General features: G+C 37.4%; 2 protein-coding genes across 7 annotated transcripts; one reads left to right on the top strand and one right to left on the bottom strand.

Moving 5' to 3' along the window:
* Positions 1-29,949: 29,949 nt before the first annotated feature.
* On the bottom strand, positions 29,950-123,408 carry APLF (aprataxin and PNKP like factor). 3 transcript variants are annotated; one of them, XM_059891126.1, is made up of 10 exons: positions 123,288-123,408; positions 107,858-107,929; positions 96,926-97,098; positions 90,211-90,355; positions 89,756-89,882; positions 81,293-81,477; positions 65,030-65,385; positions 58,631-58,756; positions 42,628-42,674; positions 29,950-31,340 (listed from the first exon to the last, which is right to left on the bottom strand). In XM_059891126.1, exons 1-10 carry the CDS (start codon positions 123,318-123,320, stop codon positions 31,138-31,140), a joined length of 1,467 nt encoding a protein of 488 aa, XP_059747109.1. In that variant the 5' UTR covers positions 123,321-123,408; the 3' UTR covers positions 29,950-31,137. The 3 variants fall into 3 exon arrangements, with proteins under 3 accessions (XP_059747109.1, XP_005212902.1, NP_001071342.1); XM_005212845.5 differs by lacking the exon at positions 123,288-123,408 and adding an exon at positions 122,891-123,231; NM_001077874.1 differs by lacking the exons at positions 107,858-107,929; positions 123,288-123,408 and adding an exon at positions 122,891-123,148.
* A 17-nt stretch (positions 123,409-123,425) lies between these two features.
* On the top strand, positions 123,426-129,683 carry FBXO48 (F-box protein 48). Of its 4 annotated transcripts, none has more exons than XM_005212890.5 (4): positions 123,426-123,528; positions 124,209-124,351; positions 125,427-125,768; positions 126,341-129,683. In XM_005212890.5, the coding sequence occupies exons 3-4, from the start codon at positions 125,463-125,465 to the stop codon at positions 126,500-126,502; spliced, it is 468 nt and encodes a 155-aa protein (XP_005212947.1). In that variant the 5' UTR covers positions 123,426-123,528; positions 124,209-124,351; positions 125,427-125,462; the 3' UTR covers positions 126,503-129,683. The 4 variants fall into 4 exon arrangements, with proteins under 4 accessions (XP_005212947.1, XP_005212946.1, XP_024855030.1 ...); XM_005212889.4 differs by having other exon boundaries at positions 123,426-123,676; XM_024999262.2 differs by lacking the exon at positions 123,426-123,528 and adding an exon at positions 123,723-123,874.
* Positions 129,684-144,179: the final 14,496 nt, after the last annotated feature.

Genomic DNA, 144,179 nt, shown 5'->3' with positions numbered 1-144,179 from the left:
ATGATCTTTTTATAGATTTTCAGTGCTTTACAAACAAAACTTCATAAAATTCTAAGGCTTCTCCTTGAAAAGATGCGAGGGTGCCTTCACAAATATTTTTCTGGACAAATAATGCGTGTGTTATCAAAGATTTTTTTAAGTGGACCTTGGAAATAGATGGGGAAACAGTGGAAACAGTGTCAGACTTTATTTTGGGGGCTCCAAAATCACTGCAGATGGTGATCACAGCCATGAAATTAAAAGATGCTTACTCCTTGGAAGGAAAGTTATGACCAACCTAGATAGCATATTCAAGAGCAGAGACATTACTTTGCCAACAAAGGTCCGTCTAGTCAAAGCTAACCCTAACCCACTCCAGTGTTCTTGCCTGGAGAATCCCAGGGAAGGGGGACCCGGGTGGGTTGCCGTCTATGGAGTTGCACAGAGTCAGACACGACTGAAGTGACTTAGCGGCAGCAGCAGCAGTCAAGACTACGGTTTTTCCAGTAGTCATGTATGGATGTGAGAGTTGGACTGTGAAGAAAGCTGAGTGCTGAGGAATTGATGCTTTTGAACTGTGGTGTTGGAGAAGACTCTTGAGAGTCCCTTGGACTGCAAGGAGATCCAACCAGTCTATTCTAAAGGAGATCAGTCCTGGATGTTCTTTGGAAGGAATGATGCTAAAGCTGAAACTCTAGTACTTTGGCCACCTCATGCAAAGAGTTGGCTCATTGGAAAAGACTCTGATGCTGGGAGCAATTGGGGGCAGGAGGAGAAGGGACGACAGAGGATGAGATGGCTGGATGGCATCACCGACTCAATGGACATGAATTTGAGTGAACTCTGGGAGTCAGTGATGGACAGCGAGGCCTGGAGTGCTGCAATTCATGGGGTCATGAAGAGTCGGACACGACTGAGCGACTGAACGGAACTGAACTGAACTAGAGTTTCTAAATTATGACATAAGTACCACTTTAATCTTCCTTTTTGAGTGTCTTGGGTCTTATCTCCCCCAATTTGATGTCATGAGACCCCTTTCCTCCTTGCTTAAAATAATGCAATTTTTTTTTGGCTGCCCTGGGTCTTCATTGCTGCATGCAGGCTCTCTCTAGCTGCAGGAAGTGGGGGCTTCTCTCTAGTTGCGGAGTGAAGGCTTCTCCATGCGTGGCTTCTCTTGTTGTGAAGCACAGGCTCTAGGGTGCACAAGCTTGAGCAGCTTAGGTCATGCTAATATTGTAAAAAAGACCCATTGATTTTTATGTGAAAAAGACTAAAATACGGTGTTTCCCTCATTTCTTTCTCTATACAATTATTTATACAAAGAACAAAAGCTTTGTAAAGTTCTAAGTCTATGATCTTTTTCATCTATAATGGGAGTGAGTCCCATACCTCATGGCAAAACCTTAGAAGCAATCCCGTTAAAATCAGGAACAAGGTAAGGAATCTGGCTACAAGTTCCCATCATTCAATACTTAATGCAACAAGAAAAATAAGTGAAGTGCCAACATTGGAAAGGAATAAACAAAGCTGCCATAGTTTGCAGATGGTATCATGGTCAAATTAGAAAATCTCTCAGAATGTGCTAAAAAAATTCTAAAACTAATAAGGCTCTCCATTAAATTGGTCTGATAAAAGGCCAGCACAGAAAATGTGGGTTGTTTTCTTATTCACAGCAATAGCCATAACCAATTAGAAAATGCAAGGGAAATATATGTTCCCTTCACAAAGGCAATAATAATTATGAAGTATTTAGAAATAAAGGTGATAACAAATATATATGCAAGACATTATTTTAAAAGCTATAATACTAAAGCATAAAGAAGAACCAAACAGATGGAGGGACTGGTGTGTTTATGGGTGAGACTGAATTTTGTAAATATGTTGCTGCTGCTGTTCAGTCACTCAGTTATATCTGACTCTTAGGGACCTCATGGACTGTAGCCTGCCAGGTTCCATGGGGTTCTTCACGCAAGAATATTGGAGTGAATTGCCATTTCCTTCTTGAGGGGTCTGTAAATATGCATCACCCCATTAAATTATAAATTTTGTGCATTTCCATTAAAAATCAGAATAGAATTCCTTACTAAATTTGACAAACTGATTCTAAAGTTCATCTGCAAGAATAGCCATGGCAACTTTCAAAAAGAACAAGGAGGGCTGTGGAAGGAAGTTTCTAAAGTGACCTCCAGTGACCCCTGCTTCCTAGTATTCATGCCACATGTAACCCCTTCTGCTTAAGCAGGCCAGTCCTAATGCCTCACTTCTAATAAATATAACATAGCGAAAGTGATGACATTACTTCTGAGATCAGGTTTTAAAAGACTGTGACTCTGTATTGGGCACACTCTCTTGCTCCCTCAGTTGATCTAGAGCCAGGAAGCTGTGATGATATGAGCTGCCCTTTGGGGCAACTGTTCATGGAGCAAGAAACTGATGTCTCTGGCCAATGGCCAGTGAAGACATAAGGCCTGACGCTGCATGTGAGTGAGCTTGGAAGCGGACTCTCCCAGCTGAGCCTTGAGATAAACACAACCACATCGGCCACTTTGGTGGCAGTCTTGTGAGAGCTCCTAACCCAGAGGCTCCCAGCTCAGACATGCCTAGATTTCTGACCCATACAAACAGAGAAATAATAAGTGTTCGTTGTTTTGGATAATTTTTATACAATAATCAATAATTAACACGCCCATAAATATTCAATTTCCTTAACCACAACTGCCTCAATCTTATTAAACATCCATTAAAACTTAAGACAGAGAACAGATGAGTCACGGGGCTCTGCCATCTCAAGGCTCCTCGGAACTCCTACTCTTATTCCCATGTTGAGGAGTTTTGTGTGGAGCAGCAGGTGCATTCATGGAAAAAATGGCCTGAAGGCTGGCTTACCCTCCCAGGGCAATCTTTAACTCCCTATGTTCACAACCACTCAGCTACAGTCCTCAGCAACCTGATTTTGTGGCCAAATAATAGCTGATCCATCTCTTAAGAGGGCTCATATTAGTCAACCATGAAAGACTGAAGAATAAAATTATTTCCATTTACAAATTTAAAAGGAAAACGAGTGCACATGGAATCATGAGTATACCAGTCTCCATGAATCACCCCTTCTCTCTGGGTAAGTTTCTTGGGCAGCAGTGGAAGATGAATAAAGTCGGGAAGTTGGTTAAAGGAATCAAATTAAACATTAATCATTTTAATTATCGATTGCTACATACAAATCACCCAAACCAAGCAACTTAAAACAACCACTTTGAAACTCTGAAGTGCTTCAGAACCTAAAGTGCTTACGATGGAACCTGGCAGCTCTCAACAAACAGGGGCTATAACAGTCATCCATTATCTCTGTTCGCACCAGGGTTTAGGTACGAGCCAGGCAGCACCGAGTCTTGGATGGAACATGGGCCTTGAAATCAGATAAATCAAGGTCCACATTCCTGCACTGTCATTTATCATCTGTACTTTCTACTTGGACTGCAGGAAAGGGAGCAGCACTTTGCATCTGTCAGAAGTACTTGAGAAAGTTAGTAGATGGATAGAAGAAGTATTTGAGACCATCTCTTGAATTTGTGCATGCTCACTCGTGTCTGACTCTGCAACCTGCTAGGCTCCTTTGTCTATGGAATTCCCTAGGCAAGAAAACTGGAGTGGGTTGCCATTTCCTTCTCCAGGGGATCTTCCCGACCCGGAGATTGAACCCGCATCTCTGGCATCTCCTGCATTGGCAGGTGAATTCTTTACCACTAGCACTGCCTGGGAAGCCCTAGATACCATCCAGATACAACAAATAGTAAATGAACCTTAGAGATGCAATGCACAGTCTTGTGTGACATATTGCACCATGATTACCAAACTTGCTAAGAGACCATAACTCAACTATTCCAACTCCTAAAAAGAAAGGAAAACTATGCAACATGATAAAGTTGCTGCTGCTGCTGCTGCTAAGTTGCTTCAGTCGTGTCCGACTCTGTGCGACCCCATGGACTGCAGTTTACCAGGCTTCTCCGTCCATGGGATTCTCCAGGCAAGAACACTGGAGTGGATTGCCATTTCCTTTTCCAATGCATGAAAGTGGAAAGTGAAAGTGAGGTTGCTCAGTCGTGTCTGACTCTTAGCAACCCCATGGACTGCAGCCTACCAGGCTCCTCCATCCATGGGATTTTCCGGGCAACAGTACTGGAGTGGGGTGCCATTGCCTTCTCCCGATAAAGTTGCTAATTTTCACTAAAATGGCAATCAAATCACAATATATAACTGTATCCAATTAACATGTGATCCAAGTCAAATATGTTTCAATAATAAAAAATAAATTAAAAATAAAACTAGATAATATGCTGCTACAAGAAAAAGAAAGCAAGGAAAGAAATCATCTAAAGAAATCCAAGGATGATAAACACAAATACACCCTTCACAAGACTGAATGGTGAAAGAATTTTAGAACCAGGAGTGCCAAACTCAAACATCTGCCCGGAAGGAAGTCTAAATAGATGATGCGTCCAGGGGCAGATAAAACCAGGTTTGAGAGTCATATAAGTCCTTCAGGTCTTCACCATTTCTGTTCCTGCCAGCTCCTTGGTAAACCAGCCAGCTGTGCCATGGTCCATGTGCTATGGCCTGTGAGATGCCCCAAGCTTCCTGCCACCAGCTGTCAGGGTCCCTGGCAACCAGAAAAAGTGATAGACAGGACTGTGGGAACAGAGGCTGACTTGTCCTGCCTTGGAGTTTATAGAGAGTGGTCTGAATGCTTGTGTTATACTAGTTTCATTATTTTGGGGACAGTGTAAATCCAGATCTGTGTATTTATTTTCGGGTTTGTGTGTTGTAATAATTCTATTACTTAAAATGGATCTTTTGGCTAATCAGTGAACAGACACAGAATAACACCATAGATAGCCATGAATGTGCAAGAGATTTACGATGTTCACAGGTCCTAGAAGAGGTAAAGGCAGCACTATTGCAGGGGGCCACACAGGAGGAGTGCCAGGGGAGTGGGCCCACCCAAGCAGGTGGGGAGCCGAGAGAGTGAGGCCCTGCGGACAAGTGCCTGTACTGGGGGTTAAGGTGAAGTACATGAGTAAAAGCTGTGAGTGAATTGCACTGGGGTTATCGGAAGCCACTAGGTCACAGTCAGGGAGGGCAAGAAGGGGAAGATGTGGCAGGGACCAGTCTTATCTCCCGGTCACCTGGGCAGGGTGCTCACAGTCTATTTATGGGAATCTTCAGGCATCAGAAAAACATGAAGTTTTAAAATTTTACAATATGGTTTGGTGCCTTTAAAAAATTATTTTGCAATAAAACCTTTTGGTAGCAATGAAATTACATAAAGGAAAATACTAATTATTTTTTAAGGGAAATTGATAATAAATGTTTACTATGGGGGCCATAGTGATATCACTGACCACATGAAAACAGGAAGATACATATCTCTTGGAAAAGCATCTGTATCTGCTACAAGAGCTAGAGATTAAGATTGTGTCTAATTTGCCATCACCAACTGCAGAAGCTGCATTTACCCATCATTCTGTGAAGTATAACTTTTCATTTAGATCAAATGATCAGTCTTCTAAGTTCTTACTTTCTAAACTAACTCTGCTTTAACTCAAGTTTTTTTGATGTGTAGAAACAAAGTTATGGCTGTTAGTACATAGGCAGGTCCCATTTATCAAAGAAAAAAATTTATGTATTTTACATTGATATCATCAAATGATTCTAACTGAAAATCAGCTGGATTGATTCCAATAATGGTTTGACTACTTTTTTAAAATACTCACAGAATCATAATAAAGCTTTTGGAACTTCATTCTGGCAAAGACAAACATTTGCCATTATACTTAATGCTACTATAGAATCACGTAATAAGTTCAACATTTATGATAAACTTGTTTGAGGGGGATGTGTGTGTTTGTGTGTGTGTGTTAGTAATCTGAATTTCAGTGGAGCACAGTGTTGTAATAAGAGCTATGTTCTTATTAAATGAAAAAACTTATGGGGATAATTCTATCTCTAGAATTAGTTTTTTGCACACATAATTCATAATTATACTCAAGCTTTCAATATTCTACAAAACCATGTAGGAGCTGCAGTTGACAACATTTATAAATATATGTGGATATGTACCATACACAATGGAGTATTACTCAGCCATTAAAAAGAATACATTTGAATCAGTTCTAATGAGGTGGATGAAACTGGAGCCTATTATACAGAGTGAAGTAAGCCAGAAGGAAAAACATAAATACAGTATACTAACGCATATATATGGAATTTAGAAAGAGGGTAACAATAACCCGGTGTACGAGACAGCAAAAGAGACACTGATGTATAGAACAGTCTTATGGACTCTGTGGGAGAGGGAGAGGGTGGGAAGATTTGGGAGAATGGCAATGAAACATGTAAAATATCATGTAGGAAACGAGTTGCCAGTCCAGGTTCGATGCACGATGCTGGATGCTTGGGGCTGGTGCACTAGGACGGCCCAGAGGGATGGTATGGGGAGGGAGGAGGGAGGAGGGTTCGGGATGGGGAACACATGTATACCTGTGGCGGATTCATTTTGATATTTGGCAAAACTAATACAATTATGTAAAGTTTAAAAATAAAATAAAAAAAATAAACAAAAAATAAATAAATAAATATATGTGGAATAGTACAGAAAATTAAGTTACTGTTAAATACTGGGGAAAAAAAAAAAAAAAAAAGCCCTTTTGGGATTTCCCTGGTGGGCCAGTGGCTAAAACTCCATGCTCCCAATACAAGGGGCCCAGGGTCGATCCCCGGTCAGGGAACTAGATCTTATATAACACAACTAAAGATTCTACGTGCCATGAAAATCAAAGGCCCTGTGTGCCACAACTAAGACACAATACAGCCAAATTAACTAATTAATTTAAAGAAAAACCTTTAGCTTGGCAGAATCTATTGTCTCTATTTTCTATTGTTAAACAGATCTTATAAAACTGGGGCCCTTAAGGAATAATTTTGTAAATTAAAGTGTCTTACAATTGTATTAAATTTAAAAAAATTTTAAATTTGGATGCATTTTAAGCATAAAATAATTTAAAATCTGCAAGTCAAGTGTCACTAACTATAATACCAACATAAGTCAAGTTTTAAAGCTTTTAGCAAATTACAATCATTGAAAACAAAGCTTATAAACAGAAACATTGACATTTATTCCTATGTATGCTACAGGACCTTTAAAAATTAAATGAAAATTTTAACTGATATTTTCTAATTGTGCTTTGAAATGTTTCTGCTTATAAGAATTTTCTTTTTAAAAACATTTTTAATGGGGCCTAGTCCCACAGCCAAAATCACTGCAGATGGTGACTGCAGCCATGAAATTAAAAGACGCTTACTCCTTGGAAGAAAAGCTATGACCAACCTATAAAGCATATTAAAAAGCAGAGACATTACTTTGCCAACAAAAGTCTGTCTAGTCAAAGCTATGGTTTTTCTAGTAGTCATGTATAGATGGGAGATTTGAACTATAAAGAAAGTTGAGCACCAAAGAATTGATGCTTTTGAACTGTGGTGTTGGAGAAGACTCTTGAGAGTCCCTTGGACTGCAAGGAGATCCAACCAGTCCATCCTAAAGGAAATCAGTCCTAAATATTCATTGGAAGGACTGATGTTGAAGCTGAAACTCCAATACTTTGGCTACCTGATGTGAAGAATTGACTCATTGGAAAAGACCCTAATGCTGGGAAAGATTGAAGGCGGGAGGAGAAGGGGACAACAGAGGATGAGATGGCTGGATGGCATCACTGACTCAATGGACATGAGTTTGAGTAAGCTCCAGGAGTTGGTGATGGACAGGGAAGCCTGGCGTGCTGCAGTCCATGGGGTCACAAAGAGTCAGACACGACTGAGCAACTGAACTGAACTGGGTCCCAGAGGCTAGAGCAGGTAGTGGCGACTGCGAGTTGGGCTGGGAAGGCTGGTGGATGCTACCATTTGGGAATTTGGGGTTGGTGGGATTGGGGAGGTGGTTGAGAGGGTAGATGAGGTTGTAGTAGTGAGGCAACTGCAGGTAGGTTGATGTAGGGGGCTCCCCAGGCTCCTCTTCTCACCCCTGCCCTCTTTCTTTTCAATTGTGTTAAAAAATACATGTAATGTAATATTTACCATCTTAGTCATTTTAAAGTGAATAGCTCACAGTAATATTAAGTATATTCACATTGTTTTACAAGAAAATCTCAGATCTTTTTTATCTAGCAAAACTGAAATTCTATACCCATGAACAACAATTGCCCACTTTCTGAATCCTACCCCAAACCCCTGGCAAACTGTCTCTATGAATTTGACTCCTCTAATACCTCAAATAAGTGGAATCATAACCCTATTTGTCTTTTTATGACTGGCTTACTTCGCTGAGCACAGTATCTTCAAGGTTCCATCTATGTTGCAGCATGTGTCAGAATTTCCTTCTGTTTTAAAGTTGAAAAATACTCATTGTGTGTGTACAGCACATTTTGTTTATTCATTAATCTGTCAGTGCACATTTGAGTTTCTTCTGCCTTTTGGCTATTGTAAATGACACTGCTATGATCGTGGGTATACAAATATATCTGAGTCACTGCTTTCAACTCCTTTGCATGTATACCCAGAAATAAAATTGCTGGATCTCGTGGCAGTCTTATTTTTAATTTTTTAAGGAACCTCTGTACTGTTTTCAACAATGGCTTCATCATCTTTTATCCAACCAACAGTGCACACGTTTGTGTGCAAATTTCTCCATATCACCATCAACATTTGTAATTTTCTGGGTTTTGTTGTGGTAATAGTTTGTTTTTGGAAAGTAACCATCCCAGTGGGTGTGAGGTGATATTTCACTGCAGGTTTTATTTGCATTTCCCTAATGAAAAGTGATGTTGACCATCTTTTTATAAGTCTGTTTGGATTTATCCAAAATAATTATTCTCCTAATGTTATTTTTTAATATTAAAGAAAACCTATAAGGGAATTTTAAATTTTGATCCACTCCATGCTCTTATGTATTCAAGTTTTTAAAAAGATTTTTAGTTTTGAAAAATAGTTTTGGATAAAACTCTTTTGCAGGTCTGCCAATACAATGAAACCAATTTTTTGGTTAAGTAAGTATTTTAAAAATAATTTAATTCTGATAATTTTAGCATCTCCATTCACTTTCAGAAGTGTCCCAGTGGGGTAGTATATTATACGGTCACTTTGGCTTTACATAACATGTCTGGACATCCTGTACCCCCACCACAGGCCTCTAAGGTTTATGGGCTTGTCCTTACTCCTCCTTAGACTCAATTCAGATGAGTTCTCAGAAATGGAATCACCCTTTCATTTACAAAGGAGGTTTCTTCCTTGGAGTCAGCTGAGTTCTTGGAGGTGGAATATTCCAGTGTTCGGAGAGGACTGGAGAAATTTCAGGTTAAGGACTAACCAAAGAAAGAGTCCCAGGATGTTCTGAAATAGCTAAACCAATGCTGATAAAGGAGAGAGGGGAGTTTTCACTCAAGACATTGATTCTCTTTGAAGGATTTGAGAAATATGCACAGTTTTGTTTTGTTTTTTTTTAAAGGAAGAGAGACCACATACAGCAAGAGCAATCAAGGTCATAAAGAAGACTTTGGATATGTAAGAAAATAGCAGCAGTTACACAGATAGAGCACCTACCACAACATGTGCCAAGCACTTGCTGGACACATTACATACATGGTTTGACCTCATCCTTTCAATACATCTATGAGATGGCTATTATTCTCCATTTCACCCTTGAAATCCTGAAATTTACTCTTTAAACCAGAGGGCTCTTTACTGCTGCACCATCAGGTCTTCCCCAGTAGAGGGGTATGGAGAGCAACAGGGAAACAAAGGAAAACAAGGTGAAGACAGGCAAGAAAACCAAGACTACAGCTTGACAAAATTATTTGATCATATGAACCAGCATGAACAAAGACCTTAGTAAAACATGAAAAATCTAGTGTTCAAAATAAATAGGTTTTGAAGGCTCTTGAGAGCAGTGGTCAGCTAGAGCCTTTATGCATCCAATCAAAAACAAGCATGCCCTCTCTTAGGTAATGAATGTGCAGATAGCCAAAGCTCAGAATTAATTACAGAGAGGCTACAATACCAGTCATCCTCTGGAAGTCTGCTGTGAAGTGGAATGTAGAAATAGCACAGGTAATCAGATCCACGGTTTGCTGGGGATGATGCAAACACATTATTTCCCCCAAATTAAAGCACTCTGTTCATGTCCAGAGCTTGAAGACTCATTTCTCAGTAAAGGTCAAGAAAAGCAAACACTCCTTGAATTTAATTATTAAGCCAGCTGTCAGTCACTGGCAGCGAGAGAGACAGGAAGACATTTCGAGGCAGGAAATTGGCTGAAATTAGCAAGACAGGGTCCCTGCATCTTTAATCAGAAACTCCTCTTTCAGAAATATTTTATTTATCACTGAAAGAATGATGCCAAGTTGGCACCTATTTTATTCCCTTATAGCGCTCATTCTTTTAAGTAGCAAATCTAGCAAATAAGACCTTAGTTCACTAAGAGGATGGATTTCAGTAGGGCTGATAATAGTATTAATCTGCCAATGACTGTCCACATCCTAAAGTAGTGCCCTGAAGCAAGATCAAAGCTTGAGATAAAAACCTGACACTATGGCTTTGTTTTGTTTATAAGATTAGGTGTGAGAGAGTTGGTTCAGGCATCAGGTGAACAAATTCTATCCCTAAACCAATCCACTACTACCTAGAGGGTGCTTCAGAAGGTAGAAAGGACCCTAGGCTGGAAGGGAGAACTTGAACTATGTAGAGCGAATGACAAAAAGGCCTAAATCATCTGCCATCCCCTCCTAGAACTACCCTTGCTACTAATTTTTCATTTGTAACTTCGGAGGATTCACTTAACATCTCTAATCTTTAATTACCAATTGTAAAATGGGAATAGGATACTCCGAAAGAGAGATAGTAGAGATGGTCCGAGGTGGTGGTGGTGATTATGAGGGCCTTTTATGTTATTCTTTCTGCTTCTCTGTTTTCTGATTTTTTGGAAATAAAATCTTAAGCATATTATAAATTTAAATATTATTTGATCTTTACACATTGATATTACTAATATTTCCTTAGGGGTAAGTGACTGCCTCCCTACTGATGAATGTTCTATATTTTCTGATGGCTCTTCACACACAGGGTGATAACAGAGGAAACAAGCTCATCACTGTCTCAAATTATAGTCAACATTCTTCCACAGTCTACATTGCTTCTCAATAAATTCTCAAGCTTTTTCCAGCAATAAAATTAAATGATAATGATACCTTAACTACTTTCAACCAGTACATATTCTCGAGTCATTACGGTGAAACAGAAATGCTTTTTGGGGTTAATGTCTGGCCGGGAGTTAATGAGCCCTACAGAAAAGTTCAGGAATATTAGCTAACCTCTCATCAATTCAAGAAACTGCTTTACAGAAAGGGAATGATTAGTCACATTTTCAATAGCTTTTAATTTTTTTCCAGCATAATGATGGCCAGAGAAGAAATTATGTTTTTAAGTTAGATCGAATTACAGACAAGACTTAGCAACTGAATAATTAGATAAAAATAATATGAAGGTTTTTCTCTTTTCCTTATGGAGGAAAACAAAAATTCAAATACACACTGAACATCAAAGCAGGTTTTAAGCTTAGTATCTCTTCTGCACATATCAACACATGTATAATAATACATGATTTATTAACATGAATAAATATCTCTTATACACATAATACATGTAAAATAATACATGTTTTATTAATATGCATAAAAGCCTATTGTTTTCATTTGAAGTGTTTAAATTTTTAATATTATGAGTGTTATTAATGGTTATAATAGAAATATTCATAAGGTTTCTTGTGTTGTGAATCTATCTTTCTCTCAGATATGGATTTGGATTCCGTTGTTGTTCAGTCACTAAGTCATATTCAACTCTTTGCGACCCTATGGACGGCAGCACTCCAGGCTTCAGCTTCTCTTTTCTTCACCATCTTCCGGAGTTTGCTCAGACTCATGTCCATTGAGTCTGTGATGCCACTCAACCATCTCATCCTCTGTTGTTCCTTTTTCCTCTTGCCCATAAACATTCCCAGCAATGTTTCCCTGATCAGCTCTTCAAATCAGGTGGCCAAAGTATTGGAGCTTCAGCCTGAGTCCTTCCAATGAATTCTGTTGGCTATAGTGCAAGTCACTTTCTGTTCTCGATTATTCATCTCAAAGTCACAAGATCTAAATTCAATTCACTGGGAAAAACACTTAGTGAAAATCAGCTATGTATACAGCAAGGGGCTAAGAAATGCATAAGAAAAAGAGAACATAGTTCTCACCCTCAAGGAAACTGGACCCGCATGACCATCCTTCCCTGCTGGGACTGGGCCTTCAGTTAGAAATAATGGAACTCTGATGAGTTCTGAATGGCCCTGGTAATATGCTTCCTCTTCCTCTCCTTCAGGACACCACAAAAGACTCAGCTGCCCATAGACAAAGCCTAATTGGAGGCTGCAATTAGAGCTAATTATTTTCCATCAGATCCATCTCATCATGCCCCACAGCCCTGTTTGCTACAGTCAGGTCTAAGATCACTTCTCAACTACTATCTTATATCAACCTCACCTCAGTTCAGTTCAGTTCAGTCGCTCAGTCGTGTCCAACTCTGCAACCCCATGAATTGCAGCATGCCAGGCCTCCCTGTCCATCACCAACTCCCGGAGTTCACCCAAACTCATGTCCATCGAGTCAGTGATGCCATCCAGCCATCTCATCCTCTGTCATCCCCTTCTCCTCCTGCCCCCAATCCCTCCCAGCATCAGAGTCTTTTCCAATGAGTCAACTCTTTGCATGAGGTGGCCAAAGTACTGGAGTTTCAGCTTTAGCATCATTCCTTCCAAAGAAATCCCAGGGCTGATCTCCTTCAGAATGGACTGGTTGGATCTCCTTGCAGTCCAAGGGACTCTCAAGAGTCTTCTCCAACATCACAGTTCAAAAGCATCAATTCTTCGGTTCTCAGCTTTCTTCACAGTCCAACTCTCACATCCATACATGACCACTGGAAAAACCATAGCCTTGACTAGATGGACCTTTGTTGGCAAAGTAATGTCTCTGCTTTTGAATATGCTATCTAGGTTGGTCATAACTTTCCCGCCAAGGTGTAAGCATCTTTTAATTTCATGGCTGCAATCGCCATTTGCAGTGATTTTGGAGCCCAAAAAGATAAAAAGTCTGACACTGTTTCCACTGTTTCCCTATCTATTAAACCTATGTGTTCAACATATATGCAAATCTCAGTTTCTCACTCCTTCCCAACTCCAAAACGTACTCTCTGTAATTCACAGTCTGTCACCTCCCAGATGCCCTAACTGTTCACACCTTCTCTGAACATCCCCATGATCTGGCCCTCCATGATCTGGCTCTGCCCTCTGCTAAAGGGAGAAGTCTCTTACCCTTCCTGGCCTCCCACTCCCCTCAGCCTTGCTCATTCTACCTTAAGCACTCTGGTTTTCTTGATGGTTCTGGAACAACCAAAGCTCCTTCTTGCCTGTGGCCTTTGTACTTGTTACCTCTGTTGGGAACACTCTTCCCCTAGTGACCACGACCTTGCTTCACTCATTTCTTGACTCAAGTATCATTCCTCAAGGACACCTTCTTCTACCAATAATCTAAACGGTTTCACTTATATGTATATACTCAGAGACGATGCAAATATGGCAAAAATGTTAATTAATGTTGAATTTACATGGTGAGTACCCAGATGGTCATTATACTATTATTTTAACTTTTCTGTGTGTTTTTTTTTTTTTTAACTTTCTTTAAAATCTTAGAATAAAGGCAAAAAAACATGGGGGTAGTTTCTTAAATTACAAAAGAAAGTGATACATAGCTATCCTAGTTAATCTGAAGACAAAAGAATCCTGTTAAAAATATTATTTCAAGCTGACCTCATTCTTTAAATTTTCTGATTTTCTGTTTTACAGTGCATATAATATATTATCATTTTATTATCTTTCCATGAGCCTTAGTTCCAGGAAACACTGCAGCCAGAGCCATAGGGAGCTCAGCTATAGGAAATTTCTTGATCATATTACATAGACTTCAAATTTCCAAGGGGTCAAATAAGTCGTTGAAGACAGAGAAACACAGTCTAGAGAGCTCTCTGCAATTTTGCTTGGTACAGCCATAATTTTAACTTCTGAGGCTTAAGTGAGACACCCCTCACCAAACACTCCCAATCTTGATTGAAGCCCCCTAGCAAATTCTTGCTGATTGATTGCTTACTTTCTGCTCTACAAACCCACAAGCAGGTTATTCTACCTGCCTCGGTAGCAGTTCAAAATTTGACCTGAAAATATGAGTAATTTTAAGCATAGAAGTGGTCTCCAAATGTTTTTGATTGCACATTGCATCAACAAGAAGTTTTGAGCATGTATATTTTTTAAATCAAGTATCCACATAAATACTTGACATAAAGTATTTATATGTACCACTATATTAATATATTAATTTTATATGCACTACAAAATACAAAAAAATGAAACATTTTAAAGGATGAGATCAACTTGAAATACTCCATATTTTTAACAGAATTCTTCTGTCTTCAGATTGACTAGGATAGAGCTATGCATCAATTTCTTTTGTAATTTAAAAAATCACCTCCATGTTTTATTTTCATTTATTCTGTTCTAAGATTTTTTAATTTACTTTAATTGGAGGCTAATTGCTTTATCATATTGTAGTGTATGGCAAAAACCACTACAATATTCTGTTCTAAGATTTTTAAAGAAAGTTTTTCAAAACACAGAAAAGTTAAAATGATAGTACAATGAACATCAGGATATATATCACCTAAACTCAATATTAATTGACACTTTTGCCATGTTTGCATTATCCAAATGTTGTTCAGTCGCTAAGTCGTCTCCGACTCTGCAAGCCCATGAACTGCAGCACACCTGGCTTCCCTGTCCTTCACTATCTACTGGATCTTGCTCAAACTCATGTCCACTGAGTCAGTGATGCCACCCATCATCTCATCCTCTGTTGCCCCTTCTCCACTTGCCCTCAATCTTTCCCAGCATCGGGGTCTTTTCAAATGAGCCAACTCTTGGCATCAGGTAGCCAAAGTATGGGAAGTTCAGTTTCAGCATCAGTCCTTTCAATGAATATTCAGGGTTGATTTCCTTTAGGATTGACTGGTTCAATCTCCTTGCTGTTCAAGGGACTCTCAAGAATCTTCTCCAGCACCACAGTTCAAAAGGATAAATTCTTCAGCATTCTGCCTTCTTTATGGTCCAACTCTCACATCCATACATGACTACCATGGCTTAAACTATACGGACTTTTGTCGGAAAATGATGTCTCTGCTTTTTAATATGCTGTCTAGGTTTGTCATAGCTTTTCTTCCAAAGAGCAAGTGTCTTTTAATTTCATGGCTACAGTCACCATCCGCAATTAATTTGGAGGCCAAGAAAATGAAATCTGTCATTGTTTCCACATTTTATCCTTCTATTTGCCATGAAGTGATGGGGCCAGATGCCACAATCCTAGTTTTTTGAATGTTGAGTTTTAAGCCAGCTTTTTCACTCTCCTCTTTCACCTTCATTAAGAGGTTCTTTAGTTCCTCTTCACTTTCTGCCACTAAATGGTATCTTCCGCATATCTGAGGTTGATGATATGTCTTCTGGCAATCTTGAGTCTAGCCTGTGTTTCATTGAGTCCCGCATTTAGCATGATGTCCTCTGTATATAAGTTAAGTAAGCAAGGTGACAATATAGAGCCTTGACATACTCCTTTCCCAATTTTGAACCAGTCCATTGTTCCATGTCCGGTTCTAACTGCTGTTTCTTGACTTGCATACAAATTTCTCAGGAGGCAGGTAAGGTGGTCTGGTATTTCCATCTCTTTAAGAATTTTCCACAGTTTGTTGTTATCCACACAGTCAAAGGCTTTAGTGTAGTCAATGAAGCAGAAGTAGTTTTGGGGGGATTCTCTTGCTTTTTCTATGATCCAGATGTTGGCAATTTGATCTCTGGTTCCTCTTTTTTATATCCAGCTTGTACATCTGGAAAATCTTGGTTCACATGTTGTTGAAGCCTAGCTTGAACGATTATGAGCATAACCTTGCTAGCATGTGAAATGAGCACAACTGTGTGGTAGTTTGAGCATTCTTTGGCATTGCCCTTCTTTGGGATTGGAATGAAAACTGACCTTGTCCAGTCCTGTAGTCACTACTGAGTTTTCCAAATTTGCTGGCATATTGAGTACAGCACTTTCACAGCATCATCTTTTAGGATTTGAAATAGCTCAACTGGAATTCCATCACTTCCACTAGCTTTTTCATAGTAATGCTTCCTGAAGTCCACTTGACTTCACATTCCAGGATGTCTGGCTCTAGGTGCGTGACCACACCATCATGGCTATCCGGTTCATTAAGACCATTTTTGTACAGTTCTTCTGTGTATTTTCACCACTTATTCTCTTCTGCTTCTGTTAGGTCCTTGCCGTTTCTGTCCTTTATTGTGCCCATCTTTGCATGAAATGTGCTTTTGGGATCACTAATTTTCTTGAAGAGATCTTTAGTCTTTCCCATTCTATTATCTTCCTCTGTTTCTTTGCCTTGTTTACTTCACTTCACTGTATAAATGGCAAAAAGTATAAATGGAACTGTTTGAAAATAAGCTAAATATTGATATATTATGCCACTTCAGCTATAAATACCTCAGCTTATATCTCCTACAATTAAGAACATTCTTCTTCAGCATCAAAATGTTATTATCACAGCCAAAGGAATTAAGAATTTTCTAATATTCAGGTCATATACCTGGGTCTCCTACATTTCAGGTGGATTCTTTTACAGCCATGCCACCAAGGAAGCCCTCAAATTTCTCCAATAGTCCTTAAAATATCTTTTATAGCTGTTTTTTTCCCCCAGAGAAAGATACAATCCAGATTTGTGCACTGCTTGTGGTGCTCATGACTCTTTATTCTCTTTAAGTCTAGAGTGGTCCCCCGCCAATTGTTTTACAACATTGTCTTTTTTTAAGAGATCAGGTATAATGTCCTACATTTTGTGTTTATCTGACTACTTTATTGTGGTGTCATTTACCATGGTTCTCTATCCACTACATCTTCTGTATCCTGGGAGTTAGTTTCAAAGGCTTTATTAGATTCAGTAAAATATTGTGGTAAAGCACATCACTTCAGGAAGCACATAAGGTCATGCTGCTGGTGACACCTTACCTCCCATTGTAAAGCTATATTCATTCTCTCATTAGTAAGTTCTCTACAGGGTGATACTTTGCAGGATGTGTTGATTGTCCTTGACTGAATCTGTGATTACTTGGCAAGTCAGAAAATGGTGATTTCCTAGTTCTCTCATTTCTTCTCCACGTATCAGCTGGCATTCTACAGTGAAACAAGATTTCCCTCCTCTACTGAGGATGAAATGCAGTTCCTCCTCAAAGGCAGGATAAATGTTGTTTCAAATTTCCAGAGCACAAAGTTAATGAAAATGACTTTCCCTTGTTTTAATTTGCAAAAATATTTATTATTAATATTAGTAACAGTAGTATTTCTATGTAATCATAAATTCATATTTATGTAATGTTTTATTATGAAATAGAGCCACTGTTTTTTTTTTCTTTCACTTCCAACTTTGGTAGTTTAAAGCTATTCTTAAATCTCTAATCAGGTGAATAAATGCTGGTGTACTGGGGCCTTCCTTTAAGAAGATCCTGTACATATTTGAGCTAAGGAAGCATTGAAATAGCACCTGTATAACAGAATACATTTTGAGACTCATTACTTGACAAAATGCCAAGAAGTTCACCTGAAAGCATTATGTCAGATGTTTTAAAAGACAGACAATATTTTTTTTTCAACATTTCTATCACAGCCTACCTCTTTAATCACTGACTTTTGAAGAAAACAGAAGAAAGATTGTAACAATGATTGAAATTCCCTTAATTAAATGAAAACTGTAGTTGACTACATAGCTTAATCATAATGTATAGGGTAATAATTAAAAGGGTTTTTTTTTTTCTTCTTGCTGGATGCAGCACACATCAATTCCAGCTAGCTAAAAAAGACCCTGTGGCAGTTCAGTCAAAGGTCTGGAGACCCGCTCTTAAGACAGCCACAGTACCAATGCCCCAGCTCTGACTCTCCTCTCTGTCTTCATCCAGGACAAATTTCCTAGAAGGAGCACCTGATGGGCCTGGTGGGGTCTGAGTTCCCCCTACATCAGTGGCTGAGGTTAGAGAGGTAAGATCATAGAGTTGGGGTGTGGTCCCCTGAATCACTCCTGGGCACATTCTCAGAGCCTACAGACCATCACCAGTGGGCAGCCTCCACTAAGAAAACTTCCGATGTTCTTTAAAATGAACCAAGAATGTGTTGAGTAAAAATGTGGGAATTTCATTAACTTTGTCATCCTGATAGAGCTGATAGTTTTGTTTTGTTAAAACATCTTAGGTAACTTGGATTTTTTTAGTATTTAGGGGAATACAGATAGGGTGCCAGTTTGGAAAAAAAGTTTGGGGGGAACAAACATGTGTCATTGATTAGGGAAAATTTATCCAGTCTGCTCATTTCAAACACTATTTCACAGACCAATCAACCTGCTAAGTCATAAAAGAGCCATCTCTTTACCAGGTGGCATGGTTAATATTTAGGCATAGATGATTTGCTCCAGGGGCTTCCCAGGTGGCTCAGTGGTAAAAGAGTCTGCCTGCCAATGCAGGAGACACTGGAGATGCCGGTTCGATCCCTAGATGGGGCGGGGGGGCGGGGAGGGGGGGGTTGGAATCCCCTGGAGGAGGAAATGGCAACCCACTTGGGTATTTTTGCCTGGAGAATCCCATGAACAGAAAAGCCTGGTGGGCTACAGTCCATGGGGTCACAAAGAGTTGGGTTAGACTGAGTGAATGAGCACGCACACAAGCTAGCATTAATACAATTAGGGAATATTCTGGACTTCTCACTTAAGCACTGGAAAGGGATGGAAATTATTTGGGGTCTTAATTAGCTCACATTCTTCAATGTGCATTTCTTCGTCCAATGTTCAGGACCAAGAGGTTAACCCTCCTGGCTTTTCACCTTGCTCTGTGATAATACATAGGATATCAACGATTATGGGTGCATGCTTGCTGACCTAATGATGCTGACACAGTGGAAGAGCTCAAGCACCAAGACATCTAAGAGAATCCAGTCATTCAGTATTTATGATGGATGCTAAACACCATGGAATGCCAAGAGATTGCCAGGAGGAGGGGAAAAGATTCCTTCTAGGATGAGGATATAGCACTGAGCTGATTCATCCTGTCACACCTTACGATGCTCCTTCTTCGGTAGCTTCTTCCAAACTCCTCATCCAGGAGTTATATTGGTTAAGTGCTTGGAATTTGGAGGGAACTGGGAAAATTTAGCTTCATTTTTTTGGTAAAATCTCTCATATTTCTTCATTGTTTGACACCCACGGCATAGAGTATACCTTGAATCTGTAAAAGCTCTTACATTTCTACTAGTTAAATTGCTTTTATTTGAATTTATATTTTGGTAAAACCTCAGGGGCCATGGGCATAGGAGGGATTTGTCCTGGTCACTAAAATAGCTTTCATTGACAGAAATGTTCTTGACAGCAGCAGAAATAAAGCATATGTCTGAGGGCTTTATCTTGGGACTGCACCGCTGTCTCTTTCACTTTCACCCATGGGGATCCTCAGTAATGATCTTTTTTTTTTTTTTTGACACAAGTGGTACTTGAATATATTCTTGTTATAATATAATAGTATATTCAGGCAATACATCATTAAGTAGACCGAATTTGACAATCTACCCTTAATCGCCTTCCGTTCCCACATCCATTCCCAATCTCACAGGTAAGTACTATTAACAGTTACCTGTATCCTGTTTTTTTTTTTCTATTCAAATGTACATAAATATACACAGTACTTCTTTGCATAAATGTGGTCATACTGGCCTCATTATTCAATTATTTATTTTTTTTGAAATAGCATTTCTTGGCAAGCTCTTCATATTTGTACAAAAGTCAAACACATTCTTCTTCATGGCTGTATAACACTCCATAATATGGTGGCTTCATAATTTATTCAACTATTTCCCTATTGATAGTTGGAAATCAAGGGTTTTTTCCTTTTCTTTTTTTTCTTTCTTATTAGTGACAAAACTGCAATGGACTTTGTGGAACATTCATCTTTACACCTGTTTACATCTTCAAATTTGTTACACAAATGTTTTTGCAGGACCATTTCCTAAAATAGGAATATATTCAAAGGGCATGCATTTTAAATATTTATACTTATAACTACAGCTAAATTGTCTTCCAGAAAGACTTGACCAATGAACCATCCTCCTTATCACTGAAAGCTGTCAACATTTTTAGATTTTAAAACTTGGCAGTCAAGAACTCGTTCTTGATCATATAAAATGATCTTAAAGGATACATCCATCCCAATGCTCATTACAACACTGTTTACAATAGCCAAGCCATGGAAGCAACCTAAATGTCCATTGACAGAGGAATGAATAAAGAAGATGTGGTACATATATACAATGAATGTTACTCAGCCATTACAAAGAATGAAATAATGCCATTTGCAGCAATTTGGATGGACCTAGAAACTGTCATACTGAGTGAAGTAAGTCAGACATAGGAAGAAAAATGTTATATGACGCCACTTACATGTGGAATCTAAAAAGAAATGATACAAATGAACTTACTTACAAAAGAGAAATAGTCTCACAGAGAATGAACTTTAAGTTGCTGGGGGGAAGGATGAGGGGACAGGATAGGGAGTTTGGGATGGATATGTACACACTGCTATATTTAAAATGGATAACCAACAAGGACCTACTGTATAGTACAGCGAACTCTGCTCAACGTTATGTGGCAGCCTGTATGGGAGGGGAGTTTGGGGGAAACGTGTGTATATGTATGGCTGAGTATGTGTGTGTATATATACATATAAGTATATATATAAACACATGTGTTTATATACATACAAACATGTGTTTATATACATACAAACGTGTGTGTTTATATACATATAAACATGTATATGTAGAACCCTTCACTATTCACCTGAAACATGTGTGTATATGTATGGCTGAGTATGTGTATGTATATATACATATAAATATATATATAAACATATTTACATGTTTATATACACACACACATGTATATGTTTATATACACGTGTGTGCACACACACATGCATATGTGCATATACATAACACAGGCATATGTGTGTATACATATACACATGCATTGTGTGTGTACATATACATATGCATATGTATGTCTACCTATACCCATGTATATGTTTGTATACATATACACATGCATGTGTATATACATATAAACATGTATATGTAGAGCCCTTCACTATTCACCTGCAACTATTACATAATCAGCTATACTCCAATACAAAATAAAAAGTTAAAAGAAAACCTCATTAATTTGCACCCATGTACACTGAGGCTGAATACATTTTCACATACACATTCTAACTTGTTCCTGCATATGGAAAGGGAAGCTGTTAATTTTTGCTGGCCTTGTATCTAGTCAATTTAAAAAATATCCTTGTTAATTTTAATAATTTTTCAATTCATGTGTTTCCTAAGTAGCCAAATATGTTGCAAATAGTAACAAGCTTTTTTTTTCTAGCCAATACTGAAAACTATTCTTTCTCTTCATTTCTATTACCAGGGGTGGAATACTCAGAACATGAAATTGTAGAGGTGATCATGGAGACCCTTGTCTCATTTCAAACTTCTTCTCTGGGAACACTTCTAATGCTTCCCTATGAACTGGGATATTTGCTGTAAATTTTTAATATTGGGTTAGCAAAAAAGTTTGTCTGGGTTTTTCTGTAACATCTTACAGAAAAAAGTCAGAATGAAATTTTTGGCCAACCCAATAAATACTTTCATCAGTTAAAACAGTTTAATTCTACTCCTAGCTTTCCAACTGTTTTCTTTTTGTTTTCTGAAGAACAGTGTTGAATTACCAAGTACTTTTTTTGGATTTTTATGAGATCATAAGTTGTTCCTTTCTTAATGTGATCAGTGATGTTAATGTGATGAATTACATTCATAGATTAACTGACACTGAACTACCCTTATATTCTCAGCATAAATCCTGCTACGTCATGATATCTTAATGCACTGTTGAAGACAAGTTGAGTAATAATTTAGGATATTTATGTCTGTGTTCAAATTGAAATAAATCTGTAAGTTTTTCAGTGATGTCTTTGGCTGATTTGAAGAACTGGAGAGTTATCCATGTCTTTCCACACTTTGTAATAGTTCTTATAACAGGAGAACTATTTGCTAAACAAAGATTTAATAGCCCTATTTGTAATCCCCAGCATTTAGTACCATACTAGGAGCAGAATTTTGAATACTTTCTATTTCCTCTAGAGCTATTGATCTACTCAGATTTTAAATCTATTTTAAAGTAAATTTTGATTATATTTTTCCAGAAAGTTATACATTTATCTAGATTTACAAATTTATTAACAAGAAGTTGTACATATTATACTATAAAAACTTTACATCATTCCTATGTATAGTTCTAACCCTTTTGGTTTCTAATATTTGTCTTTTTTCACAACAGGTCTATTTTATCAATCATTTCAAAGAATTATTTTTGTGTATTATTGATCAAGTCTACTGCTTTTTTGAATCTTTTATTCCAAGTTTTACTTTATTAATTCTGTCCTACTTTCTTTGGGTTTCTTTTGATGCTTTTGTCTTATTTCTTAAGAAAACTCAGTTCATTTTTAGTCTTTTATTAGTAGTCTTTTTCCTAATATGTATGTGCGTGCGTGCTAAGTCACTTCAGTTGTGTCTGACTCTTTGCAACCCTATGGACCATAGCCTGCCAAGCTCCTCAGTCCATGGGATTTTCCAGCAAAGAGTAGTGGAGTGGGTTGCCATGCCCTCCTCCAGGTATCTTCCCAACCCAGGGATTGAACTCTCATTTCTTATGTCTCCAGCATTGTCAGGCAGGTTCTTTACCACTAGCACCAATTAAGGCTATATATAACTATATATTAAGGCTATATATAACAGAAGAATTATACAAAAAATGTCATCATGACCTAGATAACCACAATGGTATGATCACTCACCTAGAGTCAGACGTCCTGGAATGTGAAGTCAAGCGGTCCTTAGGAAGCATCACTATGAACAAAGCTAGTGGAGGTGATGGAATTCCAGTGGAGCTATTTCAAATCCTAAAAGATGATGCTGAGAAAGTGCTGCACTCAATATGCCAGCAAATTTGGAAAACTCAGTAGTGGCCACAGGACTGGAAAAGGTCAGTTTTCATTCCAATCCCAAAGAAAGGCAATGCCAAAGAATGCTCAAACTACCACACAATTGCATTCATCGCACATGCTAGTAAAGTAATGCTCAAAATTCTCCAAGCCAGGCTTCTTCCCTTTTTCACAGTTTATGTGAACTGTGAACTTGCAGACGTTCAAGCTGGATTTAGAAAAGGCAGAGGAACCAGAGATCAAATTGCCAACATCTGTTGATCATCAAAAAAGCAAGAGAGTTCCAGAAAAACATCTACTTCTGCTTTATTGACTACGCCAAAGCCTTTGACTTTGTGGATCACAACAAACTGTGGAAAATTCTTCAAGAGATGGGACCACCTGACCTGCCTCCTGAGAAATCTGTATGCAGGTCATGAAACAACAGTTAAAATGGACATGGAACAACAGACTAGTTCCAAATCAGAAAGGAGTACGTCAAGGCTGTATATTGTCACTCTGCTTATTTAACTTATATGCTTATTTAACTTATAAACATCATGTGAAATGCTGGGCTGGATGAAGCACAAGCTAGAATCAAGATTGCCAGGAGAAATATCAATAACCTCAGATATGCAGATGACACCACCCTTATGGCAAAAAGTGAAGAAGAAGTAAAGAGCTTCTTGATGAAAGTGAAAGAGCAGAGTGAAAAAGTTGGCTTAAAGGTCAACATTCAGAAAACTAAGATCATGGCATCCTGTCCCATCACTTCATGGCAAATAGATGGGGAAACAATGGAAACAGTGACAGACTTTATTTTGGGGGGCTCCAAAATCACTGCAGATGGTAACTGCAGCCATGAAATTAAAAGACACTTGTTCCTTGGAAGAAAAGTTATGACCAACCTAGACAGCATATTAAAAAACAGAGACATTACTTTGCCAACAAAGGTCTGTCTAGTCAAAGCTTTGGTTTTTCCAGTAGTCATGTATGGATGTGAGAGTTGGACTATAAAGAAAGCTGAGTGCCAAAGAATTGATGCTTTTGAACTGTGGTGTTGGAGAAGACTCTTGAGAGTCCCTTGGACTGCAAGGAGATCCAACCAGTCCATCCTAAAGGAAATCAGTCCTGAATATTCATTGGAAGGACTGATGCAAAAGCTGAAACTCCAATACTGTGGTCACCTGATGTGAAGAACTGATTCATTTGAAAAGATCCTGATGCTGAGAAAGATTGAGGGCAGGAGGAGAAGGGGATGACAGAGGATGAGATGATTAGATGGCATCACCAACTCAATGGACAGGAGTTTGAGTAAGCTCCGGGAGTTGGTGATGGACAGGGAAGCCTGGCGTGCTGCAGTCCATGGGGTCACAAAGAGTTGGACACGACTGAGCGACTGAACTGAAGTGCATAACTGTAGGATCCAAAGATTGAAGCAGGGAGTCCAAGTTGCCAGCAGTGGAAGTTCAGATATAGAGTCAAATTCTGGATATATTCTGAAAGTAGATCCATCAAGATTTTGCTGAGTGTAGGATAAAGTGGGAGGTCAAGAATAATGTCAAGTTGTTTAGCCTGATCAGGAGAGGAAGATTTGCGGGGGAACAAAAAAGGCAAATAGAATTCAGTCCCAAACATGTAAAGTTCGAGATGTCTATCATTCAAGTGGAGATGTTGAATAGACAATTGCATATGTAAATCTGGAATTTAGAGAAGAGGTCAAGGCTTGAGTTAAAATTTTAGAATTATTGTTAAAACAACAACAAAAAACAGATTACATGAAGCAAATGAATGTAAATAGTAAAATAAAGACCAAGGACTCTGCTTTAGGGTACTCTGAGCATTAAGAGCTCATGAAAAAACTAAACACCCAGCAATGGACACTGGGAGTAAGGTAGAAAAAGCCACAAGATATTCTAATTTCCTAGAAGAAAAATGAAGTGTCTGAAGGAGGTAGGAGTGACTTGTTTCAAACAAGCAGAAAGTTCAAGAAGAATGAGGGTTGAGAATTGGTGACAGGATTTAGAGGAGTGATCACAGATGCTCTTGACCACAGCAGTTGCAATGGAGAGGTGATAAGGAGAGCCTGACTTGAAAGAGTTTCAAAGGAGGAAAAGCATTGGTGACAGCAGGTATAGACAACACACGGGGAATTTTGCTGTGACAGGGAGAAGAGAAACGGAGTAGTGAAGCTGCAGGGAAAAGTGAAATTGGTGGGAAGATTTGTTTTTAGGATGGAAGAAATATTTATATGGTGATGGGAATGGTTCAATATATAGGAAAAAAAGGATGAAATGGGAGCAAAAGGGAAGAATAACCAGTGTGAAATCCACGAGAATGTAAGAGGTGCCTGAAAATGGGGGATTGGCTTTAAATAGGAACACAGACAATTCATCTGTAATATCTGGAAAGACAACAGAGAATATGGGAATAGCTGGGGGATAGGTAGACACAGGTGAGAGTCTGGGCAAGTTCTCATCTAATAGCCTCAATTATCTCCAAGAAGTAGGAAGTCGAATCTAACCTCAGGACTTGCATTTGTATCCATTCTGCAGCAACTACAATGTTTGCTGCTTTCTCTTTCAACAGTCCTCTACTTTTAGCTTCTGCAGCACAGCAAGTTCCTGACATCCCTCTTTTTCCTCTAATTCCTCTGAAGTCTTCATCTTTCTACTACTTGAATGTTGACACTCAAGATCATGTCTTCAACTCTTTTCCCTATTTATCACTCACCCCTTTAGTGACTATAGACATTACTAGTGTTCACTCTATCTGGTTCTTGTCTTTTTTGGGCACCAAAACTGTATTTTTGAGGCCCCTTTCAGTGGGCAAGGCCATCTGACTTCCTCTGGACAATGGGCTGTGAGCATGAGGGACACTTCTAGCCAGAAGCATTTAATTAACAGGGTCCAACCCTTCACTTTCTCTCTTCCCCCTATGGTCATGATTGGTAGGTTTCATGTTCCAGTGGTGCAACTACAAGATGACAGAGCTTCTGAAATCCTGGAATGATGAGCTGCCACATGAAAGACAGTGGCCTGAAGATTCACCCAACACAAAATCTTGGCTTAAGAAAACTTTCCTTGTGTTAAGGCGCTGTGATTTGGGGGTTAGCCCATCACAACTAGCCTAACTGAATGGTGGTTGTCGTTCAGTTGCTAAGTCATGTCCAACTCATTGCAACCTCATGAACTCTAGCATACCAGGCTCCTCTGTCCTCCACTATCTCCTGGAGTTTGCTCAAATTCCTGTCCACTGAGCCAGTGATGCTATCTAACCATCTCATCCTCTGCCACCCCTTCCACTTTTGCCTTCAATCTTTCCAACATTAGGGTCTTATCCAATGAGTCAGCTCTTCACATCAGGTGGCCTAAGTACTAGAGCTTCAGCTTTAACATCAACATCAGTCCTTTCAATGAATATTCAGGGTTGATTTCCCTTAGGATTGACTGGTTTGATCTCCTCGCTGTCTAAGGGACTCTCAAGAGTCTTCCCCAGCACCACAATTCAAAAGCATCAGTTCTTTGGCACTAAGCCTTCTTTATGGTCCAACTCTAATATCCGTACATGACTACTGGAAAAAACATACCTTTGACTAGACAGACCTTTTTTGCTAAAGTAATGTCTCTCTGCTTTTTAATATACTGTCTAGGTTTGTCACAGCTTTCCTTCCAAGGAGCAAGCGTCTTTTAATTTCATAGCTATAGTCACCGTCTGCAGTGACTTTGAAGCCCAAGAAAATAAAATCTGACACTGACTGGTATAGTGACTTAATTAAATGGTTCTCAAAATGTTGAGACTTAAGATTTAACTCATAAAAATTATTGAGGATCCCAAAGAGCTTTTATTTATGAGGGTCATATCTATAGATACTCACCTTTTTTGAAATTGAGAAATTTACTAATGATTTTTAAAATAATACATTATATATAAACACAATTAATATATTTTATGATAATCTTTTAGTAAAATGAGTGGCACTGCTTCACATTTTTGTAAATTCTTTAATGCGTGGCTTAATAGAAGGCAGCTAGATTCTCATGTCCGCTCTTGTATGTTGTTTTGCTTGAAGTATATAGAGAAAATTAGGGCTTAAAAAGATATGTAATTAGAAAAGAAAGTAGTTTCATATGCTTTTCAGATAATTGTGAATATTATTTTCAATGTGCCACCAAAAATAAATAAGAGCTTCTGAAATGTGTTAGGCACAATGTATTATCTGAAGTCACACACTAAGTTTCGTTGGCCTATCTTATGCTTTGAGTGGATCTTTTACCCATGCCTGATTTTATAATATGCATTGGTCATTCAGAAAACATTGGCTTGCTCAGTTTTCAAGATCTTCCAAATGTTGACACATTTCATTGTATTTTATCACCAACAATATCTCATAACAGTTTTTAAAATTTTGGAGAGCTAACAAGCTCAGTGACATATAGAAGTTTTCTAAAACTCTAATTTTTGTTTGAAAGCTCATTTTTACAATTATAATATATACTGTTTGTTGTTTTCCTTGGGAAAAAAAATAGGCTAAGTTCATTTTTGAGGAAATGCCAGCCACACACTCCATTCTGAATAACTGTAGTATGTCTGCCAGTCATTTTTGAAGATAAAGGTTGTGTTCCATGAAAAAATCTACAAGTTCAGCTTGCAACTCAATCAGACAAAGGCTCTTCCTCAAGAATGAGGCTGTATTTCAATACGCAGCAAGACAGGCCATTTAAATTATACTCCAGCATTCCTTTCTCGGACTATTGCATTTCTACCCATTTTGTTATTTGCATATTTGCCTCACTGCCTTTGCAAGCTCTCTGATTGTAGAAGCTATGTCCTTTTCTTCCTTGTATTCTCCATAGTATTCTGTAGTCACTGTTGAATGAATAAATATTCCTATCTTCCCCAGTAGACTGTAAGGACACTGAAAACAGAAACTCCATGTTATTCTTCTTTGAATCACCAGCACCTAAGACGGGGTCTTGGGCACAACAGAGTACAACTGGGGTTGCTTATGATAATCAAATTTATTGTGTACATTATATCAGGATGGCCAGTAACGATCTTGGCAATAATTATTATCATTTTTCTTTCAATACCTACTGTGGAGGAGCAGCTTTGTAGGTTTGCAGACCGGCAGGAAGAACGCACACACACAGAGAGCCTCTCTTACAGATTCCTCCTCAAGAAAGAGAAAGTAATGGGCACAAAAAGGTGAACTCAAAGAGCAGGGCTAGATGTAGGCGCTGGTGTGTGGTTTCTGCCTCCATGGGATGTGTTGGTGACACTGAACTTTGCACAGATAAATCAGAGGAAAGTCACTATCCATTTAACTTTACATCACCATTCTGGAAAAAGTATGCTCATAATCTATTTCTTTTCACTATAATGAATGTTTCCAATCATTAAGATCTTCTAATTCTGGAAATAGTATCAACAATGCCATCCTCAAACCTGGGTGAAAAGCAGAATCAATACCCATGTGTCACTGAAAATCTTCATGACTCCAGCTTCCCAAGGTCCCAGAAAACCCACCTCACTTCAAGAAGTCGACAAAAAACATTTGCTTTTCGAATTAAGCACATTAGTGAGAAAAATGTATGTGACCATTCTTAGCTTGAAGGAGGAGGTTAGGATATAGTTTAAATTCTATGAATACCATGATAGGGATAGTCGTTTCTCAATCCACTGTTTAGGACAGCAACTAAATCAAGTTTTGTTAGCAATGCTTTTGAGCCCACCAATTTCATCACTTTTGCCTCTATTTTGAAAATCATACACTTAAATATAGTCCAAGTAGGAAATTTTCATTACAATGAAGTTAAATATTTATACATTCGTTATACTCAAAAGTGTCTTCAGGATGTTTATGCAAAGCACATCAAACTATTCTTAAAAATTAACATGAGCTATCACATAACTTCTAAGAAGAATATATTCTGATACTGAACGCCTTTCTTTCTTTCTAAAAGGCCAATGTCACCTTTTATATTCTTTATCATAGCCTTCTTGACACATATATAATTCATATGCCATAAAATTCCCCCATAGAAAGTATACAATTCAATGGATTTTAGTATATTTACAGAGTTTTACATCATCACCACTAATTTTAGAACATTTTTATCAATTCAGAAAGATACTCTTCTTCTCTCTAGACCCCGGCAACTACCAATGCACTTTCTGTCTCTACGGCTTTGCCTGTTCTGGATATTTTATATAATTGAGCTTATACCATTTGTGGCCTTTGCGTCTGACTTCTTTCACTTACCATAATGTTTCCAAGGTTTATCCATGCTGTACCACGTTTCAATCCTTCACTTCTTTTTTTGGCCAAAAAATACTTGGTTGTAAAGATAGACCACATTTTGCTTATCGACATTATCAGCTGATAAGACATTTAGATGTTTCCACTTTTTGACTGTTACAAATGATGTTTCTACCGACACTGTGTACAAGTTTTCATGTGGACACATGTTTTTAATTCCTTTGGGATATATCTATGAATGGATTAAGAAACACTTTAAGGATTAAGTTTGTGCAAAGTGAAAGTAAAAGTAAGTTCAAAGAATTTTTTTCACAGGTTTGTCAAGCCCGGAAGACTAAAGGGACATTAGAAGAGAAAATTAGCTTCTAAATAACAACAGAGAGAAAAATTAGAATAAAAGATAATAGAAAAATATTTATCTTTTCCTTGCTGTAATATAAGTAAATTTTAATATTATGCAATTATTTGAAAACAAACTTAAAAACACTAAGAAAACAATTACAAATCTGTCCTGCTCTTTTAAGATATACATTTTTAGGTCCTCGTAGAATATAAAATATTAGTGCTTAATGAGGAACTTTTAGTTTATGATTTACAATTTCAAAGCTATATTTACTGCTGTTTGTACAAACCCATATTAAAGATTGTAAACTATATTTCAAAGATTCTAAGTCATGTAAAATGAAGAGTATTACATAGCCTAAAGGAATTTAAGAACAGAGATGCAGAAATATTATACTACATAAAACTGGAGAAGGGGTTTCTTCTTGAAATAAAAGGCCAGAATCTTGAATGCTGGCAGACAACTTGCTACTGTCATCTGAGGATAAAAGAACTAATATAATTTGAGAAAATTATGGTTAAAAATAATCCCTATATTCTTAAGAATAGCATAATGAGAGTTAAAAGCATCAGGCAGGACTTGTTTGAAAAAGAAATGGTCAAATTCTTTCAGGTTTTCTACTTTTAAACTCAAACATATAGTAAATTAGACTTGGGACATAAAATAGCATTCCCTGCATGGTGGACATTTCTGTAGTCTAGTTGAATCTATTTTCAGTATCCATTTTGTACTAATTTCCCCAAGTTTCAAAGAACGAAAGTAGTCAATGAAATTGCAAAGCTCACATCTAGGACATTAGAAAAAATAATAGCCATTATATGATAGCTGGTATTTTTTAAAGTCTGGTTCTGCTTTAAGAATTACTTCAATAGGAATGAAAAGAAGCATGCTTTCCCACCAGTTACGTAATCTGCCTGGTTATATTTGCATAGTATTTTATCTAAAGACAGAATCTTTGGAAAAAAGAAAAAAAGACCTTTTTTTTTTGCAACCTATGATGTTTACTTTTTATTATAAAGTACATGAAAAATATCAATTATTTCTTTTTAACTCTGTCTGCTTATTATTTCCAGATGTTTGAAATAACATAGAAAAAGCAAAGCAACAAATTTCATCCACTACACTGAAGGGTGACATTTCAATGTTTCATTTGTGAAGAGTCAATAGTAAAGTCATAACCATAAAAAGCAGAAAAACAATTATCCCTTAAGTGCTTCCTGAATTATTTTTCCATAAAGAAACAGTAAATATGAGCCATATATTACTGCAGAGGAGTCACTTTTTTCTTTTCATAAATTTTTTTGCTTCTTTCAAAAGCCCTTCCATATCTTCCTTCTCTAGGTCTTCCTTTTCTGGTTCCCAGTCGGAATCTTCGTCTGTTGGCTCGTATTCTTCTTCCTCATCATCTATAAAGCTGTCATTCAGGTTGTATTCATTGGGTTGCCCAACATTGTCATCTTCATCTGAAATGCTTCTCACTGAAAAACAGTTTAGTATGTAGCATGTCAACTGTCACTCAACCTGGGTTTAGAAACCTCTAACTGTAAAATATCCCTGTCAAGAAGATTTTACTTAATACATAGCTAACAATTACAAAATTCTAGAAAGGGGGCTAAAGTTTTTTTGTTTTTTTTTTTTAACATTTGCTTAAATCAAACTGCCCCTACTATGAGGCTTCCAAGATTAAAATGTCCTTAGATTCATCATAATGGTTCCTTAATAATATCATAATCAAGCTACACCACCTTCCATAATGGTAGAATATATTTCTGTCCCAGTTATTCACTGTCCATCCTTGCAATGTGATTCTATTTACCCATTCCCACTGACGTCAGACTTGGCCAAAGAAAAGTGAGTGGAAGTAGTGGCTTCCATGGAGAAGCCTTAAGGGCCTCTGTGATTCTGCTACTGCCATTTCCCCTCTGCTAGGAGAACAGTGTGCCCCAGATAGAGGTTGATCCTTCAGCCTGGATTCAGGATGAGACACATGTGAGACAGGGCAACAGCCAGCATGTAGCTACATGCATATTAACATGAAGGAGAAATGTACCTATTTATTGTTATAAGGCACTGAAATTTGAGGACTGTTTGTTATCACCACAAAGCTAGCACAATCTGACTGACACACCAGTGTGTGTGTGCTCAGTCGCTCCAGTCATGTCCGACTCTTGTGACCCCATGGGCTATAGCCCACCAGGCTCCTCTGTCCATGGGATTCTCCAGGCAAGAAAACTGGAGTGGGTTGCCATTTCCTTCTCCAGGTGACACACCAGAGTTGAGACCAAATGAGGAGATATAAGCTCACAGACTTTGAAAAATTTAGCTTTACAGATCTTATAGCTCACACTTTGGTAAGACTAGAATTACTATGGTAACAACCATCAGAATTTACAGGTTTCTAAATAATATCATAATAGTAGAATTACAATTCTAAAATTCTTCTGTCTCAAAACTAATTTCTTCCCTCATCCCAGTTTTCTTTTCATAGAGAGCAACAGAGTTGGTTTAAAATAAGGCAGTGAGAGACTCTAGGATGATGTGGAATATTTAAAGGTTAAAAATGTTTGTACTTTTGAATATGCTTCAGCGGGGGTTTCCTCAATGGCTCATCACGTAAAGAATCTGCCTGCAATGCAAAAGACAAAGGAGATGCAGGTTTGATCCCTGGGTCGGGAAGATCCCCTGGAGGAGGAAATGGCAACCCACTACAGTATTCTTGTCTGAAAAATCCAATAGACAAAGGGGCCTTTTGGGCAACAGTCCAAACGGCTGCAAAAAGTTGGGCGCGATTGAGCACACACATATGCTTCAGCTAGCTTCTTCCTAAAACATTCATATGGAACAGATATAAAAAAGAAAGTTAAGAAATTTGGTAGGAAAATTTTTCATGGCAGAATGATGACAAAGAAAGTAACTGATTTGTCTTTTTAACTTTCATAGCCCAGACAGTTATTTCTTTCTTAATATCACTACTCATTCCAAGGGGATTTGAGACAGCTTATAATCATGTGCTTACTGTGATTAGTCGCTCAGTCGTGTTTGACTCTCTGCGCCCCCATGGACTGTAACCCCCCAGGCTCCTCTGTCCATGGGATTCTCCAGGCAAGAATACTGGAGTAGGTTGCCAATTCCTGCTCCAGGGGGTCTTCCTAACCCAGGAATCAAACCTATATCCCTTGGTCTCCTGCACAGATTCTTTATCACTAGTGCCACCTGGGAAGCCTGTACTAATATGAGATAACACAAATAAAAGTAGAAATTAAGAACAAAGAAAGCAGAATGTAAGTATATCAACCTCAATTTTTAACGTAATCAATATAGGCAGAGCATCAAATTTCTCCCTAAGTTTCTTGGTAACAAAAAGCCAAAAAGGCTACATAAAAACTTATACAATTCTCATTAGCATAAGCAGCACACCAGTTCCTTGAGGGAAGTCTGAGATTATATTTATTTGTGTACACGTTTTATCTGCCTCTTGAGGGCATGTTTTATGTCTAACTAACCTCAATTCCTCATGTAACTTTTATGATAGAAAACAATTAAAAACCATTTAGAGGATAGTTTGCAGACGGGAAAGGGAGTGAGGAAGAAAGAACAGCAATGTTTCTGATCTTGACCATTTTGCTCTTGGAAGTATCTCATATATATAAATAATGCCATCTCAATTAAGAGTCTCGTTTTAGATTCGGAAATTAGCTTAGCAGACTTACAAGGAAAATATATACAAAGCTGAAACTACTTCAGGTTCTCCTACTTTATTGGCGGCTCCTTCTCCATCTTCTTTGCTGGATCTTCCTCATCTTCTCAACCTCTAAATTTTGGAGTGCCCAAATTTCAGGCTGGGACCTCTTCTCTAAGATACTCTTTATGCTGTGTTCAGTCACCCAGTGGTGTCTGACTGCCCACCAGGCTCCTCTGTCCATTGGATTCTCCAGGCAAGAAAAATGGAGCAAGTTTGCCATTTCCTTCTCCAAATATAGTCCTCAGATGATTCCATCTAGTTGTATATCCTAAATCCCCAAATTTATATTTTAAGCTCTGACCACAGCATAAATTCCAGACTCATTTATCTCATTGCCTGTGTACCATCTCTACTTAGTGACTAACAGAAATGTGAAATGCAACACTTCCAGAACATAGCTCTTGAGGTGCTTCACCCAAATGTGGTCATTCTCTTTTCAATCTCGAACATACGTATGACTTCCAACCTTCCGATTGTTTGTTTTTTTTTAATAATTTTATTTACTTTATTTTGGCTATGCTGGGTCTTTGTTCTACGCAGACTTTCTCGAGATGCAGTGAATGGGGGATACTCTCTAGTTGCGGTACAAGAGCTTCTTGTTGCAGTGGCTTTTTCTCATTGCAGAGCACAAGCTCTAGGGTATGTGGGTTTCAGTAGCTGTAGCACATGGGCTAAGAGGCAGCAGATCCCAGGCTCTGGAGCACAGGCTCAGTAGTTGTGGTGCATAGGTTTAGTCGTTCCAAGGCATGTGGGATCTTCCTGGATCAGGGATTGAACCCGTATCTCCTGCATTGGCAGGCAGATTCTTTACCACTGAGCTACCAGGGAAGCCCCTTCCAATTGTTTCGGCAAGAAACCTTGGAGTTATCCTTGAATATCCTCCATAATATTTAATGTCAAAAGATCCTGTTGGCTCTACCATCAAAATATATCCACCACTTCTCACATCCACTCTAACACCCTGGATCCAATACCACCATCTTCTTCCTGGTCTATTCCAATATCCTCCTACCTGGATTCCCTACTTCTACTCTTATCTGTTCACAAAGAAGCCAAAAAATCTCCCAATAGCTTTTTATCTCACTCAGAATAAGATCTGAAGTCCTCAATTGTATCTCTTGGCCTCCAGGACCCTACAAAACTGATTCACTAGCTTTTCTAGTCTCACCTGCCATTCTTCACTTACACTTTGTTCCAATCCTACCCTCTCTTCACTGCTCCTTGAATAAACCAACGGGATCATCTCCAGGGCTTCTGAAGCATCCTTCCCACTGCCTAACATAGCCATCCGTCAGAGAATCACCTGGCTAGCCTTCTGCTCTAATATCAAATTATCAGAGTCCTTCTTTTACTGTCCTATTTGAAATGGGACCTGCCTCCCACCCCCATACACATCCTTGCCCTTCTGTCCTCTTAAGTCGTTCAGTCATGTCTGATTCTTTGTGACGCCATAGACAGTAGACTACCAGGCTCCTCTGTTCATAGGATTTTCCAGACAAGAGTACTGGAGTGGGTTGCCATTCCTTCTCCAGGGGATCTTCCAGACCCAGGGATCGAACCTGGGTCTCCAGGATTGCAGGCAGATGCTTTACCATCTGAGCCACCAGGGAAGCCACAGCTTCCTTCCTTCTGTCCTCTTACACAGCTTTATTTTTCTTCTTAGCAGTTATCACTACATGACATCACATAATTGTTAACATGTGCACTGTCCACCTTTGTGAAATTCTACAAGAGCAAGGTTCTGTCTCTACTGTATTCTCAACTTCTTCAACAATGCCTAACACATAAAAGACACTTATAGACTCATATTTGCTAAATACATGAATGAATAAATGAACCATCTGCAAATCAACTGCTGAACACCTTCAGCAATTGATTTGAATAAATCAATAAAGAAATGCTTTATTATAACCTACACTTTTAATCACTAGCCTGCCTGTCAACACAATGAATTATACTACAGACTTTTATTTAAATCCTGATAACTGAATCAGCTTTAAGCTTCAATGAGCCCTGGGAATCTTTAGCAACTTACTGGATAGGTTCATTTGCTGAAGCAATAATGACATATTAATCAGAAGAATCCCACTCATTTCATCAAAAATTTGTTTTTATCTGTAAAATCATAACATCACACTCACATTCTTTTAGCAGGAGGTGTAGAATCTGAAATAACAATATGTAACAGAACTCAGTGTAGCTGGTAGTCAAGTTCTCTCCCCTCTGCTTCATATGAACTGGCACTCTGTGTTTTAAGTGAAAGCACCTGAAGAACTCCTTGACATGAGCAAGCAAGGCAAAGTCATGACAAGGGCAAGTCGGTGCCAGAACTCAGCTCTATGCCCCTTCCTAGTGGTCCCAGGCCCACATTTCACGACAGGATTTTGAATGCTGACATTTTTTGTGGAACCAATTAAATGGACCCTCTTGTAGCAAATTCTGTAGTAGCGACTTCAAATATTCTACAATAGAAATGCCATCTAGATGGGAGGGCTTTTTTTTTTTTTTTTTAAGTGCTTAAGGTATAAGTGGGCCATAGAGATGATGAAACTTTACTAGAAAATGCTGAATCGGCACACTTGATCTGAATTATTTCATGATTTCCTGAATCAGGGAATATATGACTAGCACATAATTTAGGAATAAAATGTCTGTCTTTACCATAACAATTAAGTTTTATGCAAAGGGGCATTCACAGAAAAGAGGAATAGACACCCATGCATATATTCCCTGAGCAAGCCGAAGCATGGTATCTGAGTATCTGGATTTAAAGTGATAAAGCCAGTAAAGTTCATATAAACCTTGCTATAACACTGTTTGCTACACAAAAAGTTCAAAGAAACCCTCTCAGACAAGGAAGCATGTTGTTTAGAGAACTCAGTCATGAGGAGTCACATTATAGATGATCCCAAACCAAGACCCCAACACTGTACACAGAACACCACGGTTAGTACAAAGCTTACTGAAGTACAACAGTGAGAGCCTGAGATGGAATAATAGCTGTTTAATATTTTTAAGCAACAGCAAAAACCAATTTTTGTGGCTTTATTTTTTGTAGTTGTGACTTCCAATAGGTTTCCACAGAATTAAACAGTATAATGCCATCTTTGGAAAAATAAGAGCCTACATTTAGCATTTTCTTATATTACAAATACTTTATTTGAAAGCTAATTGTTGAGCATGTCTAAGAAATTAGAAATAAGCATGTTTCTTCCAAGTCAAGGTGAGCTCGTAAACAGTAATTTTTTTCTCTATCTTCACTTAGGTCACTTTTAAGTTTCTAGCTGGCTAGTGACTGTTTATCTGTGATGTTCCATTCCCCTCATCAAATAAGAAGTCTTAAAAAATAACATGGTTTAAGAAAAAGATATATACTAGGAGGCTAGAAGTTTAAAGATCTGTGTCATATATCCCTTGTCAATGAACAAGGCATTTGGTGGAGTTTATCTTTTTATCTGTGAATCAAATGACGTTGATTAAATGACTTCAAAGATCCTTTCCAACCCCAAAGTTCTAATTTTAAGAACAAAGCAGGAATCTTCATTTTCTCTACAGGAATATGAAACGTACAGACAGGCTGACAGCTTGACTATTTGAAAGCAGCACAAGAGAAATAAGCTGTCACTTATTTTTAAAAAGTGATGGATAATACTGTTCTACCATAATACTGAAAAATAACAAACTAGAAAAAGTAACAAACTCTTTAACATATTTGAAAGAACATGCTATTAACTGTTTGGTATTATTAGGATGTGGTAACTTCTGACTTTTCTTTTTTTGCAGAAGTATTTATAATATTTGTATTATATGAAATTTGTATCTTAACATTTCTTGTACAACTTAAAATTTCACCATCAAGTTCCTAGCCAAAGAACCAAGTCTGCAGAGCTACTAAAGAGTACACTGTGTTATATGCGTGCTGGAAGATGTTTATGTGGAGAAAAAAACCTTTCCAATCTGCTGATTTTCTCCAAATAGTTTTCTGGTAACAGGAAATAAGAAGACAGATGTTTCATAGCAGACTTACAGTTTAACATCAATAATTCTCCGGGCTTTATTTTCCTTTCTTGCCCAGTAAATCTTAGAGTTAGGATATTAATTTTCATTTAAGTGAAAAAATATTTTAGCCCAATATCTCTAAAGATGAAAGTTTACTACATACTACAAGAATAAAGATGTTTAAATGCCTCATTTTACTACAGAAGACTGATCTTTGTAATGAACCAAACTATTAGCTGGGTATTCATATTTTAACTTTGGAAAAGCAGTTTGTGCAGGTCTATCCACTTTATTATATTAATACATTAAGTTTATTTCTTTTTAAAAACACCACTGCATTTGCCTTTTTCATGTTCTAAAATCTCTCAGCTTTTCCCACAGTAAGCAGCAGTTTACAAAATCCCATTTAGCATCACTAACCTTACTTAATAGCTTACTTTCTAGATCTTTTAGTTTCTACTTCTGAAAAGAAAAAAGCCTATATAAGCATATGTATACAGATGATTGGAGAACTAGAGAAATACTGAAATAGTTATCAGATTGGTAGAACATTCTAAATTTCAGCCATGAACAGTACTGATCTCCTCGAATCATGACTGTCACATAATAATAAAAGCCAGAGAGAATGACTCCAATAATCAAGTGATATAACAATGATGATAATTTCTTTCAAATGTCAGCAAATAAGGTAGCTAAGAAAGTTTAAAATAAAAATTTCCTAGCATTGATTACTCTTTTATTCAATATGCTGTGCTAAAACTGTATGTAGCACTCTGAAAAAGTGTGGAAAATTAGTAAAACTTTAAACTAATTAGAGAGCTTAATAGTCAAACCTACAAAAATCGAAATATATGGCATAAATTGTTACATGTGTGGGAAAATTTTAGACCGAAGTGTTTTAGAAGTGCTACAAATCAGAAACTAAATGATAAAACTTTCATATAGTTATTTTATATTATAAAATTCTAGAGTAGTTGGTATATAGTATATGGGTCTCTATTATAACTTTTCGGAGAAGGCGATGGCACCCCACTCCAGTACTCTTGCCCGGAAAATCCCATGGATGGAGGAGCCTGGTAGGCTGCAGTCCATGGGGTCGCTGAGTCGGACACGACTGAGCGACTTCACTTTCACTTTTCACTTTCATGCATTGGAGAAGGAAATGGCAACCCACTCCAGTGTTCTTGCCTGGAGAATCCCGGGGATGGGGGAGCTTGGTGGGCTGCCGTCTATGGGGTCACGCAGAGTTGGACACAAATGAAGCAACTCAGCAGCAGCAGCATTATAGCTTTTATTGTTTTATTATGGATTAATGACACCCCACCTCAAATTTAACATGTATAACTTAAAAAAAAAAACCAAACCCACAAACTACCTAGTTTTTCCTTCTGATCTCTAAGCTCCTGATAATTTGTACTTTAATTTTCATTCATTCTTATTTCCTTTGATTCATCCCATCCCCCACACCATGGCCAATCACTTGGAAATTCCTCACCACTCTTCTTTCAGAATCTCATTTGTATCAAATCCTGTTTTTCCATTCTCATGGCAACCTAGTTCTGGTCCTTCATTCACCATAAGGTTTCCTCTACTCTAATTTGGACAGCTCATCATTAGTTATTTGTCACCGCAACCACATCTTTGGTTTAGCTTTCAAGAGCTTCTACAATCTGACCTCAAAGCATTCCTCTAGTATCATCCACAGTCAACAGATGGATCATAGATAAAGCAAGACACTTCCAGAAAAACATCTACTTCTGTTTCATTGACTATGCAAAAGCCTTTGACTGTGTGGATCACAATAAACTGTGGAAACGTCTTAAAGAGATGGGAATACCAGACCACCTTACCTGTCTCCTGAGAAACCTGTTTGCAGGTCACGAAGCAACAATTAGAACTGGACATGGAACAACAGGCTGGTTCAAAATTGGGAAAGGAGTATAACAAGGCTGTATACTGTCATCCTGCTTACTTAACTTATACGCAGAGTACATCATAAGAAATGCAGGGCTGGATGAAGAACAAGCAGGAATCAAGATGGTCAGGAGAAATATCAACACTCTCAGATATGAGACGATGTCACCCTAATGGCAGAAAGTGAAGAGGAACTAAAAAGCCTTTTGATGAAGGTAAAAGAGTGAAAAAGCTGACTTAAAACTCAGCATTCAGAATACTAAGATCATGGCATCCAGTACCATCACTTCATGGTAAACAGATGGGACAAAAGCTGAAACAGTGACAGATTTTCTTTTCTTGGGCTCCCAAATCACTGCAGACGGTGACTGTCTGCAGCCACGGAATTAAGAGACACTTGCTCCTTGGAAGAAAAGCTATGACAAACCTAGATGGCATATTCAAAAACAGAGACATCACTTTGCTGACAAAAGTCCTCCTACTCAAAGCTATGGTTTTTCTAGTTAGTCATATACAGATGTGAGAGTTGGACCATAAAGACGGCTGAGCATTGAAGAATGGGTGCTTTAGAACTGTGGTGCTGGGGAAGACTCTTGAGAGTCCCTTGGACTGCAAGGAGATCCAACCAGTCAATCCTAAAGGAAATCAACCCTGAATATTCACTGGAAGGACTGATGCTGAAGCTGAAGCTCCAATACTTCGGCCACATCATGTGAAGAGCCAGTTCATTAGAAAAGACCCTGATGCTGGGAAAGACTGAAGGCAAAAGGAGAAAAGGGCGGCAGAGGATGAGATATTTAAGAGAGCATCACCAACTCAATGGACATGAATTTGAGCAAACTCTGGGAGACAGTAAAGGACAGGGAAGCCTGATGTGCTGCAGTCCATGGGGTCACAAAGAGTCGGACATGACTTAGTGACTGAACAACAAGAGTATCATTCATTCACAGTAACTGCAGAGACTCTCCCTGTCAGTTAAACTGACCCACCTTCGAACTCCAAACACAACTTATTATTTTCTGCCTCAATGTCCTTGACCAACCTATTACTCAATTTGTCTGGGATGTCCTATACCCACCTACCCAAAGCTAAGAAACAAAGATAATTGAAATCCTACCACCTTAAAGACCAACTTTACTTAAAATTCCCTTACTAAGTTACCCTGATAAATCCAAACAAAAAGTACTCCATCTCTTTTCTCCAAGATTGTAGAGCATCTCACCACAAGCACTAGTGGTGAGATGCTAGTTTTCATGTATCTCTGTAGTTCTGTTCACTTGGAAGTCATATAATAAATGAATAAATGCGTGCATAAGTAAATGAATCATTACATAAATGAGCTTAAGATCTGGGTAATGTTAAACTTTAAGGATTTGGGAAATAATAAAAACACATATGTTAGAATTTTATGTCAGATATCACTAAGAAATATAGTGAGACTTATAAAATTTTAAATACCTCAGAGAGTTTAATTTATAGGTTCTATAATAAGAAGAGATATCCTGACTATACTGCCACATGACAACTCTTGAAAGTACATTAAATATATAAGGCTAAACTGTTATATTAAAATATCCTATTTTTTTAAAAAGTATTTTCAATGAAATAAAAATTTTTCTTAAAAACAGTTAAATGTTCTAAAAATATGTTCTTCATTCAGAAGCTGCTTCAATGATAATTCAAAGAGATTTTTCGAAGAAAATTCAGATACTTTTCAACATGCCATATGATGTATATTGACAGTTTTCAGGTAAAAGGTTCCTAGTTCTACAAAGATAAATCTGTCAAATGCTCTTTCATGGGAAAATGCTAAAATTTGTCAATAAAATAGAGTTTTAATCAAATGTTATTATATTATTGTTCAAAATAATATTTTTGAACTTTTGAAAGTTAACTTAACAACCATAAATGCCATAGCTTCAGATACAGCCTCAGTAAGGAAAGTATAACATATAACCTCCATACCATATTAACTGAGATAAAGTAATCATATTTGTGTCTGGAGTATTAAAACACTAAAGTGTGTTTTAATAAGAAAACAGTAAATAGAATTCCCTTGTGGTGAAATTAATTATTTTAATCACTTGGTTTTATCACTTGGTTACAAGTTGGCTGTGTTTATACATATACAAACGCATGTGGGCATAACCTGGATATACAGTTAATTCCCTCACTCTGTGGGCAGAAATACTGATGCATCCAGAAATTTAGGATGCTGAATTGGCCACTGAGTTATATAAATGATATAAAGAAGCCAGAGTTTATTAAAGGGAAAAAATATTAGAGTTCAGAAGCAAAGGAAACAGAAGGCAGAACAGGTTGATGTAAGCAGGACTGATGGTCATTCGATAGTTGTTTCTTTGGTGTTTGTCCCCTACTTCTCTTCCCCTAAAACAATAGTTTCTATTGAGGATCTCTGTGGTTTTGAAGAAAGAGACTCTACTTTGGTTCCAAGGGTAGAACAAACTAATTAGTGGTCACAGTGATTCATTCAAGAATAACAATGTGATTTAAACCAGTTTTTTTTTAAAAAGTTAGTTTCATGACTTTTCCTAATAGCAAGAATCAAAGCCGTTCTCTCTCTCCTTAGGTGTAAACATGGATGCTTATCATCCCAGCTGAATAAGGATGCATATAGTTCCTTGCTGGGGAGAGCAGCCAGTCTTAGGATAAAAATCACTCCTCTAAGGACAGTATGATGGAAGGAAAGTGGGTTATTGGTGACATTATTGACATTATTAATGAGCTGAAGCAACAAATCTTGTCTAATCTAGCCCTATTTCTGGACTTTTCAGTAAAAGAAGTCAATATGCTCTCTTTATCATTCAGGCCAGTTTGAGATTTTGTTTTAAGATACCTGCAAACAAAAGAATTGTTTAACAGATACAAAGAAAAATATATATACACTGTTAGACAATGATTGCAGAAAAAATCTATATAAAAATTTATCATTTTTAAATTTAAGAAAATCATTAAAATCAATAATTCAACAAATTCACAGAAGCAGAGATTTTAAAATACTATTAAAATAAGTGGCAACTGTCTCTAGGTTTAACAAGAGAATCCATCTTAAGGTTTCATTTTGAGTTTCCTGAAGTAAAATCACTTACCTGGAAATGTACTATGTCTATATTCTATCTTGTGCTGGGGATTCTTCCTAAAAAGAAAGAAAGAAACGAAAGAAAGCAAATATAAGGTCAGGTTTGACAATCACTAAAAATGAATAAGACTATTTAAATTAAACTAGAGCACTCACTAAACTACAAATTAGCAATAAGCCTCTTATTGAAAAACATTTGCTTTGTTACTGCCGTTAACTACAGTCACCATGCTGTACAAAGCATCTGCTTTTTAATCACATTTACTGAGTGCCTATTCCATGCCAGGTATAGTGCTGGATGCGAAGTGTGGTGAACCAAAGTTCTTCCCTCTTGACTTCCATTCTACAGAAAGGCAATATGAAACAAATATAATACAATATACTGTATTCTTAAAATGTCACTATCATATATCACATAAAGATATGATGTAAATTAGTATATAAATATATAACTCAAAGTATCAAATTGTGTGTGTGTGTGTGTAATATCTGAAAGGATACTTTTAAGGCTCCTCTAGAATTCAAAACCAAAAGCATACAAGTCATGTCTCTCCAAAGGATACCAATCAACTGTTATGAGAAAATAAGAAAGTCAATATGCATTGAGAAACATATAACAACATATCCCAAAGTCAAACAGAAGCCACTGTTGGAATATCTACTTTTGATTATATATATTGACAATCTCTTCTATCATTTTATTAAACAAATGTTTGGGTACACTGTATACATATAAGACATTCTCCAGATAATGCAAAATTGCCCAGGCAGCAAAACTTCAAAGCATTAACTGGTTCATCATGCTCCACTGGTGGTTACCTTTCTCTCAGGGGACTAACAAAGGAGAGTTGGAAGGGCTGACAACAGACATATGCTGAGATGGACATATGAAGCTGTAGTGAGGATATCGTAAGTTTAAGGGCTTAGGAGGTGGTAAGTAATTAATGCTGGCCATTTGTTCTTTCATCAGTGGTTCAAGAAATAGTCGCAGGGCACTTACTACACGTGAGGCTCTGTGTCAGGTGTCAGTGACATTTCTTATTGCTAATATCTCTTATTTTGGGGTAACTTTTCCTACAATTTGAGCATAAACACAGTACAACAGTGCAACCACACAATTAATTAGGGTCATAACTTAACAGTTTTGAAAAGTGGAGAAAGATTCACCAAAAGATTGTGTGTTTGGGGCAATTAACCCAAATCTGACCGTTTAATGAAAAAGAAACCTCAAGGTTGAAAGAAATAAACTGGACAACTTAAATGTGATGAAGGGAGCGGCAAAAGAACAAAGCTGCCATGATGCTTTGTGGGAAGATCTTTCCTTACTGAACACTCTGGCACAGGTCATTAACTTGTTTAATTCAATCTTTATTAAAGTACAATTAATGTTGGATATCAGGAGAGGTAGAAAAGAAAAATGAAAGAGATTAATACCAGAGGTAGTTTTCATCAATAATCTGGAAAAAATTGCTGATCCTCTGAGATTATTTTTGGTAATATTCTTAAAATCTTTTTGTTATTATTACTGTGGTAAAATAATGGTAACTTTTTTTTTTTAATGTCAAACTAACTACTGAAAAGTAGTTGATTGGTACACAGAAATTCCATATATCCTCACTGAAATTCTTCAAGTGTTAACATTCTACACAGATGCCTCATTATTATCTATCTATAGTCATTTGCGATTTAAAGGCTTTTTCTCCTTCCTTTAATACGTTTGCTTTCAGAAAGCAAGCTGAAAGCAGTCCTATCTTTCCCTGCTTTACCCTGAACAGAACAGGATTACTGAGAAGTTCAATGTGATCTTAATTGTTTGCTACTGGAGTCTCCTTCAAAAGCTGCTTTAGAAACTCTCAAGCATCTAAAAACAAGCACAGAAATGAAATCAAGTGAGTTAATAGAGATAAGTACAGTTTGTGTACCAAATACCAGTTAAAAGACTGCTGACATCAGTTCTCAGGCTAGAAAGACTAAAAAGGAAAAGTATCCTTTTTAAAAGGCCAAATGAAGCCTGGTGGGGACAGGGGTAATGGTTCAACCTTGAAGTTACAGAAGGTAACTTGGGACACATCCACAGCTGCACTCACATACCGATCTACATAATCTAACCTCACATTCGACTTAGGAAAAGGCAAGCCCTTTCAGAATAAATGAACAGGGGGAAAGATTTACACTGGTATATTCCAAAAAAGAAGAACAGAAATAAGTGTTATGAAATTTTGTGCTCAGAAAAGGAAATGATTTTCAGCTCCACGTGCAGATTTTCATCTGCCTTAGAGGGGAAAAGGGTGTTTCTCTGAGGTTTCCTTAACAATTTCTATCCTTTTGTAGGAGAACTTGATACTATTTTCATTAAAAGGCAGGTGTAAGACTGCAGTGTAGACCAGAAGAAACTAGATGTGCTGGTGCTTTTCCACATTTAACTTAGAAGTTAAACTTCCAATTTAAAATAAAAGAATTAATATCAATATTCTGCTAGTTATTTCATTGAAAATGGAGAAAAAATATCCTCTGGGACAGGTTCAAAAGTTTCCTGTTCTAGGGTATTTTCAAATATACTTTACTCTTTCTTGATGATATAACTCACAGGATAGATTTTAATAAAAAAATAAGCCAAAGCAGAAACAAAAATGTATCATCACAGGCAAAAGCATATTCAAAATAAAAACAAATTTTAGATGTTTACATAGCAATTTAAATGTAAAAAAAAATTAAGTATTCTGAATGTTAAATTCCTTAAATTATCCTCTTCATGAAGGTCCCTCATAATCTCGGTCTGTACCTTTATTTGCAGCCCAATCCTTCATTTCTTCTTTGGGACAACAGCTTCTAATTTTTTGCCATTGATAGGCACTTGCTCACAGCTGTTTTGCCAAGAATATTCTTCTAAATCTATACTACTTACCTAAGCACCTTCATCAGGAAAACAACTCTGATAATTCCTGGGTATTATCTCCAGAATACATTGTTCATATCTACTATTTAGTACTCACCACATAATTTCTTATACAGTCATTTAAATTTTCAACACAAATGTGAGTGTGTGTGTGTGTGTGTGTGTGTGCATGTGTATGTATTATCTCATCATCTGTCAAATGAGCTGCTGGAGGTCATGGCTTTTTCTTACATTATAAATATCTTTTACAGCTCCTACAAGAGTACCTTATACGAGGTGGCAGTCAACTATACTTTTCATAAATTACCTATTACAATATAATCAACTCTTTCCATTCAAAGAGTTTTTTTAACTGAGCTTTTACATGAGTATCCAAAATGATGAAATATTTTCTATTTAAGAGGGAAAAAAAGACACCTATTTTTGCTACCTTTACTATTATTTCAAAATGATTATTGAATTTGCAAGAATCATTTGCAATACAAACCAAAGTTTAAAATTCTCATTGGCTGGTACAAAAAACAGTTCCAATCATTTCTAGACTGATGAGTTTTCTTATGTTTTTTTTCTTTTTCTAGTAAATTGTAATCTATGGATCCTGATGTTTTTAGAAGAATATCCTTTGAAAGGCAGTTTTTCTGTTGGATACAAGCCTATTCTCATTTTGTTGAAGAGAATGTTCATGTGCTAAAATTGCTCTGTGCTCACACCTACGAAGTTAATAATCAAAGTACTCACGGAACCTTTTTACACAAACCTAGGACTAAAATGTGTTAGAATTTCCTGCCATTAACAATTCATATTACCTCCCCAGGAAACAATGAAAATCTGACAATCACATTAAGCCGACTCCACTGCAAACAGGTTCCTGAGATATTGATTGCTCAGCATCACAGGACACTTAGCTCTAGTCAATCACTCCAGTCAACAGGAACACAGAGTCCTTCACATACGGTTTAGAAACAAATGCCACAGTGACTTGGACCTGTTCTCATCTGGCCTGTTAAAGTTTAAATCATCAGCATTATGCTGTAGAAGGGGCTCAAGGTTTCGAGATCAGAAGAACCGAGTCTGAATTCAAACTACATTGTTTACTGGTTTTGTGATTTGGGGCAAGTCCTGTGAACAAGTCTCCATTTCCTGATCTGTAAAGCATGGAAAATACTGCCTACCTCACAGAGAGTTGTTTGAAGTATTAAATGAAGTGATGTGCATAAACATTTGTGGACCATTAAGCATTTTACAGGGGTCAGCTATTTTTACAGAAACAAATCAATTTTACTTTAAGATAGGCAACAATGTCTGAAAACTCTATGTAAAAGTTGGCCAGTAAAGTAACTACCAGCTAATATTAAAGAGCTGAATTTTTTCTTCAATAATACACACAATTACTACCCTTGAATATTTCCCCCACCGCACTTCACATATTTATAGAATATTTTATAACATTTGCCCATGCATATCCTATTTTAAAATTTCAGTTATTAATAATACAGCAGAAAGTCTTTTTCATATTACCCTGGGTTAAAGTTAAGTGGCAATACTGTACAGCTCTTTGGGAACATATGAATATCTGAAATAACTTTCAAGGACAATGTAGCAAAATTCCACTCAGGACTATTTCCTAATAGTGATTGGAAATACTTAGAGTTCATTCATAAAAAATTTACATCAACCTTTTTCACAAATAGCATTTTTGTAACTCAGCAGGCCTCAAAATCCTGTTGACATTTTTTTTTAATCTTTGGGTTTTTAAACACAGACATATACACTCATAACTACATCAGGTTTTTATGAGCTGCTATATTTTAAAATACACATTTTACAAAGCATTTGTGGTCTTATGAATGATGTGAATAACAAATATAGATCTGAAGGAAAAACATTCAGAAAGAGAAAATAGAAAACGTCTTCAAATTTGCTAAGGTCCTTACATGGGAACAAGCTAGAGTATGTGGACAAATACAAAAAGCTTGTATAGCTCAACAGGAATGAGGGAGAAGGAAAAGAGTAGGAAATGAAGTCAGAGAAGAACTTGAGCCATGGTAAAGAGTTTTGTGTGAGGCTACTGGACAATTTTGAATAAGAAATCAACATGATATGACATTTTTAGAGAACTGCTCTGATTGCTGTGTGGAAAATGAACTACTTAAAGGCAAGAAAAGAAACAAGGATGTCAGTTAAGAAGCTACTATTGTATGTACACCAGATCAGAGATGACTGCGGCTATGACTAAGATGACTGAGGCAGAGGAATTAAGAAGTGGTCAGGTTCTTAACATATTTTAAAGGCTGAAATGGTAAGAACTATTGATGAGTGATGTGAAGAGAAGAGAAGAATCAAGGTTGCGGTTTGGTTTGGGGCCTTGGTATGAGAATGGTGAAATCATTTACAAAGGTGGAAAACACTTGGGAAAGAGTTGTTTCATGACAAAAATCAACAGTTCTGTGTTGGATATGATAAGTCTGAGCTATTTTACAACCAAGTGGAGGCACTTAAACAAGTGAGTCTGGAGCCACTACACTAAATTAGCTAACCTACGGAGTAAGAGCAGAATAGCAAAGGGAAAGGTTCAGAGAACGGCACCCTGGGGTCCGGCAATAACTACAGGTAGGAAAAAGGAGACAGAAAGAAGACTGAGGAAGAGCAGCCAGGAATGTTAACTGACCTGACTTTATGAACTGGACTATATTTCTCTCTGTTCTAGATTTCCCTACTATTGAATGGAGGCCCCCAGAGCACAAATGTTTCAACCTTCTTGTTTTCATGAGGAACTAAGGCCCAGGAAAATCAAATGGCATGCAAAGTTTTGCTTCACAATTGGCATAACCATAACTAGAACCTAAGTCTGCTAATGTAAAAACCCATTATCTCTCCATCACAGAGATACCTAAAGATTAATTAGGCAGCGATAAGAACAGAATAATCATTTTTATTTTTACTTCCAAAAATTTGATAACTTAATACTAAACTTACCACTTAAAATTTTCAAATGAACCTAAAGTACTGTTTCACATCAACTTTTATAAAATGGACTTTTATAGAAGTCTTTTATGAAAGACTTTTTTATAAAGCATGTCTGATGCTCAATATTCACTCAATGAGTAAACGATGATACTATGCTTTTGTTTTCATTGCAAAATAATTTATCTTACACTAGTGAAATTCAACATTTATTTTAAAACCTAAAGCAAAAACATGAATCCTATGTTTTCAAATATTTAAGTCTCAAATTTAGGAGAAAAAGGAAAATTAAAAATATGATCTTACTGAAAGAGTAAGCCAACATAAAATAAGAGAAACTAGTCAATCTGCTATTTTAAAATCACTACAATTTTACTATCTCTGAAAATGTGTGTATATATATATATGTGCGTGTGTGTGTGTGTGTGTGTGTGCAATTAACTAAATATAACAAAGAAAAACATTTATTAACATATAATCAAATAAAGAAGAAAGAAAAACAAAACCACAGAAGACACTCCAGCACATTTTGTCAAGGCTACATGACACATTACATATCAAGTAGCAATGTTGTTACTACTATTTCTGTTTTGATGCTTTTACTGCTACTTCATTTATACTAAATGAAGTTTAAAAAAAAAAATTGCAGCCATGTCTCCAGGTAAAACTGTGTAACCAGTGATTAACATTTACTCTAAGATACTTTCTTCTAAGACTGTATTCTTAGAGGAAGAGAACATGTGAACATGGCAGGTTACTTCCTCTATATGCAGGTCCTATAAAAATGGGTGATGTTATCAGCTTTGATTATACTTAACTCGACAGCCTGACATGACTGATTCTGGGAATCTCAACTATATGGCAATTAGAGTTTCCCTACGAAAACCCATTTATTTTGCCTCAAATAATATAGTATGAATTTATACTAAATACACATGTTCCTATTTTTATTAAGCAGCTTCTAAAAATCAGTATTTTGTAGTTTAAGGTGTACATTTGCATACATGATTAGGATAACACTGCAAAACCAAACAAAAGAAAATACTGCAATAACTTGGAAAACTTTGAAAATAAAAGAGAAAATAGCAAAAGATTTTGTATGATAGTTGGGTTTCCCTGGTGGCTCAGCTGGGAAAGAATCTGCCTACAGTGCAGGAGACCTGGGTTTGATCCCTGGGTTGGGAATATCCCCTGGAGAAGGGAACAGCTACCCACTCCAGGATTCTGGCCTGGAGAGTTCTATGGACTGTATAGTCCATGGGTCGCAAAGAGTCAGACATGACTGAGCGACCTTCACTTTCACTTATATGATAGTTAAAAATCTGGATCAGCAAATAACAAAAGATAGTAATTTTAACATCAAATATATCCTTTTTAAAATGAATTATGCTTGTGGCAAAAACATTGTGTTCTTTCACAGCATACAGATCATGTCACAGATTCATTATAATGAGAACACTTCTATGGTGACTGATACACTTCCTTACGTCATCCCTCTTAGAAGGTATTACAATTTTTTTAAAAAAGTGGAGCTTTGGCTTGTGGAAAATATGAAGGTACCAACACTTTCATTCGTATAATACATGCCTTCCTAAGGTTTTGTAAATCTAAGGCAATATATGTAAGTTTGACTTTACATGTTGATACTAAGCTGGTTGAAGATGGATTCTGCTCATTTTAGTGTATATGCATTTTAAGTTTAGTGCTTAATTTAACAAATAAAAACAGGAGTAATACATTGCATAAAATCCTATTATGCACCAGAGGAAGTGAGTCAGTGGCAAGCACAGCAATCACTGGGTTATCCTGGACAATAAGTGTCTAATTTAGACAAGTACCTTAAGCTAATCAAATGCATTAAACTGAACGAGTCTTCTGACAAATTGCAGCAGATAGCACAAAAGGGAAAAAATCAGTTAAATGGGCAAGATATTGAAAATGATACCATGAACTAGTTCCTTCAAATTATCAATTTTCAAGCTGATTTAATTCTGTTATATTTTTAAAAGTACAATGTCAAAGAAAATGTTAATAACGCCTATAGTTTTAGGAAAAAATAAAATTTAACAATTAAGGATGGTTTTTTTCAACATCAACTTCCTATATTATATGGGAATTTTTATTTTTTACTACATAATATATTTATTAACATGTGATCCATATCTGTCTTACTCATTGAATGAAATATCTGAAAATTAAGTACATCCATCTACATACAGTTTTATGTTTTTATATTTGCTCTATAGTGATAAAAACTTTGACCACAGATGACAATACTTGCAAATACAAAACAATACCACATAAATGTAAGTAGCTGATGCAGTATAACATTAAGATTATTTAGTGTAGAATACAACATTTGAGATCACCTAGATTTACCAACAAGAAACTGACTTGGACTCATTCAAGGGATTAGAAGGTAAGACTGAGAAGCAAACAAATTAAAAACCAACCTAATATTTCACTTGAGGGAATACTTGTTTTTTACCTGAGAATAATTCTTATCCTGTTTTGTGAAGGCAAATTTTTAAAGATAAAAAGCAAAGATATTTTAGCTCATGAATTTCACCTCTTTCAAATGTATCAACCATCACAGAGTACAGGCATATTACAACTTTACTTTTAGAACACATATATTGATATATATTTACTTTTCTAAATATAATAATTTCTGGCTGATTTTGTGCTTTATGATCAGTGAGGCTTCAATATTTTTCTTCTGTGGCGACAGGAAAAATCTGACATGCATTTACATAAAAACTCTTTTAAGCAAGCTAAATTAGAACATCTTTCTCATTCTGAGTCAACAGGCTTATAGTCTCACACTGCTGAAATAAACATCTAGACCCAAGATGGAGCTGCTTCTGCCTAGGGTGCCATGCCAGCAAACTGCAAGTTAAGGTAACTTTCAGGTCCCTGTGAATGCTCTGCCTGATCAGAGACACAGTGGGTCCAATCAGCCAATCCCCACAGGCCAAACCAACTCTGGGCTCTATATCTATTTCCTTGTTCCTTTTCACCCCAAACAAGGTTGACTGTGTAGCCCCAGACAGTCAGATATTTTCTCTTTTTCTCTACCTTGTTCTTTATTCTTCATCCTTTAACAGCTTCCTGTCTTCTGCCCTATTCGCACTTCTCCAAATGGAGACTGCTTCATGAAGTGTTAAATAAAGTTAATTTGTATCATCCAAATTGTCTTCTTTAAATCATTTTTTAACAGCATGAAATGTGTGTGAGGCCAAAAAAACCCAATAGTTTATTCTTGCAAATCAAGATTGTTAAAGAACAAACGGTTCATAATACTGTATCAATTTAGTTATCAATTTAGCAATGATACAAAATGAATCTACTAGATCCTGTTTTCTGCCTAACTAAAATTATAATGTAACAAGAAAGGGTATACAAATATATATCATGCTTCTACAATCTGGTTTCTAGGATCTTGTTGATTTGAAAAATTCACAATTTCTTCAATCAAAGTACTTTATCTGGTTTTTTCTTTTTTTCAGCTCCAAAATATTATTTTGCCATTGGGCTAAAAAGACAAAGACTAGCAATACTTTAGAAGCCATGACTAGCCACGGTGGAATCAGGCCACAGCACAGAGAAAGGCTGAACTGGAAGAGAGAAGAAACTTGGTTTTGAGCTCACTAGCTTTGGCATCTTATGCAACTAACTTAACCTTTCTTAGTCTCCATTCCCTTATCTGTAAAACAATAGTCAGAGTAAGTGATAACATCTAACATTCTCCAAGAGTCTCTCTAAACTGTAATTAAAATTAATGAGGGAAAAAAACTTAAGATTTTATCTTCAAGTAGAAACAAGGACACCAAGCAGCTCAACAGCTAAAGAAGAAAAGCACAATGTTCATACATATAAATATATTTAGATACAGACATGAAAGTTTTTGCTATTACATGTGAGTCACTGGCCTCTGAGTAATTTCTCTTGACTACTCCCTACTCTGTCCCCATTTAAAGTGATTGATGAAATAAAGGGTGATGAAAGAAAGGCTGCAATTTTTTTACATCATTATTCTTAGCAAGGCTTTGCATTTTGTTTTTATTCTCCTAAAGAATAGGCATACTGCATTCTACTTCTGAAAAGGGTGTAGGACATCATGGCAGACAAATACTCTTGTTTTAACAACTGGGGCGGAGGGGAAACAACCCTGATATATTGTTAAAAAATTATTTATGAGAGAATTGTGGGAACAATGAGAATTTTATATTATCTAAAATTCCAAAGAGAAAAAGTCCTTCTTAGGGGAACTGACAATAACTCGTGCTTCTCTTCCGAAGAGAGCTTTGACAATTCTTAGCACAGGCTAAGGATAAGATTTGGACCAAATGGAGGCACACTATTTGAGGACAGAGAAACTAGTAGAGCTTATCATGGTCTCACGGGGTTGTCACCACAACAGTCTAGAAACTCAGGGAATTCCAAACACAAGGCAGATTTTTCCCATGAAATATTTGCTGAGTTCCTAGGAGCTCTGAGAGGCTTAAGGTCCGAATTTGAATTTTGAAAAATGCAGAGTAAAATTTCTAACCCAGGTAGTATCTCAGAGACAAAGTACCACTAGAAGGAAGAGATCTGTAACAAACACATAACTAGTCTCTAACCAACAATTATTAGGAAATGCAAGGGAATATAATGAATGACAATCTGGTAATGCAGTCAGCTAAATCCTGACTAAGGGATGGATACTCCTCAAAACAAAAGTCAGCTTTCTTCAACAAACGCATTGCAAGGAAAAGAGAAATCTATTAATTAAATAACTTAAGAAAAATGGCCACTTTTTGTCATAGATGGACCTTAACTGGATCCTGATATGGAGAAACAAAAGGAGGGAAAAAATGAGACTATAAGGAAACTGGGATACCTGACAGAATATCTAAGACAACTATGGATAAAATGGGATGAAAAAGATACAATGACTTCAACATAATCTAGGAGTAGGGATAAGATGGAGGGAAAGGTGGTATGTATGAAAAAATACTGGCCATGACTTGATAATTATTGAAAATGAGTTACAGCTTCATTGGAACTTATTCTACACTCCCCCCCCACTTGTGTATACATATAAAATCCTGCATTACAAAAGTTTTTTAAAAATGAAAAGGTCTATTATCATAGTGCCACAAATTATGACATGAGTTGTGAAAGCTGTTTTGTTCCAAAATATAGACAGACATAAATGCATTTGTTCTACAAGCAATCTCACTCAACATTGCTTCATCAGTCCTTGATATTTAATGATTCTTTGGGAAATGTTTGTTGAATAAGTGGGAGCAACGAATTAGTTACTTCAAGGTTGTGTGTGTGTGTCTGTGTGTATGCATGTGTATGCAAGTGTGTGAAACTTCCCTGATTAGTAATGATACTGAGTGTTTTTTCATAAGTTTATTCATTCTAGATGTTCTTTTGGGCAAAAAACCTGTATATGTCACTAAGAGAAAAACAATAGCAATTTATAAGTCTACTTTCAGGATACAGAACAGTAGGATATAAGTCTGTTGTCAATTATGTCACTGTAAATATCTTTTTCTCACTCTGTGGCTTATTTGTATTTATTAAAAATAAATAAATTATTTTAATTTTAATGCAGTAAATAATTGTTTTCCATTTTAATTACTGACTTTTTATTGAAATTAAGTGATTCAATTTTATATATTTTTTTTCAGATTCTTTTCCATTATAGGTTATTATAAGATATTGAATATAGTTATCTGTGCTACACAGTAAATCTTTGTTGTTAGTTACTACTTCATATATCTTGTCTTAGGAAACAACTCCTACTTTGGGATTGTGAAATTATTCTCTTTTATAAATCTTTAAAACTTTATTGTTTTCTTTCACATTTAGTTTTATGATCCATCTGGAATTCAGGTTTTGACTATGGTGTGAATTTTCTTTTTTTCGTTAAACACTTGTATCCCAATAAAATTAACTGAAAAAATTCACTCTTTTCTCACTGCCTGAGATGACTCTTTTCATGAACATGTCACCTGTGTATGCAGAGGTTTGTTTTTGGGTTCTATTCTGCTCTGGCCTTCTTACTTTATCTTTGAGCATATACTGACCTATCTTAATTACAGTAACTGTATAACAAGTTCTGCCAACTTTTTTTTTTTTTTTAATTGGAGGCTAATTACTTTACAATATTCTAGTGATTTCTGCCATACATGGACATGAATCAGCCATGGGTGTACATGTGTTCCCCATCCTGAACCCCCTTCCCCATCCCATCCCTCAGGGTCATCCCAGTACACCAGCCCTGAGCACCCTGTCTCATGTATTGAACCTGGGCTGTCTGCCAACTTTCTTATTTAATATTGTCTTGGCAATTTTGGGCCCACTGCCTATTCATATAAATTTTAGAATCACATCATAAATTTGTATACAAAAACTTTTGTGATTTTGAATGGCCTTGCATACAAATCACTTTTGGGGGAAATTGCAATTTAAACAATATTGAGTCTTCTAATTGTGATAATTTCAGTCTTTATATATATTAGGCTTTTATAACAAATTTTTTCTTTCACATCTTTTATTAGATTTATTCCTAGGAACTTGATACTTTTTGATGCTATTATAAATAAAATATTTCAAGTTTATTTTCATAATTGTTGACTGAAATATAAAAATATAATTGGCCTTGTATATTGATATTTATATCAAACAATCTTGCTAAGAACTTATTAATACTTACAATTCATTAGAGACTATTTTGCATTTTCTATCTCTATAATCAAAACTATTTGTCGACAATAAAAGTTTTACTTCTCCTTTCCAATCCTTATCCATTTCCTTTTTTTGGTTCATTATACTATCTTGATCACTAGGAAAACATTGAATAACATTAGTAAGAAAAGGCATTCTTGTCTTATTTCTGTTATCAGAAAGAAATGTTGAATATCTCACTTCTAAGTAGAAATTTGTTGTAAACTTTTTTATAGATAACCTTTTATTATATGAAAGACATTTCCTTCTGTTCCTACTTTAAAATGAATTATCATAAATGAATGGTCAGTTTTTTAAAACACCTACTGAAACAATTATATGATTTTATACTTAGTGTGATATGATTTTCTATTTAGTCTGATGTATAGTAAATTAATTACTTTTTAATATTAAAGCAAGCATTCCTTGAATAAAACCAATTATTTAATTCACTTAATGAATCTGTTTTTTTTTAATTTACATCTAAGATACAACCAGTCCATTCTAATGGAGATCAGTCCTGGGTGTCCTTTGGAAGGAATGATGCTAAAGCTGAAATTCCAGTACTTTGGCCACCTCATGTGAAGAGCTGACTCATTGGAAAAGACTCTGATGCTGGGAGGGATTTGGGAGCAGGAGGAAAAGGGACGACAGAGGATGAGATGGCTGGGTGGCATCACGGACTCAATGGACGTGAGTTTGAGGGAACTCCGGGAGCTGGTGATGGACAGGGAGACCTGGTGTGCTGCGATTCATGGGGCCACAAAGAGTCGGACACGACTGAGCGACTGAACTGAACTGAACTGAAGATCAAAAGTAAGTTTTCATTCTTATATTATTCTTGCTGGGTTTCTGTATCATAATATAAGTCGGGGAATATATTCTCTTTTACCTTTTTTAGAATATTAACACTCTATATAAAAATTGAGTATTTCTTCGTTAAGTGCTGGTGAAAGTGAAAGTGTTACTCGCTCATTCATGTCCAACTCTTTGGAGCCCCATGGACTGCAGCCTGCCAGGCTTCTCTATCCATGGAATCCTCTAGGAAAGAACACAGGAGTGGGTTGCCATTCCCTTCTCAGGGGTTCTTCCCAATCCAGGGATTAAACCCAAGTCTCCTGCATCGTAGGCTGATTCTTTACCATCTGAGCACCCAGGGAATTAGCCATTAGCTATTAAAGTCATATGGACTTAGAATTTCTTTAATGGAAGCCTGTTATTTTTATATACAATTTTTCTAATGGTACAGGATTATCCCATTTTCTTTCTTTTCTTGTATCTTTTCTACAAGTTGTATTTTCTACAAATTTGGTCATTTCTCCTAAATTTTCATATTTATTGACATAGTTGATGACAACATAGTCATTATTATCTGTAGGATGCTCTGCTGGAATGGAACACTTAATTTTCAAATGGTAAGGTACAAGCTTTTTGATTTTTCTTCCAGCCTCAGAAACTTACTCTGCTTTCTTATTGAAAACCAAGTCACAGAAATAGTAACAATTTCAAAAAGGCCAGCGGGTTCAGTTACCCATATTCGAAAATCACCTAAGAAAAATAGCTATCTAGAATTACAGCTCTCCAAGAATGGAATCCTACTTCTTTCCTTGGTGGTTTCATTTATTTCAAGTTCATTCATTCATTAAACAAAGTTTCAGATAGAAAAGTACTTACTGTCAAGGAACTTACATGGCCAGGAGGAGAAGCCAATCCAGGAAAGAACCAACATAGCCTCATGAGATAAATTCCACTGTGCATGACACAAACGAGCACCAGACGCTATGGAAGGAGGGAGGGGGGGTACTGTTTTCTTTGAGGGTTGAATTTCACATGTTCACAAGAACGGCGGAGTGGTTGGAGTTGAGGGAGCAGAGATAACATCCTGAAATGATTTATGTCAAACTAAGGAGTCACTAGTAAAGTAATGCTCAAAATTCTCCAAGCCAGGCTTCAGCAATACGTGAACTGTGAACTTCCAGATGTTCAAGCTGGTTTTAGAAAAGGCAGAGGAACCAGAGATCAAATTGCCAACATCCGCTGGATCATCGAAAAGGCAAGAGAGTTCCAGAAAAACACATCTATTTCTGCTTTATTGACTATGCCAAAGCCTTTGACTGTATGGATAACATTAAACTGTGGAAAATTCTGAAAGAGACGGGAATACCAGACCACCTGACCTGCCTCTTGAGAAACCCGTATGCAGGTCAGGAAGTAACAGTTAGAACTGGACATAGAACAACAGACTGGTTCCAAATAGGAAAAGGAGTACGTCAAGGCTGTATATTGTCACCCTGCTTATTTAACTTCTATGCAGAGTACATCATGAGAAATGCTGGGCTGGAGGAAGCACAAGCTGGAAGAAATATCAATAACCTCAGATATGCAGATGACACCACCCTTATGGCAGAAAGTAAAGAAGCACTAAAGAGCCTCTTGATGAAAGTGAAAGAGGAGAGTGGAAAAGTTGGCTTAAAGCTCAACATTCAGAAAACTAAGATCATGGCATCTGGTCCCATCACTTCACAGCAAATAGATGGGGAAACAGTGGAAACAGTGGCTGACTTTATTTTGGGGAGCTCAAAAATACAACACTTACTCCTTGGAAGGAAAGTTATGACCAACCTAGACAGTATATTAAAAAGCAGAGACATTACTTTGTCAACAAAGGTCCATCTAGTCAAGGCTATGGTTTTTCCAGTAGTCATGTATGGATGTGAGAGTTGGACTGTGAAGAAAGTTAAGCGCAGAAGAATTGATGCTTTTGAATTGTGGTATTGGAGAAGACTCTTGAGAGTCCCTTGGACTGCAAGGAGATCCAACCAGTCCATCCTAAAGGAGATCAGTCCTGGGTGTTCATTGGAAGGACTGATGTTGAAGCTGAAACTCTAATACTTTGGCCACCTGATGTGAAGAACTGACTCATTTGAAAAGACCTTGATGCTGGCAAAGATTGGGGGCAGGAGAAGGGGACAACAGAGGATGAGATGGTTAGATGGCATCACTTATTCAATGGACATTGGTTTGGGTGGACTCTGGGACTTGGTGATGGACAGGGAGGACTGGTGTGCTGCGGTTCATGGGGTTGCAAAGAGTCGGATATGACTGAGTGACTGAACTGAACTGAAGGAGTCTGGATAGAATGTATAATGGGGTAGCATTGACAGTTTTTAAATTATCTGATTTGCAGTGTTATAAAGTCAGGAAAATTTTCAGGCATTTCTAATGTTAATAATTTCAAAAATTTAGAATTCTCTAAAGGAAATAATATAATTCTACCTAGTAATAAAATAAAAACCTAATACCTATGGAAGCTTAAAAACTAAAAGTTAAAGGCTTGAGATGAGAAGCTTACCTGTAGTTTCTCCTGAGTAAGTTAACAGAGATTAAACAGAAAAGCAATGTAATCAAACATTTTAGGTTTACAAACCTATAACAAGATGCTCCATAGGGACATTCAGGTCGGTCATCAGCTTCATCTTGACACGTGATGTTTACACCTCCATAATCACTATCACCAGGGTGACTGAAGTGTTGAAAATGGACAGGATTTTTCCTATGAGAGTGACAAACATACTGTCAGAAAAAATAATTAATAGGGTATACCAGATTTCTAGATAAACTAGAAAACATAATAGCATATAGCAGAAAATCAAATAATACACATCAGATTATTCCAGAGCATGAACAACTAACATTACATTGTTAAAAATAAAGCTCATGATAACTAGTCAGTGCAGAACCCTAATAATAGCAAAATTAATTTCTGGTGACATGGAAAAAACCATGATTGCAAACATTACTTTAAATAGGATATATATAACAGACTATGTTGACTAATATATATGTAGGATAAAAGTATTATAAGCACATATAGCTTTTAAGGGTTTTCCTGGTGGCTCAGATGCAAGAATCCACCTGCAATGCAGAAGCCCCATGTTCAATCCCTGGGTCAGGAAGATCCCCTCGAGAAGGCATTGGCAACCCACTCCTGTATTCTTGCCTGGAAAATCCCAGGGACACAGGAGCCTGATGGGCTACAGTCCATGGGGCTGCAAAGAGTAGGACATGATTGAGTGACTGAGAACATTTAATCTATTAGAAACTAAAAATGAGAAATTTTTAAAAATATATTCACTTTAAAATAGCAGTAAACCCTTTACACATTATCATAAAAAGCAAATCTTAACATAAATACCTATCTTCCAAAAAAAAAATTGATGGAGACACTGTTTTATACTTCAGAAATTTCTTTAATATCTGGCTTAACGGAGGGCATTTGGATTCTCCTATCTGCTTCTGCATTCAATCATTAACACAAATCATAAGCCATAAGCCTCTGGGAAATTCTACTGTACACTTGTGAGTGAGAAAATCAGAGTAGAAAGGCATATATGAACAATGGTTATGCATATATGCACAATGGTTATTATGAAAATGGTTTGGCCCAACAGTTTTCCTAAAAGCATCTTGGGGACCAGGCCCTGAAAGGGCCTCTGGACCATACTTTGAGAAGCAATGTTATAAAACAGTATATTAGTTAAGAATCTGCCTGCAATGTGGGAGACACGGGTTTGATCCCTGGGTTGGGAATATTCCCTGGAGGAGGGTATGGCAACCCACTCAAGTATTCTTGCCGGGAGAATCCCATGGACAGCGGAGCCAGGCAGGCTGCAGTCTATGGGGTCACAAAGAGTCGGACATGACTGAAGCGACTAAATACAGCACAGCACAGAATTTAGTGAAGCTAATTTATCAACATAAGTTGGAAAAGTGGTTGGGACAAAAGAATGAAGATGTCTCAGAGGAAGAAACACCAGCAAAAATCTTCACATTAAAGAAATTATCAGAGATATTTTACTATGAAAGATAAAATACTGGAAGCTAAGGAAAACTTCAAAAGGTATATAACAATTTTTTTTTAATTTGTAGCACACCAGGCTCTTCTGTCCATGGGGTTTCCATGGACAAGAATGCAGGAGTGGGTTGCCATTTCCTCCTCCAGGGGCTCTTCCCAACCCAGGAATCAAACCCGAGTCTCCTACTTGGCAGGCAGATTCTTTACAATGAGCCATCTGGGACACCCCAATTAGCTCAGGCATAGAGATGATCTTTGTTTCATATAATAAGTTATGTGAAGAGAATGGGACAAGTACTGTTCAAACTACTCTTGATATATTGTTTTTACAAAGAAATAAAACATCTTAGTTCCAAAAAAAAAAGTATATTAGTTTCATCTGTACTTGAATTAAAATGGAAATATATAGTATGTACTTCTTTGAGAATGACTTTTTATGTTTATATTATTACTCCATACTGTTTCATATAACAACAGTATACGTTTATTACTGTGCAATGGTCCACTGTATGATTTTTTTGTCCATTCAATGAAGATGCCAAGACCATTCTAAAAGGAAAGAATACTCTTTTTAAAAAGACAAATGGTGCTGGGAAAACAGGATATTCACATGCAAAAGAATGAAGTTGGACCCTTCGCTCACGCTATATACAAAAGCAACTTAAAATGTATCCAAGACATAAAAATATGACCTATATAAAACTTTTAGAAGAAAATGGGAGAAAGCTTCAAGACATTGGATTTGTCAAAGATTTCCTGCCAAATGCAAAGGCAAGAAATGTAAAACTAGGCAAACTGGACTACATCAGAATTTAAATTTTCTTTGCATCTAAGGATGCAATTAATAAAATCAACAGGCAACCTACAGAATGGGAGAAAATATTTACAAGTCATGTACCTAATGAGTGGTCAATAATTAGAATATATACAAAATTTGTACCACTCAATGACCAAAAAAAAAACCTTGAATAACAAATGAGCAAAGGAAAGTCTATAATCCAAAGAAATTTCTATTCAATACACAAATGAGCAATAAGAAAAGATGCTCAAAATCAGTAATCATTACAGAAATGCAAATCAAAATCACAATGTATCATGCTTAATATCCATTAAAATGATCACCACCAAAAACCCAGAAAATAGCAAGTGTTGTTGAGAAAGTGTAACACTTTGAGTATTGTTGGCAGCAAATGTAACAAGTGTGGAGAAACTGTAATGCTTTGTGCACTGCTGGTAGAAATATAAAATGGTATATCTGCTATGGAAGATAGTATGATGGTACCCTGCAAAATTAAAAATAGAATTGATCCAGCAATTTAACTTCTTTATTTATATCCAAAAATAAATGAAAGTAGGATCTCAAAGAGTTGTTTTCATACCAAAGTTCACAGCAGCATTATTCACAATAGCCAAGAAATGGAAGCACCCCAAATGTCCATTGAAAGATGAATGGATAAACAAGGTATATACATAAAATTGAATATGATTCAGCCTTAAAAAGAAGAGAAATTCTGACTCATGTTACAATATAGATAAACTCTGAAGACCTACATAAAGAGTCAATTCTGACTCTTGAGACCTCATGGACTATACAGTCCATGGAATTCTCTAGGCCAGAACATTGGAGTGGGTACCCTTTCCCTTCCCCAAGGTATCTTCTTAACCCAGGGATCAAACCCAGGTCTCCCACATTGCAGGTGGATTATTTACCAGCTGAGCCACAAGGGAAGCCCAAGAATAATGGAGTGGGTAGCCTATCCCTTCTCCAGCAGATATTCCCAACCCAGGAATTGGACTGGGGTCTCCTGCATTGCAGGTGGATTCTTTACCAACTGAGCTATTTATTAGGGAAGCCCACATAAAGTTAAGACAGTCACGAAATAACAAATATGGTATTCTTCCACTTATGTAACTATAGCCAAAATTTACTTGTTTTAATCCCTGACCACTTCGGTACTATTTTCATATATTTTAATTTCACAAATATGTTACATAACACAAAAGTTATTAGTGCTTTATACAGTCATATTCAATTTTATTATGCTTCTATTTTTCCTTCCTGAATGTCTATAACTTCCATACAGGGTCTCTCCTGCTTGGCAAATACTAAACTCCATTGTTGTTGCCCAAGCTCCATGAGACTGCCCAAAGCTCTGCCTGTTCTCTTAGCCCTCAGCATGAAACATTAAAAATTTGTCAAATGTCACAAGGGAAAAAGAAGCCTTAAAGTGTGACTGCCTCTAATGTTCTCAAACATGTGTGTTCAGCTTTGCTAGTTGTTCTCAGTGGGAGGTTTGGTCCTCAGTGAGACACTGCACATGTATTAGAGATAAAAACCTTATTTTATATACTATTAACTCATAATTTTTATGTTCTTATTCAGATAAAACTATTTTAATTAAAGCATTAATTTCTTACATGCTAATAACAGATCTTTCAATTTCTGTCCAATTTTTAAAATAAGTTTACTAATGGAACCATATGCTATTAAACAAAAAAACTACATGACCCCAGAAGAACAAAAGCTTTCAAAACAAGTTTTTTGGAAACAACAGTTTCTACAAAGTTAAATGCTGTTTTGTTGTTTTCAGTTTCTCAAAGGATTGAAAGAAGATGTGACTGCTTTAGACAAGGCTGAACTTGATGTGTCTGTGATATAAACAGTGATTATCTGGATCTAAAATTTAGTACAGAAATCTCTGTTGGAGATACAGACTTGGGAGTTAATAGCATAACATCAAGGGGTTGAATAAGACTTCTCTTGAGCAATAATTTTCTATTATGACAGAACATGTAAATAATCGGTGGTGGTGATGGTGTAGTTGCTAAGTCGTGTCCTACTCTTGTGACCCCATGGACTGCAGCCAGCCAGGTTCCTCTGTCCATGGGATTTTCCAGGTAAGAATACTGGAGTGGATTGCCATTTCCTTCTCCAGGGGATCTTCCTGACCCAGGAATCAAACCCGAGTCTCCTGCATCACAGGCAGATTCTTTACCTAATGAACTATGATATTAAATATCAGATCTAACATCACACATTAGAAACTGTACTAGGAAAACAGTTGTGTAGGATAGAAGCTGAGCAATGTAGGGAAGAACAGGCATATCAGAAAAGGATGCAAAAAGGAACTGAACGAGTCTTTCAGCAGGACAAAAGGGAGGAAAAGGGATCAGCGCATCCAAAGGACACAACAACAGCCTGACGGCATGGTGCGTCTGAAGAATCACTGGCAGTTCAGGGCCTTCTGGACTCTGCTAAGAAATCCAGCCTTTAGACACTGAAGGATTCTGTAAAAGAGAGTAATACTGTCAGATTTTTTTCTCTCTTCTTTTTTATCTTTGTTTTTATTTTCTCAGTCAGATCATTCAGTCAAGAATGAGGAAGAAATCTGAACCTAGGGAAAGTGTGGAGACTTGGGAGATTATTTACTAGCTCCAGAGGAATCATGGCATGAGCTGAAGCAGTGGCATTGAGGCTAGAAAAAAGATACATTTAACTGACTGCTATGATATACATATATAACAAGAACTCAATGTAGGGTTTTTTTTCCCCTTTATTATAAATATAAGTGTTCAGTCTTCCAGATTTCAGTTGCAAATATTTCATGGGTATTAATTATGTATATCAAAATGAGTGAAAAAGTAAAAAAATATTCACAAGCTATGACTGATTAATGTGTCATCATCAAGTATGACTGAATTCATTATGATCTTGATAGAACATTAAATCATGTTTAACAAAGATAAATACCAGTTGAACACTGTCACAGACTGAACTGTGTGCCCCACCCTCAAACTTATATATTAAAGCCCTAACCCCTAGTGTGACTATATATGGAGGCAGGGCCTTAAAGAGATAATTCAGATTAAAGAAATTCATAAGGGTAGGTCCTTTAATCCCAAATGACTGATGTCCTGATAAGATGAGGAAGAGACTCCAGGGATGTTTATTCACAGAGAAAGGCCATGTGAGGACACAATGAGAAGGTGGCATCTGTAAGCCAATGAGAGAGACTGCAGGAGGACTCAACCTGCCAACACCCTGATCATAGGTTTCTAGCCTCCTGAACTGTGAGATAATAAATTTCTCCTATTTAAACCACCTAATCTATTTATAAATTATGTTCCATATGCGGGACTAAGGCCATCATAAATAAGACAAAATTGTGAATAAATGCATAAATTATAATCGTTAAAATTGGTTATTCAAATGTTAAAATGGCACTGCACTTTAAAGAGATATGATGAATGAGAAATTAACAGAATATGTGATATACATATGCTATTGCATAGAAGATAAACTATACTAGAATGTATTTATAAGATATTTAGTTTGATAAGTTGCAATAGCAAAGAAAAACTTCTGCAATAGGGCTATGAAACATAGAGAAAACACAGTATAAACATACAGCCTAAAACTAATTCACAAAGTATGAAATTAAAAAATATAATACAATATAATCAAATGAAGTAAGTAGAAGAGTTACCAATCAATCCAGAAAATATATATTCAGTTGTTTTAGAAGGCACCATGGTGATTTAAAAACATTTTTAGAAAAATATAAAAGAAAAGGCATAAGTATAATAAGATGCCTAAACACAACTTAGAATTCTGAGAGTTATACTGTATACATAAACTACTTATGAAGCTATCTTTCTAACACCTAAATAAGACATTAATAAGCAGGTATTTAGGTCTGAGTGATCCTGTTTTCAAGTCTGTATTCCCCAGTTTCTTGTAGTAGTCAGCGTATCTACAATGAAACATTTAATTCCCCACTATATTTTAAAAGCCTCTAGAAGGATTTGCAAGAACACATACTGAAAAAGTACAGACCAGCAGAAACACAATAAAGCTCCTAACCTTTAGGCCAATGGGTCTTATTAGTCTTTTAACACATGATAGCATATATTTACATGCTACATGCTATGAAATACTGGAATTATATGCTACCTGTAATTTTGCTTTACCTGTAGCAGTTTGCCCCATACATGCAGGATGTTCTCTGTACCTTGTTTTCTTCAGAACCATTTGGAACTGAATCGGTTGCCTTCGCCTGCACACATTCAGGACTGGGCGGATTAGAGCTGGGCTCAGGATGAGATTTTTGAGGCTTGTCACAGAAAGACTTGCTCTGGGTACTGGAATAACTCTCAGAACAACTTCTCGCCGTGCTGTCTTCATTTGAACTTCCCTTAGTGATGATTTTATGTTCAGAAACCTTACCAAGTGCCTCTACTGGGACTTTGCTTCTCTGTGGATTAGTCTTAGTGTTATCTATCTCTGTGTTATGTAACATGGCTGCAGAAAATGACTGTGGCATTTCCTATAAGAAAATCAGGAAATAAATAATAAATAAAAGCATATTTCAAAGGAAATGTGTAAGTTTAAGCATAAATGCATGAAACTGTAAGATTCATGCAATATGTATATTTTAAAACTTTAAGATCCATATTTTAAAGTTATTAAAAATGTCATTGTCTATATCTCTAGTTTAATAACTTTGAAATAATCTACTGTTATTAGAAAAGGAATTTACAGTTATGTCAAACCTTTACAATCATGTCAAACATTCAGTGAAAAATAACCAGAAAAATACAAATGAAACATGAGAAAATCCAACATTTGCTCATTTGAATATAGTCTTCCCCTCAAAACCTACTTGGCTCTTAAATTTCCTGTTCAACAATGTGCCACACTCTTCTGCACTGTTCTTATAATTTCTTATAAGTTACTGTAATACTTTATTTCTACCCTTTAAATCAAGATTTTTCCCCCTTCAGCTGAATGATGAAATTGATCCTCCTTCACAGAAAAATTCACATGAAAGCTATCTTATGATTAACTTAGAAAATAAGATTCCTTTGAAGTGGTATGAATAACAGTTTCAGTTTAACGAATTAAAGGTATTTTGAATCAAGTAAGTATTCTCATTAGCATTACAGAACCTTTTTAATATGTACTTACCACAAGTACAAAGAGTAAGCCTAGTCTTATCCTATTAAAAATGACCTCTTAATTACTTATACTTCCTGTGCAATGCAGACATTGCTCAGATAAACTCCAGTCCTCAGGGTAAGGATGTGATGAAAACATATTAGATACACACGAATGTTCACCCCCACGTATAACAAGAACTCATGTATGCTGGCTGTCTTCTGGAAAAAGCTGGTTTTAATGTTATTTGATATCCAACAGCTCAAATTTCTTGAAGATATTATCAACATGACTTTTTTAGACTAATTCCTTAGGTGTTTCCATAGTTTTTTCATTTTTAAGAAACACAGTAGGCCAACTTTCAAATGTTATCCAAACTGACTAAAGACCTTGCAAAAAGAACCTAGATCAAATCATGGTTCTTGTATAGCAATAGATAACCAGGTGGAGTTGGCCCTCAGTTGATGGCATTTGTACCACATCCTGCCAACATATATACTCTTTCCCAGCAAGCTGCTCAAGTACACCCCAATCTCATCTCCCTTTACTATAGGACCCCAACTAATCAGGACCTACTGTGGGGTGGAAACAGAGCAATTCTGACCCACCTCCTTATCTGCAGTCCCCTACTGGCTCAACTCTCACCAATTTTCTTTTTCTCTGTTCAGGTAGTACTGGGATAAGTGAGCAAATCTTTATTGGCTAAGCAGGGCCAGTAAAATTTCAGTCTCTTGTTCCTGTTGGCATCTCAGAACTCCACAATAAACGCTCTCAGAGCACATCTCTTCTCTTAATTTTAGAAAGGGACAAAATAACTTCTTCCACCAAACACAGCACTCTCCCAAATCTTACAACCTTTTTTTGTCTCAGTTCTCTAAGTATAAAGCCTGGGGGAAGGGACAGTGAATTTCTCATCCCTTTCAAAAGATCCCATAGGAAAAAGCCTAGCCCTCACTGATGGGGGCTCCTTTCAAATATGAGATGCTTATAATTAGTACTTCTGCACTGGGTGTTGGGCCTCAGCAACAGTATGGGGACAACAGGGAAAAATATCCCACTCCTGTCATATTTATTATAGGGGAAAAAAGGACACAGGTAGGAAAGGGTTAAATAAAGGAGAATACTTTCTTACCATGAAACACTGGGCAGAGATTGAAAAGAATGAGGTAGATCTCTCTCTATATATATCTCTAAGGATTTTTAAAATTAAAATATATATACATTATATACAAACACACATACACACACACAATGATTCCATCTAGGTTGTAAAAAAAAAAAAAATTCCCTACATATCTATTTCAGTACTTACCTATGTAAATCCAAATGAAAAGATTTAGAAGGGCGTAAACCAATGTATTAGTATGCAATGAGATGGAAGGAAAAGGTGAATCAAAATTTTCATTTTACTTTAACATGCGTCTGAATGCATTTTTGTCAACAAGCATCTACTATATTACCATTTAAAAAAATGAAAAGCAAACCAAGTAATACAAGAAAAGATATAAAGTATAAAGCCTTCATATTTCAACTCGCTCTACTTTTATGAAATGTAAAGAAGGATTTATTTTTTAAATATCTTTACAAGGAATATGTTTAACATGTTAATTTATTCCAAAAGAGAAAGGAGTAATAAAGTCACAGATATCAATACTATATGGATCAGGGGTTCTCAAATATTTTAAGAGGCATAAAAGCTGGAATTCATAATGTTCATTATGGAACTCCATGAAATATTGATATTCAGTAGGCCCTTGGCATTCAAGAATTTAACATTTGTGGTTTCAATTATTCATAAATGGTCCCAAAAACCCATTACATGCAGTAATTTGTAAGTTTGCTGAGATATAAATTCATACTATGCCAGTTAAAAAGCTCATGAGCCAGAACAAGTCACTGAACTGGCAAATGGGAGAAGAGGAAAGATGGAGGGTGCTGTGTACTTGGAAGAAGTAGGGGAAGGCAGAGAGGTCCATTTTTTATTTTATATCTGAGACCCACATGGCTTATGTCCCAGATTACATGAAAATGTTAAGAATAAAGTGTAGGAGGCTAGAGATTCATGACAGAAGAGACAGATCTCCTACACTCTCTATAAAAATACATGCTATAGACCTCAGGAATTGAGGAGCATGCAGCTGGTGGAAGGTGACCTTGGTGCTTGAAGTTGGCTAAAATGTATTATATTAAGGCTATTTGGGCTTCCCAGGTGGCTCAGTGGTAAAAAAAAAAAAAAAAAAAATCTGCCTGCCAATGCAAGAGACGTGGGTTCGATCCCTGGGTCGAGAAGATCCCTTGAAGAAGGAAATGGCAGTTCATTCCAGTAATCTTGCCTGGGAAATCCATGGACAGAGGAGCCTGATGGGCTACAGTACAAGGGGTCACAAAAGAGTCAGACACGACTTAGTGACTGAACAACACACTTAACAACAAGGCTATTAAAGTAGACTGTTAAGTTCCCCCAATAAGTCCTCCCTTATCCCTCAACTCTCTGAAGGTTTCTTTTTCTTTTTCTAGCTTGTGAGATATTAGCTCCTAGACTAGGGATTAAACATGGGCCCACAGCAGTGAAAGCACTGAGTCTTAACCACTGTGTCTAGACCACCAGAGAATTCCCCATCTGAAGTTCTAATATACTTCAAAGGAGAGAACAAAGAACTTCCCCCGAAACAAAGATTCCCTGGAGAAGGAAATGGCAACCTACTCCAGTACTTCTTGCCTTGAAAATCCCATGGATGGAGGAGCTTGGTGCAGGCTACTATCCATGGGGTCGCAAAGAGTTGGGCACGACTGAGCGACTTCACTTCACTTCCTGAAACAAGGTCAATGAAGCAATTTGCTGTTGTCTCCAAGCTGCCCTTGGAAAGAATGTTTGTGCTAATGAATTGTCTTAAAAGTGCTGTATGAATCCATTAGTTCCCACAGGTTAAGGACTAAAAAATTCTAAACTCCAGCCTTAACTTCACTCTTGAACTTCAAACTCATTCATGGCATACATGAACTGTGAACTACCAGATGTTCAAGCTGGATTTAGAAAAGGCAGAGGAACCAGAGATCCAATTGCCAACATCCACTGGATCATTGAAAAACCAAGAGAGTTCCTTGCTTTTATATACTGCTGCTTTACTGACTACGCCAAGGCCTTTGACTGTGTGGATCACAATAAACTGTGGAAAATTCTGAAAGAGATGGGAATACCAGTCCACCTGACTTGCCTCCTGAGAAGTCTGTACGCAGGTCAAGAAGCAACAGTTAGAACTGGACATGGAACAACAGACTGGTTCCAAATAGGAAAAGGAGTACGTCAAGGCTATATATTGTCACCCTGCTTATTTAACTTATATGCAGAGTACATCATTAAAAACACTGGGCTGGATGAAGCATAAGCTGGAATCAAGATTCCCGGGAGAAATATCAATAACCTCAGATATGCAGATGACACCACAACTTATGGCAGAAAGCGAAGAAGAACTAAAGAGCTTCTTGATGAAAGTGAAAGAGGAGAGTGGAAAAAGTTGGCTAAAACTCAACATTCAGAAAACTAAGATCATGGCATCTGGTCCCATCACTTCACGGGAAATAGATGGGGAAACAGTGGAAACAGTGGCTGACTTTATTTCTGGGGGCTCCAAAATCACTGCAGATGATTTCATGACTGCAGCCATGAAATTAAAAGATGCTTGCTCCTTGGAAGAAAAATCATGAAAAACATAGACAGCATATTAGAAAGCAGAGATATTACTCTGCCAACAAAGGTCCATCTAGTCAAAGCTATGGTTTTTCCAGTAGTCATGTATGGATGTGAGAATTGGACTATAAAGAAAGCTGAGTGCCAAAGAATTGATGCTTTTGAACTGTGGTGTTGGAGGAGACTCTTGAGAGTCCTTTAGACTGCAAGGAGATCCAACCAGTCCATCTTAAAGGAAATCAGTCCTGAATACTCATTGGAAGGACTGATGCTGAAGCTGAAACTCCAATACTTAGGCCATGTAATATAAAGAACTGAATCATTGGAAAAGACCCTGATGCTGGGAAAGACTGAAAGTGGGAGGAGAAGGGGACGACAGAAGATGAGATGGTTGAATGGCATCACCCACTCAATGGACATTGAGTTTGAGTAAACCCCGGGAGTTGGTGATAGACAGGGAGGCCTGGTGTGCTGCAGTCCATGGGATTGCCAAGAGCTGGACACGACTGAGTGACTGAACTGAACTGAACGAGTCCCATTACTTCATGGCAAATAGGTGGGGAAAGAGTGGAAACAGTGACATTAGCGACTGAACAATAACAACAGCTAGACAGTTCTTCCTCAATATTCTATACACCTCACACTCAAAATGTCAAATTCAAAATCTACCCTCTGTATTCTGTACCATAGTTTTGGCCAAAATAATCTAACCCACTTGTTTTAGCCAGAAGATGTGGATAAATTTCTTGGATGACTATCTTTCATTCCTTCTTTACTTCCCCCAGATCTAAACAACAAGTGCTGCAGTGTGTTTCTTAAATATTCCTCTAATTCATCCCTATCATCCTTAATATTAGTGCCTCAGTCAGATCCTCTTCATAACATCGTCAATGACCTTATCCCCGTTTTTAATCTTATTCTCTTCCAATTTCTCCTTTGAAGAGCGGATAAGATTATCTCTGGCTGAAAACATTTCAAGGTCCTCCTTCACACTACCGGCTTCATCCTCATCTTGCCCTGCCGCCCAGCTCTGCACCAAGAATGCTAAGAACAATTGTCCGCAGCATAGTCTTTGTATCCTCTCTGCTCTTACGCCTGTTGCCTCATCGACCTGGGATGGATTCCTACACCTGGTTCATGCCCACTGCCCTTAGGATTGGCCCAGGGTCACTTCTTTCAGGAACCCCTCCCTAGAAGCTGGTTTATGGAGTCCTCCTCAAGACTGCCATAAAAATGAATGTGTTGTCACTTTATTTTAGGATTTGAATCATGTGCCCCACGAGACTATTTGCTCCTTATCAACTATGTCTTCTTCATCTTTATGCATTTAACCCCACATTCCAGCATACTGCCTTACATATAACAGAAAGACTGCTTAGTGTAATGATTATTAGAATGGTCTTTGAGCTCAATAAATGGTTTTGGGTAATTTTTCAGCCATTGTTGTTAACATGTATTACTACTATTTGTTTAATGAATGCTTATTAAATGAATGAATGAATAGATGTTTCTGTGGGACTGATCAGAGACATGCTATAAATGGTACAATCCAAATAGCCAATCAGAAGCAAAGGATATAAGATTCCTTGATGTAGTAAACCAACACTAAGGAGCTCTGGGGATACAGTCTTAATTAAGAGAGAGCTATGTAAATAAGAGTTATATTCCTTACCTCTCCTGTTATTTTGGTCAGTCAAGGCAAGAATCTAGTGTACTGGAGACAAATGAAGATACTCTTAAAATATCACCTCCCTACCAGCTTTCAGGAATAAACAACCTATTTTTGGTAATGTTTCAAAGATTTCTTGAACATCTAGATCTTCTGATATTCCTGATAACTTAATATTTTTCTTTCTGAACAGCCCTGATTACAGCCTTTACAGCTGGCAGAAAAGGCTTGACCTTTCTTAAAAGTTTCACTTGTGATTATCAAACTTTATGTGGTTTAAATAATACTGTATTTATGGTTTAACTACAGTAAGACATGCCTACTACAGATTTTCTTCTGGAAAAAAAATGTCTCTTCTTAGGGAAAAAAAGGGAGTTGTATTGCTATTGTAAAAAATCAATAAAAATAAAACTCAATTAGATAGAAGATGGAGCTCTCATGCCCTGCAATGATAGCAAAGCCCAACAAGAAGAAGACTCCTCATTTTTCCTGGCAATGATTCAGCCAATAAAAGAGCCACAGACTCTTAGTTGACTATAGTCCTGACAACCTCCTTTTCCTCTCTCTAAGAGTTCTCGTAAGAGTTCTCCTTCTCTTACACTGAGGGAGCTTCCAGCAGAGGCTTGCCAAGGTTCAGTTCAGTTCAGTTCAGGCACTCAGTCATGTTCGACTCTTTGCAACCCCATGAACTGCAGCACACCAGGCCTCCCTGTCCATCACCATCTCTCGGAGTTCCCTCAAACTCATGTCCATCGAGTTGGTTATGCCATCCAGCCATCTCATCCTCTGTCGTCCCCTTCTCCTCCTGCCCCCAATCCTTCCCAGCATCAGAGTCTTTTCCAATTAGTCAATTCTTCTCATGAGGTGGCCAAAGTACTGGAGTTTCAGCTTTAGCATCATTCCTTCCAAAGAAATCCCAGGGCTGATCTCCTTCAGAATGGACTGGCTGGATCTCCTTGCAGTCCAAGACACTCTCAAAAGTCTTCTCCAACACCACAGTTCAAAAGCATCAATTCTTCGGCGCTCAGCTTTCTTCACAGTTCAACTTTCACATCCATACATGAAAAACCATAGCCTTGGCTAGATGAACCTTTGTTGGCAAAGTAATGTCTCTGCTTTTGAATATGCTATCTAGGTTGGTCATAACTTTCCTTCCAAGGAGTAAGCATCTTTTAATTTCATGGCTGCAGTCACCATCTGCAGTGATTTTGGAGCCCCCAAAAATAAGGTCTGACACTGTTTCCACTGTTTCCCCATCTATTTCCCATGAAGTGATGGGACCAGATGCCATGATCTTTGTTTTCTGAATGTTGAGCTTTAAGCCAACTTTTTCACTCTCCACTTTCACTTTCATCAAGAGGCTTTTTAGTTCCTCTTCACTTTCTGCCATAAGGATGGTGTCATCTGCATATCTGAGGTTATTGATGTTTCTCCCGGAAATCTTGATTCCAGCTTGTGCTTCTTCCAGCCCAGCGTTTCTCATGATGTACTCTGCATAGAAGTTAAATAAGCAGGGTGACAATATACAGCCTTGACGTACTCCTTTTCCTATTTGGAACCAGTCTGTTGTTCCATGTCCAGTTCTAACTGTCGCTTCCTGACTTACATATAGGTTTCTCAAGAGGCAGGTCAAGTGGTCTGGTATGCCCATCTCTTTTGGAATTTTCCACAGTTTAATGCGATCCACACAGTCAAAGGTTTTGGCATAGTCAATAAAGCAGAAATAGATGTTTTTCTGGAACTCTCTTGCTTTTTCGATGATCCAGCAGATGTTGGCAATTTGATCTCTGGTTCCTCTGCCTTTTCAAAACCATCTTGAACATCTGGAAGTTCATGGTTCACATATTGCTGAAGCCTGGCTTGGAGAAGTTTGAGCTTTACTTTACTAGCGTGTGAGATGAGTACAACTGTGTGGTAGTTTGAGCATTCTTTGGCATTGCCATTCTTTGGGACTGGAATGAAAACTGACCTTTTCCAGTCCTGTGGCCACTGCGGAGTTTTCCAAATTTGCTGGCATATTGAGTGCAGCACTTTCACAGCATCATCTTTCAGGATTTGAAATAGCTCCACTGGAATTCCATCACCTCCACTAGCTTTGTTCATAGTGATGCTTTCTAAGGCCCACTTGACTTCACATTCCAGGATATCTGGCTCTAGGTGAGTGATCACACCATCCTGATTATCTTGGTCGTGAAGATCTTTTTTGTACAGTTCTTCTGTGTATTCTTGCCACCTCTTCTCAATATCTTCTGTTTCTGTTAGGTCCATACCATTTCTGTCCTTTATCGAGCCCATCTTTGCATGAAATGCTCCCTTGGTATCTCTAATTTCTTGAAGAGATCTCTAGTCTTTCCCATTCTGTTGTTTTCCTCTATTTCTTTGCCAAGGTTAAAGACCTCAAATTGCTGATCCCAAATAAACCCATCTTTGCTGGAGAAATATCTGGAAGTCCATTTGTTTCAGGTCAACAGTTTGGTGATCTGTACAGGGATCAGAGAAGACCTTCAACAGCTCCAGGGCTGATGAGCAAACAGGTGCAGCATCCACAATCAAGTCCACTGTGATCATTGATTTTTCTCACAGATCCTGGAGTTTGAAGGTACATGTTTCTCCAGGATGTGAGCCCATACCCTCTTTGCATTTGAAGCTCTCTTGGCTTTGTTTGGAATCTGTTTTGAGTTTTAATCTTCCAGGTTAAGGCCTTATTCTGCATGAGGGTACTCATTTGGCACTTTGGTCTGACTTTGAGATGAGACTGTTTCAACTGAAGCTGGCTAAGAAGCCTTTAGCTTGGCTTTTCCAGGACCAAGTTATTTCTTAGAACTGGCTGTTACTAGGCCTGCAAGTTGTTTGAGTTGTAAGCTGTTTGAATTGAGCTGTTTAAGTTGTAAATTATTTAAGCTGCTTGAAAATTATTATTTTATTATAGAAGAAAACTTCTGAGAAGTAAGATTCCAGTTACCTAAATATTTTGAGGCTACCTCACCCCCCACAATAGATACTTCAACTGATTCTATGCTTAAAAACTAGTCCTTCTTCATGTGCATTTCCAACTGGACTAACCTGACCAAAGGCAATTTAGAATATCAATGGCCATTGTGGGAAACTTTTGAAATCCCCAAATTTAATTCTCTTAAAGCCAAAATGGATTACAGTAACTCAAAAGTTTCTAGGACTGAATGGAATGACGATTTTGATTGGTATTTTGAAGCTTCCCAATGTTATCAGAAGTTTAAAATTGCCTCTCTGCAAAATAAGATTTTAAGATTAACTGAGGCAAATGATTAAAGAAAAATAGAATGGTTTCTGAAGCTTCAGGCTCTTCTTCCTTAGCTTCTTTTTCTCAGATTCCACATCTGGTGCCATCTTGCCTCTTCCTTAGCCCCTATGCCTCTGGCACAATCTTCCTCTTCCCTTCGACACTGTCAACACCTCCTCTCTATCCTCAATGACCCCACACTCATTTTCCTGCCAAACTTCCCATTTTCTCTGAAACTCTCCCTACTCTCTTCCTCTGAAACTGCCAGAACCTGTCCCTTTAAAATTAGGCCTTCTGAGAATCCAGATGTTAAACTCTTAGTTTCTTATATTCCTTGGACTAAAGCTGAACTGTGAGCCATAGTCAAAGACCTTCCCAAAGTAACAGAAGATCCTCATTGATTTGCAGAGGAATTTAATATAGTTATTCAAACTTACCAACCTTGTTTCTGACTTATATCATCTAATTTTATACTTGTCAGTGAAGACTGGGCCCAGCACTGGATAAAAACATTTAGTTGGGAAAATCCTGAAAGGTCTCTAGAATTACAGCTCAGTGACCAGACCACTAACTTATTATATGATCATGTGTGCATGCCTAGTCTTTTCTAACTCTTTGCGACTTCATGGACTACAGCTGGCCAGGCTCCTCCATCCATGGGATTATTCCCCCAGGAATACTGAAGTGGGTTGCCATCTCCTACTCCAGGGGATCTTCCAGGCCCAGGGATCGAACCTGTGTTTCCTGTGGCTCCTGCATTGGCAGGTGGATTCTTTACTCCTGAGCCACCTGGGAAGCCCATTATATGATCCACTTCAGCAATAATGAGGCAATTTCATCAGGTGATTTCTATGGCTTTCCCAAAGCCTGTTGATTGGAACAGAATTCAGGCCTGCACACAAAAATCTGATGATCCTATTCATGACTATTACAATCAACTTCAGATTGTTTTAAAGGAAAATTCTACTCTTCTTTCAGATGTTGATTCTACCTGGGTATCTATTAACCCCATGTTTATTAATGGACTGAACTGGGTCCTTTCTTTTCTAGTAAAAAGGACCAGGATAGAATGGGGAACTATGTCCACTCCATATTTAGCTCATCTGGCAAGCCAGCTCACTCAAACTCTAGATGGATCACCCAAAAGGAAGACTACTATCTTCAAACCACCAACTAAAGACTCCAAACAAAACCAAAACCCTCCTAGTTTCTGCTATTATTGCGAAGAGCCAGGACATTCAAAAGAGATGCTACAAGTACTTCAGATGCCTTCAATCCTCTAACTAGCCTTTCCAACATCTGCCCAATTCTCAATGACAGTACTCTGAGAAACAACAGGGGCTCTTCCCAGTCTCCCCTCTCCGTCAACCTGGAGAAACATTTCTCCAGATTGGGGACAAGTCTGTTTTAGTCCTAACTGACCCTGAAGTCATACTCTCAGTGCTCAACCCCACTACTATAAAGCAGTCTGAACACAGCTCAACTAGTGGGATTTCTAACGAGCCTCAAGAGGTTCCTGTCTCTGAACCTATTTCCTTTCACTTAGGCCCTTTGAGAGATGCATACCCCTTTCTCCTTAGTTCCTCGGCCCCCAACTCATTTATTAGGCTGAGACTTCTTAAAGAAGTGTCATGCTGGAATTTTTTTTTTCCCAAAAAGGGGAAATAATTCTAAAATTTGACAACAGTTATCAAAGTAACAAACCAGGTGAATGAAATGATCCTTTGACATCTTTTATTTGGTTTGCCTCTGATAGTACTAGAGCTAATACTGATCTAGAAATATTGATCACTTGTCTGTAGTGAATCAGTTACCACTCCCCTTATGGGTAAAATCTCCAGCTGATACTGGCAAAACTCACAGCACACATCCCAAGATTCAAATAGATCCCTCAAAAACCACTTAACCAGACTTAATTAATATTCTATAAGAAAAGAAAGCCCTGAAAGGCATAAAGACCATAAAAGAACGTTACAAGGCTCAAGGTCTCATTAATCCTTACGCCAGCCAGGTGAATAAAACCTAGGGGCTGAGGGTGGAGGTTCCTCCAGGATCTCTAAGCAGTAAACAACACTGTTATCCCTTGACACTCTGTTGTTCCTAATACCCATAATTACTAACATCCATTCCAGTTGACGAGGCTGACCAATATCCTTCTGCCCTCACTTAGGAAGAAAAGCAATTCATCTGGACAGTAATGACTCAGGGTTTTGCTGAGAATCCTTATTTCTTACAAATACTAAAGGCTGATCTGGATTATGTAAGGTTCCCTAGAGGTTCTACTTTGTTGTAATATGTGTTTCATTTGCTTCTTTGCTCTCCTTCTCAAGCCTCCTCACAAAAAGACAGTATCCACTTGCCAAAGCTTTTAGGAACATATGGTCATCAAAGAAAAATTACAGTTTACTCGAACCCAGGTTTGATACTTAGGGCATCTGATATCAGCACAAAAGCTTTAAGGAGATCCAGATACACTTCATGATATCCTAAGCTTCCGCAAACCCAAGACTACATGCTATATGCTAAGTCTTCTCGGGCTGGTTGGTTATTTCCAAAGCTGAATTTCAAATTTCTCTCTCATGGCCAAACCTATGTATATGCTTTATTAAACAATAACAACCATGACTCAAACTTATAGAAAGAACCAAACAACGCAGCCTTTAAAGCCTGAAAGTTGTGTCTCATGAACCCACCTGCCTTTGAGAATCCCAATTATCAGATTCTCTTTTTTTTTTTCCTTTTTATATATGAAAAGGAAGAAAATGCCCTTGGGGTACTCACCCAAAACCATGGGTCCACCATCAACCCACATTGCATTACAGCCAGAAACTGGACTCTGTGGTATAGGGATACCCTGCTTGCCTTAAAGCCATTACAGCTACTGCTCCTTTGGATATGGCCACCAAGAAAATCATGGGATCCCCTTAAGCAACTTTGTACATCACGCAGTAGAAGCCCTCCTGAATTCTCATCACACTTAGTACTTCTCAGTCAGGTGCCTTACGTCCTAAGAAGTAAGTCCTTTCATTAACTTCTCCTCACATAACTCCTTTGTGCTATACCTGCTACTCTTCTCCCCTCTGTCACCAAAGAAGTCCCTAACTGACCACCAAAGAAGACATTGACTGACCACCTCCTGACTCATAATGATTTACAGGAAAGACCTCCTGGTAACACTGACTTCTCAAGGTTCACTGATATTCTTATTTAAAAGGTAACAATGGTAAATATGCCAGGTATGCTTTGCAACTCCTTTTGATGTTGTTGAGGCAGCTTTGGCCAAATAGGTGGAATTATACACTCTCATATGGGCTTGTATTTAAGCCAAGGGCAAAGCTGCCAATATTTATACTGATGGTATACACTTTTACAATATTATACACAAACATAATATTTACACACTATACAGTAGCTTAGGATTTTGTAATACTATGAAGCAACGTGACTTCCTTACTCCCTGCTGAAATAAAATTTTAAGTGACCCTTATGTTTACTGGATGTAATATTTTTATCTGCCACTTTAGGTATTACTAATATTCTGGGACATTCTATTCTGGGACATTCTACACTTGACTCTCTGGAAACTGAGGGAAATAACTTTGATGACACTTCTGCAGGGAATGTTGCCAATAGCAAGGGGCCTATAGCAACGGGGCCAATAGCAAGCTGTTGGTCCAAAGAGAAATTTTCCCAAATGATAACTTAAAAAAACAGACTAAAGAAGCCTAACAGCTGGCTTCAGAAAAGGAAAAACAACATTGGAAATAGAAAAATTGTTGGTTTGATAAAAGAGGAAACTCTGGTTTAGACTAACAACCCAGTCCTCCTGGACACTCTAAAATCCCCATTCTTCAGCACTGTACATGCATTAAACCACTGGTCTACTGAAAAAAAAATGATAGCATTCATCAATCAGTGTTGATCTGCAAACATTAACAAGGCCATCAAAAATATCTACCTCACTTGTCCCACTTGTCTGAAATACAACCCAAGAAAGCTTGTTTATAATGCTCCCAGACAATTTAAACAGCCCAATGAACTATTCAAGGTCTCACAACTTGCTCTGGCTCATGGATACAAATATGTTTTAGTAATGGCCTGTGTGTTTTCACATACAGACAGGCATCCCTTGCAGACATGCTACTGCTTCTGTAAAGTCCTTTTAGAAAAGATTATCCCTATCAGGGGAATTCCTCTCAAATTTCATGGCCATCAAGGAACACATCTTATTGGTCAGGTACTACAAGTGGACTTCCCTGGACTTTACCTCAGACGGTAAAGTGTCTGCCTACAACGCGGGAGACCCGGGTTCGATCCCTGGGTCAGGAAGATCCCCTAGAGAAGGAAATGGCAACCCACTCCAATGTTCTTGCCTGGAGAATCCCATGGATGGAGGAGCCTGGTGGACTACAGTCCATGGGGTCGCAAAGAGTCGGACACGACTGAGCGACTTCACTTTCACTTCAACAAGTCTGTGCTATTTGGCCAATTTTCAACACTTTCACTGTGCTGAAAGTGATCCCTGTTTAGTTGAATGCACTAATGGTATTATTACTACTCAGTTGACAAAATTAGTAAAGGCCCTCTAAAAATTTTGGCCAAAATGCCTTGTCATTGGTCATTCTGAATCTCAGATCCACCCCTTTCAGAACTCATAAGCTCTCGCACCTTAAGATAGCCACAGGATGCTCTTGCTTCTTTTGACTCACAACTGGTAAAAGGAGAGATACTCCAATATAGCAAAAGCCTAAATACTATTAAAAATAACTGTGTTTTGGTAGAGCAATCTGTTCACAGTGTACTCTTGGGGGATGATGACCTAAAATATACCTGACAACCTGGACATTTTGTCTACTGGAAAGAAGCACCTCCAGAAGAACTCTCTTCAACCTCACTGGAAAGGCCCCTATCACGTACTGTTAACCAGCCTTTGTGCCACCAAACCCCAAGGAGACTCTTGGATTCACATGACACATATAAAAATGTACCAAACCCTGACTAGATCTGCACATTATCTGATGACCTGAAAGAGAAGATTTCCCAGAATTGAAGCAGATGACATCTGATGAGACAGCTTTCTGAAGATATCCAGACCAGGCCTGTTGGCAGCTTGTTTGTCAAACCTTTGATGACGACAGAACACTTCAATATCCTCCAATCTCTATGATTTTGATAACATACAAACTTTAGATTAAAAGTGCCTGAAAATTCTTCCTCCTACCTCTCCTTGATACTTGAATGTGACTTCAATAGGTTTCCATCTGTGTACTTTCTCTCCAGTGTGAGATGCCACACCCAGCAAAGGTCCCTCCTGGCACTAAAGGACATAAAGTCACTGAAAACCTGACTCTTGATTAGCAATGCTTTCAGAGAAAAATCCTGACCAAAATGAGGAAGTGTAAAAAGTTAAACAGAGTTGGGAGACCAGAAAGTACAGTTCTCATGCCCTGAGATGACAGCAGGGCACAACTGGAAGACGAAAGAGTCCTCTTCCTTCATGGCAAAGACTCAGCCAATGAAAAACCATGAAATCTGTTTACTATCAGCTATAAAAGTATTCTTTTTCCTCTGCTATGCAGGAACTTGCACCCATGGCTGAAGACTCCAAAATACAATTCTCTGCTGATCCCAAATAAACTCATCTTTGCTGGAGAAATATCTGGAAATCTATTTCCTTTAGGTCAATAATATGTTTAGAGAGTACAGCAGAGAATATTAGGGCTCAAAATTCACATAAAATTTATAGGTAAGTTTTTATGGTCCATATATGTGAGTTAGAATACATTTTGTTTTCATTTATTAAGCTTGACTCCATAAGTAAGCAGAAGAGTTGAGCCTATAGTGATTAGACCCTGCTTTCTAGCTGGAAGAAAGGATCCTGTTTCTCACTAGAAAGGAGGCAGGAGTGAGGGGAGAACTATAAAAGACCTGATTCTCTGGGATAGTGGCTGAAATTTCAATCAATCCAGTCCATACAATTCTAAAAGCAATCCTATTCCTTTGGCTCTCCCTGAGACTAAACAGATGGAGACCCACACAGCGTAGCCACAGGACTACAAGGATCATGAAAATGATCTTTTAAAGCCACTCTTCTCCTGAAAGGAAGAATACCTGACCTTTTTGTCCTAGAGTCATATCTCTCCCTTTTTTTCCCCTTTCTTTCTTTTAAAATTCATCCAATAATCTCATTTTCTTAGAGTACCCAGTATCAAAGAATGCTTAAGTCAGCCATACCATTCTAATGAATTAGCAAAAACTGAAAGAGGATAGAAAAGATTTATAAATACTGCAAGTAAACCCAGAAGTAGTTATGCAACAGGCTGTTAAGAACTACTCATTAATTGTTCCTCTCTTAATACTTAGCAAGAGAAAAGTAGTGAAAGGCAGCTTGAGAATGACCAAAAACCCAGAGTTTCAAAAGGAAGGTACCAAATTATGACCAGGGTCAAGTGGTCTCCACCTATTTTTCAGTTTGAAAATTTCTAAATTAAATAGCTCTTCTACATTGCAAGTCCTATATTAAAAAGCCAAACAACAAAATCAAACAAAATAACAAATCTTGAGAAACAATATAAAAAGCATTTTTGGTTTTTCATTGATATATATAGCATATAATTATCTTAACTAGAACACTTGTCAGAGAAAATAAACAACCAAATAATGAATATTTTAAAAATCACCTTGGATGAAATGATAGACTCTTCCTGATCATCATTTTTGCACTTTTTTCCTGTGTCTTGCTTTGCTGATGTACTTTCTGAACTTCCTGATGAAATTAATCGCTTTTTTCCTGGCTGTGTTATGTTTACTTGGGTTTTATCTTTGCAGACTCTTTCTTTTTCACTTTCCCAGGTTACATTATTACCTTAATCATACACAAGCACATAAACACAAGGAAAAAGAAGAAGAAAATTATCTCCCGTACCTTCAAATGTCAATAATTCATACCCCCCCCCAAAAAAAGAAATGAAAGCAAAAATAAAAATGATAAAAGAGCAAAAACTAAAGTTCTATCTATATTAAGGCCAATCTGAAAACACATATTTCCCAATCTCAAGAAGTATTAAGCAGCACCATGGCCAAGAACTCCAGCCCTGAAGATATATATCCAGGCCAAGATGCTAATGTGGACAGGCACCATCCTTTAACTGTTTAACCTTACCTCTCTGAACTTTGGTCTCATCATCTAGAAAAAGGGAATTATAATAACTCATGGAGTTATTAGGAGTAGTAAATCAGGTAAGATACATAAATTATCAGAGTATCACATGTATATTAGTGATATACATATATGGATAGTTTCTTAATTTTAGCAGTGAATTTCTTTAACAGAAAATCTGATCTATAGAAACCAATGAATTTTACACATACTTACTGAGCCCCTACCACCCACAGTGAGAAATGCAACTTAAATTACCTTAAAACAGATTACCTTTAGATACCTTACCTAAAGACAGATTAAAAACCTAAAATAACTGAAAAGGGAAAGCAACCTCTACAAACGTAACTAAGAAAACAAATCTCCAATAACAATGGATACTGCATTGTCATAACCCTTATTCAAGGTTCAGTGTAGTGGAGAAACTTAAGTCAGTATCATATTTTGTTTAAAAATTCATGAACTATCTAATCAGAAAAGAAAAAAGATCTAAAGAAGGAAATCTTCATGGTTGTCTTTCTTCTCTAATTTAAGAGGGCAGAGGCTTCCTGTGCCTTCTTCACTATTCCCTACTTTGTGCCTCCAGTGTCTAGACCTGGACCTAACACAAAGTTCAGTTCAGTCGCTCAGTCGTGTCCGACTCTTGGTGACTGCAGCACGCCAGGACTCCCTGTCCATCAACAACTCCCGGAGTCCACCCAAACCCATGTCTAATGAGTCAGTGATGCCATCCAACCAGCTCATCCTCTGTCGTCCCCTTCTCCTCCTGCCCTCAATCTTTCCTAGCATCAGGGTCTTTTCCAAAGAGTCAGCTCTTCACATCAGGTGGCCAAAGTATTGGAGTTTCAGCTTCGACATCAGTCCTTCCAATGAACACCCAGGACTGATCTCTTTTAGGATGGACTGGTTGGATCTCCTTGCAGTCCAAGGGACTCTCAAGAGTCTTCTCCAACACCACAGTTCAAAAGCATCAATCCTTCAGTGCTCAGCTTTCTTTATAGTCCAACTCTCACATCCATATATGACCACTGGAAAAACCACAGCCTTGAGTAGATGGACCTTTGTTGACAAAGTGATGGCTCTGCTTTTTAATATGCTATCTAGGTTGGTCATAACTTTCCTTCCAAGGAGTAAGCATTTTCTAATTTCATGGCTGCAATCACCATCTGCAGCGATTTTGGAGCCCAGAAAATAATATCTAGAGTTGGAATTTCTGGACCAAAATATGTCTGTCAAATTTTCCCTTATTCTAGGCTTCCCATCATCTTAGCAAAGTCTCCCAGAAGTAATAGAAAAATGTTTCCCCAAATTTTCTTCAAATGCCTTAGTTTCAATTTTTAACACTGGTTATTAATTCAGTAGAAGCTTATTTATAAATGTGACATGAGCAGTGAGTGCTCTATTATTATTTTCTTCCAGATGGAAATCTAATTCTCCCACGTTGTATTTAACAATGATGCATCCTTTCTCCACCAATTTGAACTGATAATTCCTTGTACATTAAATGTGTGTCATTCTAATTTGCTTTGAGGTGTTTCATTCTTTTTCACTGGTCAACTTAACCAAGTCCTATGGCAGAACTATCAACTACTAGAAGTAGGCACCAGGCCCAGACTGTGATAAAGGAAAGGCACAGAGATGCCAATTTTATCCATTTTTATTTAAAACTTACAGGATCTAACTTATAAAATAAGAAATGCTTTTAAAAGCAATAAATAGATCAGAAGAGCTGAAATTATCATAATTCTATAGATATGACTATACATCTAGAAAATCCAAGAGGCTAAAAACAATCAGAATTAGTTAAACCACTTAACAAGGTTGCTTGAGATAAACAGAATAACTAGTACTTTAAGTAAACACTGAACTATAATCAAACTAAACAATGTCAGTTAAATATTTATCATCTGTATTGTCACAGAGAAAATACTCAGTGTACAAAATTAAATGTAAACCAAACGGTTTGGGGACTATTTACTACTTCAACCTTTATCAGCATCTGTCACTTTTCATTACTTCATGTTGGAGGGTTAGAAGATGGGGAAAGAAGAGTACTAAAGGGTAGCATAAAGCCAGTAAAAATATAAAAGCTCCTTTTAATCTACCAAGAACATCAAACCCTAGGAGTTACACCTTGTCCTGGGCCCTAGAGACCTAAGGAAGCAGACATAAGCAAAGAAAAGGGGAAGCTCTGATAGTCTTTGCCCAAATATACTCACTTACCAATCACTAAGGGACATGGAAACAATTTTAGCTCAGGTCTAAGAAACTCATGATAACATCCAAGGGATAATACCTGGGGACCCAGAAAACTAAATAAACTAGAAGTATATTAGTTGAAAAACAGAAAGGATAGCCTGATCACAGCAAACATTCATGTACATATGTATGGCAAAACCAATACAATATTGTAAAGTAAAAAAAAAAAAAAATAATAATAATAAATACATAAAATAAAAATGGAAAAAAAATTAAAAATAAAAGAGTTAAAACAACAGTTAAACTGAGAAAAGATCTAGAAGAGAATGCAAGGGCATATTAATAAAATAAAAAGCAAAAACAAAACTAAACCTCCAAAACATACAGAGGGTAAATTTAGGTGGCTATAAAGTGATATGGTTCAGAGCATGTGCCTTACAGTCAGGCAGAGCTACATCTCAATTATATCTCTGCCATTTATTATGATCTTAGGTAAGTCAAGTCAGTTAACATCAATTAACATTATTATTTGTCCTGTATTTAAAGACACAGATGGTTCAAAAATATCAAGATGGTTTCAGGTAGTCTACATAAAGATCAATGAACACAATATAGTATTAAAGCTGTAAAAAGATTTAAAGTATCCTATACCTAAATGAGCCTAAAATGCATCCTGGAAATTGATTTTTTAAAAATCACTAGCATTGGTCTATTGACCTGGATGATAAACTACTTAAACGAACATAACAACAACAATAAAAACTACAAAGCAGAAAAAGTCAAAGTACTCCAAACTTTAATTAGCTGCATTCAAGTACTAAACTGTTATTTCCTTCTAAATCTGTCTTTAAAAAAGTTAAGTAACCTACCTTTTTTCTTATATTTCCCCAAAGTAGGAATTTATAAGAAATGCGTAAATGCAAAGACTTTATTTTGAAGCTTTAGCTTTGTGCACTATATAATGGGGGCTTCCCAGGTGGAGCTAGTGCCTGCCAATGCAGGAGCCATAAAGATAGGGGTTCCATCCCTGGGTAGGGAAGATCCCCTGGAGGAGGGCATGGCATTCTTGTCTGAAGAATCCCATAGACAGAGGAGCCTGGCAGACTATAGTCCATAGGGTCACAAGGAGTCGGACCTGACTGAAGCAACTTAGCGCACACACACTATTTAATATTCCTGTCTAAAGCAATGTCAAATTACTCTCATTTGTGTTTTCAAGGTGAGATGTCCAAAAAAGTGCTTCATATTTTATATGGTACATTTACCAAGTGAAAATAAATGAATATATTCATAATTGGAAGCAAATATATTTTGGACAATTATAATTAATGTAATAATGATAGTTCAGTTCAGTTCAGTTGCTCAGTCGTGTCGACTCTTTGCAACCCCATGAATCGCAGCACGCCAGGCCTCCCTGTCCATCACCATCTCCCGGAGTTCACTCAGACTCACGTCCATCGAGTCAGTGATGCCATCCAGCCATCTCATCCTCTGTCGTCCCCTTCTCCTCCTGCCCCCAATCCCTCCCAACATCAGAGTCTTTTCCAATGAGTCAACTCTTCACATGAGGTGGCCAAAGTACTGGAGTTTCAGCTTTAGCATCATTCCTTCCAAAGAAATCCCAGGGCTGATCTCCTTTAGAATGGCCTGGTTGGATCTCCTTGCAGTCCAAGGGACTCTCAAGAGTCTTCTCCAACACCACAGTTCAAAAGCATCAATTCTCAGCTTTCTTCACAGTCCAACTTTCACATCCATACATGACCACTGGAAAAACCATAGCCATGACTAGACGGACCTTTGTTGGCAAAGTAATGTCTCTGCTTTTGAATATGCTATCTAGGTTGGTCATAACTTTTCTTTCAAGGAGTAAGTGTCTTTTAATTTCATGGCTGCAATCACCATCTGCAGTGATTTGGAGCCCAAAAAATTAAAGTCTGACACCGTTTCCACTATTTCCCCATCTATTTCCCATGAAGTGATGGGACCAGATGCAATGATCTTCGTCTTCTGAATGTTGAGTTTTAAGCCAACTTTTTCACTCTCCACTTTCACTTTCATCAAGAGGCTTTTGAGTTCCTCTTCACTTCTGCCATAATGGTGGTGTCATCTGCATATCCGAGGTTACTGATCTTTCTCCTGGCAATCTTGATTCCAGCTTGTGCTTCTTCCAGCCCAGCCTTACAGAAGCAATTACAGAACAAGACAACTAGGAAAGAAAAGAACTTGCCTGCAAGGAAGAAATTCACACTGGTCAATTTTTGGTTAAGTAGTTATTCTTTCTATATTACAGAAAATGTTCTAATGAGAGGAAGTATCTGCCCCCTCTCCACTACCATCCCCCATTCCCACTCCCTTCCAGCAAAAGGAGAGGACCCACACTTAATGAGAAATGTTACTGATAAAGATATACATGTAATGATGTGGGGAGTAGGGAATTCAAAACCACTGTCCTGGAATAAATAAAACCCTTACCAGGAAATCTTAGATTTAAATGTGAAAATGCTCTGGATTAAATCACATCTCCCTCAACACATAATATATAACCTATTCTTGCCACAAGATCGTTCTGATCCTACCCAAATTAGCATTTTAAGTAAGGAATATTATGTACAGATCCCTGAGTTGTTAACTGAGAAGGAAAGGAAGGAATGGGTTGACAAACTTAATGAAACTTCCATCAGCTCTGATGCTTCTTTCCTTTCTGGGACAATGTAGACAGAGCTAAAAGGAGTGGCATGGCCTATATGCTGCCCCTTCCACTTCTGCTGCTGCAAAGCTGTGATCGAGGCTTGCAATGAGCTAGGAATAATCCTCACTCACATGAATCTCTGGCTCTTCCATCACTGACTTCATCACACATTATTTTATACCCTGCATTTGTGTAGGTGAAAAATCATATTAAATTTTGAAAATACCTTTTTTAAAGTAAAGCATAAGATTTTCATAATCTTGGTGGGGGGAAAGAAAACAGGAAGAAAATTTCCTATTTTCTATTAGGACAAGTTAACTGCCTATTAGAATAAAAATATTTATTCAGAAGGATATAAAATCAAAGTCTCTATACTATATCATTTATAACATCCAACATCCAATAGCACAACAGGAAAATGTGACCACATAAAGGAAAACAGGCAACCAACAGAAATTAAACCTCAGATGACTGAGAAGTTGCACATGAAATGCTGACTGAATAATACAATGTAGCAAAAAGTTTAATAATCTTTAATCAATGGGAATATCCAGAAGATGACTGTGGTATCTGCCACGACTACAAACTGTGCTAGAACACTGGTCTCATCATCTTTGACTCTTTCAGCACATAATATTGTGTGCTTGTAATTTTTTAATTTAATTTGAAATGTTTTTACTGTGCTTGTCTTTTATCATAGGCATGACCCTAATGGATTAGTTTGAAAATCTATTTAATGACATCTGGAACTAAAATTAGTATAAATCAAAAAACCAGCAGAATTTAAAATAAAATAATAATAATAATTAGCAGAATTTGCAGAGGAACTAGGATTCAATCCCTGTCATTTGGGCTCCAGTGAATTCCCTCACTAATGGGTGTACTACTGCCTCTACATTTACTTTTACTATTTTTCTTACATATATAAATGGCACATATTGTTATGGGTGAAACCTAGAGTTGACAGGAAACAATTTTTCAAAATGGTTTTTTTTCACTGTAGTACAAAGGGAGTATTTTAGTAACATGTCATGATCCTTTAATACTTGTAGTTTCTGATCAAGTAATTTCCTTTCTACAATTTATACCATAATAATAAAATAATGGTAGACATTATTTTAAGACATTTACACAGTTTTTAATCACACTTAATGACACTATAATTTGGGACAGTGACAAAAGTTAAATAATAACATATTGCTTAAATTATGATATATTAATATGAGGAGAGTGGACAAGTAAAGAGACATTAGTGTGGTCTGCAGAATTGTAAAATGAACCCTCCCCAAGATTTCCTGTCATAATCCCCAGGACTGTGAATGCAATATCATGCCCATGATTGTGTTTGGTTATATGGCAAAATAAATGTTGCACCTATTTTTAAGTTTACATATCAGTTTATCCTGAGTTAATTAACTGGAAGATAATGTACATGGGCCTGATCTAATCAACAAATTCTATAAGCAGAGATTTCTCAGTTGGTCACCAAGGAGAAATTAGATGCAAAGCACGAGAAAGGTCTGTTGTGCCATGCTAGCCTTGAAGATGAAGTTCAGAACTGAAAAATGCCCTCTAGTAGCTGAGAGTGAGCCCTGACCAATAGTCAGCAGGAAAACAAATCCTCCGACTCAGTCAGTCCGTCAGTCAGTTCAGTCGCTCGGTCGTGTCCGACTCTTTGTGACCCCATGAATCGCAGCACACCAGGCCTCCCTGTCCATCACCAACTCCCGGAGTTCACCCAGACTCACGTTCATTGAGTCAGTGATGCCATCCAACCATCTCATCCTCTGTCATCCCCTCTTCCTCCTGCCCCCAATGCCTCCCAGCATCAGAGTCTTTTCCAATGAGTCAACTCTTCGCATGAGGTGGCCAAAGCACTGGAGTTTCAGCTTTAGCATCATTCCTTCCAAAGAAATCCCAGGGCTGATCTCCTTCAGAATGGACTGGTTGGATCTCCTTGCAGTCCAAGACACTCTCAAAAGTCTTCTCCAACATCACAGTTCAAAAGCATCAATTCTTCGGCGCTCAGCTTTCTTCACAGTTCAACTTTCACATCCATACATGAAAAACCATAGCCTTGACTAGACGGACCTTTGTTGGCAAAGTAATGTCTCTGCTTTTGAATATGCTATCTAGGTTGGTCATAACTTTTCTTCCAAGGAGTAAGCGTCTTTTAATTTCATGGCTGCAGTCACCATCTGCAGTGATTTTAGAGCCCAAAAAAATAAGGTCTGACACTGTTTCCACTGTTTCCCCATATATTTCCCATGAAGTGATGGGACCAGATGCCATGATCTTAGTTTTCTGAAGGTTGAGCTTTAAGCCAACTTTTTCACTCTCCAGTTTCACTTTCATCAAGAGGCTTTTTAGTTCCTCTTCACTTTCTGCCATAAGAGTGGTATCATCTGCATATCTGAGATTATTGATCTTTCTCCCGGCAATCTTGATTCCAGCTTGTGCTTCTTCCAGCCCAGCATTTCTCATGATGTACTCTGCATAGAAGTTAAATAAGCAGGGTGACAATATACAGCCTTGACATACTTCTTTTCCTATTTGGAACCAGTCTGTTGTTCCATGTCCAGTTCTAACTGTTGCTTCCTGACCTGCATATAGGTTTCTCAAGAGGCAGGTCAGGTGCTCTGGTATTCCTCTTTCAGAATTTTCCACAGTTTATTGTGATCCACACAGTCAAAGGCTCCAACTACAAGGAAGCAAATTCTCCATAAAAACTGAAATGATCTTGTAAGTGGATATCCCATGATGCCCAGGTCAGAGCCCAGCTTGACACTTGGATTTGTCTCGTGAAAATCTCAACAGACAATTAAGTCAAATCTGCCCAGACTTTAAAATTGTGAGTTAATAACGGGTATTATTTTAAGCTGCTAAAAGATTAAAAAATTAAAAAATAATAGTAAGTAGTAGAACGGTGTTTGATAAATGGCACAAAATAATAATTTATGATTTAAATTAAACTTCATGAAGACTCCTTCCTAAAGAAATGTTATGCTAAGTTACACACATATATAACTATAATTTTATCTTCACTTGTTCAAAAACTTTCAAATTCTGTCAAATATTTCTTGAAACAAAACCTACCTCCACTGATGACTGAAAGGTTCTGATCACTTGAATTTTCTGTTAACATCCATGCTGGGAGGATTCTTTTCCTCTCGGAAGGATTTGGCTGTTGCTTACTCAAGTCTCTACTTTCACCTATGAAAGACTAAAAGGCATCTACGTATTAAGTGCTAAAAATAATCCTGCATCCTTAATGAAACTTCACAATGATTTACTTTGAAGAAAGCTACCATTAAAAAACCCATCTGCAGCTGTGGACTGAATTAGTTAAATTTCTCAAAGGAAGAAATTCAACATTTCTATTAGCTGAAGTGTTGGTCTAGTGTGACCTTCTCTAGAGCTTTACTTAAAAACAGGAAAAGCAGATCAATGCTAGCAATTTTGTCAAGATATGTCTAATATCAGTTGTCTTTTCTCTCCTCAATACAACTTAAGTAACGTGTTATAAATGGGTGAGATCTTAAATTTCTTACCATGTTATTTGCAGCGGCCTGGGGCTTTGCTGTTTCTGTACTTCTTTCCCGCCGTGGGGCACTGGGTGTTTTATCAGGCAAATCAGCTGAGGAAGATTTTGGTATTTCATTCAATATATCATCTTCATCAAGCATTTGACTATTTCTATAAAATACAATTGAAATTCATTTATTAACCATTTAAACTGAAGACACTTCTATTACCTACCATGACACTATGTGAGTCTCCCAAGTATATCTAACTAATGAGTCATGCTACTTTTATCAGACTTAGGAAGACAAAAGCAGATTATGGTATACCCAAATAAAATACATAGACTAGAATATGTTCTTCATGTTCTGCCCACTGCATCACCATCACATTAATCTTCCCAAAGGATGGGCCTAGAAACCACAGCTATTTATAAAATGGGCAGTAGCCAACTCTATGAAGGATGAAGAGCTACTTACTTATTTAGTAAATAGGCAAATAAGTCCAGGTTGTCTACAAAAGTTAAGATCACCTCTAAGTTTCCAAAGAGAAAATGCAAACTGTAAGAACATCAGCTAAACTACTTAGGCTCTTGAAGAAAAAACAAAACCCTGAGGTCAAGTTCACACACAGCTGCGACTGGGTCCTGGCCATTACAGCCACTTGTGAAATCTCCCAACTTGTAGTCCAACAAAGGAGCATCCAAGGTCATATGTGGAACATACCAGAAGAACTAACTGCCTCCTACTTGCTGCAAAGTGTGGTGAGATTATCCAAAGTTCTAAATCATTATTCTTTATGTATGCATAGACAGGAATCAATAAACTTACTTTTGACAATGTGAAAATGCAGATGGAAATACTACTCAGAAATAAAAAGGAAAAAAGTACTGATTATACAACATCCTAGGAATTTCAAAGGCAGTTTGCTAAGTGAAAGAAGCCAGACACAGAAGTATGTATCACATGAATCCATTATGTGGCATTCTGAAGGCGTAAAGCTGAAAGGACAGAAATCAGATCGGTAGTCTCCAGAAGCTGGGATGGGGGGAGAGGAATGACCACAAACAGGCAAGAGGGAATTTTGGGGGGAAATTAAAATGTTCTATATCTCATTGTGGTGGTTCTTACGTGACTATATAAATTCGTCAAACTACATCGAACTGTACATTTAAAGGGGGTAAATTTTACTACGTGTAAAATGTTTCTCAGTAAAAGGGAAATTTTAAAAATTAAAGATATAAGATTTTTAAAATTTGTCTAGCTGAGAAGAGAATAATTAGTGGCTTATCTTGTTTTGTGTTATCTCCTAGTAATAACCTCCCTCAAAGGCAGACTTGAATTCATGGCAGGAATCAGCCAAAATAAAAACTTAGACCAAGTTTATGTGTAACACCACAGTTTTTGTTCATTCAATAAATATTTTAAAAATACCTAGGGTATGTTAGATACTACACCAGGTATAGGGGATTTGGAGTTGAAAACGTATGATTGTTCTACCCATAAAACTGCACTCCCACAAAATATTCAAATCCATTTTACTTACAACACACAGGTGTGCTTCCAAATTCTAATTTTTTCCTTCAAATTTTCTTAACATTTTATTTGAAAAATATTAAGAAACACTCTAGAGAAATGTTATGGCTTTTCACAACTTACACTGTTAGAAATTGAGCAACATCATCCATTCCATTTCTAGTTTTTCTGTTCTGGCATAAATCCACTAATATACATCCTATGGCCATAGGGAAATTTTTTAGTATTTACCAAGAATAAATATGACAAAAAAAAAAACCCTAACCCCCTCCCCAAAATTCTATTTAACATTTAGTTCCAAATAGGTCAAAATACAAATGATTTTAGTACACTTTTATTTAAATATAAATATTGCCACTGTAATACGAACATCTTCCTATTTTTAGCCTCAAATATTAATACTTCCTCGAGCAATCAACTATCACAGATTTATAATACAGTGAACTAGAATTTGTTAAAAATTAAAAACTTGGAATTTAAATACAAAACAAAGATAAATGAATTCTCCTTTTCTTTGGCAATAGCTATCAAGACATAATTTACATAATCATGAAATTCATGCTTCTAAAGTATAAAATTTAGTAGTTTTCAGTATATTCACAAAGTTGTACAATCATCACCAATATCTAATTTTGGAATGTATTCATTGTCTGAAAAAGAAATTCCATATGCATTAGCAGTCATTTATTCTCTTCTCCAGCCCTGGCAACTGCCATCTACTTTCCATCTCTAGGCATGTACATTTTCTGACACTTCATATAGATAGAATCATACAACTTTTTGTGTACACAGTTGTTTTCAGTTCTGACACTTCATATAGACAGAATCATACAGCTTTTTGTGTATACAGTTGTTTTCAGTTCTTTTGTGTATATTCCTAGGAGTAGAATTACTGGGTCACAAGTAACTCTACATTTAAAATTCTGAGGAACTGCCAGAATGAGTTCCACAGAGGCAGTAGACTTACAACCCCACTACCAAAATATATGAGTTTCAATCTCTCCACAACCTCACCAGCACTTCTTACTATCTGTCTTACTTATCTTATCCTTAACTTACTATCTTATCCTAATGAATGTGAAATGGGAGCTCATTGTGGCTTTCATTTACATATCATGTTGAGCATCTTTTTTCATGTGCTTATTGGCCAGTTGGGTACCTCCTTTGAAGAAATGTCTACTCAAGTCCAGTATGGATTTTGGAAATTGGGTTCTCTTATTACTGAATTGTAAAAGTTCTTTATATATTCTGGATAGAAGTCCCTTACCAGATACATGACTTGCAAATATTCTCTCTCATTCTGAGGGTAATCTTTTTACATTCTTGATGACATCCTTAGAAGTGCAGAAGTTTTTAATTGTGATGAAGTCCAATTTATCTACTTTCTTGCTTGCTTGTGCTTTTGGTGTTATATCTAAGAAATCACTGCCAGATCCAAGTGTTTTTTCCTAAGGATTTCATAGTTTTAGCTCTTTTAGTTAGGTCTCTGATCTATTTTTATATGGTGTGAGGTAGGAGTATTTTGCATTTGTCTCAGCACCATTTGTTATTCTTTTCTCCATTTAATTGTTTAGGCACTCTCATTGAAAATTAATTGGCCATAGTGTAAAGATTTATTTCTGGACTGTCAATTCTATTCCATTGATCCATATGTCTTTCCTACACAAGTATCACACTGTCTCGATTACTGTAGCTTTGAAGCAGGTTTTGAAATTGAGAAGTGCGAATCTTCCAACTCTTTTCTTCTTTTTAAAGACTGCTTGGAAGTCCAGTACTTGCGTGCTGCAACTACTGGAGCCTATTCATCTAGAGCCCGTGGTCCGCAACAAGAGAAGCCACCGCAGCATGAAGACCATGCACTACAACAAATAGCAGCCTGCACTCACCGGAACGAGAGAAAGCCCACACAGCAACAAAGACCCAGTGCAGCCGAAAATAAATACATAAATAAAAATAAAGACTATTTTGGCAATTAAGTTATTTTTAAAAATATAGTCTGTTATATTTAAATATAAGTTATATATTTTGTGTTTAATACAAAATATATTAAGGTGAATGAGCTAGACCTATAAGTTTAAAATAATTATAAATAAATTATAAACATGCATGTTTTCATACTACAATGGCATTTTCATCAACATTTCATTATTTTGTCCAAAATTAAATAGTTATTAAAAGTACCTATTTAAATGGAAACTATTAAGCACTTTAAAAATTTGAAAGAAAAAATAATTTGGTATAAATGATTTACTTTCCTTTCTTCAACAGTGTTTTAAAGAAAACAATCACTCCGGAGAGCTAATGTTGTACTTGCTTATCAGCAATGAGATTCAGATGAGGAAAGTATTATAGAGTATTTCATTCATCTATTCAAGACACCAAGGAGGAGAAGGTGGCAATAAAAGATGAGATGGTTGGATGTCATCATCAACTCAATGGACGTGAGTTTAAGCAAACTCTGGGAGACAGGGAAGGACAGAGAGGCCTGGAATGCTGCAGTCCATGGGGTCACAAAGAATCGGACACACCTGAGCAACTGAACAATAACAGCAACAAAATGGCTGCTAAGCACCCACTGCTGGGAAGGCAACAGGAATGCAAAATTAATGCTGGTCCTTCTATATGAAATACATCATAATTTAATTAACTAAAATATAAAACTTTTTTTTACATTCTCTTACTTTGACTTCTGAAAAAAGTACAGCTTTTGGTACAATAATTTCATAGAAACATATACAGAGTGAAAAATGAACACACTAGAGCTAATGTGTATATACCCCTACGCTCTAAGTCAATTATGAATGGGCTTTATTATACAGACTCTAAATACTACATGAAAAGCATGCTGACATGAGTAAAATGAGAACTTGAAGAAACGACAAGCTTTTGCACTGTTATTTTGTTCTTCAAACCTCTTTCTTAAATTCATAGCTGGTTGGAAGAAAAAATTTATAATGAAATCAGGGTCCTCATAACTTACACAAAGCACACAGGTTTTTTATTCTTATTCAAATTTTAAAATATTTCAACATGTATTATAAAAGTATAGAGAGATTAACTGGAGTGAGGTATCCCAGAGGTCCACATCTCCACACCCAACTGCCTGCAAACTCTACTGCTGGAAACCTCAAGCCAAAGAACTAGGAAGACAGGAACACAATACCGTCCATCAAAAACAAAAAGAAATAAAAGGCAAAAAAAAAAAATATATATATATATATGTTACAGATGAAGGCGCAAGGTAAAAATCTACAAAACGTAACACATAGAGAGGAAATAGGGAACCTATCAGAAAGAATTTAGAGTGATGACAATAACATCATCTGCAAATAAAGACAGTTCTGCTTCTTTCTTTTCAATAGGATGCCCTTTGTTTCTTTCTCTTGATTTACTGGATTGGCTAGGACCTTCAGTAAATAGATATTTCTGTTTTGCCCCCAACAGTAGGCAGAGAACTTTCCAATACCTCACTATTAAGTATATTTTTATAGGATGGAAATTTCCTTCTTTTCCTAGTTTTCTCTAAGGTTTTTAAAAATTAATCATGAACATGTATTAAATTTTGGTCACAGCTGCTTTTATCCATCTACTGAAATGACAGTTCTTTAATCTGTTATAGTAAATTTCATTGATTGATTTTTATATGATAAACTCACCTTGCAGTTCTTAAAATTTCACTTGGTCATAGAATATTAAAATCCTTTTTACACATTGCTGGTTTTGACTTGTAAATAACTTATAAGTATATAACTTATAATAACTTTGGGTCTATATTTACTTCTTTTGTAATGTTCTTATCTGATTTTGCTATTAAGATTATAAAAGCTTCATAAAATGAGTGGTGAAGTGTACTCTCTTCTATTTTGGAGGAAAAAGTATAATAGCGGTATCACTTATTCTTTGTAAGTTAAAAGAATTCACTGGTGAAGTTCCTTGTGGGAAATTCTTAAATTAGGAACTCAATTTCTTTGATGAATATAGGATTCATCAGATTTTCTATTTCTTCCTGTGTCAGTTTTTGTAAATTGTGTTTCTCTAGAAATGTTATGTATTCATTTAGGCCATCAATTTTACTCCCATAGAATTTTAAATAATAATTTCTTCATCTTCTTTCAAGGTCTGCAGGATCAGTAGTGATAGCCCCTGTTCCATTTCTGGTTTTGACAATTTGTTTTCAATTTGTTTTCAGCTTTTTTTTCCCTTAGTAAGCCTTACTAAGGTCTTATCAATTTTATTAGTCTTTTCAAGGAACTAACTTTAGGCTTTGTTGATTTTCTTTGTTATTTGTCTATGTTCTATTTCACTGATTTCTAGTCTTATTTTTCTTATTATTTCTTTTTTGGGATTAATTTACTCCTGATTGTCTATCTTCTAAAAGTAGAAGCATATAGCATTCACTTTATAGCTTTCTTCTCTCCTAATAAAAGCATTTAATATAAATTTTCCTCAAATGCCTACTGTCATAAATGTTTCTGTTATGCTTTCAGTATTATTTTGTTCAAAATGTTTTCTAATTTCCCTTGAGATTTCTTTTGAACCCATGGGCTACTTAGTACATGCTACTTAATTTCAAAACACTTAAACATCTTCCTAGATATTGTATTTTTATTGATTTTTAATTTAATACCAGTGCAATCAAAGAACATACTCTATATAATTCTGTCCATCTATTTCTATAGGTCCAGTTTAAGTATTCTATAATTTAAAAGCTAAACAAAGGCAAATAATCTGCTAATGACTGCCTCAATAAAACTCACTGCATTAATTATAACTTTACATCAGCTATTTATTGTAATACCTCATTTCACCAGTTTCCCTACTTTATATTTTCTATTATTCTTATAAGAAAGAGGAATTACACAAATATAATCTAAACCAGAGGTTAATACCTTAAGAAAATTTTAAAAGTTAAAAAAAGAAAAGATTAAGAAAATATAGTCAGTTTCATATTAATTATCCTGATTATTATTTGATGGAAAAAGCATTCTAAATACAATGTTTGTAAAAGATGCAACATATAGAAGCAACCACTACTGAGGCATAAGTTTCCAAAACCATATGTTTTCTAGAAGCACACTCACACACACACACCCCTACATCACCACTATATTTAAATTCTAGAGTGGTTTCAACTGAAGCTTTTGTGCATGACTGAGGAATTAGATTACAAATATCATCACTTTAATCACACTTCATCAGGCAATCTTACCTTAAAGTACACTCCATTTCCATTTCAGAATGTGTAGACAAGACACAGAAAATGTATTTGTCAACTAATAAAGAAAAGTGATCTCCAGGATTCAACCAGCACCATATATTTGTCTTCAATGGTAAGAGCTGGCTCTTCTCAGAAGACTGATAATAACATGGATTTCTGTGTAGCTAACAAATTTAAAAAACAGAATACAGTGATGTTATAACTCAAAATCAAGATAAAAATACAACTAAATATGAACTGATTCAAAATGTTAGTGTCAAAACAATTTTAAGTATAAATCTACACTTAAAAGTCTAATAAATTTGGCACTTCAAGACACCATATAATTATAATCTAACCATACAAAAAAACAGTTGTATTATACTTCTGATTTCTCTAGGAATCAAAGAAAAAAGCAAAGTTATTAATTAACTGGTTAAAAGAGGCTGTGCTTGAGAGATGACTAGACACTGGAAAGAGAAACATGATAAATAATTATCAGTACGGAATCAGTATGGAAACTGAGTCCCCCAATTTTTATCCAAAATTCACTAATCCCTTGAAAATTCAATTCTGTTCATTTTCCCCTAATAATTACTATAATTAAAAAATGAGAATCTATGGGAAGGAAAATTCTGACCAAATTTCTCAAGCAAACAACATACCTTTTTATAAAAAAAAAAAAATCCTCACAGAAGAATCTTATTTTGTTTCAATGAAACTCCCCTCTGAAGATCATCATTCATATTCAAATTGCAAGAAGTAAATATATATCACTGTCAAAACTATTACAATAGCCATTATTTTGAATTATGTTTCCACTAATTACCTCGTGTTAGCAAAGACAACATGAGCTGCCTTCATGACTAAGACCTATTGAAAGGCACCTTAAAAGTTCTAACTAGAATCAAACTGAAAGTAGCCACTTTCAGATAGCCTTCTTGTCATCCATACCATTGGGTCTTTTAAATAAATAAGCTTTAGCATATAACAAAGAAATCCACATTAATGCAGATTTTCAGGTTTATTTTTTAAAGAATTTTATATAAAGCAACTCCCCCCTACCACCCATCTGTCTACTTTATCAATTTAAATGACATTTTTTTCTGGAGACATCAATCATCTCTCCAGCATGGCAACATAAATATCACCTTGAGACTGACATATGCTGAACGCTCTCAATTTTTCTATTTATAATTCATTAATGTATCTTGAGACAGAAGTATATTTTCATTAATACATCAAAACCTTTTCTGACCCCAACCATTTAAATTATCTGTAGGTGTTAAGATATGTCTTATTCACCTTGAGTTTGAACAGACTTGAACTGAGTATAAATTCAAAAGGTAAAACCTTCTGTTACTACTGTAAAAAAAATTAATTACAGAAAAATTAAGGAAGCTTGTAATAGGCTTCTTTTTAAATGTATTTTGAAATTTTAAAAATGCATTAGTATTTTTTTTCTTTTTACCCTTCAAAAATCTTCTTTCCATTGGGAAATTCAGTTTAAAATTTTTGTTAAATACAGTTACTTTCTTTTTTAAAAAATCTTAATCATTTATGGAATACAAACTAAGTAAAATATAAGTAAGTTTAGAATATTATTATAAACATGAAGCAAATACTGTTATTAACTTTGGTATATTACTTTGCATTATATTTTTCATTTGTTATTTTTTAAAAATGTCTATTTCTACGGAAAAAGAATAGGGTATTTAAAGGGTAAATATAAGATATTTTGATTTAGTTTCTATATTAAGCCACAGCAAAATATCCACAAACTTTTATTGAACATCTATAACCTTTTTTCATTCCATTCAAATGTCAAACCCCAGATCCTTTTCCTCTAAAGTATACCAGGTCCATTTCTCTTACCATTAGCAGTCATGGCCCTAGTTCAAACTCTGACCCACTGCGTGCATTTCTTACTTGTGCTAACATCACATCAAGTCTCCCAGTCTTCTATCACCTACTGCTTCCCAGGTTACTTTTTACATTTTTCTACATAAGGCCTCTGATGCTTCTCCAATATAAAAAAGCATAGAAATGAAGGTTCTTCATAAACCTACAATGGTTTCCAACCCCAACTCCCACATTCACCAAAATCTTCACCTTATACATACAATCTTTGGTCCAATCATTAAGACCTACTCAAAAATGCTCTATTGTTTACTACAGCCTCAGTAATGTCTTGTCCCAACCACCTTTCTGCTTGAACTATTGGAACCAGTTTCTATCAGTCAAAGATTACCTACAATCATCTGACAAATCATCACTAGACTCTAAGGTCCCTGGGCGAAGATAATTATCTACCACAGTTCTTACAGTCTATGATTAAAATGACTACAGGAGTCTCTAGTAGCAGGAAGAATCAATGGTATTTCAACTGTCAGTCATTACATGAATAATCTTAGGAATGGTTTCAAATAGTTTACTATAAGAAGTGAGGCTGGAAATCCAAAATACTTACTAAAAATGCTACCTGTTGAGTCACTTAAATAGATTCACCCTAAAATGTGTTAATTCCATTTTCTACAAGATACCATATTGTATGATCTTAAGAAATTATAATCTATACAATTAGGTAAACTAAATTTTAAACAGAATCCACTTTCATCCTCTAAAAAGCTCCTAGTAGCCAACAGCTCAGCACATGAGCTTACTAGCTTTCAAAATCCCACGAAAATTACAAGAAGCTCTATATAGTCAGCAAACACAAGACCGGGAGCTGACTGTGGCTCAGATCATGAACTCCTTATTGACAAATTCAGACTGAAATCGAAGAAAGTAGGGAAAACCACTAGACCATTCAGGTATGACCTAAATCAAATTCCTTATGATTATGCAGTGGAAGTGAGAAATAGATTTAAGGGACTAGATCTGATAGAGTGCCTGATGAACTATGGACGGCGGTTCGTGACAGAGACAGAGATCAAGATCATCCCCATGGAAAAGAAATGCAAAAAAGCAAAATGGCTGTCTGGGGAGGCCTTACAAATAACTGTGAAGAAAAGAGAAGTGAAAAACAAAGGAGAAAAGGAAAGATATAAGCATCTGAATGCAGAGTTCCAAAGAATAGCAAGGAGAGATAAGAAAGCTTTCCTCGGCGATCAGTGCAAAGAAATAGAGGAAAACAACAGAATGGGAGAGACCAGAGATCTCTTCAAGAAAATTAGAGATACCAAGGGAACATTTCATGCAAAGATGGGCTCAATAAAGGACACAAATGGTAGGGACCCAACAGAAGCAGGAAGATATTAAGAAGAGGTGGCAAGAATACACAGAAGAACTGTACAAAAAAGATCTTAATGACCCAGATAATCACGATGGTGTGATCACTCACTTAGAGCCAGACATCTTGGTATGTGAAGTCAAGTGGGCCTTAGAAAGAATCACTATGAACAAAGCTAGTGGAGGTGATGGAATTCCAGTTGAGCTATTTCAAATCCTGAAAGATGATGCTGTGAAAGTGCTGCACTCAATATGCCAGCAAATTTGGAAAACTCCGCAGTGGCCACAGGACTGGAAAAGGTCAGTTTTTATTCCAATCCCAAAGAAAAGCAATGCCAAAGAATGCTCAAACTACCACACAATTGCACTCATCTCACACGCTAGTAAAGTAATGCTCAAAATTCTCCAAGCCAGGCTTCAGCAATATGTGAACCGTGAACTTCCTGATGTTCAAGCTGGTTTCAGAAAAGGCAAAGGAACCAGAAATCAAATTGCCAACATCCATTGGATCATCAAAAACGCAAGAGAGTTCCAGAAAAACATCTACTGCTGCTTTATTGACTATGCCAAAGCCTTTGACTGTGTGGATCACAATAAACTGTGGAAAATTCTGAAAGAGATAGGAATACCAGACCACTTGACCTGCCTCTTGAGAAACCTATATGCAGGTCAGGAAGCAACAGTTAGAACTGGACATGGAACAACAGACTGGTTCCAAATAGGAAAAGGAGTACATCAAGGCTGTATATTGTCACCCTGCTTATTTAACTTCTATGCAGAGTACATTATGAGAAATGCTGGGCTGGAAGAAGCACAAGCTGGAATCAAGATTGCCGGGAGAAATATCAATAATCTCAGATATGCAGATGACACCACCATTATGGCAGAAAGTGAAGAGGAACTAAAAAGCCTCTTGATGAAAGTGAGAGAGGAGAGTGAAAAAGTTGGCTTAAAGCTCAACATTCAGAAAACGAAGATCATGGCATTTGGTCCCATCACTTCATGGGAAATAGATGGGGAAACAGTGGAAACAGTGTCAGACTTTATTTTTTTGGGCTCCAGAATCACTGCATATGGTGATTGCAGCCATGAAATTAGAAGATGCTTACTCCTTGGAAGGAAAGTTATGACCAACCTAGATAGCATATTCAAAAGCAGAGACATTACTTTGCCAACAAAAGTCCATCTAGTCAAGGCTATGGTTTTTCCAGTGGTCGTGTATGGATGTGAAAGTTGGACTGTGAAGAAAGCTGAGTGCTAAAAAACTGATGCTTTTGAACTGTGGTGTTGGAGAAGACTCTTGAGAGTCCCTTGCACTGCAAGGAGATCCAACCAGGCCATTCTAAAGGAGATCAGTCCTGGGATTTCTTTGGAAGGAATGATGCTAAAGCTGAAACTCCAATACTTTGGCCACCTCATGTGAAGAGTTGACTCATTGGAAAAGACTCTGATGCTGGGAGGGATTGGGGGCAGGAAGAGAAGGGGACGACAAGGATGAGATGGCTGGATGGCATCACCGACTCGATGGACGTGAGTCTGAGTGAACTCCAGGAGTTGGTGATGGACAGGGAGGCCTGGCATGCTGCAGTTCATGGGGTCGCAAAGAGTCGGACACGACTGAGTGACTGAACTGAACTGAACATTAGCTGTAACTTCATATGACTTCATCTGATCAAATACCACAATATACTTTTAAATTAACCACAGAATCATAGAATTTGGGTAGAGGAATCAGAAAGTATTTAGCTAAATTGAGAAAGAAAATGATTACATTTTACAAGCTAAACCATCCAAACAGTACATTTAATCCAGGCCTGTGGTTAGTGTGGGGGGTAAGGGGTAGGGGAGTAGAGGGGTAGGTAGGGTGGGGAGCAGACCTACTACAGAATTGGGAGTATTAAAGTAAAAGCTACCAGGAAAATAAGCACTGCTACATATAAGCTCAATTCTAAAAAAAAAAAAAAAAAAAACTCTGAAAGCTGCAAGGAATATAATTTATCTAGTTCCAGCAACTGAATTTCATGAGGATCTAGCCTTAAGTCCTTCCCAGGTGTATCTGCAAGGGAAAACATTTCTATTTCCTGTCTGTGTTGAAAAAGATAAAAAAGCAGTAAAATAAAATTTGGAGGAAAGGATAGAATTAGAAATTAAAAATAGAGGATATATAAATTTGGTGTATGTGTGTCAGTCGCTCAGTCGTGTCTGACTCTTTGCAACCCCATGACTGTAGCCCACCAGGCTCCTCTGTCCATGGAATTCTCCAGGCCAAGAATACTGGAGTGGGTTGCCATTTCCTTCTCCAAGGCATCTTCCTGACCCAGGGATTGAACCCAGGTCTCCTGCATTGCAGGGAGATGCTTTACTGTCTGAGCTACTAGCTGCTGCTGCTGCTAAGTGACTTCAGTCGAATTTGACTCTGTGCAACCCTACAGATGGCAGTCCACCAGGCTCCTCCATCCCTGGGACTCTCCAGACAAGAATACTAGAGTGGGTTGCCATTTCCTTCTCCAATGCATGAAAGTGAAAAGTGAATGTGAAGTCGCACAGTCATGTCCGGCTCTTAGCGACCTCATGGACTGTAGCCTACCAGGCTCCTCCATCCATGGGATTTTCCAGGCAAGCGTACTGGAGTGGATTGCCATTCCCTTCTCCTTTGTGCTACTAGGGAAAGCCCTTAGATTTGGTAGGTAATTATTTCACTGGGCTTCTCTTGTGACTCAGCTTGTAAAGAATCCACCTGCAATGAGGGAGACCTGGATTTGATCCCTGGGTTGGGAAGATATCCCTGGAGAAAGGAACAGCTACCCACTCCAGTATTCTGGCCTGGAGAATTCCATGGGGTTGCAAAGAATTGGACACAACTGAGCAACTTACACTTTATTTCACTGGGTCAGAGTCATTTTACAAACTATAATAATATAAAATTTTACAAACAAGATGGCATAAGAACAGAGATGCAGTGTCATTTATGCAATATTATATTCCTAAAAAGAGCTGTGAATGTTTGATATTTTCTAAGTTATAATTTAAACTTAACCTTTCATTATGTTATCAGCCACCCCTAATTTCTCTCTCAATGTGGCACTCTGGTATACGGTTAGAGCTTTTGAGTGCTTTTGCACGTTGCTGGGCTTAGAAATGTTCCCTGTTATTCCTCAGCCTTTTAAGTGAAGCCTCCCCTTTCTTGATATGTCATGGTCACCAGTGAGGAATGCTGGGTAGCGGTAAAGGGCAACAGTCAAAACAAGAATATACAGAGTTTCTGCCTGAACTCTGAGGTTTCCTTCTCATAGGTTAAGATAAGATGATGTTCTTATTCATGAGCATTTGAAAGATTCAGATGAATCTATAAACAATATTAAATAATGATACAGCCCTAAGTTTACAAAAGTAAGATGTTAAATACAAAAGCATAAAATTCTAAGAGAAGAAAAGGTTAAATATTTAAGAAAGGAAAGTGATTATATTTCTTTAAAAAGACGTAAAAAACCCAAAGTCAAACAAAAGTCAACTTGAGTATTTTTCCTCAGCTGAAAGCACTTAATACACAGGTGGTGAAATGCTAAGCATTTAGCAAATCCACCCACAAAGAAAGTGGGCCAAGCTGTGTGGTCCATCATCACCTTCTTCTTTCCCTAAAAGTATCCACGCCAGGAGATCCCCACTAAGCACAAGAGTGACATCGCAAGAGGTCTGATGTTTGATCCTATAATTTACATCTAAATAAATATTACTCATTCAGTCAGCTAAAATAAAAAAACTATGTCAAACTATGTACACTCCAACTAAAAAGCCATGTATACAAGAAATCCAAAAGATAGTTTTTTATAAGTAATAAAGTAGACAAAAATCTAGTGATATTAATAAAAATGGAGAATATATATGGAATATTTGGAATGAAAACAATGACATAAGTACTCATAAAATGAAACTTTTAAAAATTAATAGAACACTATAAATACTTTAATATCAATATATTTATAAATATGGCAGAAATTGACAACTATCTTAAATATACACTAAACTGACTTTTTAAAAAAAGCATGTATGTTATGTGCATGTGTGGCCTGTTTAAAAAGTGTTTAATAACAAAAAAGACTGAATTAGACTTATATTTTAAAAATATAATCAATAACTAAAAATCTTTCCAATTCTTCCCCAAACCTTAAAGATTCTTTTTAATATTCAAACTCTGAGACCAAAAAAAGATTGAAGGCTCTGATTCCTTCAATGAGGCTAGCAGAAAAGGGCAAGGAAAATACTGGCAAACCCAAACCCACAGTAAATAACAGATGCAAGCTACCTGTATGAGAGGTATACATGAGGTATGTGCCTTTTCACAGATCCATGTGACTATAAGTATGAACTTAAATGAATATGCTGTGTTCTTCAAAGTGATACAAAGGATGCATTATCCCTGAAAGAACAGAACTAAAATACAAATCAATTTCCTATAGCTTGCTCTTGGAGTTATCATTAAATATTAAAGAAAGATTAATGTGTCACAAAAAAAAGAGCTCTTCAATATTGTGTGATTGTTTTTTTAATTTAGAAAGTTGTTTGTTTTTTAAACTAAATGAGTCGTGGAAAAGCTACTGTAGTATCTTACAGCTATTTTACAAGTACACTCATAATTTCATGGGACGAAAACAATCACAACTCAGAAATTTCACTGTGCAATAGAAAAAATACAATCACTTAAAGCTATATATTTTGAGAACCAATATGAAATGGCAAAAAATAAATATCTTTTGCAATTTAAAGTTATAGAATTACTCCTTCAGTCATCCAAGAACCAAGAAGTAAGTTTTTATTAAAATGAAATAAAAGCACCGATAGCTATGAATTCACCCGGAGGATATAACTAACCACTGGTGATACAGTCATTTATAGAGAACATTGTCATTTTGCCTTCATAATGCATTTTCTCCCTGCTGATACCAGACTGTAGATTAAATGACACACAAAAAAGCTAACATCATCTCCTCATGAGTTAATATTATCTCCTCATGCACTATTTCCTAGAACTACTAAGTGTTACAGCCTTTTCTAAAGGGAAATATTAGAAGAGGAAAAAAGAGACAGATTCATCTAATCTAAAAGTCTAAATTAGCTCTTGCCCTAATTGCATTCATGTATCACTGGCAAAGCTACTGTTTTATTTAATTTGAAGGAAAGCAAAAAAATATTTAATTACTTAAACATAACATTACAATATTTAATTACATAAAGATAACTGTGAAATATATAACTTATGGAAGGGATCATAAAAAAATATTTGCTATATTTACTTACGCAGTGTTACAAAGATTTTAAACTAAAACTTCTCTCAACATTTTATTATATGCATATATAATCTGCTTTAGTAGATCAAATAATTTGTAATTGACTAGGAACAGAGAATAAGTGATATTTAGCATTATGATAAAGACTAGAAGTTATCTGTCCATCTCGCACTCATTACTACTGATCTTAAATTTCATTACCAAAGTCTGCATTAGAATTCCTCTAAATTTCTCTACATCACCCCTTGAAGGTACAGCAATAGTAAGAGGCCGATTAAATAAATCAATCTATTTCCAGGGGATAGTTATTTTATTGACACTATATTAATATAAATAAGAAATCAAGCATTACATAAAGCAAAGAAACTAGACATATATCACTAAATCCAAGAGTCAGTTTTCCTTCAACTAATATAATGTGAATTTAATAATTGTGGGAATAAAGCACAAACCCAATTAAATATTTTTCTAAAAGAGGAATCAAATTCTAGTACTAAAACTGCAGATTTCCTTAAAAAACTTTTCTTGTGTCTTCCAATGTTTGGTAGTCTGGCATTACAGAAATAACTGCTGTAGTATTCATAACTTTGTTCATGTTATAAATATTCCGTAATAATTTTTCAGAGAGGTAACTAATGTGAGATAGTATGTATAGACCCACCACCCAGTTTAAGAAGAATATTACCATTCCTTTGACGCTCCCTGTCTTTCCCTATTCACTCTCTTCTCAGTTCCCTCAGACATAGCTACCCTGACTATTGTACATTCTGGTTCCTATTCACCACCTATGTCTGACCACAGAATATATTGTTAATTTTGCAGGAGCCATACTATATATATATTCTTCCAATGCATGCTTTCATCATTCAATACTTTGTTCCAGAATTTAATCTATATTTTCTCAGCTTTCACAATATCTTCACTGTTGTACTGTATTTCATTAAATGAATATATCACAATATATTTATTGATTTTACTGTTGGTGGAAATTTCTGGTGTTTTGCTATCATACAATTTTGCTCTTCGGGCTCTTGTATATATCCTGTGTACGTGTGACATCTGGCTTGGAGGGAATACAAGCCTTTAACTTTTAGAAATAACACCAAGCTATTTTTCAAAGTGGCTGCACCATTTGAGCTCCCACCCACAGTTCATCACTACTGCACTTGTTCTACCTCCTCACCAACACTTGAAGTTGTCAGTCTTTGCATTTTGGCCAATCTCTTTTGTGTACAATGGTATCTCATTGTGGTTTCATTTATTTCCCCAGCTAATAAGAAGACTGTATGCCTGCTTTTCATGTTACTAACCATCAGATTTTCATTTCTGTAAGGTGAAACTCAAGTCATCAGCCCATTTTTCTACTGGATTATCTTTTTCTTATTGATTCAAAGCATTTGCTGTAAATTTTGGATATCACTCCTTTGTCAATTTTATGTGTTTTAAATATCTTCTCCCTGTGGCATTTTTCATTTTCATTATATTTTGATCAGCAAAAGTTCTTAATTTTCATGTAATTGGCTTTTTCTTCCAATCTTTCTTTTACAGTTTCTGCTTTTTATATCTTATTTAAAAATATTTCCCTACTCTAAGGTCATAAAGGTTTTTTCTTATATTTTCTAATAGTTTTATAATTTTGACTTTCACATTTAATCTAGCTGGAATTGATTTTTATGTATGGTTTGAGGTACAAGGTCTAATTTTGTATCTACCACAATTTGGTGCTCAAAAAACAACTGTTTACTTATATAAGCACAATCTAACTAAAGACCAAGTAAGGTGAAGAATGTTTTCTAAAAGGTGTCTTCTTTGATTAAGCATTGATTAAACTCCCATACAGATATTTGACCCACTTTATAACGGATCATGTTTAACTCAAAGAAGAAATTTTCCATTAATAAAATCACCTTTATGTATTTTACATTATCAATACTCTTTTAAATAGTCATAGAAGTTCAGAATATATCTGAATACTTTTCATCCAAGTATGGACAACTCCAACTAAACATCTTTTTTAAGCCAATTTGGAAAATATTCTAGGTCTAGAAATCCATTAAAACAAGCCTAAAACACTTAAGTGACTTTGGTTGCTGCCCCATCCCCCAAAAACTAACCATTACACCGTAGGTGCTTTCTTATAGAATCTTCTTTGTAATATCCACTTATGAACAAAATCGTAATGCATACATGAACTGGTAGTCACCTTTCATTAAAATTCTAACTACTTAAATGTAGCACTGCCCCATGGGAAAAAAAGGAGCTTAAATAGTTTAGATCTTTGTCTCCCAGTTATCTTCTGGCAATAAGGGAAACACACTCTAACATTAATTCCCTATTTTCATAACTTTAAGAATAAGTCGCTCCAATCAGGAGCTGGAAAAAGGTGAGAGAGGAAAAAGTTAAAATAAATCATTAATGACATATTTACCGGTTTGATTCGAAGCTTACCACCCACCACTTCAAGAATGGCATGTCTTCTGGACACTCTCTTATCTGTTATCTACAGGGGGAAAAAAAATTAACATTTCAAACACAGCCACCTTCCTTAAAACAACAACAACAACAACAACAAAAAACCCCACAGCAATGTTTCTGAAATTAGTAGACTAGATATGAAATCTATTACTCATTTGATGACTGTACATTGAAACGACTGTCCTTGCTGAATACGTATCGAAAACAACTCAGAGATTAAGGACCTCCCCAGAGTCACAGAAAAATAAATAGTGAAGCAGAGACTCAAGCTTGGAACTTAATAGATCCCAAAACCTTTCACGATCATTTCAAGACATATCTTTAGCAGGGATTATCAATAAAATTCATAAGATGAGAAAAAAACTCTATATAATATGTATCAGGAAACATTTCAAATACAGAAAATATACCATGTGTTACAATGAAAAAAGGTCTTAACAAGCAGCAGTCTGGTAAATGTAAAAGGTGTGCACTTTTACATTTGGTGTGTACTTCTGCACACCAAAGTTTAAAACTTGCTTGCACTTTAAGTGTTGAAATTGCCAAGCAAGCCTTCCCTACATGGCTATTAACTCAACAGTTAAGAAGATTATCTTCATGATTTGTAGTTTTATGTAATGAAAATGTTTCAATCATCAACTTTACTTAATAGCATAATTATTTGGCCTATCTCTTCATTACCTTAGTATTTATCACTTCATCTCTAACCTTATCCACATCAGGACCAAAATTATCAGTAAAAACAGACTGCAGCAAGGCCTAAATTCAATTAAATCCACTCAGTTCAGTTCAATCCCATTAGTTCTGCAAAAACTTGCAAAAATATGAAATTTCCAGGAATCACTACTCATTTTTTTAACCAAAGAGCAATTCCACACTTATGGCTGTTCAGTTCAGTTGCATCCAATTCTTTGAGACCTCATGGACGGCAGCATGTCAGGCTTCCCTGTCCATCACCAACTCCCCGAGAATATTCAAGGTCTTGGCCATTAAGTTGGTGATGCCATCCAACCATCTCATCTTGTCATCTCCTTCTCCTCCTGCCTTCAATCTTTCCCAGCATCAGGGTCTTCAAATGAGTCAGTTCTTCGCATCACATGGCCAAAGTACTGGAGTTTCAGCTTCAGCATCAGTCCTTGCAATGAATATTCAGGACTAATTTCCTTTAGAATGGACTGGTTAGATCTCCTTGCAGTCCAAGGGACTCTCAAGAGTCCTCTAACACAACAGTTCAAAAGCATCAATTCTTCAGCACTCAGCTTTATAGTCCAATACTCACATCCATACATGACTACTGGAAAAACCATAGCCTTATCTAGATGGACCTTTGTTGGCAAAGTAATGGCTCTGCTTTTTAATATGGTATCTAGGTTGGTCATAACTTTTCTTCCAAGGAGCAAGTGGCTGTGGTCACCATCTGCAGTGATTTTGGAGCCCCCAAAAATAAAGTCACTGTTTCCATTGTTTCCCCATCTATTTGCCATGAAGTGATGGGACCAGATGCCATTCAGATTTCCTGAATGTTGAGTTTTAAGCCAACTTTTTCACTCTCCTCTTTCACTTTCTAGAGGCTCTTTAGTTCTTCTTCACTTTTTGCCATAACGGTGGTGTCATCTGCATATCTGAGGTTATTGATATTTCTCCTGGCAATCTTGATTCCAGCTTGTGCTTCATTCAGCCCAGCATTTGTCATGATGTACTCTGCATGTAGGTTAAATAAGCAGGGTGACAATATACAGTCTTGGGGTATTCCTTTCCTAATCTGAAACCAGTCTGTTGTTCCATGTCCAGTTCTAACTGTTGCTTCCTGACCTGCATACAGATTTCTCATGAGGCAGGTCAGGTGGTTTGGTATTCCCATCTCTTTCAGAATTTTCCACAGTTTATTGTGATCCACACAGTCAAAGGCTTTGACACAGTCAATAAAGCAGCAGTAGACATTTTTCTGGAACTCTTTTGCTTTTTCGATGATCCAACAGATGTTGGCAATTTGATTTTTGGTTCCTCTGCCTTTTCTAAATCCAGCTTGAATATCTGGAAGTTCATGGTTCACATATTGTCGAAGCCTGGCTTGGAGAATTTTGAGCATTACTTTACTAGCGTGCGAGATGAGTGCGATTGTGCGGTCGTTTGAGCATTCTTTGGCATTGCCTTTCTTTGGGATTGGAATGAAAACTGACCTTTTCCAGTCCTGTGGCCACTGCGGAGTTTTCCAAATTTGCTGGCATATTGAGTGCAACACTTTCACAGCATCATCTTTTAGGATTTGAACTAGTTCTGCTGGAATTCCATCATCTCCACTAGCTTTGTTCATAGTGATGCTTCCTAAGGCCAACTTGACTTATGGCTGTGACTATACAAAAATAGTAACATCCAGCATCACAGTGAAATAAATTCCATATATGTGACTTTTCCACAAAGCTACAGTTAACGTTTAGGACATTTTCTAAAATAAAGTATCTTACAGGTGTGTGTTTGTTCACTCAGTTCTGTCTGACTCTTTGCAATCCCATGAACTGTATAGCCTACCAGGTTCCTCTGCCCATAGGATTATCCCAGCAAGAATACTGGAGTGGGTTGCCATTTCCTCCTCCAGGGGATCTTCTGGACCCAGGGATCAAACTGGCATCTCCTACAGCTGCTGCATTGGCAGGAGGGTTTTTTACCACTGAGCCACCTGGGAAGCCTATTTAAAATACACCCATTATTAGCTACAAAGGCTATTTCTGAAAATTAAATATAAACTGTTAGCCAATCAGAAAAGAGAGGATAGAAATTTGGAGGCTCTTATATTCTTCCCATAATGCGTCTTAGTGGGCCCAAAACAGCAGTCATCTGATAAGCCACTTCACCATTCACACAGATTTTATGATTTGCATAGAACTTTCACTTAAATGTTGAGCTACACCATAATGCTGTCATAAATGTTATTCACATTTTACATATTGGAAATTCAAAGTCCAGAGAATTTTAGTTGCTTGTGTAGGTCACTCTTCACACAGTAAGTATTCCAATTCCATAATTAACAAAAATAAATACGTGAGAAAAAGTCATGTATTATTACTCTATACCTACATGTAATCATTCAGAAATAGTTTCAAGAACTGCAAATTATTCTGAGGCGAGGAGTAAGAAGTTTCTATATATAACTTGGGGAGTAATATCTTATTGTTAACTTCAATTATACAAATTGATCTTCTAACCAACAGAGTAACAAACTGTCAAATATAAAACCATGATATATAATTATAGTTCATGTAATAGTCCAACTTGGGTTTCTTTCATTTTCAAGCCATGTTTTTGCAGAAAGCAATGATATAAAGGTTTAATGACCTCTAGTGGACACATGTTTCTTCAACAGTGTGATTTCACTGCAAGCTGTGTATTTCTATAGTACCCACAAAAGTGCTTTAAAGAGTCTCTGAAATTAACATCATTCAGGCATTCAGCTACAACTGTCCCTTTTATGCCACACCTCTAAATAATGAGTAAGTTACAAAACAATCAGTTCAGTCGCTCAGTCGTGTCCGACTCTTTGCGACACCATGGACTGCAGCATGCCAGGTCTCCCTGTCCCTCACCAACTCCCGGAGTTTACTCAAACTCATGTCCATTGAGCTGGTAATACAAAACAGTAATTTATGCTTTTTCAATAGAGAGCTTAAAGGTTTAACAAATGATATTTAAAGCTTATTTTAATTTCAGGATGGGGGTGGTAAGGGGCTTAAAGGAGTAAGGTCATAAACTGATCCTAAAGATCTGATGACCTGCTTTATGTAACAGCAATCACTGCTTTTTGTGCAGAGTAAATATCCACACATTTTTATTAACATACAAACTGTAATGGCAATTATTTATCAAGACCACAGCATTGTTCTATATTTATCACATATATTTTTTCCCATTACAAAACCTGTGGAAGATACTACCATCTTTATTTTACAGGTGAGAAATGGAACGGCAGAGAGGTTACAGAGCCAATAAGCAGAGGACAGGGGCCAGGATTTGTGATTTAAAGACACCTTCGCTCTTAGTGCTGTACTGCTTCCCTCATTATCGTTATGTAAAACATCATTTTTAGATGATTTAACATCAGCTTAACTGTCTAAACTAGAACATATTAAAAATCTAGAAATAAGACAAATGGCTATTTATTAAGCAAGTAGACATTCTGGGAAAACTCAAGCCCTAAATAAAGTTTCAAGATGCCTTCCGACTTTCATATGGTCCTGTTTATTCTAAGAGCACACCCAAGTCTAATGAGTCATGTGAATTTCCAGTTGTCTATTCACAGTAGACAGTAAAGTGCATAGAGTTTAGTAGGCAGTGCATTGACAATGGTGTTGGTCTGCAAGTGGAAAGAGGTTAAAGAAAATCCAAGAAATGTAAGGACTCAAAGTAGTACACTGGTTAGAGGCTACTGAGAGTAGGTTGAAAGACATAACATCCTTCAAAAGGTACTAAAGGCTTACTATGGAGAACACTGTGGAAGATCCTTTAAAAAATAAAAATAGAGCTACCCTCAGACTCTGCAATCCCACTCCTCGGAATATATCCAGAGAAAAACATGATCGGAAAGGATACATGCACCCCAGTGTTCACTGCAGCACTATTTACAATAGCCAGGACCTGGAAGCAACTTAAATGTCCATTAACAGGAGAATGGATAAAGAAAATGTGGTACATATATACAATGGAATATTAGTCAGCCATTAAAAAGAGTGGAAAATTGCCATTTGCAGCAACATGGATAGATAGTGTTATACTGAGTGAAGTAAGTCAGAGAAGGAGAAATATCGTATGACATCCCTTATATGTGGAATCTAAAAAGAAATGATACAACTGAACTCACAAAACAGAAAAAGACTCACAAACTTAGAGGATGAACTTACAGTTGCTAGAGGGAAGGATCGGGGAAGGAACAGTTAGGGAGTTTGGGATGGACATGTACACACTGCTATATTTCAAGTGGATATCAACAAGGACCTACTGTTTAGCATATGGAAGTCTGATCAATGGTATGTGGCAGCCTGAATGAGAGTTTGGGGGAAAATGTATACATGTATACCTATGGCCATCCCTCCCTGTTCAGTGAAATTATTACAACACTATTAGTCAGCTATACCTCAATACAAAATAAAAAGGTTTTCTTTAAAAAAAAAAAAAAAAGATACTTACAGCTTCTCTGTTGCTAACTCACTAATTTGCAACAGAGAAAGAGAAAGTAAATGTGGCAAAATGTTAACAACTAATCTAAGATTATGTAGCCTTAATCTAAGTTAAGGCTACATAGGTACTTTTGTACCAGCCTTTCAACTTTTCAACAGGCCTGAAATCTTTCAAACTAAAAAGTTGAGAGGAAAATAGTTAATATTTTTGAGGTGTTGATACATTTTTGTTTGGTACTAAAAGGATTATCATTGGGTTATTGAAAAAGCAGTAAACATGATAAAAGCAGTGTGACATGATAATTGAAGTATGATTTAATTTACAGCTATGCCACTGAAATTAATAAGCTTCTTTCTATTAGTTATATCTACTTTTTCTCTTAAACTTCTTTGATTTAGACTAAGCACCACAAACTGGTAGCCAACACAGGAAATCACTATCTTTTTTAAATTTGTGCTCTGAAGAGTACACGTACCCTCCATCTCCTCAGAGTCCCTAGCACTCCCTATAATCTTCCACTTAGCCCACGCCACTCTTCTGCATATCTGGCTCTGCAGGCATTTCAATTTGTAACTCATGATTTAAACTACACCCAAACTTTTTAGATGCTAATTCTTGACACGTATCATGTATACCAGTTGCTACTAGTTGCTTAATCAGTATCCATTCACTTCTTCTTTTACACTAATTTTACTTAAATTTTGTTTAGGGTAACATGATATCCAGTTAAAAACATCCAAAAGCCGAGAATTCCTCATCACTGTAGATGGCTCAGATACTTAGTTCGAGCCAAGCACAAACAAAAGACTGTGTATGAACCATGTTTTCTAGTTTCTATACCTGATGCTTTGGTATCTAAGACTGCTGACTAGAGAAAGACTACTTCTAAAGAGACAGTAAAAGACTTACCTGCAAGTGCAACCTTCATATGCAAATGAACCCATTCAAAGCCATACCCCAATCTTGGCTTTACCTGATTTTTACACTGTCCTAACCACCCAGGCTAGCATCAGACAACGAGAGGTGGCCCTCATAGCCCAGAGTCCCATATAATTATTTAAATTAGATGATACTCTGTTTCCCTGCCTTGCCCATTCATTTCCAAGAAAACCACAAGAAAGGCTTTCCAGCAGTTCCCCTAGCTCTGCCTTCTGCCCTCCACCAATCCTGTGTGGTCCTGTGTGGCGCAGTGTGCCCTTATTTCTCTCTGGAATTTTAATTCTCTCTTCAACAACTATCATCTCCTGGTCCCTGGGCCTCACCATACCTAATGAAACAACAAAACTACATTTCAAAACAGAGTAGAGCTTCTAGGAAGACTCACGTGTTCCTGGTAAAAAGGAACAGGCTCAAACAGCCTACACCCTTTCCCGTCTGCCTTTCTCCTTTTCTTCCTGCTCACATGCAAACACCTCGAAGTACAGCAGCTGTCTTATGAGTACAGACAGGAAGCCATACGCAAAGCACGACCAAGAAGGAGCAGAGAACAGGGGTTCCTTGAACAGCTGCACTAGCCCTGGACCGACTGCCCCTGAGATTCTGTTACAGAAGAAAAATGAATTTGATTACACTGCTGTTTGTCACATCTGTTACTTGTAGCCAAAGTAATTATGATTAACACACACTACTCTAACAAATGTTATATTGATACTGGACACTGACAGTAAATTTCTTTATACTCAGCCGGTCAGAGAAGGAATATTAGAAAACAAAAAAGTTAACTAAACTGAGCATTCAAGTACAGGTATATTTTATTATTAAAAGAACTGCAGAGCACACAGCAGAAGCTTAGAAAAGAAATTCTGAAGAATACAATAGAAGAATACACTGAAATCACTCCTATCCTTTGTTAAACCACTTCTATCCTTTGTTAGCAACAGCCAAAATGATGGTAATTTTTCTTCAGATACTATAAAAAAACCCTTTTGCTTAAATTCTTCATGCTGTGTCTTGAATGGGGACAAAGCTCTCTGTTTTTGTTATCACATTTGTATTTTACAGTGTGGATCCCGTATCTTTGATTTTTTGGTTTTGAATTGTGTATTTCACGTATTATGATGAAGTTTTCTCCATTTATAAGACATGGTGTTTGTGGAGGGAAAAAAGACATGAAAGCTTAAAAGAACCATTTGTGATTTCTTTGCCAAATATTTATTTTTGGCATTTACTGAAGTCAAACAAAATGAAGAGCTCCTTATGCTACCAGCAGAAACGTTTAAGTGTTTTGAAACAAGGTCTCTGAACTATTTGTTTTTTCCCAAAATTCTAAAAATAAAAAACAAACCTGAATAAAGCAAAAGTAGAAGTAGAAAAGCTACTGGACCTTTCATTTTATTTTGTCCATATATAATATTTACTGACATGCTACAGTCCATGGGGTCACAAAGAGTCGGACACAAGTGAATAACAACAGTATTGACTGAAAAATCAACAGCATTTAACTTTTCTGACAATGTTTCCTAGAGAAATTTCTGAATATCATAGACAGGAATAATATATCTCATGAAGTCAATGTTACCATTTAGCCTGGTTCCTATTAATGGAAGAACAGAGAAGGGGCAAAATTAGTTTTTTTCAGAACAAACTACATAGCAAACCAAGGACTGAGATAATAAAAATTTTCTTGTACAATGCTTTATAATTTCCAGTACTTTCACATAAGATTATCTGGTTTGTTCTATCAACAACAGACAAATTCAAACTATCATGGTAGAAAAATACAGGAAATCATCTGCTATGAGATTTGAGCCTGTATTATGAGAAAATACATAAACCTAAAGAAGCATGGGATCTAGTTAGGCATAATTGGCATAAAATTCTTTCCCCAAATTTAAATTGTGTAGCAAGTAAGTAAAATGTAAAATTAAGAGCCAAACTGAAGACAGACTGGTTACTATAAACCAGTCGACACACCATAAACTCTTCTTATCTAGAGTGCTTCCCAGTATCAGGTCCAACACACACTCCAGAGCTCACACATCCACACCAAGCCTGCCATATATTAGATGATAAATGGACCTTATTTCTCAACAGAGCAAAAGCTAGTTGATAGAAGATGTTTAATATCATTGTACTTGCTGCATCAGAGTCCAACTTCTGAAACTAAGAAAGGACAAGTCTGAGAAAATGGACTTGATTTTAGTCAGAGGCAGACTCCAGTTTATGAATGATCTCTCTTTAAAAAGGTTATTACTATATTGCACGTGGGCTTTGAAACCTGTCAACATACTTTCTCCAATGACTAATGGAGTAAATTAGAGTTAGTTTATCAGGCTACCTCACAAACACCTGCGTAATCCACAATACTAATGAAATATGGATCATTTAGATTTTTAAAAGTAAAATCCAATACTTTCTGAGCTCCTAATTCAAGACTGCTGAATTGTTAGCCAATATAATGGAATTGTGCTGACTTGCTGCCGTTGAAATGTCAACTCACTCAACCTGTTTGGCTTGCAATTCTGCTTACACAGTGAATGCTATACAAATTTGAGAACATCATCCTCATCTTTAATATATTACGAAAGAGGCAACATAGTGAATAAAAACATAAATACAACTTAGTAAGATAAAACAGGGTCTAAATTTCCACTTGGGACTTTGGTAAAACATCTGTTAAAGACTATTCTGTGCAAAGCATTCTACTTAGTGTGTCTAGAAGCAGTTTTCAAATCTGGTTTCTCAACAGGATCATCTTCAGAGCTTTAAAAAATACAGATACCCAGAAACTATCTACAGAATCAAATAACCAGAGAAAAGTGTTTGGACAGAGGTCTGGATGCAAGTGAGAAGGCAGCGTATTCACATCCAATAGTACATAGGGGATGATAATTTAAAGACACTGACTTAGAAATAAACACATATGAAAAGCAATTCACTACACACTTATTAGAATGGCCAAAATCCAAACCACTGACAACACCAAATGCTGACAAGGATGAGGAACAATAGGAACTCTCATCCGTTGATGGTGGGAATGAAAAATGGTGCAGCCACTTTGGAAGGCAGTTGGCAGTTTCAACACTAATATTTTCAACACTAATATTACAACACTAATATTTTCACCATACTACCCAGCAATTGTGCTCCTAATTATTATTTAACCAAAAGAACTGAAAACTTGTGTTCACACAAAAACCTGCAGACGGATGTTTATAAGAGCTTTAATCATAACTGCCAAAATGTGGGAGTAACCTAGATATCCTTTGGTGGGCAAGTAGATAAACTCTGAAACATCCAGACTGTGGAACATATTACTCATCATTCAAAAACCATGAAAATACATGAAAAGAAGCCAATCTGAAAAAAAGTCTACATATACATTCTGTGTGATTCCAACTATATTATATTCTGCTAAAAGGTAAAACTGTGCAGATTGTTAAAGTCCAGTAGTTGCTAGGAGTTGGGGAAGGAAGGAAAGATGAACAGACAGAACATTAAGAATTTTTAGGGCAGTATTCTCTAATACTACAATGGTAGATACGTGTCATTACCTATTAGTCAAAATCCATGGAATGTACACCAAGAGTGAACTCTAGTGTAAACTGGGCTTTGGGTGATAATGACATGCCAAAACAGGTTCACCAAATGCACCACCATGGTAGGGCATGCTGACAGAGGGGAAGATGGTACATGCGTGGGGGCAGAGGGTATATGAGAATTGTATTTTCTGCTCAGTTCTGCTGTGAACTTAATAGAGACTATTTTTAAAAAGAAAGAAAACTAGTACATACTGTTAAATGTTTGTAAAAGTTAAACAGAATCACTGCTGTAATGTGATCATCCCACAAGTCTACTCGTTCTTATCCAATTATCCAATATGCCATACACTCTCCAAACTCAGAGCCTTAAGTCACACGTTCATTTAGCCTGAAGGGCCCTTCCCTTCCTACCACTCACTCTCCACCTACCAAAACTCTAGCTGTTCTATCACTTCAAAGTCAGCTCAATACGTCACTGTTTTCACAAAGCCTTCTCGGACCTCATCTAAATTGTGGGTTCCTTCCTACATCTTTCTGTAGGTGTAGGATTCTTCTGTTTGGCTCAAGGTACTGAAACAACTTTTAATGTGACCTTTTAAAAATCAGAGGTTATAGGGCAAGTTCAATGCATGAAGCAGGGCACTCAAAGTTGGTGCTTTAAGACAACCCAGAGGGATGGGAACCCACTCCAGTGTTCCTGCCTGGAGAATCCCAGGGACGGGGGAGCCTGGTGGGCTGCTGTCTATGGGGTCGCACAGAGTCGGACACGACTGAAGCAACTTAGCAGCAGCAGCAGAGGTGCAATGGGGAGGGAGGTAGGAGGGGGGTTCAGGATGGGGGACATATATACACCTGTGGCTGATTCATGTCGATGTATGGCAAAAACAACCAAAATATTGTAAAATAATTAGCCTCCGATTTAAATAAATTAATTTTTTAAATCAGAGGTTATACCTAAAAATCTAGATTTCTTAGTACCTTTGAGAAAAACAATGACTGTTCCCAGGTACCAACAGTTACTCCAGTACCAGGAATGGGGACAAGTAGCACAAGCTACATTACAGGTCCCTCTCCTTGTGGCCTCCCCAACCCCAAAGCAGTGCCATTCATGATACTGCTGTCATCTGTCATTGTCTCCATGTCATTTTCCTTACTGTCTTCCACTCCACTCACTGGAAGCGTCTGTCCAGCTCCCCTCTCTAGTTACTTGCTTCTGTATCTCTCGTACCCACTAACTGTAAGTTTCCTGAAAGCAAGGACTAACTTCTCTTCATTCTTCCCATCTAACTAGAGTAAATATTCATGAACTATTTTCTGAGTTTGCTAATTAGTCAACAAAATAGGAAAAATGTAAACAATCCATCATGACTGTTGCTCCTTAAGCTTTAGCGGTTGGCAGCACTGCCTCTTTACTATATTTATATCCACTTCAAAACTCTATGCTGTCCTTTTTATACCTAAGTTACGAGTAGGCTCTTTATGAGGTTTGGAAGAGTGGGTTTGAGAAATAGAAAAGAAAGAAATCATGTGTTGAAGGCCTATTATGTGCCAGGAATTAACTAGGCTCAATAACTGAGGGAGGGGCAAAAAACCCTGCAGCTAGAAGTGCTTGGCACCTCCCCAGGGACAAATCTTGTTGGACCAAGTAAAACTAGCATTCCAAGAGAGTGGGTGAGGTTTGGCAACAAGGAAGAACAGTGCAGGGGCTGCCCACATGGCACTAGTGGTAAAGAAACCACCTGTCATTGCAGGAGACGAAAGAGACTGGGGTTCAATCCCTGGGTCAGGAAGATCCCCTGGAGGAGGGCATGACAACCCACTCCAATATTTTTGCTAGGAGAATCCCACGTACAGAGGACCCTGGCGGGCTACAGTCCATAGGTCACACAGTTGCACACACACAAAGGAACAGTGCAGAGTTGCCAGGCTTGGGAGTGGTTACTTTGTATTAATATAAACTTTGTGGAACACTTACAACAGTAGTCAACTGATGCCTGGTGAGCAGTCTGCACTAGAGCCCAGGATTATCCCCACACCTCACTGGGCGCCCCTTCCCTTTTTAATTAGAGCAATAGATTCAATTACATCTGCCTTCAGGAAATCTCACTAGATACCTGGTGCTGTCCTATTTCCTTGAAAGAAAATAGATCATTAAGGAATGTGCCCTATAATCCCTGCTATCAAATAAGGAAAATGTGAAACCAGAAAGAGTAGTTTTCATTAAGAGTATAATCAGATTTAATTAAAGGAAAACCACAAAGCAAATAATTTGGTCTAATGGTATTCTGCTGAGATGCTGTAAAATCTTTAACTAATTTTTAATTTAAGATAGTTGTAGGTTCATGGTGATAAGATACTATTACAAAAAGATCTCTTGTACTGCTTACCATTTCCCCCAGCAGTAACATCTTGCAAACCTACAGTACAGCAGCACAACCAGATATTGATATTGACACAGTGAAGATACAAAACAAATTCCTCATTGCTGTTTTACAGGCACACGTGATTTGCTTCTTGCTCCCCTCACCTCTTCAGTAAGCCCTGGCAACTACTACGTTAGTCCCCATTTTTATAATTTTGTTATTTCAATAACATCATGTAAGTGAAATCATACAATATGTGACCTTTGGAATTGGCCAGGATAATTCCCTGGAGATTCATCCTGCTGCAAAACCTTTTGTTTGGTGATCAGGAACCAGAATTACAACTCAGTAAACAAAGACCTTGGGTTCCCTGAGGATTCACACTAAAGCAAAGGGCACGAGAAATTGAAATTTCACTGTGTTCTATTATCTACAAGAGTTCTAAGCTTTCCCTCCACTGTAAAAACATGAAGACATTCCCACTGCCAAATTATTTTACCACAAAGAATGTTTAACACATTGGAATTATAAACGTAACGGTTGTAACCATGAAGGTTTGTGAAATTTGTTTCCAAAAGACATGACTAATTAAGAGAGTAAAAAAAATCATCCTATTATTAATCACTTATGATAGATATGAATTAAACTCCCTGAGTTTTCTGACTTAGAACTATGTGCTCTCTCACACACCATGAAGACAAAAAAAAAAAAACCTTCACTGGAATTGTTGTTTGAAACTGCAGCCCTCGTGTGGAGTTTTAAACCACTGCAGAGAAGAAACACCTGTCAGCTCCAAAATCTTGAAAACCACAAGGTGATTTGTTTGTTCTTCAAAGTTTTCCTTCAACACATCTAGTATCATTCACTTCTAATACCCATCAAACTTGGCAACAGAATCTCATCATCGAATGACTATTCAAAAAGGAAAAGCTTAATCCTGACCAGATAATTGACTTCCTATTCCTTACCATTTAAAAAAACAGAAATCAAATAAGCTTGTCTCACATTAGCAAACCTATTAGCAAACAGCAAGCTACAAATAATGAAGGGTCTGTGACCTGGTGCCAAGTTTATAAAACAGAGGCCTAAAATTCACCCATCATTTAACCCAATCCATAGTACTCTACGTTAGTTACACGATTTGTTAAGTAAATTAAAACTCATTAGTAACCAGACATAAGATTTCTAGATGAAGCAGATACTCTATTTCTAATTGAGATGAAATGAGAGAGAGAAGTAGGGAGGGAGAGCGAATGAGGAATAGAGGGGGAGGGAGGAGAGCAAAGGACAGATGGGAGGAAGAAAGGAAGGAAAACTGGAAGGAGAGGGAGAAAACCTCCCAAGCAGTTCCTCCAAAGGTTTGTATATAATAGACTATGGAGAAAATACTATTACTGTCAATTACTATTGTGATAGTATAGTATACTATATTATTACTATGTACATAATATACTATTATGTATATAATAGACTATGGAGAAAAGTAATACACATTTAAGTAAAAAAAAAAAACAAAAAACCAGCAAGTAAACTTGAAGTTTCTCAACAATCCCACTACATATACATACACTCACACTCCTCTAAAACTAATTTCCCCATCACCACCTTGAACCACCTTTCTTTTTTCTGCTCCGAGAGGGGTCCTAAGTCTAATACCAAAGTTCCATTTAGACACTGGTGGTTAATCAGGCTAAGTGACCAGACTCCTTACTCCCTGGTATAGGCTCACTGACACAGCTTTGTTCAGACAGCCCAAGAGAAAACTGAAGGGCAAGTACCCATTTTATCTATGTGTGCCCCGCAGTGCTAGGGTCTGCAGATGCGCAGCATACAGTGGCCAGTAAACAAGACACGTCGAATGTAGAGAAAACAATATATACGTATTTAGTGAGAGATCTACAAATTTCCAGAATGTTACAGGCAAGTTTTCTAACTCCTAAACACCCCAGAGAAAGAATACATAACCCAGTTGCGCTCTGTTACCCAAAATCTTGTTGTGTGTGTCCTTTAAATAACTCGATTTTCTCATTTGAACAATGACGATAAGAGCACCTAACTCAAAAAGTCTGGAAAGGTTTAAAGAAGCTGGTACAGGATCAATGCCTGGAATTCTACACACTATATAACGGTGAGTCACTGACGTTACTAAAAAAGATTTTTACAATAAAAGTAAAGCCCAAGCAGTACCACCAGATGGACCAAAGCTTAAAAGAAATTATTCTAGAAAAACTAAGATCAGAGGTTGGCAGACTTTTTCTGTTAAGGGCCAGAAACTACCATAAATATCGTGGCTTATCAAGGCAACAGGCAATATTCCCAACCCTTAGAGAAAATCTTCTCCCTGAAAGGCTAATATGGGTTTTTTTGTTTACATTTTAAAATCTGAGAAGCATTCTTAGTATGTGGGTCCCAACAACTGCAGGCTGGATTTGGAGCCAGGGCCACAGTTTGCCGACCTCCGGGTAAAACGCTGCTGCTGCTAAGTCACTTCAGTCGTGTCCGACTCTGTGTGACCCCATAGACGGCAGCCCACCAGGCTCCCCCGTCCCTGGGATTCTCCAGGCAAGAACACTGGAGTGGGTTGCCATTTCCTTCTCCAATGGATGAAAGTGAAAAGTGAAAGTAAAGTCGCTCAGTCGTGTCCGACCCTCAGCGACCCCATCGACCGCGGCCTTCCAGGCTCCTCCGTCCACGGGATTCTCCCGGAAGGAGTACCGGAGTGGGGAGCCATTGCCTTCTCCGGGGTAAAAACACTAATGACGATAATCCAGGTCAGTGCTTTTTAAAGGCAGCAGAAGGAAACGTCTGCGAGTTAGTTCAAGTTGACTGAAAAACGTGCTGCCTTCAAACTTCTAAAATCCAGAAAGACCTGGCCGGAGCGGTGGGGAACCTGGGCAGGACCCACAGTAGGGCCTCAGGAGCCCGCCAGGACCTCGCGGTTCTCCGGGGCCGCCGAACCCCCGCCACACTTACTCCCAGAAGCGGCCCGCGGCCGATGACCGTCTCCCCGGGCGCCAAGGCCACCCGGGGGCCGCCGTCCTGCGGCTGCAGCTCGAAGCCCCCGGACATGGCGGCGAGGATTAAACAGACCCCTTCGCAAGAAGCGAGACCCTGCAACCGTTTCCACCTTCCAACGACAGGCGCTGGGCCCAGAGAGGCCCCAAGAAACACAGGGGGAGGTAGAGCAAAGACTGCCCTCGAGTATGCCCCGGCTGCGCGGAGATGGGGCCCCACCAAGGGGGACCGAACCCCGCCCTTCCACTCCGGCCAGTGACGTACTCAGGGAATCCCTTTTCACACCGCCTCCAATCTGTTTTTTAAAAGCCCCGGTTACCCAACCCCCCAACCCCAGCCCTTCTCAACCGCCCACCCGGCTCGGAGGACGCCGGTCCTTGTAGTCCATGACGCCTTCCCTTCTCCTCCACTGACGATCTCAGGCGCCCTGAGAAAACTACCAATCCCAGGAGGCAATGCGCTCCCCTCTCTGCGCCTGTGCGAAATCCGAGTCAGCAAGGCGGGGCTAGAGTGGGTGGGAAGACAGGGACTAGAGGGAAGGATTCGAATTCTGGACAATTTAAATCGCGAATCGAGAGGTAGCAGCTGCCCAGTAGGTAGGAGACGGGTCTTCCCTTTACGCTGAGATCTGGCAGGCGTGATCCGGGGCGCGGCCCTGGCGCTCGCACAGCCTCTGTTCGGCCGACCGGAGCTGCGGTGACAGTCGGTGCTGACAGTTGTTATTGTTTACCTGTCAATGCCCAGGTATTTGGACTCCGACAGCTGCTGTCGGCTCCGGGCATGCCAGGAGGGTGGTTCACATGAGACGTGGGGTCATTCCTTCCGGCCTGTAGTGTCTGCCTGGGGTGGAGGCTCCCCGAGAGCCGGGCGTCTGCCCTGCTTTACGATTCCTCCCTCCGTGTGACACCTGAAAGAGGGGTGACCTGTCACCTAATTAGAGAGGTAATTTAGCAAAGTTTGGTTTAGAAAGAAGAGGATAGATTTCTAAACATCCAGGCAAAATGGGACTTAGAAGAAGAAACATAGTGGAGTTTAGGCACCCCCATCTGTTAAATTCAAATTCTTTCATCTGCCTCGTGGAATAATTGTAACGGGAGGACGTATTTTATCTCCAGTGAGATCTTAGGAGAAATAACAAATGTGCGTTTAAATGCACAGTAACTTTTTCCTAGTATGAGATTCTTTTCAAGAATAGAGTAGTTTGGCTTTAGTTTATATTGATGAGGGCTAGAGGGTGGAAGGGCAAAAACTTGACTTATGAACTTATTTTTTGCAGGTTGCTTTCTTACTTCCCCAAACTCTCAAGAGGAAATCTTATGTTGAACTCAGACATTAAAATTCTGACCACTGTAGCCAACTTGGATCCATAACCAAATGAACGGGAGCATCTGTGGTCTTGGCAGGTTTAGAAATATATAGGTGAGTAGCACATCTAGAAAGGGGAATTTTTCATTAGCTAAAATAAATGAAGTATTAGCTGTATCTGAAACCCCTCCTGCACCAACACCCCTCACTATAAAAGGAAGTACAAACCGGAATAAACTGATCTTAAGTAAATATGAACTGTCTTTATATGCCAAAATACCTCCATGCTTTCAACTAATATCAGGAGCCTATACCACTCACCTTAGGTAAATTAGCTCAAACTGGACTTTCAATCTTTAGTCATGTGCTTTACCTAGATGTTATAAATATTGTTTATAGTTGTTAGTCACTGTTGTTTGATGGCTTAATGACTAGTTATCTTAGTTCATAATTAACTATACATGTGGAATAGCCTCAAGAAGCTATTTCTAAAACACAACTCTTATAACTGATTGAATATTAGAGATTTTGTCAGTATAGCCCAGACCTCAACCTCTTATCCATTTCAGACAGCTTTTGTGTCAAATGTGAGCACCTACCCATTAAGTGCAAGTAGATAAACAATTCTTATATAAACTATTAAAAGTTCATCAGGTTTGTCTTTAAGTCATAAGTTATAAGTGAAAAACTTAAAGACAAGGCATTTGTTCCCACAGACTAGTATTCAGTGTGTTGAGTAGAATTGAAACATATACATTTTCAAAAGTTTTTTCAATCAATACTTGGAATAGAATGTGTTCTCACAATAGTTATTTCTACTACTAAAAATAAATTATAGATTGAATGTGAAGAATCACGTCTCTTTTTCAGATAATTTTCTTTGGGAGTAGAAAAATGTTTAGAAACAAACGCATTTACCAAAAATATCTAAAAAGAAGAAAAGGAGTAGCATGTGTTGGGTTTCTCCTGCGTGCAGTTCAGATGTAGGGCTAGATTGTTCACTCATCATCTCTGTTCATCCTTGTAAGAAGACTCACCAGAGAAGCATCACTGGCTCCATTTGACAGACTGAAGAGCTCAAGTCAAGAAAGTTAAAGTTCATTAAATCTAACCACGAAAGTATCTAACTCAAAGCGGGGTCTACAGTCTGATCTAAAGGCAGTGAATATTTTTAACCTTTGCCTTTCAGGTTATTTATGAGGATAATTCACTAAAATACCAAGCTATGAAGAAAAACTCCAAGAGAAACCATGCTTCAAGAGTTTCTGACATAGAATGGAACTCTGTGGATGCCGAAAGGGAAAAAAAAGAGTGTCCAAATAATTTTGTTGAACTGCTGCCTCCAGAAGTTACTTTTAAAATTTTCAGTCAGCTAGACATCCGGAGCTTGTGCAGGGCTTCAGTGACATGCAGGAGCTGGAATCATGCAATAAGACACAGCGACTCCTTATGGAAACCTCACTGCCTGACTGTAAGAGCTGTATGTCAAAGAGAGATAGACGACGATCTAGAGAGTGGTTATCCCTGGAGGGTAAGTTTAACCTTTGAAATATGAAGTCCTCTTGAAAATACGGTGGTCTGTTTGAGCCACACTCTACCTTCTGGCTTGGAGAGAGGATTTCATATACAGAATGACATACAGAGTGGGTTGGCTTTGGGAGAATGGGTTGGCTTTGGGAGTTAAAGTCCAATTATATTCTTTTCCTGCAAAAAGGATATCTCCCATCTATCCTTCTGAATTTGGGGAGCATTTACCTCATAAACCACAATGGCTACATTTTACTCCACATATCCAAAATCCCCAGCAAACTGTGTTACTCACACTGTTCTGTACGTGCGCACTCACACACACATTTAATAGACATGTGTATCATTGTAAATACTTAATCTTTCCAGCCTTTCAATCAGCTTCTCTAGCTTCAAACAGACTCACTCACCAATCACTGACTACCTTCTTTAACAGTGGTGGTAGTAGTAGTAGTAAATAGTGTTAGTCGCTCTTTGCCATGGACTGTAGCCTGCCAGGCTCCTCTCTCCATGGAATTCTCCAGGCAAGAATCCTGGAGTGGATTGCCATTAACAATGGTGGTTTACTTCTTTCAGGTCATACTACTGAGGAATTACCAGAAGAGTAAAGTGAAACATGAATGGCTAAGTGGCAGATACAGCAACATATGTTCTCCTATCAGCCTACCAGAAAAAATCATGTACCCAATGGATGCAGACACGTGGGGGGAAATTCTAGAAGCAGAACTGGAAAGATAAGCAGAAAACTCTCCTAACTTTGAGAGTTTAAAACTAAAATGACTCTTAGATTATAAAAAGTATGTCTCTAACTGCCCATTTTTTTTGTTTGCCTTTTTACTATTTAACATTTAAAAGAAAACTAAATAGAAAATATAAAAAATAAAACTTTGTTTTTATTTTGCACTTTAGGTAAAATAATGTTTTATCTAAATGTTTCTGGTTTTACTGTAATGTGGAAAAACCATGAAATGTTATTTATTTAAAAATACTATACTGATAGGGTGATTTCAAAATGTATTATTTCATGTATTTGTGTTGGTCTGTTGCAGTACTTCAGCATTTTAATGATTAGAGAGTTTTATTAGTGTTCTCTGCTTAATGATAATTTGAAAATTCAAGAAACCATGTGAAGGAACTGATTTAGAGATTTATTAATTGTTAGACATAGGCTTATGGGCAAAATCCCTAAATGAAATTAATAGCAATATGTTTAAATGTATAATAAATGTATATTTTAATAACTTAAAATTTTCCATTTCAGTGCAGATTGAATTGTCAAACACTGAAAACATTTTGTGTTAAACATGTGGTTTAATTTTAAATGAGTCCAACCAGACTCATTTGTGAGATTAAGTTCCCCATTACTTGCCTACAAACCTCAGATTACTCTCAGGGGCTGAAATGTATGGAAAGTGCCATCAGAAACTCCACGCTGTTTTTCTTGGTAAAACTTATCTTCTTTCTGACATCTTATAGCACCATCTAGTGTACTCCTTGTAGATAACCAAGAAAAAGGACCAGCTCCTTTTTGGTTTTCCACATTTAAAAGAAAGGAAAATATTATTTACAAGAAACCTATATACTTGAATTTGTTAGAATTTATAGCTTTATAGGAACCTTTAACTTTTGTTCTCTTTTACTTAAAAGTAGATGACACATTACTCACGCTACGAGATTGTTCAGTCTGAAACTGTGATCAGCACCATAGGTAACGTGACTACAAAACATTTTAGTTAGTATGGGATTTTCTTCTTAAATTATGCTCTATTGCATGAAAAGTAAGAGTCCAGGAACTCAATATTTAACAAGTAGAAAAATATGAGGAATATGTCCCACTCTATACAGATTCCCTTTGTTGAATCAAGTAGGTGATGACTGGTTCAGTTCAGTTCTGTTCAGTTCAGTCACTCAGTCATGTCCAACTCTTTGCGATCCCATGGACTGCAGCATGCCAGTGTTATCTCCTACTGTCTTCTTGGGGTTGGAAGGGACCTTGAAGATCAGGCAGTCCAGTCTCTAGGATTATTCAGTAATCCCCACTATAGGAATGTTCTTCTTTTCACTCATCAGCAATTTTCTTCGTAAATTCTTTTGTGCAGTGTATCATCCTAACCTGGAAACCATTCCTACTTTCTACCATTCTGCATTAAGTGACCCTTTTAAGGTTGTGTAGTTCTTTGTACATACCATTCTCAAAGCTGTCATACTACATTAAATTTTCTGTTTGATTTGTGTATCTCCCCCATTAGATTGTGAGCCTCTTAATGGCAGGGACCATTTATTTATTTTTGTGTTCCCAAACCTGGAATATAGTAGATATTTCATAGAATTGTTAAGTTATTTTTATATTATTTATTTTAATCCTACCCAGAATGTAAAATAAAAATAATTCAACATATTTTAGTAGATAATATTATATTGAAATACAGTGTACAAACCCATAAGATATATGGGATGCTTAATATTAATGCTAATATATGAAGAATTATTCTTGTTTTCTTAAAAGCTGTAAGAGAAAAATAGTAAAGAAGAAATATTTTTTGAATAAACACTTGAAAATATACTTCACCCAAAAGCATCATTCATTTTTACTTATTGTATCACCCCAGTTTTAAATATTGTTATATGAATAATCTTTGGTTTTTGTTTTATACCATTTTTATACCATTAAAATAATTCTTTGTATAATAAGTTATTACTGTGATTACAGTCTACACTGAAAGGAAAGTTTTGGAACTTAATGATAAATATATGAAACGGGTTTAGAATGAATTGTGCATTTATCAGATCGAGTCATTAGCATCTGAGAAGGTGTGTGGGTGGATTCAAATGAAAGGAGTGCTTTAACTCAGAGATTAAAAAAACATATATATACAATCTATAAAGAGGAATTTCCAGTGTTTCTTAATGTTTGATCAGCTCAAGATCTAGTTTTGTTGTTGTTGTTGTTGTTGTTTATAGAAACCTTTTCTCAGTTGCTTCTAGTTTATAACTCAGTCTTCAGTTCAGTTCAGTCACTCAGTTATGTCCGACTCTTTGCGACCCTACAGACTGCGGCACACCAGGCCTCCCTGTCCATCACCAACTCCCAGAGTTTACTCAAACTCATGTCCGTTGGGTCAGTGATGCCATCCAACCATTCAACCATCGTCCCCTTCTCCTCCTGCCTTCAATCTTTCCCAGCATCAGGGTCTTTTCCAACGAGTCAGTTCTTCGCCATCACATGGCCAAAGTATTGGAGTTTCAGCTTCAACATCAGTCCTTCCAATGAATATTCAGGACTGATTTCCTTTAGGATGGACTGTTTGGATCTCCTTGCAGTCCAAGGGACTCTCAAGAGTCTTCTCCAACACCACAGTTCAAAAGCATCAATTCTTTGGCACTCAGCTTTCTTTATAGTTCAACTCTCACATCCATGCATGACTACTAGAAAAACCATCTCTTTGACTAAATGGACTTTTGTTGGCAAAGTAATGTCTCTGCTTTTTAATATGCTGTCTAGGTTAGTCATAACTTGTCTTCCAAGGAGCAAGCGTCCTTTAATTTCATGGCTGAAGTCACCATCTGCAGTGATTTTGGAACCCAAAAAAATAAAGCTGGTCACTGTTTCCATTACGTCCTCATCTATTTGCCATGAAGTGATGGGACCAGATACCATTATCTTCCTTTCCTGAATATTGAGTTTTAAGCCAACTTTTTCACTCTCCTCTTTCAAGAGGCTCTTTAGTTCTTCTTCACTTTCTGCCATAAGGGTGGTGTCATCTGCGTATCTGAGGTTATTGATATTTCTCCTGGCAATCTTGATTCCAGCTTGTGCTTCATTCAGCTCAGTGTTTCTCATGATGTTTCTGCATGTAAGTTAAATAAGCAGGGTGACAATATACAGCCTTGACATATTCCTTTTCCTATCTGGAACCTGTCTGTTGTTCCATGTTCAGTTCTAACTGTTGCTTCCTAATCTGCATACAGATTTCTAAGGAGGCAGGTAAGGTGGTCTGGCATTCCCATATCTTGAAGAATTCCACAGTTTGTTGTGATCCACATAGTCAAGGGCTTTGGCATAGTCAATAAAGCAGAAATAGATGCTTTTCTGGAACTCTCTCACTTTTTCAATGATCTAACGGATGTTGGCAATTGGATCTCTGGTTCCTCTGCCTTTTCTAAATCCAGCTCGAACAACTGGAAGTTCTCCGTTCACGTACTGTTGAAGCCTGGCTTGGAGGATTTTGAGTATTACTTTGCTAACGTGTGAGATGAATGTAATTGTGCGGTAGTTTGAAGAATAAAGGGCTGAGTTTGAATTAACCAGAAAATGACTGTAGAATACCAAGGTTGAGTCTCGTAGTGTGTCCCATCTCCACTCCCAACTCCACACCCCTCACTGAACACAAAATCGTTGCTGACTGAGTGTGACACCATAAGGTAATCCAGCCTCTCCTCAGCCCCCCTTGGCCTAAATACCCTCAGCATGCCCCTTTCCACTCTGCTGTGGCTGCCTTGTGCGTCCCATAGAATGTTATAAGACGTCCTTCTCCCATAGAACATTCCCATAGAATGTTCTACCATGAAGCCCCTCAAATGTGTCTGGGGGCTTCTACTCTCCAGAAGGTAGGAGAAGGGTGCTCAGAGGCACCCCGCTATGACTTCCTTAGACTTCTCTGACTTTCTTTCTTCTGTTAGGGGACCCACGGCCAGGAACAGCCAACCCTGGCCAAGCACCATAGTAACCATTTGCCTGAGTTGTTTTAGGATAGGAGGTCTTGGTAAGGAACATGAAACTAACAAGCCACTATCAATCAGAAGGACTCAGGAATGATCAAAAGCAAAGAGGAGATGCCAGTCCATATGTCCTACCAACTTCCCAGAATCCTACTTGTTGGAATCCACCCTGGCCGAGCAATGTGCTCACCACTAGGGAAGACCCTGAGTCAGGATGATTGGCCAGAGACAACCCGGAAACTAACCCCATCACCATAAAACCTGAGAGAGCGAGTCACATGGCAGAGCAGTTCTGGGTTCCCTTGACCTCCAGCTCTCCCCCCAGGCACCCCTTCCCAGTGAAGTCTCTTGCTTGGTCAGCATTACTCTGCAGCCCTAGAAGAGGTCCCCCTTCTTGCAACATTTCCACCAGCTGGCAAACACCTCAATCGCTTTTTGAAAGGGAATGCTGAACTTTAGTTGTATCTTATATCCTTCCTATTTTATGGTAGTTCAGTTAATAAACAATGTTTTTGATTTATTTAAAGTGAATCTTTTGGAATTCAGACGACCCTTTTCTCAAGTACCTGGATCTTTGCATTCAAAGCTGGCTTATGAAAACTTTCATTTCTTCTGTGATTTTTTTTCTTTTTCTTTTAGTCCTTGAAATTCAAAACAGCTCTGACTTCTTTATTCTTAGTCATATGTTCCATCCTTCCTACAAAGACTTGGACAGGTGCCTTCACAGGTGGAGAAGGCAGAGAAACAAGACTTACTGGGAATGGAAAGTACAGTGGGAAGTGATACCAAAAAAATCAACTCATTCTATTGTTACTTTTCATGATAAAACAATCTGGGGAAAGAAGGAACAGTGAGAACAGCAGAGACTGAGATGAGCCCGAAGAATGTCAAAGTACAAATGAAGGGTGCAAGTCAGATCTGGTTAGAGCTCAGCATTTTTATAGTCAGCTCTACTAAAAATAACCACCCCCTTTTTTGTAGACTCATTTCACACTTTCCAACACCTTCCTAGTCCCTGACATCTGGGCAGAATGGATGATAAAATAAGATAAAACTAGAGGTTTGCAAACCACACCAATTATGCTGTTACCATAAACATTAACCTGGCAAGGAAAAATTTTTAAATAACTGTTTTCTAAGGTCTATTTTTTAGCTATGGGTCTCTGAGCCCAGTAAGGAAGAAATTCACTGCTGGTTTCCAAATTTGCTTGTTTTGATTTAGTTTTAAAAAGACAAAATCATCTACTTGATGATCAGTGAAAACCTAGGAGAAAATATATACATTATAAAAGAAGCTTTATAAAAGCCATGCTTGATAATTTTCTCAACTTAAAAGACACTTGCTCCTTGGAAGAAAAGCTATGACAAACATAAACAACATACTAAAAAGTAGAGAAATTACTTTGCCAACAAAGGTCTGTATAGTCAAAGCTATGGTTTTCCCAGTAGTCATGTATGGATGTGAGAGTTGGACCATAAAAAAGGCTGAACACCAAAGAAGCTGAGCACTGGTACTTTTGAACTGTGGTGTTGGAAAATTCCCTTGAGAGTCCCTTGGACTGCAAGGTGATCAAACTTGTCAATCCTAAAGGAAATCAATCCTGAATATCCATTGGAAGGACTAATGCTAAAACTGAAGCTCCAGTACTTTGGCTACCTGATGCAAAGAGCCGATTCATTAGAAAAGACCCTGATACTGAGAAAGACTGACGGCAGGAGGAGAACAGGGTGACAAAGGATGCCCCAGACTTCGAGGCCCATTTATATGATCCCCTCAGACTCTCCACAGTGCGGGTACAGTTCTTCGAGGCACTAGATTGTTGTATTCTCCCCTCACCTGGATGAGGATTAAAGCCATCTTTCTATTTCCTGCAAACTCTGTCTCATATTTTTTATTCGGCCTCAATGGGCAGAGAAAGCCAAGATTTTGGCAGCAATGTCAGTTTAGCAATTCAGCTTCTTTTTTTCTTTCCTAGACTTCTTTTATTACACAATTTACCTTTTCCCTAAATGTTTTGCTTAAAAATTTTCAAACATACAGAAATTTTCATTCCAACCCCGAAGAAGGCAATGCCAAAGAATGCTCAAACTACCGCACAATTGCACTCATCTCACACACTAGTAAAGTAATATTCAAAATTCTCCAAGCCAGGTGTCAACAGTACATGAACCGTGAACTTCCAGATGTTTAAGCTGGATGTAGGAAAGGCAGAGGAACCAGAGATAAAATTGCCAACATCCATTGGATCATCAAAAAAGCAAGAGAGTTTCAGAAAAAAATATCTACTTTTGCTTTATTGACTATGCCAAAGCCTTTGTGTGGACCACAACAAACTATGGGAAATTCTTAGAGATGGGAATACAATACCACCTGACCTGCCTCCTGAGAAATCTGTATGCAGACCAGGAAGCAACAGTTAGAACTGGACATGGAACAACAGACTGGTTCCAAATAGGAAAAGGAGTATGTCAAGGCTGTATATTGTCACCCTGCTTATTTGCCAGGAGAAATATTAATAACCTCAGATATGCACCACCCTTATGGCAGGAAGTGAAGAAGAACTAAAGAGCCTCTTGATGAAAGTGAAAGAGGAGAGTGAAAAAGTTGGCTTAAAGCTCAACATTCAGAAAACTAAGATTATGGCATCCCGTCCCATCACTGCATGGTAAATAGATGGGGAAACAGTGGAAACAGTGGCAGACTTAATTTTTTTGGTCTCCAAAATCACTGCAGATGGTGACTGCAGCCGTGAAATTAAAAGACGCTTGCTCCTTGGAAGAAAAGTTATGACCAATCCAGACAGCCTATTAAAAAGCAGAGACGTTACTTGCCAAAAAGTTTCATCTAGTCAAAGCTATGGTTTTTCCAGTAGTCATGCATAGATGTGAGAGTTGGACTATAAAGAAAGCTGAGCACCGAAGAATTGATGCTTTTGAACTGTGGTGTTGGAGAAGACTCTTGAGAGTCCCTTGGAGTTGCAAGGAGATCCAACCAGTCCATCCTAAAGGAAATTAGCTTGAGTGTTCATTGCAGGGACTGATGTTGAAGCTGAAACTCCAATACTTTGGCCACCTGATGCGAAGAGCTGACTCATTTGAAAAAACCCTGATTCTGGGAAAAATTGAAGGCGAGAGGAGAAGGGGACGACAGAGGGCAAGATGATTGGATGGCATCACTGACCCAATGAACATGAGTTTGAGTAAACTCTGGGAGTTGGTGATGGACAGGGAGGCCTGGTGTGCTGCAGTCTATGGGGTCACAAAGAGTCGGACACGACTGAGTGACTGAACTGAACTGATACAGGAATTTGAAAGAATAGCATAATGATACAATCACCTAGAATACCCAACTGTTAACTTTAGGCACATTTGCTTTATCTATATCAGGTTTCTAAACATTGCCACTATTGACATTATGGGTTGTTTAGGGGGTGTCCTGTACTTTGTATGCTATTTAACAGTATCCCTGTTCTCTACTCATTAGATTCCTAGAGCATCCCGTTCCCAAGCAGTGACATGGAAATATCTCCAATCATTGCCAAATGTCCCTGAATCAGAACTAGTCTATAGTAAAAGCACACACTGCTTCCACTGAGCTGAAATATTTGAAACTAAATTTTCAGGCCTCATATCTTACCCATAAATACCCAAGAATATTTTTTCCTTAGGACATGTAAACATACACTCCTTCATAACCACAACCCCATAATCACATCCAAGAAATTTAGCTTTCGTACAATAAGTTTTTTCTATAAGACGTCATGGAAAAACATGAATATATCATCTAATACCCAGCTCAGTTCCAAGTTTCACTCAATGCTTTTGAATGCTTGCCAATCTGTCAGTAAGAAGCGATATCTTCATGTGGCTTTTTGAAATGACTTATTATGAACTTTTTCAAGCAAAGAACAAGGTTGAAAGAACTTTCTCATGTAGATTTGATTTGCATTTCTCATCTCATAAATAAAGTTCATATGTTTAAAGGAGCTTGTATTTTTTGGTACTTATAAATCTTTGCTTTTCTCGGTGTTTGAGTGCTTTGTAAATACGGAAATTAGTTCTTTATCTACAGTATATGTTGCAATTACATTTTTCCCCGTTTGTCACTTGTCTTTTGATTTTGCTTATAGTCACTTTTCATAAAATTTATTTTTATTAACATAGTCAACTTTGTTGATATTTTCCACTATTGCATCTGGATGATGAGCATATTTTAAAAGATTTTCTCCACCGCAAGACTATGAATAAATTAACTTGGGTTTTTTTTTTTTTTTCCTAGTACATTTCTGGCTGATTTTTCCATTTGGAAATTTTCTTGAAATGTGAAGTATGTTATGGATCCAAAGAAAAATTTTTTTCGAATAGCTGTGCAGTAGTCCTAACACCATTTTTTAACAAGTCTGTCTTTAACCTCATGGTTTGAGATGCCACTTTACTCATTAGAAAAGTTGACTTGATTCTGTTTCTGAGTTTTCAGTTATGCCCCAGGTCTACGCATCTGTTCATGCCACACGGTTTTAGTTATAGAAGATTTAGAGTGTATTTGTACTTAACAAGATTGTGTTTGTGTGTATGCTCAGTTGTGTTCAACTTTTTGCAACCCCATGAACTGTAGCCCCCTAGGCTCTACTATCCATGGGATTTTCCAGACAAGAATACTGGAGTGGGTTGCCATTTCCTTCTCCAGGGAATCTTCCTGACCTAGGGATCAAAGCCAAGGCTCCTGTGTCTCCCACACTGGCAGGAGGATTCTTTACTAACTGTGCCACCTGGGAAGCCCTTAATAAGGTTATCTCTCCTCAGTGACTCTTCCCCGCCGCCCAGCTTCCCACATATGCATGTGTGTTCACTTTTCCATGCAAACTGCCACACGGCCCAGCAACCCCACTGCTGGGCATGCACACCGAGGAAACCAGAACTGAAAGAGACACGTGTGCCCCAGTGTTCATCACAGCACTGTGTATAATAGCCAGGACATGGAAGCAAACTAGATGTCCATCAGCAGACGAATGGATAAGAAAGCTGTGGTACATATGCACAGTGGAGTATTACTCAGCCATTAAAAAGAATACATTTGAATCAGTTCTAATGAGGTGGATGAAACTGGAGCCAATTATACAGAGTGGAGTAAGTCAGAAAGAAAAACACCAATACAGTATACTAAAGCATATATATGGAATTTAGAAAGATGGTAACAATGACCCTATATGCCAGACAGCAAAAGAAACACAGATGTATAGAACTGTGTTTGGACTCTGTGGGAGAAGGTGAGGGTGGGATGATTTGAGAGAATAGCATTGAAACATGTATATTATCATATGTGAAACAGATCGCCAGTCCAGGTTTGACACATGAGACAGGGTGCTCAGGGCTGGTGCACTGGGATGACCCTGAGGGATGGGATGGGGAGGGAGGTGGGAGTGGGGTTCAGGATGGGGAACACATGTTACACTCATGGCTAATTCATGTCAATATATGACAAAAACCACTAAAATACTGTAAAGTAATTAGCCTCCAACTAAAATAAATTAATTTAAAAAATAAAATAAATTCATCTAATTTCAAGAAAAATACTTGTTGAAATTTTATGGAAGTCGTGTTAATTTAGGGATAAGTTACATCTTTATGATATCAAGTCATCTTATCCAAGATCAAGGACTTTATCTGTCAGGGATGTTTTACATTTTTCCTCATATGGGTTTTGAACATTTGCTTTATTTTTCAAGTATTTTTATCTTTTATGCTGTTATTGTAAATGTGATTTTCTCTTCCTTTATCTTCTAATTGGTTACAAGTATAAACACACACACTATTAATTTGTCTATGTTAGTTTTGTAGCCTGTTAGCTTACTGAAGTCTTTTGTTCATATTAGTGTTATCACTGACTCTCTTGGGTTTTCCAAATGTATTATCATATTACTTGCAAATGGAATTTTCCTTTTTTTCAATGTTTATATTTTTTCCTTGAATGAATATACTGACTAATGCATCCAGTATGTTGTTGGTACATAGTGGACATTTTTGCTTTGTTCCTTACCTTAGTGGGAATGCTTCTAGCATTTCTCCATCATAACATTCCCTCACTCTATCATATGTATATGATATATGAATATATTCTACATATAATATATATATGCATAATCATGTTAGGGGAATAGCCATTAACTTATATTTTATCTAATGCATATGTATTTTATTAAAGGATATTTTATTATCTAATGCATCTGTATTTTATTAAAGAGCTGTTTGGCATCTATAATTTAAGTTAAGCATTTCTCACTGACAATTTTTAAGAACTTTACAAATAACATGTTACTATTCTACATTCTTTAAGAATAGCGTCCTAGGCTGACATAACACACGTATGTTTTCTCAAATCCAGAAAATCAACAATATTGAAGATCATATGTTACAATTTTGAAAAGCTTGATGAACAAGCTGGCCTTCTCCTTATATTGTGATATTATCTTTCATTTATTAAGGACCTTTTATGTGGCAATCTACTCATAAAGCAGTCTTGAAAAGTAGTTTCTTTAACATTGATATTTTAAAGATGCAAAAATTAAGACTCATAAAAGCAAAGTAACTTGAATAATGTCAAACAGCTTTTACAAGGAGAGAAATCCTGACCCCAGGTCTGACTCAAAACTGTTTCTGCCACGCCATCCTTGAGACCTGGTGATAGCTAACTGTTGCCAGCAGAGGGAGCAATGTTCCTATTGAAACAGAGCAGGAGCGAGACTGCAGAGTTCATTTCACCTGTGTTTGCTGATTCGAAATTTTCAGATGTCAAACTTTGCCCAAACCCATTTAGTTGCAAATGACAGAATGGAAACTAGTATTGCCCATCTCAGGTGAGAGGGATGGGCTGAGAGTGAAGTGAGACTTTCCTGGAAGAGAGCATTTGTCCATCCAAAAATGACAGACTCTACAGCTAGAAAGTTAAGATGTCAGGAAATAAAATACTCCAATGAAGAGAATTCTTATCCACACCACCCTCCGTCCACACCACCCTCCAGTCCTGGCCTGACCATCCAAGAGTTGGATTTAAGGGTTGGGTCCAAGGTTGGAGATTAAGGGTTTCTACCTTAATCTCCAAAGGCACAATTAAGAACATCTGAATTTTTTTTTTTTTTTTTTTTGTCAAGGAAAAAAAAAGTCCAAGTCATTATTCTGTTCAGATGTTTTTCCAAAGGGGTATTATTTCATTTTCTATGAGTTTGTTCTCCAAATCTCCAGCTCAATGCCTCCACTGATTCTGTAGCTCTTTAAGGTTGAGCTGTGAGTGTATTCTACTGAAGTAATGAATGCAAGTTCTGAGTTTGTTGGCTCCAAGAGCTTAGAATTAGACATTTATGGTTTAACAGTCTTAAGGTGTAAAGAAATTTCTCACCCTTTTACTAACATGATGAATAAATCCCACTTCTATATATGAAAAGACTATAAAAGGGATTTACCCAGAGGTCAAGATACTTCTAGAATCGTATTTTATTCTTTTCCTTTGAAACTCATTTAGGCAGAAAGATTGATCCAGGAACCTTGAGGAATTGAGCAAGGTAGTAAGAATTCACATGCAAGATTCCATTTCATTTGAAAACACACCTGTCACATGTAAGTTTTGAAATTCATCTCCTGAGTTACATACTTTGTTATGTAAGAAATAGCCACATCTCAAAAGGGAAAACAAAGTGTGCCCAAGTGTGATGTAGAGTTTTGTCTCAATATGACTCAGCTTTGACTCAGTATGTCCTGACTTTGTCTAAAGCACAGTGTATTTCTGATACAAGAATCTCCACTCCAGGCTTCCCAGGTGGCGCTAGCGGTAAGGAACCCATCTGTAGATGCAGGAGACCTCAGAGCTGCGGGTTGGATTCCTGGGTTGGGAAAACCCCGGAGGAGGGCATGGCAAAAATTACCACTCAAGTTGAACGTATAGATATTTGTAGCTACCCTAAGTTGAGTGCTTACTATGGAGAAGACGTCTTTCCGACAACCCTTGGAGATAATTCATTCCTGCTACAATTCCTTATTAACTGTGTGAGTAAGTTGTCTCTGCCTCTGCTTTTCATCTGTAGAATGAACAAAAGTATTCAAACTCGTGGAGCTGTTATGAGGATTGCCAGTCATGTCCCATCTCTCATACCTCCTCCTGCCTTGCCTCAGCCACCAGTAATCTACTTTCTCTCTCTATAGCTTTGCCTATTCTGGAAATTTCATTTTTAGTTCATTTCTTTATACAGTTAACCCATAAACAACACGGGCTTGAACTGTAAGGCTCCACTTATACTTGAAGTTTTTCACTAAATATTCACTACAGAATTGCATGATCCACAGTCGGTCAAACCCAAGGATATGGAATACAGAGGGCAGACTACAGCGTTTGGTGTGGATTTTGGACTCTGTGGAGTGGGCACCCCTAACTCTCACGTGCAAGGCAACTAGATAGTGTGAATTAAGGAACTTCATTCTTTTGCATGTGGCTCTCCAGTCATCCCGGCACCATTTGTTGAAAAAATTGTTTCTTCCCCATTTGAATAGTCTCAGCACCTTTTTGAAAATCAGATGACCGTAAATGTATGGGTTCATTTCCGGACTCTTAACTCTACTCCACTGGTCTATCTATCCTTATGCCAACACTGCATTATCTTGATTACTCTAACTTTGTACTAAGTGTTGAAATCAGAAAGTGTGAGTCCTCCAGTTTTGTTCTTTTTTAAGGATTGTTTTGGCTATTCTGGGTTCCTGGAGGATAGTGGTGGTTTTGTTCTTATTTATTTGTTTTTAACATTACCTTAGTTGGCCGAGTGTTTCACAAAGAGGAGAGAGAAAAGTGTCCCAGAAAAAAAAGAGTTGGTGATTGGACTATCTCTCCTGCCAATCTCTACCTCATTTATAACTCTTTTATAGCTGAAGTTGCAAAGTTGTTAACAATTCGTTGATACTCAAGGAATATTGTGTTTCTGGTATTGTCTGTATTACACACTTCTGTGTAGTAAAAATAGAAGCAATTAGAGCCATAGAAATATTACTAACACCTGTTAATAGTGACTCTCCAGGCTGATTACTTGCTATTGACCTGTACTGGCATTAAAAAGGCACTTGAAGAATCACAGACCCTGGCATTTCAGGCCATCTCTGCCCTCAAGCTCTGCTGGAGCTCCCAACCTGTGGGAGTTACTTCAGTCCAGAGATCACTCTGAGTAACTTTGTTAGCTTCAGTCTTCTTTCTGTTTTTAAGTAACAGGTTTTACAGACCTTCATTCCACAAATGTTTGAGGACTTGGAGAATTGGAGTTCAATTTGAACAAATTTTAACATTTTGCTTCTGTACACTTCTTTCTTTTGCCACCTCCTTATTTTCGCACTCTATATTTATCCTCTAGCTTATTTTAGCTTTGTCATGATTTTACTCTTCTAAATCTTGGGGTCAGAATTTTTACTCTTCACCATATCTGTTGTTGACTTCACAGTGTATATTTTATCCTTTTTATATCCTAACCTATAATTGTAGGCAGGATTTATGGGTCTAGAAGTAACACAGCTAAGGTGAGGTCTACACCACAAACAGAAATATTGAGTACCTTTTTCCTTCTAGCCATCTCCACGCTTACCTCTCTGGCTCTGCTTGGCAGATCATCTGTCTTAATCAGTGTTTTCCTCCAAAAATAAATGTTAACTAGGTTATACCAGAAACTCAGGAATGACAACAACTTCATATGGCTCTAAACTTCCTACTTATGTAAAAAAACATATTTGAAATGCTGGAATGAGTGCCCTTTATAAGGAGTTACATGTTCTAAAAATCTAAGGTCTATAAGACACATAGCTAGCCAATATAAGGGGCAGAGATTTAAACAAAAAGTACCACATATTCCTCCAATTTTCCCTTTTGCAGCTAACCAGGTATCAGCTGCTCAAACTAGAATCCCAGGATACACCCTGTAGTAAATTCTATCCATTCTACCCATGTATATCCCATCAGTTCAGTTGCTCAGTAGTGTCCAACTCTTTGCGACCCCAGGGACTGAAGCACACCAGGCTTCCCTGTCCATCACCAACTTCCAGAGTTTACTCAAACTCATGTCCATTGAGTCAGTGATGCCATCTAACCATTTCATCCTCTGTTGTCCCCTGCTCCTCCCATCTTCAATATTTCCCAGCATCAGGGTCTTTTCCAGTGAGTTGACTCTTGGCATCAGGTGGCCAAAGTATTGGAGTTTTAGCTTCAGCATCAGTCCTTCCAATGAATATTCAGGACTGATTTCCTTTTGGATTGACTGGTTTGATTCCCTTGCAATCCAAGGGACTCTCAAGAGTCTTCACCAACACCACTGTATATCCCATACTTGTCCCCTAGTCTTCAGTTTCACTGCTCACCTGGGCTACTGCCTTATCATCCCAGCTTGACTTCTAATGCTGACCCCTCCGTACATAAAACAGCCAAAGTGATGTGTTAATGTATCAAACCATATCACTCCCTGAGTAAAACTGTTCGATGTCTCTCTGCCCACTGTACCTCAAGTAAGTCAGAACTCTTTACCAGATCTCCACGTAGTGACCTGGTCCCTGCCTGTCTCTTCCTCCTCACCTTGCTCTTTGAACTTCCTCCCTGCACTGACCCTTCCCTGATATGGCAAGCTCTTTACCACCTCAGAGCCTTTGTATCAATACTGATGATTCTTTCTTCCTGGAGGGCTTGTTTCCTACTCTTTGTAAAGCCAGTGCCTTCTCATCCTTCAGGTAGGGTGACTGACCTTCAGGTAGGGTGGTTTGCACAGGTCTAAAGGGATTCCAGGGATGCAGAACTTTTAGCTTTAAAACCAATAAAGTCCTGAACAAATTGAGTTGGTCAAATAGATCACGAACTTTCAATTCTCAGTTCAAGTTTGGTTCCTCAGGAAAGCTTTCCTAGCCCGTGATGTCCACAGTGGGTTCCCCGTTCAACCACCACTCATTGTTCTCATTTCAGCATCCTGTTTCTTTTCCTTCATGGGGAGGACTTACTACATATAATTTGCACTTACTCTATATATTTCTCTATTCGCTTTCTCTTTGTCTTCTTCCCAAATGCCTAAATATCATGAGTACCAACATACCCATCTTATTCCCCATTATTTCCCCAGTGCCCAGAACTGGTCCTGGCAATATTTGTTGAAAGGAGGAAGGGAATAAGGAAGGATGAGAGAAGGAAGAGGAAGGACCCCTTAATGTAACACTCAGGCTTACCTTTGTAAGGAACTATAACCTTCTTGCAAACCCTTGTGGAATGAGGCAAACATATTCCTCACAAGCCTACTTCTGTGAATTTTAATTGGATTTGTGTCCATTGTTGGGGAATTTCTTAAAGAATCTTTTAATGTCTGAAATCTACTTACTGTATGGATTTTCTTCACTCTCTACCCTTTGTATTCTTTTCAGGGTCAAGTTGTTCCTGGAGAGTTATTTGATTTCTTTAAATACAAAATTATAAACGCAAATACCTTCAGAAGTCAAATCGGCAATATATAGGAATGAAGTAGGCTGAATGTAGAAGTCAACAGAAGAAAGACATAGTTAAACTTATCTTGTTGTGATTCAACTACAGATTAAGCACACAATCTCATATACATTCATAAAATATTGGAAGTTTTATTTTGAAAATGAAATGGAAACCCCACCCAAACAATGAAAAATATTAGAAATATAATGATCCTAAATACTATCACAGGTTTTATACACAACTTACATACACATAGAAAGGTGTTTTTCCTTTATTAGCTGATATAACTGTGCTCCTTGCAAGCCCATAACCTCTGAGTTTCAGAAGGAGAAAGATTTACTATTGAATTCATTTCAAACCTTAGACCAATCCAATGACAGAAAGCATTATTAAATATCCAACTTTTGAGAACAATGTTCACTACCTTGAACTCTGTTGCCTTATACCCTACTATCATTCAAAAAATTGTAAAAAGCTCCCAGGGACAGAGGGATTTATGTGATTTCACATCAGAAGAAGTCATATGACATTCATTCCTCTATCATCATCTGCTCTTATGGCTGCTGGAAGCATGGTTGACTGGTACTGTCCAAGGGCCCTCTACTGACGTCAACTGCTGACCGACATCTGATGGATATGTGGTCTTTTCTGTGCAGCCTCAAGCTACTCCAGTTTACCCTTGGCTATCGCTTGGCTGTAGACCTGAGTCTCTTCCAGGTCCACCATGCAGTCACATAGCCAGTTGGTCTTCCTCCAATATCTGTTGTGGAGCAACCTGCTCCTACCAATGGCAGGCATGATGACAAGCCCTCTGGCTGTCAGCATGGGACCAAGGGAGACTTGGTGTCTAAACTACAGCTGCTCTCTTCTTGACCATGTCCAACAACTCTCTTGGCTGTGCTGGTTGGCCCATATTGGCATGGAGCCCCTCCCACAGAATCTCAAACTGAGAGCAGGAAAAGCCACTCTCCCTTCAACTTACCTGTCTCTTCCTACTGTCCACACCAAGAGTCAAGAGGGCAATTACAACACACTCCTTCTCACCTTCCTGATTCTTTCTCTCTGCCCTTCCCCACAATCCCATAACTAGAACAGACAGGTGGGTTTCCATAATCACCAGCACTTCCTGTGCTTTAGCTTCACCACCTCACCATCCCTACTGGGGTCCCTTCTTTACAGTAACTCAGTGTTCAGGCCTTAAAAAAAACTTAAACCCTCTCTCTCACCATTAACTGCAGTTTAAGCCTACTGTCTTGCTGTAAATTTCAAAGAATGTCAGAAAAGAAGTATTACATTGTTCTTACTCTCACACAGCTTCTGTAATAGATTGAAATCTCCTCCAAAACCAACCAGGGAGATAGTCATATATTAGAAAAGGCATAATGATACTTAGAAAAGGCATAATGGTACTACAAAAGACATAATGATACTCTCTAAATATCACTTCTATCAAATCAAGTTTTTAAAAAAGTGGTTACCCCTTCAATTTGGAACTGAAATCTCAAACATTTCCTTCCTCACTAAGATGCCGCTGTCGGGTGGTGGGGTTTTTTGTTTTTTTGCTCCAATTTGCAATGCAGGATTTAGCCTTAAAACAAAAGGGATACTTATCTTCATTTATAATAAAATCTGCTGATCGCAAATATAGTTATTTCCAAATATGGATGCAATCTTTGCACCATGGTTTTTGTATCTTTACTTACCTCTCAAGATATTTGTAAAATTCTCCCCTTCTGAACTCCCCTTATTTCTTCTTTATGATTTTGTTTAACTGCAATTTCATAGACTCCCTTTGTAGCAATTTTCTATATACTCAATATTCAATTAGATGGTAAAAAGAATCTTAGCTCATTTTCATAAAGTTTTAAATCAGAGAACTTTTTGAAGTTTAGTCCTTAGTTTTCACAATCATACTTCATATGACAATTTCTATTTTTGGAGACTGACTTCAGTGTAGCAAAAGTGGGTCAGGTTTTTATGTGCCAGTTGAGTTTCCTCAAGAAAGATTTTTCCAGGAAAGAGTAGGTTACATAATATATTTATGTCACCACTTAAAGATGCCCAGGCAAGATGATGTTCAGAGTGATGAGCTGAAATGACAACTAAAACAAACCTTTGATCCAACCTTGCTGGTTATCTAAGGTAGGGATTCTTTTGTAATAGCATGAAACAAGTTGGTTGTTTTGTTTAACATTTCAAGAAATCTCTTCAACATTT

This window comes from Bos taurus, chromosome 11, assembly GCF_002263795.3.
Source record: "Bos taurus isolate L1 Dominette 01449 registration number 42190680 breed Hereford chromosome 11, ARS-UCD2.0, whole genome shotgun sequence".
NCBI lineage: Eukaryota > Metazoa > Chordata > Mammalia > Artiodactyla > Bovidae > Bos > Bos taurus.
Note: the sequence above shows the minus strand (reverse complement) of the source record. Positions and strands in the feature narration are given on the sequence as shown.

Bases quoted from the DNA above. Each gene is read 5' to 3' on its own strand.
- APLF (XM_005212845.5), bottom strand. From the start codon at position 122,986: ATGTCCGGGGGCTTCGAGCTGCAGCCGCAGGACGGCGGCCCCCGGGTG. The intron at 81,478-89,755 runs GTAGGTTTTGTT...TGTATGATTAAG, and splicing joins CCTTTCAGTCATCAGTGGAG to GTAATAATGTAACCTGGGAA. The intron at 31,341-42,627 runs GTAAGTGATTTT...ACTGTTTTTCAG, and splicing joins TAGACATAGTACATTTCCAG to TGAGAAGCATTTCAGATGAA.
- FBXO48 (XM_005212890.5), top strand. From the start codon at position 125,463: ATGAAGAAAAACTCCAAGAGAAACCATGCTTCAAGAGTTTCTGACATA. The intron at 125,769-126,340 runs GTAAGTTTAACC...TACTTCTTTCAG, and splicing joins AGAGTGGTTATCCCTGGAGG to GTCATACTACTGAGGAATTA.